The sequence below is a fragment of the Elephas maximus genome, chromosome 7 (assembly GCF_024166365.1).
Source record: "Elephas maximus indicus isolate mEleMax1 chromosome 7, mEleMax1 primary haplotype, whole genome shotgun sequence".
Classification (NCBI taxonomy): Eukaryota; Metazoa; Chordata; class Mammalia; order Proboscidea; family Elephantidae; genus Elephas; species Elephas maximus.
Window position 1 is genome coordinate 122,840,004 of NC_064825.1, and position 121,896 is coordinate 122,961,899.

Sequence of the window (121,896 nt, forward strand, 5' to 3'; positions counted from 1 at the left end):
ATTGTGTAAAATCTATCCGGTTTCCTCTTGGTAATCAGGATCAATCACACCAGCCAATATGGTAACTCTTTGCCTGTTGATCCATAGGCATAAGGAGCCCAAAGTGGCCAGGTGGCATTTTGTGTCTTCAGGTGAGAACATTCCTCCCTTTGGAACTAAAACTTTTAGACCTGCAGAGCATAAGGCCGAGGGGACAGGAAGCAAAACTCTTGCAATTGGGTCTCTAGGGGTAATAGTGAGTGGTACCACTCCCATTTCCACCCCTTGATTCCTGGACCTATGAATCCTGGCTATGGGAGACACAGTACCATATATAGTATGCTGGTTTAGAGCATATACCACCTTCTGCAGAATGCTGTCCCAACCCTGCAAGATATTGCCACCTAGCTGGTGCCATAACTGTGTCTTTAGAAGGCCATTCCATAGTTCTATCAAGCCAGCTGCTTCAGGATGATGAGGAACATGGTAAGACCAGTGAATTTCATTAGCATGGGCTCACTGCCACACCTCATTTGCTGTGAAGTGAGTACCTTGATCTGAGGTAATTCTGTGTGGGGTACCATGACGGTGGATAAGGCATTCTATAAGTCTACAGATGGTAGTTTTGGCAGAAGCACTGCATGAAGGAAAGGCAAATCCATATCCAGAGTAAGTGTCTATTCCAGTAAGGACAAAATGCTGCCCTTTCCGTGATGGAAGTGGTCCAATGCAATCAACTTGCCACCAGGTTGCTGGCTGATCACCTCGAGGGATGGTGCCATATAAAGACTCAGTGTTGGTCTCTGCTGCTGGCAGATTGGGCACTCAGCAGTGGCTGTAGCTAAGTCAGCCTTGGTGAGTGGAAGTCCATATTACTGGGCCTATGCATAACCTCCATCCCTGCCACCATGGCCATTTTGCTCATGAGCCCATTGAGGAATGACAGGAATAGCTGGGGAAAGAGGATGACTGGTTTCCACAGAATGTGTCGTCCTATCCACTTATTGTTAAAATCCTCCTCTGCTGAGGCCACTGTTTGGTGAGCATTCACATGAGACACAAATATCTTCACTTCTTTGGTCCATTCAGAGAGGTCTATCCACATACCTCTTCCCCATAAATCCTTGTCTCCAATTTTCCAATTATGTTCCTTCCCTGTCCCTGACCATCCAGCCAAACCATTGGCCACAGCCTATGAATCAGTATATAATCACACATCTGGCCATTTATCCTTCCAAGCAAAGTGAACAACCAAGTGCACTACTCGAAGTTCTGCCTATTGAGAAGATTTCTCTTCACCACTGTCACTGGGATTTCCCAAAAAAGGGGCCGTAGGGCTGCTGCTGTCCACTTTCGCATGGTGCCTGCCTATCATGCAGAACCATCTGTAAACCAAGAACGAGCTTTCTCTTCTTCAGTCAAGTGATCATAAGGAGCCTCCCATGAGGCCACAGGTGCAGACTGGGAGATGGAAGTTAATGTGAAAGGAGTGGAGACCATGGACATTTGGGCTACTTCCATATGCAACTTACTTGTGCCTGCTTGGGCCCGATCTTGTATATACCACTTTCATTTAATGGCGGAGTGCTGCTGTGCATATCCAAATTTATGACTTTGTGGGTCAGACAACACCCAGTTCATGATGGGCAGTTCAGGCTGCAGCATGGTGACTTGGGGCCCCATGGTTAAGCATTCAGTCTCTACTAAGACCCAGTAACAAACCAAAAGCTGTTTCTCAAAAGGAGAGTAGTTACCTTCAGAAGATGGCAGGGCTTTGTTCTAAAATCCTAAGAGTCTATGCTGTGATTCACCAATAGAGGCCTGCCAAAGACTCCAAGCAGAATCTCTATCTGCCACTGACACTTCAAGTACCATGGGATCAGCTGGATCATATGCACAAGTGGCAGGTCGGCTTGGACAGCAGCCTGAACCTGTTTTGGAGGCTTCTCTTGTCCTGGGCTCCACACAAAACTAGCAGATTTTTGAGTCACTTGATAAAAAGGCCAGAGTAGCATACCCAAATGAGGAATGTGTTGCCTCCAAAATCCAAAGAGGCCACTAGATGTCGTGTCTCCTTTTTAGTTGTGGGAGCAGCCAAATGCAATAAATTATCCTTCTCTTGAGAAGGAATATCTCGACATGCCTCACACCATTGGACCCTAGAAATTTCACTGAGGTGGAAGGTGCCTGAATTTTTGTGGGATTAATTTCCCACCCTCTAGCATGCAAATGTTTTACCAATAAGTTCAGAGTCATTGACACTTCTTCCTTACTAGGTCCAATCAGCATAATATCATCAGTGTATGGACCAGTGTGACCTCTTGAGGAAGGAAAAGGCAATCAAGGTCCCTGCAGACTAAATTATGACATAGGGTTGGAGAGTTGATGTAGCTCTGAGGTAGGCAAATGAAGGTGTATTGCTGGCCTTGCCAGCTGAAGGCAAACTGCTTCTGATGGCCCTTTGAAACAGGTAAGGAGAAAAAGCTGTTAGCCACATCAAAGCTGCATACCAGGTATCAGGAGATGTATTAATTTGCTCAGGCAATAAAACTGCATCTGGAACAGCCTCTGCAATTACAGTCACCATCTGGTTAAGTTTTTGATAATCTACTGCGATTCTCCAAGATTCATCTGTTTTTTGCATAGACCAAATAGGCGAGGTCAATGGGGATGTAGTGGGAGTCACCACCCCTGCATCCTTCAAGTCTTTGATGGTGGCATTAATCTCTGCAATCCCTCCAGGAATGCAGTATTGCTTTTGGCTTACTATTTTTCTAGCTAGGGGCAGTTCTAATGGCTTCCTCTTGGCTTTTCATACCATAATAGTCCTTACTCTATTTGTCAGGGATTTTGAAATTTCAGCTTTTGAAAGAAATAGGGCTTTCTTTCAAAGCACAAGCAGAAGCTTTACGGTCATTTATGTGGCACTTGAGCTTTGCCTTGGGAGTTCTGAGTGCATCTCTTTCACCAATTTGTCTAGCAAAAGTAGGACCAAACAACATCTGCTTATACTTCTCATTCTGAGAAAACTGTAGAAAGATATCATACATGTGTTCACCCTGAGCCTTGCCTTTCACCCATACCTGATCTACTGGTGGTGATATTTTTCCTAATTGTATCACCACTTCACACCACGGATTAGCAGTGCCTTCTTCACTGCTGAAAGCAGAGTCATCAATATCTTTAAGACTAACCAGATTTGAAGACCAATTTAGAAAACTCATCCTTATAGTTTTGTTTCTCTAGAGCCACCCTTGGTACCAAATGTCTTAGGCTGGGTTTTCTAGAGAAGCAAAACTAGTAAAGCATATAAATACATATGTAGAGAGGTTTATATCAAGAAAACAGCTCACACGATTGTAGAAGCTGAAACGCCCCAAGTCTGTGTATCAGGATAGAGGTTTCTCTCAATTCACGTAGCCACAGGGGCTGGCGAACCCAAAATTGGAATGTCGGAGAGTGGGGCTCCCGCTCTCAGGATGTGAAGATCTATGAATTCCAAGATGTGCAGATAAGCTGACAGCTCAGGTCCCAAGAGCTGGAGTCAGATGAACGGGAGGCAGCCGCAGGATCCAGAGTGAGCAAAAAAGCTAGAATGACTGCTTATATTTAGATGCAGGCCACACCCCCAAGGAAACTCCCTTTCAACTGATGGGCAACTCACAGCAGAGTCAATCCTGGAAGTAATCACACATAAACACTGAGAGTCATGGCCCAGCCAAGCCGACAAACAATCTTAACCATCACACCAAGCATGATGTCCTTCTCCAGGGACTGGTCCCTCCTGATAACCTGTCCAAAGTGCATGAGAAAAAGTCTCACCATCCTTGTTTCCAAAGAGCATTCTGGCAGTACTTCTTCCAGGATAGATTTGTTCGTTCTTCTAGCAGGCCATAGTATATTCAATATTCTTCTCCAGCACCATCATTCAAAAGCATCAATTCTTCTTCTGTCTTCTGTATTCATTGTCCAGATTTCACATATATATGAGGTGATTGAAAATACCATGGCTTGGGTCAGGCACACCTTAGTCCTCAAAGTGACATCTTTGCTTTCCAACATTTTAAAGAGGTCTTTTCCAGCAGATTTTCCCAATGCAATATGTCATTTAATTTCTTGACTGCTGTTTCCATGGGCATTGATTGTGGATTCAAGTAAAACAAAATCCTTGACAACTTCAATCTTTTCTCCGTTTATCATGATGCTACTTATTAGTCCAGTTTTGAGGATTTTTGTTTTCTTTATGTGGAGGTGTAATCCATACTAAGGCTGTGATCTTTGATCTTCATCAGTAAGTGCTTCAAGTCCTCTTCAGTTTCCTCAAGCAAGATTGTGTCATCTGCATATCCCAGGTTGTTAATGAGTCTTCTTCCAATCCTGATGTCCCGTTCTTCTTCATATAGTCCAGTTTCTCAGATTATTTTCTCAGCATACAGATTAAATAAGTATGGTGAAAGAATACAACCCTGGCAGACACTTTTCCTGATTTTAAACCATGCAGTATCCCCTTGTTCTGTTTGAACAACTGCCTCTTAGTCTATGTACAGGTTCCTCATGAGCACAATTCAATGTTCTGGAATTCCCATTCTTCACAATGTTACCCATAATTTATTAAAATCCAGACAATAGAATGCCTTTGCATAGCCAATAAAACACAGGTAATCATCTTTCTGGCATTTTCTGTTTTCAGCTAGTGTCCATCTGACATCAGCTGGTGATATCTCTCACTCCACATCCTCTTTTGAATCTAGCTTGAATTCTGGCAGTCCCCTGTCTATGTACTGGTGGAACTGCTTTTGAATTATCTTCAGCAAAATTCTGCTTGCATGTGGTATTAATGATACCATTCGATAATTTCCACACTCTATTGGATCACTTTTTTTTTGGATTGGGCACAAATATGAATCTCTTCCATTTGGTTGGCCAGGTTTCTGTCTTCCAAGTTTCTTGGGCGAGACTATTGAGCATCTCCAGTGCTGTATCCGTTTGCTGAAACATTTCAATTGGTATTTCGTCAATTCTTAGAGCCTTGTTTTTTGCCATTGCCTTCAGTGCAACGTGGACTTTTTCCTTCAATAATATTGCTTCTTGATCATATGCTACCTCCTAAATGGTTGCACATCAACCAGTTGTTTTTGATACAGTAACTGTATTCCTTACACCTTCTTTTGATGCTTCCTGAGTAATTCAATTTTTTTGCCCATAGAATCCTTCAATATTACAACTTGAGGCTTGAATTTTTCTTCCGTTCTTTCAGCTTGAGAAATGCTGAATGTGTTCTTCCCTTATGTTTTCTAACTCCAGGTCTTTGCACATTGCATTATAATACTTTGTCTTTTAGAGCTGCCCTTTGGAACTTTCAGTTCAGCTCTTTTACTTCATCATTTCTTCCTTTTGCTTTAGCTTCTCTATGTTCAAGAGCAAGTTTCAGAGTCTCTTCTGACATTCATTTTGGTCTTTCTTTCCTGTCCTTTTAATGACCTTTTGTTTTCTTCATGTGTGATGTCCTTGATGTCATCCCACAACTCCTCTGATCTTCAGTTATTAGTGTTCAATGTGTCAAATCTATTTTTGAGATGGTCTCTAAATTCGGGTGGGATGTACTCAAGGTCGTATTTTGGCTCTCGTGGGTGGACTAGCTCTAATTTTCTTCAGCTGCATCTTGAACCTGCATAGGAGTAATTGATACTTTGTTTTGCATTTGGTCCCGGGCCTTGTTCAGACTGATGATATTGAGCTTCTCCATTGTCTCTTTCCAAGATGCAGTCAGTTTGATTTCTGAGATTTCCATCTGGTGAGATTGGGAAAAACTACGTGTATAGTAGCTGTTTATGTTGTTGAAAAAGGGTATTTGCAATGCATAAACCTTGGTCTTGCAAAATTATGTCATGAGATTCCTCACGTTGTTTTTATCACCAAGGCCAGATTTTCCAACTGCCTGTCCTTCTTCCTTTCCAGTTTTCACCTTCCAATCACCAGCAATTTTCAATCCATCTTGATAGCATATTTGATCAATTTCAGACTCCAGAAGTTGGAAAAATCTTCAGTTTCTTCATCTTTGGCCTAAGTGGTTGGTGGGTAAATTTGAAAAATAGTTCTATTAACTAGTGTTCCTTGCAGGTATCTGGATATTATCCTATCAGTGACAGTCTTGTACTTCAGAATAGATCTTGAAATGTTCTTTTTGACAATGAACATGAGGTCATTCCCCTCCAATTTGTCATTCCCAGCGTAGTAGGCCATATGATTGTTTGATTCAAAATGGCCGATACCAGTTCATTTCAGGTCACTAATGCTTAGGATATCAATCTTTATGTGTTCCATTTCATTTCTGATGACTTCCAATTTTTCCTAGATTCACAATTTGTACATTCCATGTTCTAACTCTTAATGCATGTTTGCAGTTCTTTCTTCTCATTTTACCGATGCCACATCAGCAAATGAAGGTCCCAAAAGCTTGACTCCATCCATGTCAGTAAGGTTGACTCTACTTTGATGAGGCAGCTTTTCCCCAGTCATATTTTGAGTGTCTTCCAACCTGAGGGGCTCATCTTCTGGCACTATACCAGACAATGTTCCACTGCTATTCATAAGGATTTCACTGGCCATTTTTTTTAAGGAGTGGACTGCCAGGTTTTTTTCCCCAATCTGTCTTAGTCTGGAAGCTCAGCTGAAACCTGTCCACCATGGGTGACCTTGTTCATATTTGAAATGCTGATGGCATAGCTTCAGCATCACAGCAACACACCAGTCACCACAGTCAGACAAATTGACAGATTCAAGTGGTAGGATTAGCTTTAGGAACCTACATTGTTAATAGCCTCATTAACATAACAAAGAGAACCTTATTTCCACACAGGATTACATCCATGGGCTAGGATTCCAGTACATATTTTTGTGGGGACACAATTCACTCCATAACAATCACAATTAATGATATTGATTGGTTGGTTGATTGATTATAACATACTACAACACATCTGTTGATATTTATAATTTTAAAATGTGCCCCATGCTGTTTTAAGTTTTAAATGTAAAAGTTTGTTTAAACCCCATTAGATGTACGACAAGCACTATGAGGTGAGTACACTAACATCTATCCCCTTTTTTACTGTTTAAAAAATTAGGACAAGGAGATGTTAAAAAAGACTTGCTCAAGGTTACACAGTGTGTGGTTAGAATTAGAATTTAGGCCATTTAACTTGCTATCACACTAAAACTGCCTCATGATACAGTTCTCTTAAAGGTGATTTCTAATGTATAAATTAAAGGGGTTGGAGAGTGGATGTGTACTCACAAATACATATTTTATATCACTAAAGACTGCATTAAGATACCAGAAGGAGTGGCTGCCCATGGTTTTGACATGAATATGACACAGAAAGATAATATCATCCAAGTAAACCAAATAGACAACTTGAAGATATTCCTGAAGTGGCAACCCCAATTACTCGGGGTGAGTGGACTTGATCTACAAATACAATATTTCAAGAGTTAACCTTTCCTAGAGACAGGAAAAGATGTACTGTGTAGCTCCTGAGTCGTGGTTAATTTCCTAAGTATCATAAATTGACCTCTATAAACCTCACAGAGCCAGGAAATTAAAAAAAAAAAAAAATATATATATATATAAAATCAGAGGTGCCATAATCTTGAAGGAAAAATGACTTTCCCTAGAGAGGGAGGAAGAAGAAAGTTACTGTTAAAGATCTCCTGACAGCCTTGGACTTGAGAAAAAGCATGGATTCATGGGTACTTTATTCTGAGAGCCCTTCGTAAACTAGGAGATGGAAAACAGCTGTGTATAAAAACCACAGCGTGATCTTCCCAGGCACCTTCGTACACGGAAAACCAAACCAAATCCCTTGCCACTGAGCCAATTTCAACTCAGGCAACCCCATGTGTTACAGAGTAGAACTGTTCCATAGGGTTTTCATGACTGTAATATTACCCTGTTATCTATACCAAGAAATCTGGAAGACAACTACCTGGACAACTGAATGGAAGAGTTCTATATTCATGCCCATTCTAAAGAAAAGTGATCCAACAGAAATTATCAAATAATATCATCAATATCACACACAAGTAAATTTTGCTGAACCCAAACCAACCGAAAAATGATTGCAGCAGTACATTGACAGGGAACTGCCAGAAAGTCAAGTCAGATTCAGAAGAGGACGTGGAACGAGGGCTATTGCTGATGTCAGATGGATCTTGGCTGAAAGCAGAGAATGCCAGAAAGATGATTACCTATGTTTTATTGACTATGCAAAAGCATTTGACTGTGTGGGTGATAACACATTATGAATAACATTGTGAAGAATGAGAATTCCAGAACACTTACCGCGTTCACGTGGAACCTGTACTTAGATCAAGAGCTGGTTTTTCAAACAAAACAAGGGGAGACTGTATGGTTTGATACCAGGAAATGTGTCCTTCAGGGTTGTATCTTTTCATCATACTTATTCAATCTGTATGCTGAGCAAATAATCCTAGAGACTGAACTGCTTGAAGAACACGGCATCAGGATTGGTGGGAGGCTCATTAGCAACCTGCGATATGCAGATGACACAGCCTTCCTTGAAGAAAGTGATGAGGGCTTGTAGTACTTACTGATGAAGATCAAAAACTACAGCCTTCAGTATGAATTACACCTCCACATAAAGAAAACAAAAATCCTCACAACTGGACTGATAAGCAGCATCATGATAAACAAAGAAGACTGAAGTTGTCAAAGATTTCACTTTACTTGGATCCACAATCAATGCTCACGGAAGCAGCGGTCAAGAAATGAAACGACATATCGTATCATGCAAATCTGTTGCAAAAGATCTCTTTAATGTGCTGAAAAGCAAAGATGTCATTTTAAGGACTAAGGTGTGCCTGACTCAGGCCATGGTGTTTTCATTTCTCTCATATGCATGCAAAAGCTGGACAATGAATAAGGAAGACAGAAGAAAAATTGATGCCTTTGAATTATGGTATTGGAGAGGAATATTGAATACACATGGACAGCCAGAAGAATGAACAAATATATCTTGGAAGATGTACAGCCAGAATGCTCATTAGAAGTGAGGATGGCAAGACTTTGTCTCACACACCTTGGACATGTTATCAGGAGGGATCAGTCCCTGTAGAATGACATCATGCTTGGTAGAGTAGAGGGTCAGTGAATAAGAGGAAGACTCTCAATGACATGGGTTGACACAGTGGCTGCTACAATGGGCTCCAGCATGATTGTGAGAATGGTGCAGGACCGGGCAGTACTTCGTTCTGTTGTACGTAGCGTAGCTATGTGTCAGAATTGACTTGACAGCACTTAAGAACAACAGCCACAACAATAGGCATGTTCTTTATGTTATACGGGTGGTTGATACATGACTCTATGCAGTTGAGTCTGGGGGGAACATTCTCAGCAATCTCCTGCTATCACTCTACCCAGAAGCCTTATGTTTGTCTGAGCCCAGGAGAGAGGTAAGGCCTTCAACCAGGAGTAGCGTGGTTTTTTTTTTTTTCTTTTCCCACAGCAGGTATAGGCCTTCCTCTCTACTTAGAGGGTAGCAGAATTTGTTGCCTTTGCTCCTGCAGCTTAAGGCTTTTGTCCCTTAGATGAAAGTGTCAGAAACAACACTGTCCTGCACAGCTGGCCCATTGCACAACTCCAAGGACAGCAATCACATCAGAACGTCAAGTGCATGGCTTCCCAGGAATTGTGTGGATCAGTGATCCTGACATATGCTCTCCAAAGGTAAGCCAAAGTCCTGAAACACCTATAAACTTCCCGATATGTCTCTTTTTCATGTAAAGAGGGCTATGAGATGAGACCAGTTCTGATGCACATAAATTATATGGTTCTTTTATCATGTTCAAAGACAATCAATCCTATGGGAGTGAGAGTAGGGTAAGGAGACCACAGCAAAATCAGCGTCAACAAGACAATGATCTTTACTTTGTTGAGGATGCTTAAGCCCTTTTTTACAATCTGGACACTGATATATTTTCAAAGATACAAAATAGGATATGTCCAGGAGCAGGTCACTGAAGAGATATATCAAACAGGTGACTTGGAAAACCACATCAATATAATCATGATTTGGGGTGTCTGTGGAGAGTCTTTGATCACTGTATGATAAGTCATCTACCACCTGTGGAGAAATCAGGACACTCAAGAAATGAGCATAGGACATTTCACTTGCCCAAGGCCCTAAGTCTTCCAAAGTTCTGAAGATCCTCTTTAGAGCTACTTTTTTTCTCTCTCTGATCCATACATCTACACCCACCCAGGCATGTAGGGTTTTCTTGGCTGTAATCTTTACAGACTCATGGTGGCCCCATGTGTTACAAAGTAGAACTGCTCCACAGAGTTTTCTTGATTGTGTGCTTTATGGGAGCAGATTGCCAGGTCTTTCTTCCATGGCACCACTGGGTGGGTTTGAACCATCAACTTTCAGGCTAGTAATCAAACACAAAGCATTTGTGCCACCCGGTGAACATATATGTATGTGTGTGTATATACCATATGCTGTTCAATACAGTTGCATACTATTAAATAAAACAAAGAGAGAAGCATAAAAAAGGCAGAGAATACCTTATAACACATTCCAAGGCTTTTGGGCACAGACACTCACTGAGGTCACATCGCAGTAGATAGGACTGCATCCAAATGCAGAAAAGAACAGAGATGATGAGTTCAAACATGATGGTGCAGGGGGGCGGGGGGGGGTGACTTCACAGTCACAATCCCCTGCCAATTAAAATCATAATGTAGAGAAGAGATGAGAAGACTAAGCTAAGGTGACTTCTGGCCACAGTCTCTGGCTGCTCTCATTCATGACGGATTGTCGTAGCCTCATGGTGGTAAAGCGTCCCCCTCTTGCTTCCCATACATATCATGTGACATAAGAATCCGTACATAAAATTTCATTCAGTGTTCCCAAATTTAGGATAGTATGGAGATTTGGCTAAACAGTATATGCAGTCTCTTTATTTAAAAGCCCATATTTTTCTTCCTGATGTGGAATTCCTGTGATGACTCCACACTCTTCTCTAAGGGAATTCTCTAACTTTGATTAAGGCAGATTTAGGGGACTATGATGCCATCTCAAAATTTCTTAGGTAGCCTACTTACTCCAAGAGTTACTGGTTCCCCTTTTAGGAAACTTTGCAGATTGCTCTGTGCCTCATAAGGAAAAGCCATTGGACCAGATGGGCAGGTAGATGTCCCCTCTTTTGAAGGTCCATAGTTACCTCCCTTGATGCTGCTGCGCTTTACAATCTGGTGCTTCCCTTGCTGACTGAGGGTGTATTGGCCTGAAAGGTCAGATAAAAGGATAAGTGTCCTTGTTTCCATACAATATTTATCATTTACAAAATTTCAAAGTAAAATGTAGGTACTATGCCAAATGCAAGAGATCAGCCTATGTAATCATATCAGTTCCTGAGTGGGAACAATCTAACATTTAGTAAGCATTCAACGTTGTGCCATTCAAGTCATAACCTCTGTTACATTAAGGAGTGCTAGAAAGGCTATGTAAGCAATCTAATGTTACTCTGATAGGAAGCTGAGGGTCCTAGACTGAGTGCATATGTGTTATAAATACTTCTTCTTGATATTATGTTGAACTTCTCAACAACCACACTGAAAATACATGTCAACGGTTAGTCCTAGGATTTCTGTCCCTTGGAGAGATAATGTTTAGTGTGTTTTTGATTGTTGGTTGGCTTGGCTACATTAGAGAGAGCTCTTTCATTTATACACAAATTCTTCAGTAGTATCTGACATGTTTTGATTTTGTTATCATTCCCGGGTTCAGGATCCTCATGAATTTTCAAGAACTAACAGGGTTGTCCTGAATAAACCACATTTAACAGCCATGCTCCTAGACTTAGTATTTGCTTCCTCTTGATATCTCTGAGAAACTAGACACACACATTACACACAACTCACACGAAGTCTAGGAGAGATCATATATCCTTGGAATGGCATAGCTGTGTGGATGGCTTGGCCCCACATCTCCCTGAGCCCAAGCCCTTGTTTCTCTATTCTCATGATCTATTTACAGATATTTCAAGCAAAATACTCACATATAAGGTGAGAGACCAAGTGAATAAAGAGCCAGTGGCTAGATCATGTATAAAAATGGGACTCTGAACCACTATCTGCAGCATGCAGCACAGGAAATCAAACTACTGTCTGCAGCGACCAGTCCAGGAAACCAAACAAAATCTGTGTAAATATGGGCCTGAAATGGCCAGGACTTGATTAATAACTGACGGTTTCATTAATTTTTGTCCCTGCTTTCAACTTAGGGGAGCCTCTGAGTGGCAGAAATGGTTAAGTACTCAACTGCTAACTGAAACGTTGGCCATTCAAAACCACCCAGGGGCACCTGGGAAGAAAGGCCTGGCAATTCGCTTCAGAAAGATCACAACCTTGAAAAGCCTTGAAAGCACAGTTCTTCTCTACACACATGGTGGTTGCCATGAGTAAGAATCAACTTGATGGCAACTTAGGGCCAACAGAAGAAGCCAAATATGCTGCCCTAACCCATCACATTTTATTGACTATGCAAAGTCATTTGACTGTGTGGATCATAACAAATTATGGATAACATTGTGAAAAACAGAAATTTCAGAACACTTAATTACGCTCATGAGGAACATGTACACAGATCAAGAGGCAGTCATTCAAACAGAACAAGGGAGTACTGCGTGGTTTAAAGTTAGGAAAGGTGTGCATCAGGGTTGTATCCTTTCATACCTATTACAATCTGTACCCTGAGCAAATAATTCAAGAACCTGGACTATATGAAGAAGAATGGGGCATCAGAACCGGAGGAAGGTGCATTAACAGCCTGTGTTATGCAGATAACACAAACTTGCTTCCTGAAAGTGAAGAGGACTTGAAGCATTTACTGATGAAGATCAAAGGCCACAGCCTTCAGTATGGATTATACCTCAACATAAAGAAAACAAAAATCTTCACAGCTGGACCAATAAGCAACATCATGATAAATGGAGAAAAGATTGGAGTTGTCAAGGATTCCATTTTACTTGGATCCACAATCAACACCCATGGACGAAGCAGTCAAGAAATCAGAGGATGCATAGCATTGGCAAATCTGCTGCAAAGGACCTCTTTAAAGTGTTAAAAAGGAAAGGTGTCGCCTTGAAGACTAAGGTGCACCTGACCCAAGCCACGTTTTTTTTTTTTTTTATTGTGCTTTAAGTGAAAATTTACACTTCACATCAGTTTCTCATAGAAAAACTTATGCACACGTGGTTATGTGACCCTAGTTGCTCTCCCTGTAATGCGACATCGCATTCCTCCTCTCCACCCTGTGTTTCCTGTGTCTATTCAACCAGCTCCTGTCCCGCTCTGCCTTTTCATCTCACCTCTGGACAGGAGCTGCCCACATGGTCTCATGTGCCTACTTGAGCTAAGAAGCAAACTCCTTATCAGTATCATTTTAAGTCTTATAGTACAGTCTAATCTTTGTCTGAAGAGTTGGCTTCAGGAACGGTTTTAGTTTTCGTATAACAGAGTCTGGAGCCACATCCTCTGGGATCCCTCCAGTCTCAATCAGACCATTAAGCCTGGTCTTTTCACTAGAATTTGAGTTCTGCACTCTACTTTTCTCTTGCTCCATCAGGGATTCTCTGTTGTGTTCCCTGTCAGGGAGGTCATTGGTGGTAGCCTGGCACCATCAAGTTCTTCCAGTATCAGGCGATGGAGTCTCTGGTTTATGTGGCCATTTCTGTCTCTTGAACTCATATTTTCCTGTGTCTTTAGTGTTCTTCATTTTCCTTTCCTCCAGGTGGATTGGGACCAATTGATGCATCTTAGATGGCTGCTTGCTAGCTTTTAAGACCAGAGACACCACTCATCAAAGTGAGATGTGGAATGTTTTCTTAATAAACTTTGTTATACCAATTGACCTAAATGTCCCCTGAAACCATGGTCCCCAGACCCCTGCCCCTGCTACTCTGTCCTTCAAAGTGTTTGGTTGTACTCAGGAAACTTCTAAAGCTTCTGGTTTAGTCCAGTTGTGCTGATTTCCCCTGTATTGTGTGTTGTCCTTCCCTTTACCTAAGATAATTCTTGTCTGCTGTCTTAGGTGAATACCCCTCTCCCTCCCCCACTACCCTCGTAACCATCAAAGAATGTTTTCTTCTGTGTTTAAACCTTTTCTTCAGTTCTTATGATAGTGGTATCATACAGTATTTGTCCTTTTGCAACTGACTAATTTCATTTAGCCTAGTGCCCTCCAGATTCATCCATGCTATGAAATGTTTCACAGATTCACCGTTGTTCTTTATCATTGTGTAGTATTCCATTGTGTGAATATTCCATAATTTGTTTATCCATTTACCCATTGATGGGCACCTAGGTAGTTTCCATCTTTTTCCTATCGTAAACAGTGCTGCAATGAACATGGTGTGCATATATCTGTTCGTGTGAAGGCTTTTATTTCCCTAGGATATATTCCAAGGAGTGGATTCTGGATTGTATGGTAGTTCTACTTCTAGCTTTTTAAGGAAGCACTAAATTGATTTCCAAAGTGGTTGTACCATTTTACATTCACACCAGCAGCGTATAAGTGTTCCAGTCTCCACAACCTCTCCAACATTTATTATTTTGTGTTTTTTGGATTAATGCTAGCCTTGTTGGGTTGAGATGGTATCTCATTGCAGTTTTGATTTACATTTCTGTAATGGCTAATGATCCTGAGCATTTCCTCACGTATCTGTTAGCTGCCTGAATATCTTGTTTGGTGAGGTGCCTGTTCATATTCTTTGCCCATTTTTTAATTGGGTTATTTGTCTTTTTGTTGTTGAGGTTTTGCAGTATCTTGTAGATTTTAGAGATTAGATGCTGATCAGATTTGTCATAGCTTAAAATTTTTTCCCAGTCTGTAGGTAATCTTTTTACTCTTTTGATGAAGTCTTCGGATAAGCATAAGTGTTTGATTTTTAGGAGCTCCCAGCTGTCTAGTTTCTCTTCTGGTGTTTGGGCATAGTTAGTATTGTTTGGTATACTGTTTATGCCATGTATTAAGGCTCCTAGCATTGTCCCTATTTTTACTTCCATGGTCTTTATTGTTTTAGATTTTATATTTAGGTCTTTGATCCATTTTGAGTTAGTTCTTGTGCACAGTGTGAGGTATGGGTCTTGTTTCATTATTTTTGCAGATGGATATCCAGTTATGCCAGCATCATGTTAAAGAGGTTGTCTTTCCCCCAACTAATGGAATTTGGGCTTTGTCAAATATCAACTGCTCATAAGTGGATGAATTTATGTCTGGATTCTCAATTCTGTTCCACTGGTCTATGTATCTGTTGTTGTAACAGCACTAGGCTGTTTTGACTACCATGGCAGTATAATAGGTTCTAAAATAAGGCAGTGTGAGGCCTCCCACTTTGTTCTTTTTCAGTAATGCTTTACTTATCTCTGTTCTCTTCCCTTTCCATGTGAAATTTGTGAGTTGTTTCTCTACCTCATTAAAAAATGCCATTGGAATTTGGATCGGGATTGCATTGTATCTGCAGATTGCTTTGGGTAGAATAGATATTTTCACAATGTTGAGTCTTCCTATCCATGGGCAAGGTAAGTTTTTCCACTTACGTAGGTCTCTTTTGGTTTCTTACAGTAGTATCTTGTACTTTTCTTTGTATAGGTCTTTTATGTCTCTGGTTAGATTTATTCCTAAGTATTTTTCTTTCTCTTTTTTTATTTTTATTTTATCTTTTTGGGGGCTATTGTAAATGGTATTGATTTGGTGATTTCCTCTTCGATGTTCTCTTTGTTCCTGTAGAGAAATCCGACTGACTTTTGTATGTTTATCTTTTATCCTGATACTTTGCTGAACTCTTCTATTAATTCCAGTAGTATTCTTGTGGATTCTTTAGGGTTTTCTGTGTATAAGATCATAAAACCAAACCAAACCCAGTGCCGTCGAGTCGATTCTGACTCATAGTGACCCTATAGGACAGAGGAGAACTGCCCCATAGAATTTCCAAGGAGCATCTGGGAGATACGAACTGCCAACCCTTTGGTTAGGAGCTGTAGCACTTAACCATTTAAGCACACCACCAGGGTTTCCAATATAAGATCATGTCATATGCAAATAGACATACTTCTACTTCTTCCTTACCAGTTTGGATGCCTTTTATTTCTTTTTCTAGCCTAATTGGTCTGGCTAGGACTTCCACCACAATGTTGAATAAGAGTGGTGATAAAGGGCATCCTTGTCTGGTTCCCATTTTCAAGGGGAATGCTTTCAGTCTATTATTTACTTTCCTCTGGTACCCGAGGGCTTCTTTTGCTGTTCTCTTTCTATTTATTTGAGTTAATTTCTTGATTTTGGCCTCTTCTATTTATTCGAGTTAATTTCTTGATTTTGGCCTCTTCTTCTTTTTGGATGTGTGCATTTATTGTTATAAATAGACCTCTGAGCACTGCTTTTTCTACATCCCAAAAGTTCTGGTAAGATGTGTTTTCATTCTAATTTGATTCTATGAATTTCTTTATTCTGTCCTTAATTTCTTCCTAATGGACTAATTTTTGAGCGAGGTGTTTTTCAGTTTCAACGTGTTTGATTTTTTTTTTCCCTTGCTTTTTCTGTTATTGATCTACTTTTACAGCTTTATTGTCAGAAAAGATGCTTTGTAATTTTTCAATGTTTTGGATTCTGTTAAGGCTTGCTTTATGGCCTAAAAGTGATCTATTCTGGAGAATGTTCCATGTGCATTGGAAAAGAGAGTGAACTTGGCTCCTGTTGGATGGAGTGTTCTGTATGTCTATGAGGTCAAGTTGGTTGATTGTGGCATTTAGATATTTTGTGTCTTTATTGAACTTCTTTCTGGATGTTCTCTCATTCACTGAAAGTGGTGTGTTTAAGTCTCCTACTATTATTGTGAAGCTGTCGATCTCTCTTTTCAATGCTGTTAGAGTTTGTTTTATGTTTTTGAAGCCTTGTCGTTGGGTTCATAAATATTTATTATGGCTAGGTCCTTCTGCTGTACTGACCCTTTCATCATTATGTAGTTTCCTTCCTTATCCTTTGTGGTGGATTTTACTTTAAAGTCTATTTTGTCAGAAATTAATATTGCCACTCCTGCTCTTTTTTGATTATCATTTGCTTGACACATTTTTTCCATCCTTTGAGTTTTAGTTTGTTTGTGTCTTTAATTCTAAGGTGAGTCTCTTGTGAGTAGCGTATAGACGGATCATGTTTTTTTAATCCATTCTGCCACTCTCTGTCTCTTTATTGGTGCATTTAATCCATTTACATTCAGCGTAATTATTGGTAGGTATGAGTTTAGTGCTGTCATTTCGATGTCTTTTTTTGCGTGTGTTGTTTACAGTTTATGTCACTTAATTTTTTGTGCTGAAACACTTTTCTTTATGTATTTTCTTTTCCTCTTTTTCATTGTTGTTGATTGTGTATTTGCTGAGGCTTTATGTTTTTCCTGTTTTTTAGGTTGGTGTGTTAAGATAGTTAGTTTCCTTTGTGGTCACCTTAATATTTACCACGATTTTTCTAAGTTTAAAGCAATATTTTGTTTCTTTATATCACCTTGACTTCCTGTCCATATGAAAGATCTAAGATTACATTTTTTAGTCCCTATTTTTGGTTTTAATGTTGTCATCTTTTACATAAGATGTCCCTGTTTCACTATTTTGAGCTTTGATTTATTTTTGTGATTTCCTATCTGGGTTGATATCCGGTTGCTCTGTCCTATTTTCTAGTCTTGGGTTGTTATCTGATGTTATCGATTTTCTGATCGAAGGACTGCCTTTATTATTTCTTGTGAGTTTGGCTTGGTTTTTGCAAATTCCCTAAACTTCTGTTTATCTGGAAAGGTCCTAATTACACCACCATATTTGAGAGACAGTTTTGCTGTATATATAATTCTTGTCTGGCAATTTTTTCCTTCAAGGCTTTATATATGTTGTCCCATTTCCTTCTTGCCTGCATGGTTTCTGCTGAGTAGTCCGAGCTTAGTCTTATTGACTCTCCTTTGTAGGTTACTTTTTGTTTATCCCCAGCCACTGCTAAAATTCTCTCTTTATTTTTGGTTTTGGCAAGCTTGATTATAATATGTCTTGGTGACTTTCTTTTGGGATCTACCTTGTGTGGAGTTTGAGGAGCATCTTGGATAGATATCTTCTTATCTTCCATGATATCAGGGAGGTTTTCTGCCAACAAATCTTCAACCAATCTCTGTATTTTCTATTATCTCCCTCTGTTCTTGTACTCCAATCACTTCTAGGTTGTTTCTCTTGATAGAGTCTCACATAATTCTCAGTGTTTCTTTGATTTTTAAAATTCTTTTATCTGATTTTTCCTCAAATATGTTGGTACCAAGTACTTTATCTTCACTCTTACTAATTCTGGTTTCCATTGCCTTAATCCTGCTCATATGACTTTCTATTGCATTGTCTAATTCTGAAACTTTATTGACAATCTTCTTTAATTCTGTTTGCTGCCTCTCTATGGATTCTTGAAGCCTATTAAATTTGTCATTATGCTCTTCTCTAATCTTCTTAAGTTCTTCTATTGCTTTGTCTGTGTGTTCCTTGGCTTGTTCTGCATTTTTCCTGATCTCCTTCTTGATCTCTTGAAGAGTTCTGGATATTAATCTTTTGTATTCTACCTCCAGTAATTCCAGGAATTTCTCTTCCTCTGAAAGATTTCTTGATTCTTTCTTTTGGGAGCTTGCTGAAGCCATCGTGATCTGCTTCTTTATGTGATTTGATATAGACTGTTGTCTCCGAACCATCAAAAAATTATTGTATTTACTTATTTTATGTTTGCTTACTGTGTCCTGGCTTCTTCTTTCATTTTGTTTTGATATGCTTAAATAGGCTGCTTAAGTAAGCTGTTAGATTATGGTGACTTTGAAGCTCTAATGTCCTGTCACCAGGTAGTTAGTGGTTTTACTAGGTATGTGAGCCCAGGAGTTCATTCACTTTTCTTGTATGGACTCAGCTCAAGTGCCCAGGTAGTTAGTCACCAAGTGTGTGGGAAGGCTGTCACCTACAGTCCTAGATGAGCAGGGGTGATTGGTGTAGGCAGAGGTATCTATCCATAGTAGGAGGTCACGAGTTGAGCAAAGCAAGGGGCTGACAACCATCCCTGAGTGTCTATGAGGAAAGCATGTCCACGTTCCCTAAAGCACGTAGGTGGGTGGGTTTTGCAGCTGGACTATGGACACCCAATTCTGTTGGCTATAAGGATTGGGAGGCAGCACTTATTCATGGACCCCTGTCACAGGTGGCTAGGTGGCACAGTTTGAACCACCAGTCCTCAGGCCCATGATGTGGGTAGGTGAGGACCCTGCTTAATAGGCAGAGCAGTGTCAAATGTAACAAACCTGCCTCTCCATCATATAGCTGAAACAGTTGAAGTTAGACTTCGGTTATATACCCTGTTGTCCTGTGCTAATGAGTGCCTACACTGTTGAAATGAGCCCACTCAGGTCTATGCAGGAGTGAAAGGCAAACTCTGTAGACCCCTTATGCTTGTGCCTAGGCAAAGAAGCTGCTTCTCCCCTGAGTTCCTGGATTAGGGGAGCTGGCAGATTATTCTTTCCCTGTTTGTTAATTTGTTCCCTCTCCAAGGCTTGGAGAATGGCTCAGAGCAAGTGCCAGGTCCTACTTCCAGCCCAGAGGCGCAGCTGGTTGGGACCCAGTGCAAAGAGAGAAGGGAGCAGGAAAATGGGAGAGATGTTTTTCCCAAAGGGGTATTTTCTGATCCACATGGTAGGTTAAATACATGTGCTTATCTTTTCTTGATTGAGCTCTTTTGCTGATTCTGTAGGCTTGAGTAGACTCTCCGCAGCTCTGTGTCTCCTGATGTGGAAAATGCATTCTGAATGCCACTGCTTGCCTTTTTGTGCTGGCTTCAGCAGAATTGGCCTGTGGGGTGCCATTTTTTGCCAGGTCAGGTCCGACAACTCCTCGCTGGTTCCGAACTGTTTCTCCATCCCCTGCCACACAGTCCAATTCCTCAACTTTGCCTTTGATGTTCAGGGCTCCTAGATTGTCATATGTGATTGATTCACTTGTTTTTTCAGGTCTTTGTTGTAAGAGGGGCCACAGGAAGTGTCTGACTACTCCACCATCTTGGCCCTACCTCCTCCACCCATGGTGTTTTCGGTCACCTCATATACATGCGAAAGCTGGATGATGAAAAAGGAAGACTGAATGAGGATTGACACCTTTGAATTGTGGCTTTGGTAAAGAATATTGAATATACCATGGATTGCCAAAAGAATGAACAAATCTGTCTTGGAGGAAGTACAATCAGAAGGCTCCTTAGAAGCAAAGACGGTGAGAATACATCTCATATACTTTGGACATGTTATCAGGAGGGATAAGACCCTGGAGAAGGATATCATGCTTGGTAAAGCAGGGGGTCAACAAAAAAGAAGACCCTCAACGACATGGATTGACACAGTGACTGCAACAATGGGCTCAAGCATAACAATGATTGTGAGGGTGCTGCAGGGCCAGGCAGTGTTTTGTTCTGTTGTACATAGGGTTGCTATGAGTTGGAACTGACTCGATGGCAACTAACAACATAAAAACAATTAGTACTTTAATGCCAGCTGTGCTTCGGTGCCTTAAATAATGCTTTCAAAGACCAGTTAAGTATTAGATTTTCGGTCAGATTTTATTTTTTAAAGTACTCTCCCTAGTTTTCTCCCCATTAAAATGCAAGCAAACAGTTGTAGTTTCAGGGAATATATCAAGTTTCCTATGACTTCACTTCAAAAAAGGAATGTGTATCAGATAGTACATCTGTTGCTACCTTTATGAAGATAGGTAAGGTGATTAAAAAAAAAAAAAGGTGATACTAGTCGATATTTAGGAACTCTGGTAGCACAGTGGTCAAGCACTTGGCTGCCAACTGAAAGGCTGGCAGTTCGAACCCACCATCTACTCTGTGGGAGACAGATGTGGCAGTCTGCTCCCATAAAGATTTACAACCTTGGAAACCCTGTGGGGCAGTTCTACTCTGTCATATAGGTTCATTATGAGTCAGAATTGACTCAATGGCAGTGGATTGGGTGAGTTTGATATTCTGTACTTATCCTCAGGATGGTTCACGTATTCAAATAAAGAAAGAAGATTTGTTTTGGACAGAAAAAAGCATTCCTATGTGGAAATAGACAAAGAACATCCAAACGAGAACATCATGGCTTGGGTCAGGTGCACCTTAGTCTTCAGGGTGAAATCTTTGCTTTTCAACACTTTAAAGAGGTCTTTTGCAGCAGATTTGCATTTGATTTCTTGACCACAGCTTCCGTGGATGTTGACTGTGTATCCAAGTAAAATGAAATCCTTGACAACTTCAATCTTTTCTCCATTTATCATGATGTTGCTTATTGGTCCAGGTATGAGGATTTTTGTTTTCTTTATGTTGTGTAATCCATACTGAAGGCTGTGGTCTTTGATCTTCATCAGTAAGTGCTTCAAGTCCTCTTCACTTTCAGCAAGTTTGTGTCATCTTCATATTGCAGGTTGTTAATGAGTCTCCCACCAATCCTGATGCCCCGTTGTTCATATAGTCCAGCTTCTCGTATTATTTGCTCAGTATGCAGATTGAATACTGAAAGGATACAACCCTGATGCACAACATTCCTGATTTTAAGCTGCACCGTATCCCTTTGTTCTGTCCGAACAACTGTCCCTTGATCTATGTACAGATTCCTCATGAGCACAATTAAGTGTTCTGAAATTTCCATTCTTTGAAATCTTATCCATAATTTGTTATGATCCACACAGTCGAATGCCTTTGTGTAGTCAATAAAACACTAGTAAACATCTTTCTGGTATTTTCTGCTTTCAGCCAAGGTCCATTTAACATCAGCAATGATATCCTGGTTCCACATCCTCTTCAGAATCCAGCCTGAATTTCTGGCAGTTCCCTGTCTATGTACTCCTGCAGCTGCTTTTGAATGATCTTCAGCAAAATTTTACTCGCATGTGATATTAATGATGTTGTTCAGTACTTTCTCCATTCAGTTGGAACACCTTTCTTGGGAATAGGTATAAATATGGATCTCTTCCATTTGGTTGACCATGTAGCTGTCTTCCAAATTTCTTGGCATAGATGAGTGAGGACTTCCAGTGCTGAATTTACTAGGACTTTGGAAAAATCAGAGAAAAGAGGCGCTTTCATATTTATATAAATAAACCAAAGTGGAGAGCCTAGTTGATATACAAGTTACCTAATTTAAATTGTGTTTTTTAGGGGAAAATATACCAGGGGAATTTCCTTGGGTTTAAGAATCTATTTCATTCTCAGTTACACTCCCTGAACCCTAAATTAGTGCCTCACCAATAAACACAGCATTTCAAGAATCTAAGAAAAAGTCATTTACTCCACAAAAAAGTTCAGTTCAGTTCTGTTTGCATCAGTGCCCAAATATACTAAATATTAAGTGTTTTCCAGCTACTCCGAAAGGGACTCCCTGAGAAAAACTATCACAATCATTCATTTTGCTGGAAATCTCTTTATCCAAACGTATTTTGTTGCTGCTTCTCATGGAACAAGTGCCTTGTTGAGATGCATTAGGATGACTTCACCTTACTAACTGATAGGCTGTTCCAAGCACCCACTCTTCCTGTGCTTTCACCAAGGTTTGAAAGTTGATCCCAGTCAGTTCAATGGCTTAAAAAGTATCTAGAAGGTAATGTTTTTGTATGTCAACATTAATTTAAGCCTTTAACCTCCAAAACTTACATTCATTAGCCTACTTAAGAGTTCTACCTGATTATCAAATAGAAAAGGAGCATGGTGGCTCCGGGATCAAGTGCTTGGCTGCTATCTGAAAGGCCAGCAGTTCCAAACCACCAGTTGATCCACAGGAAAAAGACATGGGAGTCTGCTTCTGTAAAGATTACAACCTTGGAAAACCTGTGGGGCAGTTCTACTCTGTTGTATGATGTCACTATGAGTAGGATTCAACTCAAAGTCACCTAACAACAACAATTTTTTTTTTTAGATGCCAGAGATTGCAAATTTTAGTTTTTTGGATGCTAGATATTTTTCCAGTCTGGCAAGTGGAAATAGACTCTACGCCTCGGCCTGTGTGAATGTTGGGTATTGTTTCCTCTAATCATTTTGGGTGATAGTTTTCCTGACTTTCAGGTAGTTTTCTCATGTGCATGCACTGATAAGTATTCTAATGAATACTCAAGTGGACAGACCTTCTGTAGGTGTCTGAAATTTTTTCTGTATGTAGATTGTTTCTCTCCAGTGCTCTCTCCAAATAATCTAAATATATGGTTTTCCTTAACTCTGAGCTCCCCATCTCCTCAACTCAGGGAGTCCACCAGGTTTCACTGGATTCCTTAATTGTGTGCTGTGCCCCGGAATTTCTCTCGAGTCAGTATGTTAGAGCAATCGTAAGGCTTGCTTCATTTGCTCCCCATCTCTTAAGGATTAAATTAGTCCTTGCTCTTGATGTCCAGTGCATTAAAAATCATTGTTTCATATATTTTATTTGAGTTTTTGTCATTGCTGCTGATGTTCCAAGTGGGAGGGCACAGATGGTCCCTGTTAATCCAATTTGGCCAAAAGCGATCATCCTTTTTTTTAAAAAAATTTTTTTCCTCTTGTGTGCTATGCTCTCCTCTCCTTCCTTAGACTTTCAATCTCCATTTCCTTTATATAGCCTTATATTTGGAGATTGCCTGTTCACATTAAGCAAGTAAAATATAAACTCGCAGGTTAAATTTTAGTATTTTTTTTTTATTTCAATTATGTCAGTAATGCATGAGTATTATAAAAAATTGCAGAAAATTAGCGAAAAGCCAACAATGACAATCGTTCCAATCTTAGATCCAGAAATAAATAACTTTGGTCTATTCAGTTATTATTCAGTTACCAAGCCAATCTGACACATAACATTAACTATAACAATTACGTAATTTTTGGTTTTATTCTATCAATATGGTATATTACATTAATTTTATGTTAACCAGTCTTGCATCACTAAGATAAATATCCCTTGGTCATAGTATATAAATTCATTTTATATGTTGCTGTATTTTGTTAGTTTGTGTTTCTGTTTAGGATTTTTATACTCATATTCATAAGAGATATTAGTCTGTCGTCTTTTATCATTATGCCTTTGTCTGATTTTGATGTTGTTGTTGTTGGGTGCGGTTGAGTCGGTTCCAACTCATAGCAACCTTACGTACAATAGAATGAAACACCACCTGGTCCTGTGCCATCCTCACAATCGTTATAATGCTTGAGTGCATTGTTGCAGCCACTGTGTCAATCCATGTCATTGAGAGTCTTCTTCTTTTTCACTGACCCTCTACTTTACCAAGCATGATACCCATTTCCAGGGACTGGTCCCTCCTGGTAACATGTCAAAGTATGTGAAATGAAGTCTCACCATCTTCGCTTCTAATGAGCATTCTGGCTGTACTTCTTCCAAGACAAATTTGCTAGTTTTTCTGGCATTCATGGTATATTCAATATTCTTCACCAACATCATAATTCAAAGATATCTGTTCTTCTTCAGTCTTCCTTATTTATTGTCCACCATTCGCATGCATATGAGGTGATTAAAAATACCATGCCTTGGGTCAGGCACACTTTAGTCCTTAAATTGACATCTTTGCTTTTTAACACTTGAAAGAGGTCTTTGGCAGCAGATTTTCCCAATGCAATGTGTAATTTGATTTCTTGACTGCTGCTTCAATGAGTGTTGATTGTGGATCCAAGTAAAATGAAATCCTTTACAAACTCAATCTTTTCTCCATTTATCATGCTGTTGCTTATTGATCCAGTTTTTAGGATTTTTATTTTCTTTATGTTGAGGTGTAATCTGTATTGAAGGCATCAAAATGTTTGCTTGATGTGTTTTTCCATCCTTTGATTTTTATTATATTTATGTCTTTGTTTCTAAGGTATGTCTCTTATAGACAACATATTGTCTGGGCCCTGTGTCATTCTCTGTCTCTTTATGGTGCATTTAAGCCACTTACGTTCAGTGTCATTATTGATAAGTGTGAGTTTACTGCTGTCATTTTGTAGTGCTGCTTTTTTTGTTGCACTGATGTTTTCTTTGTTCCTCTTACTCTTTTGTACTGAACTTTTGTTTGCGGGTTTTTTTGTTCGTTTCTTTTATTTTTGTAGATATTGTCTTTACTGAGACTTTATGTTTTTCTTCTTTATTTTGATGAGTAGGTTTGTTGACTTTCTTTGTGGTTAGAGTTTTTATGAGCAATGGGTGTTGGACTTTGTCTAATGCCTTTTCTGCTTCGATAGAGATGATCATGTGATTCTTTTGTTTTACTTATGTGATGGATTAAGTTGATTGATTTCCTAATGTTGAACTATCCTTGCATACCTGGTATGAATCCCACTTGGTCATGGTGTATTATTACCATCAATTTTTATATGATGCTGAATTCTACCGGCTAGAATTTTATTGAGAATTTTTGCATCTGTATTCAGGAGAGATATTGGTCTGTAATTTTTTTTTTTTTTTTTGGTGTCTTTGCCTGGTTTTGTTATCAGCATTATGCTGGCTTCATAGAATGAATTTGGAAGCATCCGTTCCTTTTCTAAGTTCTGAAATAGTTTGAGTAGTACTGGTGCAAACTCTTCTCTGAATGTTTGGTAGAATTCTCCAGTGAAGCTGTCTGGGTTAGGGCTTTTTTTGTTGGGAGTTTTTTTTTTTTTTTTTAATTACCTTTTCAATCTCTTCTCTTGTTATGGGTCTGTTCAGATTTTCAACTTTGGTTTATGTTTGTTTGGGTAGGCAGTACATTTCTAGAAATATGTACATTTCCTCTAGGTTTTCAAATTTGTTGGAGTATAGTTTTTCATAGTACTGTGTTATGATCCTTTTTATATGTTGGGTCTGTTGTAATTTCTTATTTGGGTTATTTGCATCCTCTCCTGTTTGTCTTTCGTCAATTTGGCCAATGGCTTGTCGATTTTGTTGATCCTTTCAAAGAACCAACTTTTGGTTTTGTTGATTCTCTCTATTGTTTTTCTATTCTCTATTTTATTTATTTCTGTTCTGATCTTTATTATTTCCTTTCTTCTAGTGGCTCTGGGCTTCTTTTGCTGTTCTTTTATATTTGTTCTAGTTGCTTAGCTAATGCTTTGATTTTGTCCCTTCTTTTTTGCTGTGTGCATCTATTGCTATAAATTGACCTCTGAGCACTGCCTTTACTGGGTCCCAAAGGTTTTGGTAAGATGTGTTTTCATTCTCATTTGATTCTAGGATTTTTTTGATTCAATCTTTGATTTCTTCTATTGTTGTTTCTGTTGTTGAGTGCCATCAAGTCAGTTCCAACTCACAGCAACGCTATGTACAACAGAACAAAACACTGCTTGGTCCTGTGCCAGCCTCATAATTGTTGTTAAGCTTGAGTCCATTGCTGCAGCTACTGTGTCACTCTATCTTGCTGAGAGTCTTCCTCTTTTTTGCTGACCTTCTACTTTACCAAGCATGATGTCCTTCTCCAAAGACTGGTCTCTCCTGATAACATGTCCAAAGTGTGTGAGATGAAGTCTCGCCAACCTCGTTTCTAATAAGCATTATGGCTATACTTCTTCCAAGATAGAGTTGTTCATTCTTTTGGTAGCCCATAGTATATTCAGTATTCTCTGCCAACACCACATTTCAAAGGCATCAATTCTTCTTTCATTTTCCTTATTCACCGTCCACATTTCACATGCATATGAGGTAATTGAAAACCCCATAACTTGGGTTAAGGGCACCTTAGTCCTTAAAGTGACATCTGTGCTTTTTAACACTTTGAAGAGGACTTTTGCAGCAGTTTTGCCCAATGCGATGTGTCTTATGATTTCACTACCACTGCTTCCATGGGCATTTATTGTGGATTTAAGTAAAGTGAAATCTGTCATGGATTTAATTGTGTCCCCCCCAAAACATGTGTATCAATTTGGCTAGGCCATGATTCCCGGTATTGTGTGATTGTCCACCATCTTATAATCTGATGTGATTTCCCTATGTGTTCTGAATCCTATCTCTATGATGTTGATGAGATGGGATTAGTAGCAGTTATGTTACTGAGGCAGGACTCAATCTACAAGATTGGATTGTGTCTTGAGCCAATCTCTTTTGAGCTATAAAAGAGAGAGGTGAGCAGAAAGACAGGGGAACCTAATGCCACAAAGAAGCAAGAGCTTAGAGAATAGCACAACCTTTAGACCCAGGGTCCCTGCGCTGAGAATCTCCTACACCAGGGAAAGTTTGATGAGAAGGACCTTCATCCAGAGTCAACAGAAAAATCTTCCCGTGGAAGTGATGCCCTGGATTTGGACTTGTATCCTACTAGACTGTGAGAGAAAAAATTTCTGTTTGTTGAAGTCATCCACTTGTGGTATTTCTGTTACAGCAGCACTAGACAACTAAGACAAAATCCTTGACAACTTTAATCTTTTCTCTATTTATCATGATGTTGTTTATTGGTCCAGTTTTGAGGATTTTTGTTTTCTTTATGTGGAGGTGTAATCCATACTGAAGGCTGTGATATTTGATCTTCATCAGTAAGTGCTTCGAGTCCTCTTCACTTTCAGTAAGCAAGGTTGTGTCATCTGCATAATGCAGGTTGTTAATGAGTCTTCCTCCAAACCTGATGCCTGCTTCATATAGTCCAGCTTCTCGGATTATTTGCTCAGCATACAGATTGAATAACTGTGGTGAAAGGAAGCAACTCTGACACACACCTTTCCTGACTTTAAACCATGCAATTTCCCCTTGTTCTGTTCAATCTATATGTAAAGGTTCCTCATGAGCACAATTAAATATTGTGGAATGCCCATTCTTTGCAATGTTATCCGTAGTTGGTTATGATTCACACAATCAAATAACTTAGCTTAGTCAATAAAACACAGGTATACATCTTTCTGGTATTCTCTGCTTTCAGCCAGGATCCGTCTGACCTCAGCAATGATATCAGGTTCTGTGTCTTCTTCTGAATCTGGATTGAATTTCTGGCAGTTCCCTGTTGATATAGTACTTCAGCTGATTTTGAATGATGTACATAAAAATTTTACTTGCATGTAATATTAATGATGTTGTTTGATAATTTCTGAATTTGGTTGGATCACCTTTCTTGGGAATAGGCATAGGTCAGTTGGCCAGGTAGTTGTTTTCCAAATTTCTTGGCATAGATAAGTGAGCATTTCCAGTGCTGCATCCATTTGTTGAAACATCTCAGTTGGTATTCCATCAATTCCTGTAGCCTTGTTTTTGATCAATGCCTTCAGTGCAGCTTGGACTTCTTCCTTCAGTATCATTGATTCCTGATCATATGCTACCTCCTGAAATGTTTGAATGTTGACCATTTCTTTTTGGTATAGTGTTCTGTATTCCTTCCATCTTATTTTCATGCTTCCTGCATCATTTAATATTTTCGTCATAGAATTCTTCAATATTGCAATTCGAGGCTTGAATTTTTCTTCAGTTCTTTTCAGCTTGAGAAATGTCAAGCTTGTTCTTCCCTTTTGGTTTTCTATCTCCAGCTCTTTGCACGTGTCATTATAATACTGTGCTTTGTCTTCTCGAGCCACCCTTTGAAATCTTCAATTCGATATTTTTTACTTCATCATTTCTTCCTTTCGCTTTTGCTACCTGATGTTCAAGAGTAAGTTTCAGAGTCTCCTCTGACATCCATTTTGGTCTTTTCTTTCTTTCCTGTCTTTTTAATTACCTCTTGCTTTCTTCATGTATGATGTCCTTGATATCACTCCACAATTTACCTGGTCTTCATTTGTTAGTGTTCAATGTGTCAAATCTATTCTTGAGACGGTCTCTAAATTCAGGTGGGATATACTCAAGGTTGTACTTTGGCTTTTGTGGACTTGTTCTAATTTTCTTCATTTTTGCTCGAACTTGCATATGAGCAATTCATGGTCTGTTCCACAGTCTGCCCCTGACCTTGTTATGAATGATGATATGGAGCTTTTCTATCATCTCTTTCCACAAGTGTAGTTGATTTGATTCCTGTGTATTCCATCTGGTAAGGTCAACATGTGTAATTGGCATTTATGTTGGTGAAAAAAGGTATTTGCAATGAAGAAGGCATTGGTCTTGCAAAATTCTATCATGTGATCTCTGGCATCATTTTATCACCAAGGCCATTTTTTCCAACTACCGATCTTTCCTCTTTATTTCCAACTTTTGTATTCCACTTACCTGCCTTACCTGCAATTATCAGTACATCCTGATTGCATGTTTGATCAAATTAGGGCTGCGGAAGTTAGTGAAAATCTTAAATTTCTTCATCTTTTGCCTTAGTGGTTGGTGCATAAATTTTAATAATGGTCCTATTAATTGGTCTTTCTCGTAGGCATATGGATATTATCTTATCACTAACAGCATTGTACTTCAGGGTAGATCTTGAAATGTTCATTTGACAATGGATGAAATACCATTCCTCCTCAAGCTGTCATTTCTGGCATAGTAGACCATATGATTGTCTGATTCAAAATGGCCAATACCAGTCCATTTCTGTTCACTAATCTAGGATATTGATGTTTATGTGTTCCATTTCATTTTTGATGATTTCCAATTTTCCTGGATTCATACTTCGTACGTTTCACATTCTGATTATTGATGGATGTTTGCAACTGTTTCATCTCATTTTGAGTCATGCCCCATCAGGAAATCGAGGTCTTGAAAGCTTGACTATATTCAAGTCATTAAGGTTGACCGTACTTTGAGGAGTCAGCTCTTCCCCAGTCATATCTTGTGTGCCATTCACCCTGAGGGTCTCATCTTCTGGCAGTATATCAGACAATGTTCCACTGCTATTCATAAGGTTTTCACTGCCTAATTCTTTTCAGAAGTAGACCTATGGCTCCTTCTTCCTAGTCTGTTTCAGTCTGGAAGCTCAGCTGAAACCTGTCCACCATGGGTTACTGGTTGCATAGCTTCCAGTATTACAGCAACATGCAAGCCCTCACCTACGACAAACTGACAGATACAGTTTGTCTTCTACCACCCAGTAGTTTTTAAGCAGGGTGTTATTCAGTTTCCATGTATTTGTTTTTTGTTTTTTCCTTTGTCTTCGTGTTATTAATTTCTACTTTGATAGCATTGTGATCAATGAAGGTACTTTGTATTATCTCAATATTTTGTATTTTGTTGAGAGTTGCTTTGTTGCCTAAGATGTGGTCTATTCTGGAAAACATGCCATGTGCAATGAAAAAGAATGTGTACATTGCTGCTGTTGGGTGGGGTGTTCTATATATGTCTATGTGGTCAGGTCGGTTGATTGTGGCCTTTAAATCTTGTATATCTTTGTTGAGTTTCATTCTAGATATTTTGTCCTTTACCAAGAATGGTGTGTTGAAGTCTCCTATTATTATTGTGGAACTGTCAATTTCTCTTTTCAGTGCTTTAGAGATTGCTTTAGGTATTTTGAAACCCTGTCATTGGGTGTGTGGATATTTATTATGGTTATGTCTTCATGGTCGATTGTCCCTTTAATCATTATATAATATCCTTCCTTGTCTTTTATGGTGAATTTTGTTTTAAAGTCTGTTTTATCTGAGATTAGCATTGTTAACTCCTGTTCTTTTGGGTTGCTGTTTGCTTGATATATTTTTTTCATCCTTTGATTTTTAATATATTTATGTCTTCGTTTCAAAGATGTATCTCTTGTAGACAGCATATTGATGTATCCTGTTTTTTATTTGTTCTGTCACTGTCTCTTTATGGGTACATTTAAGCCATTTACATTTAGTGTAATTATTGATAGGTGTGAGTTTATTGCTTCATTTGTAGTGTTTTTTTGTGGTGCTGACATTTTCTTTGTTCTTCTTGCTCTTCTGTACTGAATTTCTTTTGTTTGTGGATTTTTTAAAAATTACTTTTGTTTTTGTGTTTATCGAGATGTTATGTTTTTCTTCTTTATTTTGATGAGTAGGTTTGTTAACTTTGTGATTACCTTGAAATTTACCCCATCTTCCTAAATTTCTCAACCAGTCTTTTATTACTTGATATTGGCTTGACTTCCTCTCCATTTAAAATTTGTATACTTATACCATTTATTCCCTCTTTTATTGTTCTGATGTTATTGTCATCTACAGATTGACCTCTCTGGTTCCCTGTTGTAAATCTTTTAGTTTTGTTTTATCCTGAGAGTTCTTTAACTAGGTTGGTATCTGGTTGATGTGGTCTTGGATCATAGATTCAGGCTGTTGTCTGATGTTGTTGGTTCTCTAACTGAAGGACTCCCTTTAATAATTCTTGTAAGTTTGTTTTTTACATATTCTCTGAATTTCTGTTTATCTGGAAATGTCCTAATTTCATCATCATATTTTTATTTGTGTGAAAATGTTGCAGGATATATTATCCTCAGTTGGAAATATTTTTCTTTCAAGGTTTTATATATGTCATCCCATTGCCTTCTTCTCTGCATGGTTTCTGCTGAATATCAGAGCTTAGTCTTATTGTTTTCCCTCTGTATGTGACTTTTCATTTTCCTTGAGCTGCTCTCAGTATTCTTTCTTTGTCTTTGGTTTCAGCAAGTGTGATTATGATATGTCTTGGTGGTTTTCTTTTGGGATCTATCCTTACGGAGTTCTTTGAGCTTTTTGTATGGTCAGCTTTTCATCTTTCATGATATTAGGGAAGTTTTCTGTCTGTGAATCTTCAGCGATCCTTTCTGCGTTTTCTGTTTTCCCCCAATTCTCAAATTTCAATCACACACAAACATTTGCCTTTGATTGTATCCCACATCATTCTCAGGTTTCTTCATTTTTCTTCATTCTTTTCTCTGATTTTCTTCAAAAGGTAGTATCCAAGGATTTGTCTTCAATTTCGTTGATCCTGTCTTCTATTGTTTCAAATTTGCTCCTAACACTTTCTATACCAAAAAACCAAACCCGTTGCCATTGAGTCAATTTTGACTCATTACTACCCTATAGAACACAGTAGAACTGCCCCATAGAGTTTCCTAGAAGTGTCTGGTGGATTTGAACTGCCAACCTTTTGTTTACCAGCCATAGCACTTAACCACTACACCACCAGGGCTTCCAAAACCTTCTATGGTACTGTCCATTTCTGAAATCTTGTTGTTTACCTTTTGGATTTCTAATTGCTGTTTTTGTATGGTTTCTAGTTGTTTATTTATTTTGACTTTTTTGTGTGTGTTATTTCCTGAATTCTTTCATTGTTTTGCCTGTCTTTTCTATGGTTTTGTCTATTTTTTCTTAATTTTTGTCTGCATTTTCCTTCATCTCTTGGAGAGTCCTGAATATTAGAGTTTTTTATTCCCTATCAGGTAGTTCCAGGGCCTTTCCTTCTACCGGAAGGTCATCTGGTGTTTGGTTTTGGACTATTTCTGGAGCCATACTGTCTCTTTTTTTTTATGTTTTGATATTGTCTGTTGTCTTCAGGACATTCAAGAATTATTTTCTTCATTTATTGATTGTAGACTTGTTTGTTTCTTCCTGTTTTTTTTTCTTTTATTTGGTTATGTCTGGGCAGGCCAGCTGGGCATTTTTTGTTTGCTTGTCTGTGGGCATGATGCTTTTCACCACCTTGCCCAGGTGGGCAGGACTGGTCTCTCAGCTGTGGTGTAGCAGGGCGTGTCTTGCAGAGGTGGAGGGGAGAGGATGGGTTATTTGTGTCAGGTACTAGGGCCGAGAGGGTGGGGCCATGGGGAAGTGCAGGGTGGGGTCCGGTGGTCTGAGCCTGTGCTGCTGGGGCTTATGCTGTTCAGTCTGTGGTGCTGGTAGGCAGGAGGAAAGGTGGAGGATGTGATATGTGGAGCTAAGTGGGTGTGAGAAAGGAGAGAAAGAAGACAGACAGAAGCCAAAAAAAAAAAAAAAAGAAGAAGAAGAAGAGGAAGAAAATGGTGCTGAGAGAGCCTATCAATGGAGTGGTGTGGACAAAGGGAAGCCATGTGCTGGTGACTTTCTAGCTGGGTGGTGGCGCACAATCTGTCAAGAAGAGGCAGAGATGGCACACTTGGCCAGGTGGGTGGAAGAAATATAATGAAGGAAGGGAGAGAAGGATAAGAAACCAGAAAAAAAAGGCACATGCAGCCAGGTGGTCAGGAGAAAGGAAAGAAAAGAAGGTAGAGAGAGATAAGAAACTGAAAAAAAAAGAAACAGAGAGAGAGAAAAAGAAAGGAAGGAAGGGAGGGCGGGAGGGAGGAAGGAAGGAAGGAAGGAAGGAAGGAAGGAAGGAAGGAAGGAAGGAAGGAAGGAAGGAAGGAAGGAAGGAAGGAAGGAAGGAAGGAAGGAAGGAAGGAAGGAAGGAAGGAAGGAAGGAAGGAAGGAAGGAAGGAAGGAAGAAAATGCCCCAAAGGAGTCCAACTGTGGCACAGACTGAGGAAGCTGTATGCTGGCAGCTCCCCAGCCAAGTTGTGTGCCACAGCCTGTCAAAAAGTGGCAGAGCTGGAACATGTGACCAAGTGATCAGGAGAAAGGAAACAAAGGAATGTAGAGAGTCAAGAAACAGAAAAAAAAAAAAAAGTCTCAAGGGAGCCCACCAGCATGGCAGCGTGGACCAAGGACGTTGTATGACGGAGGCTACCCAGCCAAGTGGTGTGGCACAGCCCATCTAAAAGTGGTGGAGTTGGCACGTGAGACCATGTGGTTGGGAGAAAGGAAAGGAAGGAAGGTAGAGAGAAACAAGAAACCAAGGTAGGAAAAAAATGCCCCAAAGGGAGCCCACTGGCTTGGTGGCTTACGCTGGGGAAGCCATGTACTGCAACTCCCCAGCCAAGCAATGTGACAGAGCCCATCAAAAAGTGGTGGAGACAGCACACATGGCCAGATGGTCAGGAGAAAGGAAAGGAAGGAAGGTAGAGAGAGACAAGAAACTGAGAAAAATGGCCCTAGGGAGCCCACCGGCATGGCGGTGTGGAATAGGGAAGTGGCTACACAGTCTAGTGGCACAGCACAGCCCATTAAGAAGGAGGAGAAATGACACACAGCTCCAGCTGGGTGGGCAACAAGAAAGGAAGGAAGTGAGAGAGAGAGAAGAAACAAAAAGAAGCCAAAAAAGCAAGAACTACACTGAAAAAATAGCACTGAAGGAGCCCGCCAGTGTGGGTGGGGCAAATCTAAGCAGCAAGGAGCCGGCGTCTCCCTGGCCAAGGGACCGAGGCTCACCAGAAAGTAGCAGAGGCCATGCAGAGGAAAGAAATGTGGGGGGTGGGAAAAATATGTATCCCTGATTACTGGGTGCTCTGTCTCCTGCTGGGAGTTACGTAAAGTTGCCTTCCCATATTCCCTGTCTGTGGTTCTTGGTGGCTGAGGGCTCCAAGATGGTGAGTCTGTGCCGTGTTAGCTGGTAGAGGACCTCCACTTCATAGCTCTCCTTTTTCTGTTCTCTGTTAGTTTCTAATTCCATGTGGTGCTTGACTGAGCTCTTTTTTCCTTCATTTGATGCTTAGGGTTCCAGGATTGATGTCTGTATCTGTTTTACTTAGTTTTTTTCCCAGTCTTTGCTGTAGAAGGAACGTGTGATGCTTCTGTTTATAGCGCCATATTGGCTCCACCCCTGGTAAGTTCATTCTTATTGTGCTTGTGGGTATCCAACTGTCCCAGTACCACTTGTAACAAACAAACAATTTTTTCCCTCATAATTGCCTTCCTTAGTCTCTTTATCAAAAGTCAACCATAAATATTAGGATTTATTTAAAGACTTCCCATTTTGTTCCGTTAATCTATATGGCTCTGTTGTGTGAATTAATTTCAGCAGGCCTGAAATTGATCTGAGCTGTTGAGCTGAAGTAACCACAAGGCGCTGACCCTTAGTCAAGGCAGGCAGCATACTGATTAATAGTGTTGCTTTGTGACCATGGGTGCGAGGAGTTTCCAGGTGATTTTTGTGAGCTTGCTAGCATTATTTATCGATAACAATGAGATTGGTGATTTGTAGCTGCCCTCAGTGAGACTCCCCAAACTCTCTGACATTGGGACTGGTTGTGTAGCAAGAAATACTCCTATTTGGCCAACTAGGGATTAAAAAAAAAAAAAAAAAAAACCTGGCCAACACTCATTTGGGGCTCTCTGGTCTTAAGGTGTTCTACTGGGGATCCTGATGAGAGACAAAAACATGTATAACAGAGAGAAAGGGAAGACAATCAGAACTCTTGCCTGAGCTTTCTGAACCCCTTGCTTGTAAGGCAATTTTTGGCTGGAATGAATATACTCCCTTTAATACTGGGGCTTTGTTGAACCCCCACAGACCTTTTGGTGAGCAGCTGAGTGCTTTAACCACTGCACCACCAGGGCTCCTATCTTAAATATTACTTTCTTGGAAACCCTATGGGGCAGTTCTACTCAGTCCTCTGGGGTCACTACGACTTGGAATCAACTTGACAGCAAGGAGTTTTGGAAGGAGTCAATCAATGAAGAAATTGTAGTCATTTTGTGGATGATTAGAAGTAGCTGCCTGATGAAATCTTATTAAAATGGATCCTGAGGACTTCATTACTCAGTGGGGAGGAATGTTTGGGATCTCCCTGGAGCCTTAACTGGCTGCTGCCTTTGTGGAAATGCTTCACAAAGAAGCTGTGAGTTTACTAGAATGGATTAAGGGAGGGGTTCACCATGCATAACTAGAGAAGAGCAAATGCCTTGCTTGTCTTTTCTCATAGGTGCCCTGGTGGCACAGTGGTTAAGAGCTATGGCTGCTAACCAAAAGGTCAGCAGTTCGAATCTACCAGTGGCTCCTTGGAAACCCTATGGGGAAGTTCTACCCTGTCCTATAGCTTCGTTATGAGCTAGAATCACCTCAATGGCAACAGGTTGTTTGTTTTCTTTTGTCGTATAGATGGTTGATGTCTACTGAAGCCACAGAAATCCACCCAGTGAGACAGCATCAGACTGACTGTGAGCGCAGAAGCAAGCTGCCAAAGGGGGTGTTCCTCACTCAGGTTATGATTGATACGGGAACAATTGTTCTTATTGTGAAATCAGGGAAAAATATGAATTGGTGGTCTCTTAATAACAGATAAGTATTCCTGGTTAGTTTTTGGTTATGTGTTCTGTTTAAATGGTTGCTGGGTGTAAGGGAGAGTCCAAATTTAGATTCATATTTATCATTGTGGACTCACTGTATTTAATGGAAAAGTGGCAAAATGAGTTAAAAAAAAAACATTTAACCAAGTAAATACTTTAGATTAAATCAAATAACTTGTATAGTTCTTGAGACTTAACACAGGGGCTTGACTCCATAGTAGTGAGTAAAATGCATGTGATGAAACATAAAAGAGAAAAACAAAGCCGTTGCCATCAAGTCAATTCTGACTCATGATGGTCCCATGTGTTACAGAGTAGAATTGCTCCATAAGGTTTTCTCAGCTGTAATCTCTACAAAAGCAGATCGGCAGGTCTTTCTCCTGTGGAGTCACTGTGTAGGTTCAAACCACCAACCTTTCAGTTAGTAGCTGAACACTTAACCATTTGTGCCACCAAGGTTCCTTGATGAAGCGTTAAAAAAACAAACAAAAAACCCAAGCCCATTGTCCTCAAGTCCGTTCTGACTCATAGTGGCCCTATAGGACAGAGTAGAACTGCCCTATAGGGGCTACCAAGGCAAAGATGGTAAATCCCAACTGCCAACCTTTTGGCTGGCAGCCTGAGCTCTTAACCACTATACCACCAAGGCACCTGATGAAACACAGTGCCTACTATAAAAGAGTCTTAACACCATGATAAATTAGTAAAAGCTCTCTTCTTGGTTTCATTGTTCTCCACTGAACCATTCTACCTAGTTTGCTGGGAATGTCTGTGAGTTTTTGGCCAGTCTTTCTGGTTCTTGTTAGGTGCTGTTGAGTCAGTTCTAACTCACATGGCCCCACGTGATGCAGTAGAACTGCCTTATATGTTTTTCTTGACTGGAATCTTTACAGAAGCAGATCACCAGATCTTTCTCCTGTGAAGTTACTGGGTGGGCTCAAACCACCGACCTTTCAGTTAGCTGCTGAGTACCTCACCATTGTACCACCAGGACTCCTTGGCTAGTCTAGTAAATGGTAATTTACAGTTCCAAACTTTTGATGAAGCCAAATTCAGGGAAATAGAGTCCCCCACTGAACAAATATATTCAATAAGAAAACAAGTGGTTTTTTTTTGTTTGTTTGTTTTGTTTTTAATGTTCATGACATTAAAAAAATGCCTACATTTCTGGGAACTCAAACTTTGCTTTCTTGTAATGGTTGGACATCATATATTATAATAAAGATCAATTTTCTAGCAAATATTTTCCTATTTTTTTCTAAGGAGTCAAAGTTCTTCATATCTACCACCAGAAGTCATTTTGGACGGCATCTTGGGTTTATTCATGTCCACGCTGTAGAAGAAACAAAATATGTTAGTTCTTTACTAGAAGGACCCTGGTGGTCATGGCCCCCAGACCCTTTGTTGGCTCAGGACAGGAACCATTCCCAAAGCCAACTCTTCAGACAGGGATTGGACTGAACAATGGGTTGGAGAGGGATGCTGGTGAGGAGTGAGCTTCTTGGTTCAGGTGGACACTCGAGACTATGTTGGCATCTCCTCCCAGGAGTGGAGATGAGAGGGTAGAGGGGGCTAGTAGCTGGTGAAATGGACACAAAAAGAGAGAGTGGAGGAAGGGAGTGGGCTGTTTGATTAGGGGGAGAGCAATTAGGAGCATGTAGCAAGGTATATATAAGTTTTTGTGTGAGAGACTGACTTGATTTGTAAACTTTCACTTAAAGCACAATAAAAAATAATAAAAAAAAGCTAGTTCTTTAGACCTCACTCAGGTTCTATTTATTTTGATGCCATTCCCTCCACACTTTGTATACAGGACTCAAGTGATTGCTATTTCTAAGCTTAATATTCATTCACTTTTCCATAATGAATTTTTGGATAAATGAAAACAATTCAGTTCAGTTACTTCAGTCCATGGTTGTGGTAGGGGTTGTCCCATGGAATTTGATTCAACAATATGTTTTTATATCTTTTAGGGAGAAAAAGAATTTTAAGATTACAAGGAGTGAAAACTGGAGCATAGGACACTTGTTGTGTGCCATCGAGTCAACTCCAACTTATAGAACCCTATATGACAGAGTAGTGCTGCCCCACAGTGTTTCCTAGGCTGTAATCTTTACAGGAGAAGATTGCCAGGTCTTTTCTCCTGTGGAGCCACGGTGGGTTTGAACCAACTTTTCAGTTAGCAGTGGAGTGCTTAACCATTACACCACCAGGCCTCCCTGTAGGATACTTGTTGTCAGGGGCCGTCAAGTAGGTTCCAACTCATAGCAACCCTATGTACAGCAGAACAAAACACTGCCCAGTCTTGTGCCATCCTCACAACCATTATGTTTGAGCCCATTGTTGTAGCCACTGTGTCGATCCATCTTATCGAGGGTTGTCCTCTTTTTCACTGACCTTCTTCTTTATCAGTCATGATGTCCATCCTGATAACATGTCAAAAGTATGTGAGATGAAGTCTCACCATCCTCACTTCCAAGCAGCATTCTGGGTGTACTTCCTCCAAGACAAATTTGTTCATTCTTCTGGAAGTCCATAGTATATTCATTATTCTTCTCCACGGCCTTAGTTCAAAGGCATCAATTTTTCTTTGGTCTTCCTTATTCATTGTCCAGCTATGACTGGACGAAAGAGTCTGTGGCTGTGGCACAAAGTGTTTCTGACTAGAACGGTGAAAACCCAAGTTCCACTGCCTGAACATAGGCACAAGGTCATGGTGTCATGCTGGGCAAGTCTTTTAATTTCGAGAGCCTCAGTTTCTTCATTTGCAAAATGGGAGGATTGGACCAGGTAATTTCTCAGGTTCAACACTCTTTATATCCAGCGATTGCTCTCCTCAGCTGGTCAGCCTGTCAATTGTCATCTGTTCTGCTCATCTAACTCATTGCCATCAAAACCCCTCCCATGTGTATCTCATGACCAAGCAACTGTTCCTTCTCCCGCTTTTGCTCAACATAGCCCAGAAGTTGGAGTACACCAGGCAAAACTCAATGAGGGCAGCCATTATACTCACCCAAGGAAGTTAGAGCAAGCCTGTTTCCACCAAAGCACAACACCAAGCATAGCCAGACTGAACTCCAGCACAGTGAAAATCAGCATTATAGACATCAGTCCCTGAAAGTCAAGAAATAAGAGGTCAGTGGTGCTTAAGGTGGTGTCTTGTTGGGAGGTGACTGCAGAGACAAAGCCTACCTTATCCATGAGAGAATGAAGTGAGGACACCATCAGGAAGAGAAAACAGCTCACTTCAAGCCTAGCAACTGGCTCAATTCAATGGGCAATTTGGTCATTGGTCTTCTTGAGAGGAAGGGGGGGCAGTAATTAAGTAAATTAATCCACTTTATACACTTGTCTTGAGACTAATTAAACCAATTGTCCCACTTAATGCATTTGTGTCTTATTGTTCTGAAACACAGCGGGTTCTGATCATATTGTCAGTGAGGAGCAGGGCATTGTAGTAACTAACCCCCAGGACTGAGAAGAACAGCTCTTAGTCTAGCCTCACCTTTACTGCTTAAGTAGTTGGGGAGTCTGGGCAGGTCTCTCTACTTCTCTAGCTTCTGTCTTCTCATTTGTCAAATGTGCATAGGAATATTTCCTTCACAGAGATTTGTGAGGGTCCCATGACTGTGCAAGCCATTGGTAAAAGTGGGTACCTTCTACATATTTTAATCCCTTTGGATAAGCTTTCTGGGCCTTTCTTGATGGAAGTTAGAAATAATTAAGGTAGCAAACTGCCAAAGTTACTGTCAACCAAAACCAACTCAAAAACAAAAAACAAAACAAAAAAATTAAGCACTACATCACAGTTTGAGTTCCACTCTTTCTGTTCCAAGGAATCCTTCATGCAGAACCGGCCACCTGATAGACCAGAGGGGGGCAATTTGATTGCACAAACCTCTAGTTTATGTACACACAGGTGAAGAAGAGATGCACCTTATCTATATTAGCTAAACATAGTCCCAGCAAACAAGCTCAATAGAATCCCTTTTATTTACAATGTGAAATTACCCATCATGAATTTATACTTTACGCATTTCACAAACCCCTCCCAAGGCACTCTCCAGACTTTATCCTGAGGAGGAAGAGGAGGTGTTGGCACTGCCTGGTGTTGCTTTATACCAATTACTATCAACCTCATTTGCATATGCCTTTTCACATTTTAATATCATTAACTTGGGGAGAAGCACCTGGGACCATTCCTGCAAGCAGTGCTGTGGAAGCATGAGCTTCATCCAGACCTTTCTATCTAGCTATCCTCCAACTGTGCCCTTGGCTTATCTCACTTTTATAATTGCAGAAAAGTCAATATTCCACAATTTCTTTATTTTTATGTTATCTTTTTTCTCAGTGAGTTGCTGACCTGACACATGCCCCTTAATGTTGCAACTTATTTCTTTTAGCCAAACTTCATTGCTTTCCTTCCTCCAATAAGATAGAATTCCCTTCCAAACATCTGTTCACATTCTCCATCTTCCTATGTTTCTTATCTCCTTATCTTAAAACATCAACCTCCTCTGTAATTTACAACAAACAATAAAGATGCTGCCGTCTCACCTGGTAAGTTCTACTTGTCACCATGAGCACTGGAAGGAGTGGCCTTCACTTTCAAATCTCTGCATTCCTCAGTGCTGGGTCTAGCAATGGCTCAGCCCTGGATAACACCCACCACACACACACACCAGCTTTCCCTGTTGGCATCCTGATCACGTGAGTCTTTCTGCTATCTTTGCCTTCTCAATTCTTTTATTCTGTATACCAAGGTTCTCAGTTTGACAGATTCATATTTTATGCCTCTAACTATAGTACCAGTTTTATTACTAAGGAACTCCAAGAACAATAAATTTTAGTTTTTCGTTATCAACTTTATTTGACATTTAGTCTTTGATTCTGTCCTATTGCGATATAATACCAAAGCCCAGAACATTTATCTCAGTCATGTAATCCCCTTTCCTTTAAATAGCTCTGCCCTTCCCCCAGATGCCCAAACTGGAAAGAATAGAGACTTTCAAAAGAAGGCAAAACAAGAAGCCAAGATTTTCAGAAATCTCGTAAGGTTGGAACATCCCATCTCAAAATACTTACAGTCACAATGGTGGTGGCCATGAAGCATGCCATGCCCATGTCTGTGGAAGGATCATAGATACGATTATACCGTAAGGATGGCATAACCTCTTTGTCCAAGTCACACTGCCGTGAGGCATGGCCCAAAGCAACCAGGCCCATAGAGAGAAGAATGAAACCCACCACAGCAAATAAACAGCTCAGAAAATTTGTGGCCAAGCTGCTCTGAACCTAAAAGAGAAAAGCTGAGTAAGGATCCCTCCTCATGAGCAATAAATGCCTCTATTTTACCTCTTTTCCAGTGAATTGCAATCATTCATTTCTTTGTCTGACTCCCTCAGTAGGCCTAGGATTTTTTGATCATTTATTTCTGTATGACTTCTGTATACCAACAAAGTCTCTGAACCATGTAAGGGCACTCCAAAATTATAGGGTGCTTGGCATAACTAAAATGGCCAATTTCAGACCTAAATTAAATTTCATTTTAAATTAAACTGCAGCCTGACCAAATTCTCTGCCTCTACTGTTTAAAGAGGCAATTCAGCTTCTTGCAAAAGTTTAACTGCTCATAACACAAAAGAAGGGTCAGAATTTTTATTAGGAATCGTTAAAAGATATTTGTCAAGAACGTTTACGCAGCTTGTCCTAACGTGAGGCTAGAAAATACAACTGATAAACATTAAGTTGAAGCTCTGCAATTGTCTGGTAACTCTGTAACCAAGAAGAACTAAAAGCCAATTAGCCAAGTCTTACTCTAATTTATGAACTCTCTCAAATCAGACTTTATTCATTCACTGAGCCCTTTGCCCTGTTTCTACTGACTTTTCATAAAATCTGTAATTAAGTAGAAGTATAGCTTGTTTCTCTAGGATAAGAGGAAGAAGGAAACGTGGCAGAAAACTGACTCAGTTGTTCCCCAGGATGTTAACTAATAGACTTGCTGAACTTAAAAAAGAATGTCTTTATAAAACATAGTCCAAGAAGTTGGAGAAAAATGTTAAGTTAGAGATTGCTGTAAAAAAGGTTGTAGTTTAACAACCCTCTTGTACCTTCTTTTTTTTCCTTCTTTCTGTAACCCCAGTGCCTGCCAGCACTGTCTTTGTTTGCTCTACCTAATAGAAACCTCACTGTTCTTCCCGCAATTTAGAACACGGCAGTATCCTGACCGGATACTTCTGTGTCTCACAGCTTTGTGAAACTTTTTATCCTTCAATAAAACTCTATTTTTATTTCTAGAAGAGTGTAAGTCTGGTGTTCAGCTACAACACAACCTAGAAGGTAAATCGTGGCTGCGTAAATGAATAAATGAAATGTTTCTTCCTACGCAAGAGTTCAGTAGAGTGAAAGAGAATATTCTCTCCCAAATGCCTTACCCTGAACAGACAGCAAGGCAGATGAGGCTATGTGTGCAAAATCACCAAAAGAGTGCGACCAGAGATGTCAATAGACCATCTACTGTTTCTTTCTAGCCCAACTCACTGAGAAACCCCTCGTGAAGTATCAGCCGCACAGAGGAGGTGGATAAGAAGTTAGTTCCTCCTTGCGCAGCTACCCCTCCACAAAAGGACACCTGCGCAAAGATGGTGCTCAGACTCAGGAGGGTCCCGGATTCTGGATAGGTGTGTATTTGGCCACATCCAGGGCTATGTGAGGATAGCTGGAGGCAGAGTTCTAGACTTAGGCCTCCCCCAAAACACCAGAACTATTGCCATCATGCCTATTCTGACTCTTGGCAATCCCATGTGTTTCATAGTAGAACTTAGCTCCATAGGGTTTTCTTGGCTGTACTTTTTATAGAAGCAGACCACCATTTCGGCCATGGTGCCACTGGGTGGATTTGAACCTCCAGCTTTCCAGCTACCAGTCGAGAGCAAACCATATGCACTACCCAGGGACCTATAAACTCAGGCCCAGGGATGGTGGAATATATGGGAGGCAGCCTGAGGTAGAAGAAAAGTCTGACCTGGATGTCAGAAAACTGAGGTCACAGGGTTAGCTTTGCCTCTAGCTCCTTCTGTTTCTTTGGGTTCTCAGTTCCGCAGTTTCATTTCCCACTCTGGGCCTACATTTATAAAGTATGGGAAATAAAATGATCTCAGAAGTGGCTTCCCTTCTACCCCAGCTCACAGAAGGGAACTGAGCTAAGACCACTCTGAAAACTGTAGTTATGTGTACATGGGCTCCAGAGCACTGCTAACAGCCACATATTAGAGTATTGAGTAATCTCATCCAGGTCCCCCTTCTTTTAGGGACTCAGCAGCTGGAGATTTGGGGTACAGTGGAGGATGGGTGGAGAATCTTTCTCTTTCAAGCCTCAATTTTCACAAAGTAATGACTGAAGTCCAAGTTCCTGGGCCTCCTAACCAAGTACAGTCATAATGTCTTGGTTATATATTTCTTAGAATGAATTAGGTTGGTTCTGGGACAGTGCTCTTCTTGAACCTCCAAAGTGGCTAGTATAATACATGATGGAAGTAAAATTCACTACAGGCCATATGATTCTGGTGAGCCTGAGCCCACTCTGCGACCCCATCCCATATGCTTGAGCTTGCCGCCAACTTTGCTCTGAGGCTGTTCTTCTCTGGGGGTAAGAGCCCCATATGTTTCCCACTGAAATCATAGACATGCTATTCTTGTGCTGATCTATTCAATATGGTAGTCACTAGCCACATGAAATTACTCATATTTAAAGTAGCATTAAATACAATAAAATTTTAGTTCCTCAATCACACTAGCCACGCAATTTCTCAATAGTCACACTTGACTACTATATCGGGCAACACAGATATAGTGTGGGCCTATCATCTAGAAAGTTCTATTAGATAATGTTGGTCTAGTGGTTTGGGTCAAGGTGGGTGTTCTGAATAATATGCTCTAACCCCTGAGGCCAGTTCCAAAAGAGAGATATTGGAATTGGCCTGAGGATTCCCTAAAACTTCTTTGGTGCTTTCAGGTGATCTTTGTAACAAGAGTCCCTGTATTATGGCATTATGTGAGACTCCCACATGTGGCCCCCAACTTAAACCACTGGAAGGACATAGGATTGAGTGAAGATTTTACAGATTAGAAAAATCTCCCTCTAACCCAACTTTCTTCTCTCTGCCTCTTGCATTTCTGGCTTTCCTAGGAAAGCGTAAATAGCCAGTAAAGTTGTTTTCTTAACCAATACAAATAACTAAGGATAATAGCTAAGACTCAAGAGTTTATCCTCAACCCTACAGAAGTATTAGTTTTCAGGTCTGGTAGCAGGAATGATGGGATATGAGTCGTAACACAAATACCCTTGTGAATGGATTTTTTCAAGTGATAGTGTCTGCCAGATGTGCTTAAACGATAAACCCACAAGGAGACCATCATTTATTATTATTATTTTTTTAACATTGTCAGCTTCTTCATCATTGAAGAGCTGCATTTGAAGGCTAGTTACCACCAAAAGGGCATCGTGAGGAGGCAGAATTTTTCTAGAATAGATTCCTAGGTACTGACTGGTCTAGGATATAATTCAATACCCTGAAGGCAGGCAGTGATTTGGGGCACAGTCCTTAGAGAAATGTGGTCTGGACAGAGTTGTGGAAGATCCAGCCTCAACTCTTAACTCTGCCAGATAGCTGCTCTGGATCTCAGTTTCCAACTCTGCAAAGTGGCAAGATTACAGTTTCATTTGGCTCCATAGAGCTGTGGGTTGTAGTTCTCATACTCACCAAAGTCTTAACTGATTTTTTCTCTGTGATGATTGATAAACATCCAGAGATGACAAACTACTCAGAAAAGAGAGAAAAAGGTCAGGTTAGTTTCTATGTGCAGATGTAGCAACAGTGTTACTATCATGGTGTTTTTGGATAACTTTAATGGGGAAAGCCCTGGTGAACCAAGGAACAATGATTCAAGAGCCATTTAAATACATTATGTCCTTGTATTCATTCATATAGCGTTCAGAAAAGCAAGTGAAAAGCAGGTATGCGCAAGGCTTCATCCCAAAATGAGAATCTTAAAATCCAGGAAAGAAGGTTTTTTTTTACATGAGAGAAGAAAGTTTTGGAGTAAGGAGTTATCTAGGAAAGCACGTGAGAACAATGGTATGAAAAAAGAAAAGAATGGGGGCAGCAAACGCATATAGGAACACAGAAACTTAGAAGTTGGTAGCACCACAGGCTAAGGTAGACTGGTAAGGATAAGGAGGGGTGGCAGAAATCCTTTAAGTCTGTGTTCAGCAAACGAAAGAAATTCTTACTGTTCTCGGAGTACTCATGACTGAACAGGCTTGGACAGCTAAGTAACATAATGTTTTTTGACAATGGAAAAATTGGGTAAAGCAGAAAAAAAGTTGTGATTCTACTGGTCCCAGAATTAAGCAATTTAGGACTGTAAAAATGAATCTTGGGTCTTAAAAAATTGACTAAGTGCCTCCTGAGGTATGGGCTGTGCTTAGTAACTTGTTTACAAAGAGTAGACTATGATAACAGGAGGGAGAGAGGTAACTTCACAGTGGAGAAACCTGGCAAACACTATGTTAGCCATGTGATCAAGTTTAACTTCACCAGTAACAAATCATGTTGATAGCATGCACATTTGATTGGTGAATTGATGAGAATGGCATTTCACGTCTGGATTCTTACATCCCAAAACCCATCATCTTAGTATAAACATGAAGAAAACATCCAACAAACCCAATCTGAAGGACAGGATACAAAAAAATATAGCCAGTCCTCCTCAAAAGTATCAACATTGTCAAAGACAAGGAAAGTCTGAGAAACCATGATATTCTCGAAGAACCTCAGAAGATATAACTACTAAAAGTAATATGGTATCCTTGATGGGACCTTGGAACAGAAAAAAAGGGAATTTCGTAAAAACGGGTGAAATCTAAACTATTGAGTTTAGCTAATAAAAGGTAGAGAAAGGTGGACTTCTGGGTGCATTGGACCAAAAATAGAGAAAAAAAAATGTAACAAAAGATAGCTAGTATTTTGTGGTGGGAAGCTGATGGGAAAACTGTGGAAGAGAAACTTAATTATGAGAAAGACTCAACCACATCAATCTAGAAGAAAGCAGCTCTCAAAGAGAAGAAGCCCTAAATCCCCTTGACACCCCATATATCCAGCTGCCTCTAAGGATTTTCAGGCCATTACTGAAGTATGGACAACTGTTTGGCCTTCTCTAAAGGATGACACTAAATGCAGCAAAAGCATTTTCAAAGTGCTCAAAACTGGAAGTGCTCCTTTCCCCATGGTTCTCACAAATATTAGCATAGTTTCTGTACACCTGTGTGGCATCTTTCATTGGTGCTCATTTTTCTGTAAAGAAACATTCTCCCCAACTTTGTCCTACTTCATGGATTTTTCCCTAAACCTGGAGAGAAGCCACTAGCTTCATCATAGCTGAAGAAGATAGGTGAAAATTAAGGTGATCTCTGAAAGAAATGACTATTCGAATCAATTAAGAAATAGGACTCAAATCAGAAGACTCTTGTCCTCCCACCCCACTCAATCCATCCCAAGGCTACAAATACAGGAGAACAAGTTCTATACATTGACCCCTTGCTCCTGATGGATAGAAATACAGCAATGTGACAGGAGTAAAGCCCAAGCTACTCGCTTCTTCCTCCCATCTCCACCACATTCTGTCCTCCTAGGGAACTCTACTCACGCAGAAGGCTCCTAAGAACGGGTAAGTAGACTTCAACAGGATGGAATACGCTGGTGTGAATTGAGGAGAGGAGGAAGACGCAAAAATGAGTCCCAAGCTCAACACCATCAACCCGCACACAATCTGGATGGTCTGTTAAGAGAGGAAAGGAGATGGGGGTTGAAAAAACAGTATTGGTAGAGACAGGTCCTATTCACCCCTTGAATAATGCCCATGCATTATCGTTGTCTGCATGATAGACTTCAGTGAGGATGCAGACACTGTAAAAGCTCTAGAGAGTGAGGAATCTGGAAATATACTCATAGGGGGTGCAGTTCTGCCACAAGGGGAAAAAACTTTTTTTGGACTTCCTCACAAGTGCTCTGCAAATCTTCAGGCATTTCTGCTTCTCAGGCCCACGTCTTTTCAAGGCTTTGTTCATAGTTCATAACAAGTGATGGGCTACTTTTTCTAGTTCTCTGTTTCTATTGTTACTAACTCTTTATTCCTCCTTTATCTGTTATGGGAACAGCAGGCATTAGAGCCCTCATATTCTTTTGAGCCCTAGCAGTGTAAAAATTTGATCCTACATACCTCAGATATCACTTGACACATCGAATTGGAGCTTGGCCCTCTCTGGCCTCCTGACCGCATGTCACTATTGCTGAGGAGCCTGAAGTCTACCACAGGAGGTGAAGTTTTCCACCCACATATTCCCCTCGCCTCAGAGATTCATAGCTCTATTAACATTTACCAAGCTGTTTTCCAAACTTTATGTCACATAAGACTCACAGTAATCAATATTATTGTATATGTGAGGCAAGGCAACAGTCCTACCAGGTCCTGAAGCCTGATCAGTTGGAGGAGCCTGGTGCAGAGATAATTCTAAAAACCAGAGCTCTATAATTTCTCTTTCTGCTCATAGATGTATTGTTTCCTCCCCCTTCCTTCACTCATTTTATATGGTTTCTTTAATAATCATGGATGAGAAGAGACAGACAAATAAAACATAAATATCACCTCTATTCTCAAAAGGAGAGAGGAAACGGGAAGAGGAAGTTGTTTTTCCAGAAACTTGCAGTGAGAAAGTGAGAAATAAATTTTCTTTGAAAAATAAATTCAGATTATTAAGCATATAATTGGGGAATATGTAGAAAAAAACTGTATATAAAATATGTAATTATTTACCACAGTTATTTTTTAAAAGAAAAATATATATACCCACTCCTCACTTGTCAACATGGTTAGGTTCCAAAGACCAGTTCATAATGCAAAAATAGGCCTTATGTAAAAATGGAGAATGAGCACATCAGATCACAAAACGAAGGATGACAATATCATTACATAGCTTCCAAATTATATCATTACACAACTGCCAAATTGCATCATTACTTAACTTCCAAATTACATTATTACATAACTGCCAAATCACTGACTATCATGGCCAAGACAAACGGACACACAGCCTTAACATCACAGTCATTGTTACTCCCACCTGGCACCTGGGTATTCGTTACTGCCAGGCATATGTCATTAATACACAAAATAGTAAATTTTTTACTATTGTTTTGAATGCAAAATGTTGGATAAGGAGGTAAGTGAGGAATAGAAGTATTATATATTATATATATATAAAGTGCATATATATTATACATACGTATATATATATTTGTTGTTGTTAGTTTTGACTCATAGCAACGCTACATACAAAACACTGTCCAGTCCTGTGCCATCCCCACAATCATTGCTATGTTTGAGCCAATTATTGCAGTCACTGCGTCAATCTGTCTTATCGAGGTTCTTCTTCTTTTTCGCTGACCCTGTACCATACTAAGCATGATGTCCTTCTCCAGGGACTGGTCCCTCCTGAGGGCGTCTCTGAAGTACACAAGATGAAGTCTCACCATTTTGGCTTCCAAGAAGCACTCTGGCTGTACTTCTTCTAAGACAAACTTGTTTGTTCTTCATGGTATATTCAATATTCTTCACTAACACTGTAATTGAAATGCTACAATTTTCTTCAGTTTTCCTTATTCATTGTCCAGCTTTTGCACACATATGAGGTGACTGAAAATATCTTGGCTTAGGTCAGGTGTGCCTTAGTCCTCAAAGTGACCTCTTTGCTTTTCAACACTTTAAAGAGTCTTTTGCAGCAGATTTGTCCGATACAATAAATCATTTCATTTCTTGACTGCTGCTTCAATGGATGTTGATTGTGGATCCAAGTAAAATGAAATCCTTGACAATTTCAATATTTTCTCTGTTTATCATGATACACACACACATCTGTGTGTGTATATACATATATTGTTGTCATTTTTGTATTTTTGCAATTTTATACACCCACTCTCACACTGAATGTAAAAATACAAAAACAAATCCAAAGACTCCAAAGCTCATATTCAAGATACAGGAAAGGATGTTTTTAAATACCACCTCATATAGCAAAGTTCTGGGGAAGGTTCAAATGGGCCTTCAAGTGGCTCCCATTGGCCTCCAGGTAGCCTGGAGTTCCTTCCGCAAAACATAAGCATATTCAGATTATAGTAGATCTCTAGTCCAAAGACATACACAGCTTTTTCCCTCTGCACCTTCCCTAGCCAAACTGTTTCTGATTTGGACTCACCCCAAGAACTTTGATCTCTGTCATTAGCTGTTTCACCAGGCTATCCTGTCCTGGGCTGGTGGGTTTCGGTTTCTCTGGTTCGGGGAGCTTGATGTCATTTGGTGTGAGGACCACAACAGCCTCACTGGGGATGTGCTGTGATATCATGACGTTGCTGCCAATGCTGGAAGAAAAAACAAACAAACAAACAAATTCAGCTCAACTACCTTATTTGACTTAAAATGTACAGGGCTCCTAGTTTCTGGCCTCCTCAAATTGTAAACCCAATAATCCACAGATGATATGTTCTTTAGGGAGGGAAACTAATAATATGAAGCAGGAGAACCTTAAAAGCTTGGTTTCATGAAGAATTTTTGATGATGTTTGGCATAGATTTTCAAGATCTATTCTGAAGTACAAGGCTGTCAGTGATAGAAAATACCATATGCCTACAAGGAAGACCAGTTAATATGACTATTATTTGAATTTATGCACCAGTCACTAATGCCAAAGATGAGGAAATTGAAGATTTTTACCAACTTCTGCAGTCTGAAATTGATCAAACACGTGATTAAGATGCACTGAGAATTACTGGTAATTGGAATGCAAAAGTTGGAAACAAAGAAAAAGGATTGGTAGTTGGAAAATATGGCTTTGGTGGTAGAAACAACACTGGAGATCAAATGGCAGAATTTTGCAAGATCAATGACTTATTCATTGGAAATACCTTTCTTCAACAGCATAACCAATATGTGGAACTCACCAGGTGGAAAGCACAGGAATCAAATTGACCACATTTGTGGAAACAGACTGTGGAAAAGCTCCATATCATCAGCCAGACAAGACCAGGGGCTGACTGTGGAATAGGGCATCAGTTGCTCATATGTAAGTTCACTTTGAAGCTGAATAAAATTAAAACAAACCCATGAGAGCCCAAATATGATCTTTAGTATATCCTACCTGAATTTGGAGACCATCTCAAGAATAGACCTGAAGCATTGAAAACTAATGACCAAGGACCAGACAAGTTGTGGGATGACATCAAGGACATCATACATGAAGAAAGCAAAAGGTCATTAAAAAGACAGGAAAGAAAGAAAAGACAAAAATTGATGTCAGAAGAGACTCTGAAACTTGCTCTTGAATGTAGAGTAGGTAAAGCAAATGGAAGAAATGATGAAGTAAAAGAGCTGAACAGTAGATCGAAGGGCAGCTCGAGAGGACAAAGGAAATTGTTATAAAGAAATGTGCAAAGACCTGAAGTTAGAAAACCAAAAGGGAAGAACATGCTTGGCATTTTTCAAGCTGAAAGAACTAAAGAAAAAAATCAAGCCTCAAGTTGCAATATTAAAGGATTCTATAGGCAGTGGGGTTTTTTATAGGTGAAATATGGGATGACTCAGGAAGCATCAAAGAAGATAGAAGGAATACACAATCACTGTACCAAAAAAAATTGGTGGACCTTGTACCGTTTCAGGAGTTATCATATGATCAAGAGTCTATGGTATTGAGGGAAAAAGTCCAAGCTGGACTGAAGGCATCAGTGAAAAACAAGGCTCCAGGAATTTATGCAATACCAATTGAGATGTTTCAACAAATGGATGTAGCCCTGGAGGTGCTCACTGGTCTATGCAAGAAATTTGTAAGACAGTTACCTGGCCAACTGAGTGGAAGAGATCCATATCTGAGCCCATTCCAAAGAACAGTGATTCAACAGAACGAGAAATTTATCGAGCAATGGTGGCAGAGCAGTTAAACATTTGCTGTTAACCAAAAGGTAGGCACCTTGAATCCACCAGTCATTCCTTGGAAACCCTATGGGGCAGTTCAACTCTGTGCTGTAGGGTTGCTATGAATCAGAATCGACTTGACAACAATGTTTTTTTTTTTTTTTTTTTGATCATTAATATCACACGGAAGTAAAATTTTGCTGAAGATAATTCAAAAACAGTTGCAGCAGTACATTGACAGGGAACTGCCACAAATTCAAGAAGTATTCAGAAGACCACATGGAATCAGGGATATCATTGCTGATGTCAGATGGATCTTAGCTGAAAGCAGAGAATACCAGAAAGAGTTTTACCTGTGTTTTATTGACTATACAAGGGCATTTGACTGTATGGATCATAAAAAATTATGGATAAAAATTGAAGAATGGGAATTCCAGAGCACTTAATTGTGCTCATGTAGAACCTGTACAAAGATAAACAGGCAGTTGCTCGAACAGAACAAGGAGATACTGCATGGTTTAAAGTCAGGAAAGGTGTGTGTCAGGGTTGTATTCTTTCACCATACTTATTCAATCTGTACGCTGAGCAAATAATCTGAGAATCTGGACTATATGAACAAGAACAGGTCATCAGGATTGGTGGAAGACTCATTAACAACCTGTGATACGCAGGTAACACAACCTTGCTTGCTGAAAGCTACGAGGACTTGAAGCACCTCAACATAAAGAGAACAACAATCCTCACAACTGGACCAATAAACATCAGGATAAATGGAGAAAATATTGAAGTTGTCAACGATTTCAATTTACTTGGATCTACAATCAATGCCCATGGAAGCAGCAGTCAAAAAATCATATGATGTATTGCAATGGCCAAATCTGCTGTAAAAGGCCTCTTTAAAGTATTAAAAAGAAAATATGTCATTTTGAGGACTGAGGTGGCATAGTGGTTAAGTGCTACGGCTGCAAACCAAAAGGTCGGCAGTTCAAATCCGCCAGGCACTCCTTGGAAACTCTATGGGGCAGTTCTACTCTGTCCTGTAGGGTCACTATGAGTCGGAATCGACTTGAAGGCACTGTTTTTTTTTTTTTTTCTGGGGTAAGGTGTGCCTGACCCAAGCCATGGTGTTTTCAGCAGGCTCATATGCATGCGAAAGCTGGCAATGAGTAAGGAAGAATGAAGAATTGATGCATTTGAATTATGGTGTTGGGAAAGAATACTGAATATACCATGGAATGTCATAAAGATAAATAAGTGTGTCTAGGAAGAAGTTCAGTCAGAGTACCCCTTAGGAGCTAAGGTGGCAACTTCGATTCATGTACTTTGGACATGTCATCAGGAGGGATCAGTCCCTGGAGAAGGACATCATGCTTGGTAAAGTACAGGGTCAGCTAAAAAGAGGAAGACCCTCAATGAGATGGATTGAACCAGTGGCTGCAAGAGTGGGCTCAGACATAGCAATGATTGTGAGGATGGTGCAGGACTGGGCAGTGTTTAGTTTTGTTGTATGTAGGATCGCTATCAGTTGGAACCAGCTCGAGGGCACCTAACAACAACAACATCCATTACAGGTAATAAACACATCTCAGAAATCAACAGCATGAATCTCAAGAGGTTCCAATGTTCAGAGGCAGTCACAAAAGACTGTTTTCAATACAAGGGGCAATTTCCATTTCCCCTAGTCCCACCTACAATGATTGCATTGCCATACATTGAATGAATTTCAGCCTTAACCTACCTATCATGAGATGTGATAAGTGTTCTGTTTTTCGGCTTTTCTTACGCAGTTTCTGTGCTATTCAGACTATCTAACTCTGCTTTCTTAGTTTAGTTTAGTAATACTGATTAGCATTAATACTACCCGTTGTTTTTGCTAGGAATTGTCCTGTAGTGCCTTCAACCCTAACCCTACTTAGTTATTAAAATGATGTACTAGTTATGGAAACTCCTAGAAAGTGTGTTACGAAAAGAAATAATACACACTTTACATATACGATAGTGTAGAATTAATGCTGAATAAATATTTGCAGTTATAATTATTACTAAGCTGAATGCACACAACGGAAAGCTGTTTGACCCAGTTATCCCAGGATCTGAAACTTTTGCACAATTGACTAATCCTGCCACCACTTCCTATCCCATCCTACTTTTCAGGTGACAGTGGCAGCTTCATGTCTCAGTTTATTCAGCCTGAGAGGTATGAGAACATACCATAAACCTAGGTTCAAGGTCACTTGTTAGCCTTAAGGATTGAGTTGCCTGTGGTATTAGCTGCGAGCTCAGCTTAGCTCTCTTTTCCCTGCACCACTTTCAGCCCATGGACTCCCCAGTTTGCATAATAGCCTGAGAAAGTCTGAAGATACAAGTTCTCTGCCCCCACTGATTATGCGACTTTGGGTAAGTGACTCACAAAAATCATGCAGTTATAAAACAGCAGAAACAGTGAAAACCAGATACTCCTTCTTCCTGCCCATCCTATTTCCAAAATGCTCTAGTGTCTCTTAACCACGTTCAAGGAGCTTCAAGTCAAATATTCGCCTCTAATGGAGTCACAGCAAGGGAGCTGTGAGCTGAGAAAGTCTCTCTGCAGTGCCTACCTGTCCCTGTGGACCAGCCCGTGGGTGCCAGTGGAGCTCTCAGAAGTCCCCAGAAGACTACCTTTGGGCTATGCCAGCATTTCCTACTTGTCATCATCTTCGGAAATCCTTAGCTCCTCCTTAATCCAGTGTTTATGGATACACAGGATGTCATGTGTGTGATATTTACAGATTGCACATTTGTGAAATACGCCTGTACTTCCTTTTTACCAAACTCCTAGTGTGTCCAGACATAGTACAAATAGAACCAACTGATGATTGGGAGAGCATGCAAGTCATGAAGCTCTATGTGTGAATTGGCTTCCCAATACTTACTAGCTCCTCATTATTAGACAAGTCTGCGTTCTTCTTGGAGCCTCAGTTTCTTAATCTATTAAATAGGGTGACAGTAGCGACACTGGAGAGTTGCTATCAAGATTGCAGTATGAAAGGCCTATACTGCTTCCAAGAAGCATTCAATAGTATCTAGTTAAACGTGGCTGGGTGGCAGAAATATAAGTGCTCCACTACTAGCTGAAAGGTTGGTGGTTCAACCCACCCACAGATGCCTCAGAAGTCAGGCCTGGCCATCTGCTTCTGAAAGTTCACACCCTTGAAAACCTTATGGAGAAGTTCGACTCTGCACACATGGGGTCACCCCAATTTGGAATCAACTCCAGGGCAACAAACAGCAACAACGAAAAACAATAAAATAGTAATATTGACAGAAATAATAGTAGAGATAAATAATAACATTCAATAATGTAAAGCTAATAATAGCTACTATGGCTATATTGCTTTCAAGGAGCATTCAATAATATGTAGCTAATAAAAGTAATGATAAAATATACAAAACACCGTTTTTGTTATTTTATGTATATATTTTTTTCTTTTTCCAATTCTTCAGGCTTTGGGTAGGCTGAAAGCAGCCTTTGGGCATTCACTGCTTAAGTACTGTCTACTTCCTCCTTGGGCCACTCTCTCTAACAATAGATTTTCACTTCCAAAAAAGTAGGTTATTTCTAGGGAACTGGCGGAATTGTAGAGGGGGCACAGAGTGGGAGCATTCAACAGGACCCACAAAAACTCACACTATCCATGGCTGTGAGAGAAGGTCTTTACTCCTCTTTAAATTTTGGAAGCAGTCTTAGATGCAGCTGACAAGGGTACCAGAGCCTGCCGAAGCAGCTGGGCAGCTCCACTCTACAAGCTTCCTCCTTCCCTTGGAGGCAGTCAGCAGGAACCCAGAAACACAGCGTGATCTTGGGTAATTAACTGCACATATTAACACTGCTAGCAATGAAGGAAGTTAAGAAAAACATTTAGAAGGCTGTCTTAGTTCTCAGAACTTCTCCTTAGAGGGGTCTTTTTACAGTGCCTTCCTGGCATTTGCCCTATTATTTCCCTATTACAGCGTCCATTGAAAAGACTGCGCAGAGCTCCTCCTGGGCTTTAACAAAGAAGAAGCCTGGCCCTTTAAAAGGCAAACATGCCCCTTTCCCATTTCAGGGAATTTGTTAATAAACCAGTTAAATCCCCTGAATGGAGTAGCAACTCCTTCTCCAGTCTGTTTTGTTCACCTGAGAGGATTTGCAAGGATTACGTGAGCCAACGCATGTAAGGTGCTTGGCACAGAACCCGACAAAATAGGTGCCTAAAGTGGTCTCTGTTTTCTCATTATGCGTCTTCCCTCACCACCTGCCCTATCCCTATACCTTCTCTAGTCTCTGAGCTTAGTAACACTATTTGTTATATTCTCCTCTGAATTGGGTGGGAAAGAAAGGGCTGGTATTAAAAGTAAGACATTCTGTTTAATAATCAGAGACAGGGTTTCTCAAACTTGGCACTATTGACATTTTGGTCCAGATAATTCTTTGTGGGGGGCTGTCCTGGGCACTGTAGGTTGTTTAGCAGCATCCTCTATCTACTACGTACCAGGTGCATCACTATTTCAGGCCCTCCGCCCCCACCCACTCCCTGCATTATGACAAGCAAAAATGTCTCCAGATATTGCCAAACGTACCCTGGAGGTCAAAACCTGTTGAGAATAACTCATCTAGGAGCAAAAGAGTTTTCTGTGGCATCTCTGTAAACTCAGGTATGGAAGAAACAGAACATAATTTCTTCTTTTTTTAAATTTTGCTTTAACTGAAATTTTACAATCCAAGTCAGTTTCTCATACAAAAACTTATATACATTGTTATGTGACCCTAGTTGCTCTCCCTACAATGTGACAGCACACTCCTTCTCTCCACCCTGTATTTCCTGTGTCCATTCAACCAGCTCCTGTCCTTTTCTGCCTTCTCATCTCACCTCCAGACAGGAGCTGCCCACATAGTCTTATGTGTCTACTCAAGCTAAGAAGCACACTCCTCACCAGTATCATTTTATGTCTTATAGTCCAGTCTAATGTTCGTCTGAAGAGTTGGCTTTGGGAATGCTTTTAGTTTTGGGCTAACAGAAAGTCTGGGGGCCATGACCTCTGGGTCCCTCAGTCTCAGTCAGACCATTAAGTCTGGTCTTTTTACTAGAATTTGAGGTCTGCATCCCACTGTTCTCCTGCTCCATCAGAGTTCTCTGTTGTATTCCCTATAAGGACAGTCATTGGTGGTAGCTGGGCACCATCTAGTTCTTCTAGTCTTAGGCTAATGAAGTCTCTGTTTTATGTGGCCCTTTCTGTCCTTGGGCTCATATTTACTTTGTGTCTTTGGTGTTGTTCATTCTCTTTTGCTCCAGGTGGGTTGAGACCAATTGATGCATCTTAGATGGCGCTTGGTAGCTTTTCAGACCCCAGATGCCACTCACCAAAGTGGGATGCAGAATGTTTTCTTAATATACTATACTTTGTTATGTCAATTGACCTAGATGTCCCCTGAAACCATGGTCCACAGACTCCCTCCCCTGCTACTCTGTCCCTCGAACTGCTTGGTTGTTTTCAGGGAACTTCTTTTCTTTTGGTTTAGTCCAGTTGTGCTGACTTCCCCTGTATTATGTGTTGTCCTTCCTTCACCTAAAATAATTCTTGTCTACTAATTAGTAAGGAAACCCTGGTGGCGTAGTGGCTGAGTGCTATGGCTGCTAACCAAGAGGTTGGCAGTTCGAGTCCACCAGGCATTCCTTGGAAACTCTATGGGGCAGTTCTACTCTGTCCTATAGGGCCGCTATGAGTTGAAATCGACTCTATGGCTGTGGGTTTGGTTTTGGTTTATCTAATTCGTGAATACCCCTCTCCCTCCTTCCCCACCCTCATAACCATCAAAGAATGTTTTCTTCTGTGTTTAAACCTTTTCTTGAGTTCTTATAATACTGGTCTCATACTACCTTTGTCCTTTTGTGGCTGACTAATTTGAGAGATAATTTCTTTTTATTAGATCTTATTCTGCCAAGAGGTGGAAAGTTAATTCCTCATTTATCCCTTCTGCCTGCAGTAGATTGCAAAAGCATATAACATTTTATAGTGACCAGGAGTCAAGGTTAGAGAGTAATTTTGGTGGTCATCTAACTCAAAATATAAAAATATATGCATGTCATCCTTAAAATATACCTGTTCCTGCCATCATGGCCCCTGCAGTTCCATGGGTTCTATACACTGCATTTCTTTGGTGTCTGAAAGTCACATGAATCTTTCTGTAGCTTGTCATCCATGCTGGGGCCCCAAAATCTCTTTGAGGCCCTATAATTCCTTCCTAGAAGCCCCCTGCAGTTATTCTTTCTTTTGCCTTTCTTGGTCCAACAATTTCTACTTGGAAAGTAATATTAAGCCCTAAATATTTGGACCCCAAACAGCTAGGTGGGTTTAGCTTCATGTCAGGACCCATTTCTTTGGACCCCATCTGCATCTCAGCTTACCTACTCTCCATTCTCCTTCCCCTTCAGGACCACAAGAACCTTCTTCTAGTCCCTAAAGGACATCTGTTCTTCTTTTAATTTTCATGATTAACTCCCTGCATTGCATGTCCCCTTTCCTACTTCACACTAGGCACTCTTCTTTTTGGGTATTTCTTTCTGAAGTACTTATAATCTCTTTAAAACCAGTCAATTCATGGAGATCCTATGTGTGTTATAGTAGAACAGCACTCCATAGGGTCATCAATGAATGTGAACCTTCAGAATTAGAAGTAGGGCTTTCTTCCTCGGTACCTCTGTTTGAGCTCAAACATCAATCTTTTGGTTAGCAGCTGAGCATGTTAACCATAGCATCTTGGAATTTTGAAAAACCAAAGCCAGAAGCTATTAGGCAGCATCTCTTTTTTCTCCCTCCATTTATATATTCCTCTGCTCCCTCTGCCCATCTCCTCACCACTAATGCATATATTATCTTAAGAAAAGCACTAAGAAAGCCCTAAGTGCTTGAGGTAGGAATGGAGAAATGACAGTGTTGCCAGAACATAAGTCTTGTTCATCGTTGTTCTGTGGGTGTATTACTGTTGGTTAACAGGAAGCCTGCAGGTGAAAGTACAGGATGGAAGCTGTAGTTCAGCTGAGTATGGCTGTGGTTCATAAAAGTGATTGGGAAATCTCTTTCCCTAACTGAGAAGAAAAAGGAAGTGTAAGAGGAGGGGGGCAAAATAGTCTTCAAACTGAGAATTAAGCAAACTCAAGTGTGCAGCATCTTTGTGTACCTGAGAAATTCATAGCTGGAAACAGACCCATATGTATGAGAAAACTTTTATTTTACATTTTTAATTGTAAAAAATATAGACAACACATTTGCCAATTCAACATTTATCACGTGTACAATTCAGTGAGATTAATTACCTGGGTTACATTGTGCAACCATCACCAATATTTTTTGCCAAATTTTCTGTCTCAAGGACTTCCAGTCAACATGGTGCTATAGATGGAAGCACCATGCCATCCTTCCACAGCAAAGATCCAAAAGACTAAATAAAACAGACACAAAACATCAATCCTGGAACCCTAAGTATCAAATGAATAGGTAAAGAACTCAGTCAAGCACAGAATGGATTAAGAAACTGACAGAGAACAGACAGCGAGGATAGATATGTTCGGAGGTCCTCTATCAGCTAACACAGCACGGACTTGCCATCTTGGACTCCTCTCAGAGATCAGTGGACAGCTTGTACAAGAAACTAGCTTCACAGAGCTCCCAGCATGAGATGGAACACCCAATAACCAGTGCTGCATGCATTCTTACCCCTCATCCTTCTCCTCCCTGCTTGAACTCCCCTGCTTCATAGCTGGCTGGGGTTTCTCAGCTATTTGGGAAGTACAGAGATCGTGCCACTTTGATTTTTCGTACCCACATCAGAGATCAGTGGACAGGGAGTATGGGGAAAGCAGCTTCAAGGAGCTCCCAGAAGGAAACAGAGCACCTGGTAACCAGGGATATATGCTTTCCCACTCCCCTGTCTTTCTCCTTCCTGCTGTTCTGCCTCTTCTGCTTCCCACTGGCCATAGTCTCTTGGCCAGGAAGCACTGACTTTGGCCCCTTGATGCTTGGATTGGCCCCGCTCACACTGGCTGGCTCCTGAAGTGCCGTTTTTTTGTTTCTGGTGTTGTTTTTATCCACTTCTTTTGGTTTCTTCTTCACCTGTCACTACCTCCTCCTCCTTTCTCTTGAACATCTGGATCCATGTGCCATCTTAACTTCTTGAAAGGCTGTGAAGGAGCCTTTGACTGGGGAACTGCTTCCCTGGCTAGCGCTGCCACACTGGTGGGATCCCTGGGGCTTTTATTTTTTGTTGTTGTTGTTTTGCTTTGTTTTGTTCTGTTTGTTTGTTTTCTTTCTCTTTTCAAGGCTTGGGAGCCCCTTCTAGCCAGGCTGTACCACATGGCTTGGGAGCCATTTCCCCAGTCTGTGCAGCTGTACCAATGGGATCCCTGGGGACATTTCTTTCTTCCTTTTTGTCTTTCTTCATTTCTCAGTTTCTCATCTCTCTATATTTACCTTATTTTCCTGTCTCCTGAATTCCTTGCTCTATGTGACATCTCTTCCCCTTCTAAACAGGCTGTACCATGTGGCCTGGAACTTCCCCAGTCCTCGCAACTGCACTGGTGGGATCCCTGGGAGGCTTTCTTTTTCTAATTTTTATTTATTATTGTTTTTTTTCTTTTCCCTTCTGATTTTTTTCCATTTCTCAGTTTCTCATACCTCCATTCCAACAGCAAGCTCCCTTAGCACTGTTTTTTTGCTTGTTTATTTTTAGCTCCTGTTCCTCTCACTTCTCTCTCCTCTTTCCCACACCCATCTTAGTTCCACATATCACAGCCTTCTCCCTCTTCCTGCCTACCTGCACTGTGTGCTGATCATCACACCCTCCAGTAGCATAGGCACGACCTACTGGAACCTACTCTGCATTGATTCCCAGCCCACCCTGTTGGCCCTAGTACATGCCACAAACAACCCATCCCAACCCCTCCCCTTCAGGTGGACCTGCCCTGCTCCACCATAGCTGAGCGACTGGCCCTGCCCATTGGAAAAGGAGGTGGAAAATATTGTGACCACAGATGAACAAACAACAAAGAATGCACAACCCTCCTGCTCAGGCATAACCAAATAAAACAAAAAAGCAGGATGAAACAAACAAATACACAATCAGTAAATGAAGAAAATAACTATTGAATGTCCCCCCCCCAAAACAGGCAATATTAAAACATATAAAAAAAAAACAGGACAGGAGGGCTCCAGTAGGTGTCCAAAATAAAACACCAGATGACTTTCCAGTAGAAGAAAAGGCACTAGAGCTACCTGATATGGAATTCAAATCTCTAATATTCAGAGCTATCCAAGAGTTGAAGCAAAAAGCAGACAAAAATGAGGAAAAAAAATTCATGGAAAAGGCATACAAAAAAATGGAACATACAGACAAAAAATGGAAGAATTCAGGAAAATAATTGTCAAGGATTGAATTGTGCCCCCCCAAAATAAGTGTCAACTTGGTTAGGCCATGATTCCCAGTATTGTGTGGTTGTCCCCCATTTTGTGATTGTAATTTTATGTTAAAGAGGATTAGAGTGGGATTGTAACACCCTTGCCCAGGTCACATCCCTGATCCAATGTAAAGAGAATTTCCCTGGGGTGTGGCCTGTACCACCTTTTATCTTACAAGAGATAAAAGGAAAGGGAAGCAAGCAGAGAGTTGGGGACCTCATACCATCAAGAAAGAAGCACAAGGGGCAAAGCGTGTCCTTTGGACCTGGGGTTCCTGGATGGAGAAGCTCCTAGTCCAGAGGAAGATTGATGAGAAGGACCTTTTTCCAGAGCCAACAGGGAGAAAAAGCTTTCCCCCTGGAGCTGAAGCCCTGAATATGGACTTCCAGCCTACTAGACCGTGAGAAAATGAATTTCTCTTTGTCAAAGCCATCCATTTGTGGGATTTCTGCTATAGCAGCACTAGATGACTGAAACAATAATACAGCGAAAAAATGCCAAAATAAATTCACAACTAAAAACCATACAAAAAACCAACCAGATATTAGAAATGGACAGTGTTATAGAGGGCTGGGGAGCAGTTTTGAAATGATGGAAGACAGGATCAGTGAAGTAGAAGACAAACACTTGGATACAACTCTGTTTAAGAAAAAATCAGAAAAAAGAACAAAGCAAAATGAATAAACCCTGGAAATTATGTGGGATACAATGAAAAGCAAAAATTTGTGAGTGATCAGAATACAAGAACAGGGGGAGAAAACAGAAAACACAGAGAGGATCACTGAAGAATTGCTGACAGAAAACTTCCCTAATATCATGAAAGATGAAAAGCTGGCCATCCTAGAAGCTCAACCAACCCCATATAGGATAGACACCAAAAGAAAATCACCAACGCATATTATAATCACACTTGCTAAAACCAAAGACAAGGAAAATCCTGAGAGCAGCTCAAGAAAAATGAAAAGTCACATACAGAGGAAGAACAATAAGACTAAGCTCTGATTACTTGGCAGAAACCATGCAGGGAAGAAGGCAATGGGATGACATATATAAAATCTTGAAAGAAAAAAATTGCCAACCAATAAAAAAATATCCTGCAAAAGTCTTGTTCAAATATAATAGTGAAGTTAGGACATTTCCAGATAAACAGAAATTAAGGGGATATTTAAAATCCAAACTAAAATAACAAGAATTATTAAATGGAGTCCTTCAGTCTGAGAACAAACAACATCAGACCACGGCCTGAATCTAGGACACAAGATTGTACCATCCTAGGAAATGAACCCTCAAGGACTATCCAAAACCAAAAGAATTACAACAGGAAACCAGAGATGTTAATCTGTAAAGGACAACAATGTCAGAACATAAAAAAAGGGAATAAACAATGCAGGTGTAGAACATTCTAAAGGGGTGGAAGACAAGGCGATACCAAGTAGTAATAATAGACTGGTTCAAACCTAGGAAGATAAGGGTAAATTTCAAGGTAACCACAAAGAAAGTTATCAAGCCTACTCATCTTAATAAAGAATAACATAAGGTGTCAGTAAAAAAAAATATATATATACAAAAACAAAAGAAATGAAAAAAATCACAAACAAAAGGAATTCAGCACAGGAGTGTAAGAGGAGCAAAGAAAATGTTAGCACCACACTCACACAAAAAAACACTACAAAATGGCAGCAATAAAGTCACACTTAATCAATAATTATATTGAAGGTAAATGGCCTAAACGCACCCATAAAGAGACAGAGGGTGACAGAATGGATAAAAAAACAGGATCCATCAATGCTATCTACAAGAGATACACCTTAGAAACAAAGACATAAATTTATTAAAAATAAAAGGATGGAGAAAAAATATCAGTCAAACAGCTACCAAAAAAGAGCAGAGGTTGCAATACTAATCTCAGATAAAACAGACTTTAAAACAAAACAAAAAAAATCCTCCATAAAAGACAAAGAAGGGCACTACATAATGGTTAAAAAGACAATCCATCATGAAGACATAATCATAATCAACATCTGTTTACCCAATGGCAGGGCTCCAAAATGCATAAAACAGACTCTAACAGCACTGAAAAGAGAAACTGACAGTTCCAAAATAAGAGTAGGAGACGTCAACACACCACTCTCAGTAAAGGACAGAACAGAAAGAAATTCAACAAAGATACAGAAGAGCTAAGGGGCACAATCAGCCAAATTGACCTAAAAGACATATATAGGATACCTCAACCAATAGCTGCAAAGTACACATCCTTTTTCAATGCACATGGAACATTCTCCAGAATAGATCACATCTTAGGCCACAGAGCAACCCTCAACAAAATCCAAAACACTGAGATAATACAAAGTATCTTCTCTGACCACAACACCATCAAGGTGGAAATTAATAATAGGAAGACCAAGGGAAAAAAAAATCAACTACATTAAAACAGAATAACGCCTTGGTTAAAAACACTAGTTAATAGAAGAAATCAGATGGAATAAAAAAATTCTTAGAATCAAACGAGAATGAAAACACACCATGCCAAAACCTTTGGGACACAGCAAAGGCAGTACTCAGAGGTCAATTTATAGCAATAGATGAACACATCAAAAACAAGAAAGGGACAAAATCAAAATATTAGCTACACAACTTGAACAAATAAAGAACAGCAAAAGAAGCCCACAGCCACCAGAATAAAGGAAATAATAAAGATCAGAGTAGAAATAAATGAAATAGAGAATAGAAAAACAATAGAAATTATCAACAAAACCAAAAGTTGGTTCTTTGAAAGGATCAACAAAATTGACAAACCACTGACTAAACTGACAAAAGAAAAACATGAGAGGACACAAATAACCCAAATAAGAAATGAATGTGAGACATTACAACAGACCTAACTGAAATAAAAAGGATCGTAACAGAATATTATGAAAAACTATATTCCAACAAATTTGAAAACCTACAGGAAATGGACAAATTCTAGAAACACATTATCTACCCACACTAACACAAAGATGTTGAAAATCTGAAGAGACCCATAACAAGAGAAGAGATTGAAAAGGTAAAAACAAAACAAAACAAACAAACAAAAAACTGCCCCCAAAAGAGACCCCTGGCCCAGGTGGCTTTACTAGAGAATTTTACCAAACATTCAGAGAAGAGCTTACACTACTCATCTATTTCAGAACATAGAAAAGAAAGGAATACTTCCAAATTCATTCTATGAAGTCAGCATAATCCTGATACCAAAACCAGGCAAAGACATCACAAAAAAATAAAATACAAACAAATATTGCTCATGACTATAGATGCAAAAATCCTCAACAAAATTCTAGCCAATAAAATTTGGCATCATATCAAGAAAATAATACACCATGACTAAGTAGCATTCATACCAGGTATGCAAGGATGGTTCAACATTAGAAAATCAATCAACGTAATCCACCACATAAATGAATTGAAAGAAAAGAATCACATGATCATCTATATTGACACAGAAAAGGCATTTGACAAAGTCCAACACCAATTCCTGATAAAAACTCTCAATAAAATAGGTATAGAAGGGAAATTCCTCTACATAATAAAGGTCATCTATTCAAAACCAACGGCCAACATCATTCTTAATGGAGAGAGGCTGAAAAATTCTCCTTGAGAACATGAACAAGACAAGGATGACCTTTATCACCACCCCTATTTAACATTGTGCTAGAAGTCCTAGCTAGAGCAATAAGGCAAGAAAAAGAAATAAAGAGCATCCAAAATGATAACAAAGAAGTTAAACTGTCCCTACTTGTAGATGATATGACACTATACTTAGAAAACCCAAAAGACTCCACGAGACAACTACTGGAACTAATAGAAAGTTTCAGCAGAGTAGCAGGACACAAGATAACCAAGCAAAAATCAGTTGGATTCCTATACACCAATAGAGTGATGAAAAGGAAATCAGGAAAACAATACCATTTATAATAGCCCTTAAAAAAAAAAAAAAGGAATACAACTAGCTAGGAATGTAAAAGCCCTATGCAAAGAAAACTACAAAACTCTACTAGAAGAAAACAAAAGAGATCTACATAAAAGGAAAAACGTACCATGCGCATGGATAGGTGGGCTCAACACTGTGAAAATGACAATTCTACCCAAAGTGATTTACAAATACAATGCAATCCCCAAAGGAATACCAACAACATTTTTTAAAGAGATGGAAAAACTTATCATTAACTTTATATGGAAAGGGAAGAGGCTCCAGAGAAGTAAAGCACCATTGAAGAAGAAGAATAAATTAGAACTCACACTATCTGACCTCAGAACCTACTATACAGTTATGGTAGTCAAAACTGCCTGGCACTGGTACAACAATAGATACATTGACCAGTAGAACAGAATTGAGAACCCAGATGTAAATCCATCCATCTAGAGCCACCTGATCTTTGACAAGGCCCCAAAGTCCATCAAATGGGGAAAAGACAATTTTTTTAACAAACTGTGCTGGCAAAACTGGATGTCCATCTGCAAAAAAAATGAAACAGGACCCATACCTCACACCATATACAAAAACTAATTCAAAATGCATCAAAGACTTAAACATAAACTCAAAAACTATAAAGATCGTAGAAGAAAAAACAGGATCAACACTAAAGGCAGTAATGCACAGCATTAACAAGACACAAACCATAACCAAAAACACACAAACTCCAGAAGATAAGCTAGATAACTAGGATATTCCAAAAATTAAACACTTATGCTCATCAAAAACTTCACCAAAAGAGTAAAAACAGAACCTACAGACTGGGAAAAATTTGGGGGTATGAAAAATCAGACAAAGTTCTAATCTCTAAAATCACAAGAAAATCCAGCACCTCTACAACAAAAAGACAAATCCAATTAAAAAACAAGCAAAGGAAATGAACAGACACTTCACCAAAGAAGAAATTCGAAAGGCCAACAGACACGTGAGGAAATGCTAGCCATTAAGAAATGCAAATTAAAACCACAATGAGATACCATCTCACACTGGCATTACTGGCATGAATCAAAAAAATAGGAAATAACAAATGTTGGAGAGGCTGTGGGGTTGCGGGGGGGATTAGAACTCTTATGTACTGCTGGTGGGAATGCAAAATGATACAACCATTTTGGAGAACGATATGGCACTTCCTTAGAAAGCTAGAAATAGAAATACCATACAATCCAGCAACCCCACTCCCAGGATTATATCCTGGAAAAATAAGAGTCCTCACACGAATAGCCACATGGACACCCATGTTCACTGCAGCGTTGTTCACAATAGCAAAAAGATGGAAAGAACCTAGATGCCCATCAAAAGATGAATGAATAAACAAACTATGGTACATATACACAATGGAGTATTATGCAAAGATAAAGAACAATGATGAATCTGTGAAGCAACTCACAACATGGACGAATCTGGGGGACATTATGCTGAGTGAAAAAAGTCATTCACGAAAGGACAAATATTGCATGAGACCACTACTGTAAAAACTCGTAGAAAGGTTTTCACACAAAAAGAAACAATCTTGGATGGTTACGAGGGAGGGGAGGGGTGGGGATGGAAAAACACTAAATAGACAATAGGTAAGTCGTAACTTCGGTGAAGGGTAAGACAATATACGATACTGGGGAAGCCAGCACAACTTGTACAAGGCAATGTCACAGAAGCTCCATAGACACATCCAAACTCCCTGAGGGATGGAATTGCTGGGCTAAGGGCTGTGGGGACCATGGTCTTGGGGAACATCTAGCTCAATTGGCATAACATAGTGTATAAAGAAAATGTTCTACATTCTACTTTGGTGAGTAGCGTCTGGGATCTTAAAAGCCTGTGAGCGGCCATCTAAGATACTCTGCTGCTCTCCTTTGGGAGCAAGGGGGAATGAAGAAAACTAAAGATACAAGAGAAAGATTAGTCCAAAGGACTAATAGACCACATCTTCTGTGGCCTCCACCAGACTAAGTCCAGTACACCTGGATGGTCCCTGGCTACCACCACTGACTTCTCTTACAAGGATCACAATAGGGGGTCCTGAACAGAGCTGGAGAAAAATGTAGGACAAAATTCTATCTCACACAAAAAGACCAGAGTTACTGGTCTGACAGAGACTGGAGAAACCCTGAGAGTACAGCCTCCATATGCCCTTTTAGATCAGTAATAAAGCCACTCCTGAAGTTCTCCCTTCATTCAAAGATTAGACAGGCCCATAAAACAAAACTAAAGGGGCATACCAACACATGGGCAAGGACTAGAAGGCAGGAGGAGACAGGAAGGCTGGTAATAGGGAACCCAAGGATGAGAAGAGGAGAGTGTTGACATGTAGTGGGTTTGGTAACCAGTGTCACAAAAAATGTGTGCTAATTTTTAACCAGAAGCTAGTTTGTTCTGTAAACTTTCATCTAAAGTACAATAAGAGAAAAAAATAAAAATAAAAAAAGAACTCCAGAATCATATCATTAAAGTTAAAAGCAAGAAAGAATGACTACTGTTACGTGAACTCTTCTGAGTTTAAAATATTACCCAATTGTTGTTAGGTGCTGTCAAGTCGCTTCCGACTCATGCTGACCGTATAACACAACACAACAAAACACTGCCCTGTCCTGTGCCATCCTCACAATCCTTATGTTTCAGTCCATTGTTGCAGCTACTGAGTCAATCCATCTTATCGACGGTCTTCCTGTCTTTCGCTGACCCTCTACCAAGCGTGATGTCTTTCTCCAGGGATAAATAGTTAAAATAAAAAGTTAAAATTAACATCATTTAAATAGGAATATGAGTTATTTAAGAAATATTCAAAAATATCAACTACAAACTACTATAAAAATAAGAAAATTCAATAAGACAGATGGTAACATTACAAACAGAAATTACACGTACATATTATAAATACATGTGTGTTTGTGTGTCTCTCTGTGTGTATGTTTGAAGATTGCTGTCGTTGTTAGGTGCCGCCAAGTTGGTTCTAACTCATAGTGACCTTATGTACAACAGAACAAAACACCACCCAGTTCTGTGCCATCCTCACAATCTTTGTTACATTTGAGCCCATTGTTGCAGCCACTATATCAATCCATCTCATTGAGGGTCTTCCTCTTTTTCCCAGACCTTCTATTTTATCAAGCATGGTATCTTTCTCCAGGGACCGGTCTCTCCTGAAGACATGTCCAAAGTATATGAAACAAAGTTTCGCCATCCTCGCTTACAAGGAGCACTTCGGGTGTATTTTTTCCAAGACAAACTTGTTCTTTCTTCTGGCAGTTGATGGTATATTCAATATTCTTTGCCAACACCATAATTCAAAGGCATTAATTCTTCTTTGGTCTTCCTTACTCATTGTCCAGCTTTCACTTGCATATAAGGCGATTGAAAATACAATGTCTTGGGTCAGGCTTACCTTAGTCCTCAAAGTGGCATCTTTGCTTTTTAACATTTTGAAAAGGACTTTTGCAGCAGGTTTGCCCAATGCAATAAGTCATTTGATTTCCTGACTGCTGCTTCCATGGGCATTGATTATAAATTCAACGAAAATCAAATCCTTGACAGGTGAATCTTTTCTCCATTTATCATGATGTTGTTTATCGGTCCAGTTGTGAAGATTTTTGTTTCCTTTTTTAGTTTATGTTGAGGTGTAATCAAATCTTCGTTGTTTTCAGGAAGCATCTGTGTCACCTGTATATCACAGGTTGTTAATCAGTCTTTCTCCAATCCTGATTGCACATTCTTCTTCATATAGTCAAGTTTCTCAGAATATTTGCTCAGCATTCAGACTGAATAAATATTATGGTGAAAGGATGCAATCTTGATGCATATCTTTCCTGATTTTAAGCCATGCAGTATCCCCTTGCTGTATTTGAACAACTGCCTCTTGATCTATGTACAGGTTCCACGGGAGCACAATTAAGTGTTCTAGAATTTCTATTCTTCGAAATGTTATCCATAATTTGTTATAATCCACACAGCCAAATGCCTTTGCATAGTCAATAAAACACAGGTAAACATCTTTAATTTTTCTCTTATTATTAGTTGTTGACACTTGATACTTTATTCTCATTTATACTTTCAATTTTCAGAGAAAATTTGAGTGTTTTTCTGGGGGCACTTCTTAAATTTTCTTAAATTTTATTTATGGTTTTAAATTTAATTTTAGATGCCATAAAATTGGCTCCAATTCATAGCGACCCTATCTATGTACAATAGAGCAAAACACGGCACAGCCTTGTATCATCCTCATAATCCTTGTTATGCTTGAGTCCATTGTTGCAGCCACTGTGTCAATCCATCTCTTTGAGAATCTTCCTCTTTTTTGCTGACCCTATAATCTACCAAGCATGATGTCCTTCTCCAGGGACTGGTCCTTCCTGATAACATGTCCAAAGTACTTGAGATGAAGTCTTGCCATCCTCTTGTCAATATTCTTTGCCAACACCATAGTTCGAAGGCATTGGTTCTTCTTAGGTCTTCCTTATTCGTTGTCCAGCTTTCACACGCATATGAGGCGATTGAAAACACCATGGCTTGGGTGAGGCGCACCTTAGTCTTCAAAGTGACATCTTTGATTTTTAACACTTTAAAATGTCTTTTGCAGCAGATTTGCCCAATGCAACACAATTGTTTGATTTTTTGACTGCTGTTTCTATGGGTGTTCATTGTGGATTCTAGTAAAATGAAATCCTTGACAACTTCTATCTTTTTCTCTGTTTATCATGATGTTGCTTATTGGTCCAGTTGTGAGGATTTTTGTTTTCTTTATGTTGAGGTGTAATCCATAGTGAAGGCTGTAATCTTTGATCTTCATTGTTAAGTGCCTCAAGTCGTCTTTGCTTTCAGCCAGCAAAGTTGTGCCATCTGCATAACGCAGGCTGTTAATGAGTCTTCCTCCAATCCTGATGCCCTGTTCTTCATATAGTCCAGCTTCTCAGATTATTTGTTCAGCATACAGACTGAATAAGTATGGTGAAAGAATACAATCCTGATGCACACCTTTCCTGCTTTAAAACCATGAAGCATCCACTTGTTCTGTTTGAACAGCTGCCTCTTGGTCTATGTACACGTTTCTCACCGGCACAATTAAAGTGTTCTGGAATTCCCATTCTTCCCAATGTTATCTGTAATTTTTTATGATCCACACAATCAAATGCCTTTGCATAGTCAATAAAACACAGGTAAGCATCTTTCTGATATTCTCTGCTTCCAGCCATTATCCCTTCTACATCAGCAATGACATCCCTTGTCCCACATCCTCTTCTGAATTCAGCTTGAATTTCTGGCAGTTCCCTGTTGATGCACTGCTGCAGTCGCTTTTGAATGATATCCATCAAAATTTTACTTGCATGTGATATTAATGATATTGTTTGATAATTTCTGCATTCTGTTGAATCATCTTTCTTTAGAATGGGTACAAATATGGGTCTCTTCTATTTGGTTGGCGAGGCAGCTGTCTTCCAAATTTCTTGGTATAGGAGAGTGAGCATTCCCAGTGCTGCCTGCATTTGCTGAAACATCTGAATTGGTATTTCATCAATTGCTGGAGCCTTGTTTTTTGCCAATGCCTTCAGTACAGCTTGGACTTCTTCCTTCGGTACCATCAGTTCTTGGTCGCATGCTACACCCTGAAATGGTTGAACATCAACCAATTCTTTTTGGTACACTAACTCTAAATTCCTTTCATTTTCTTTTGATGATTCCTGCATCATTTACCATTTACCTGTACAATCCTTCAATATTGCAACTCAAGGCTTGAATTTTTTCTTCTGTTCTTTCAGCTTGAGAAATGCAGAGTGTTTTCTTCCCTTTTGGTTTTCTATCTTCAGGTCTTTGTTCATTTCATTATAATATTTTACTTTGTCTTCTGGAGCTGCCCTTTGAAATCTTCTGTTCAGCTATTTTACTTCATCGTTTCTTCCTTTGTCTTTAGCTACTCTACATTCAAGAGCAAGTTTCAGATTCTCTTCTGACAACCATTTTGGTCTTTTCTTTCTTTCCTCTCTTTTTAATAATCTTTTGCTTTCTTCATGTATGAAGTCCTTTATGTCATTCCACAGCTTGACTCGTCTTTGTCATTAGTGTTCAATGCATCACATCTATTCTTGAGATGGTTTGTAAACACACGTGGTATATACTCAAGGCCCCACTTTGGCTCTCATGGTCTTGTTCTAATTTTCTTCAACTTCAACTTGAACTTGCTTATGAGCAATTGATGATCTGTTGCACAGTTGGCCCCTGGACTTGTTCTGTCTGATGATGTCGAGCTTTTCCATTGCCTCTTTTCACAGATGTAGTCGATCTGATTCCTGTGTATTCCATCCTGAGAGGTTCACGTGTATAGTCGCCTTTTATGTAGTTGGAAAAAGTTATTTGCAATGAAGAAGTCATTGTAAATAACAATGCGATCTCCAGCATTGTTTCTATCATCAAGGCCATATTTTCCAACTACCAATCCTTCTTTGTTTCCAATTTTTGCATTCCAATCACCAGTAATTATTACTGCAACTTGATTGCATGTTCGATCAATTTCAGACTGCAGAAGTTGGTAAAAATCTTCAATTTCTTCATCTTTTATCTTGGTAGTTGGTGAGTAGTAGTAGTTGGTCTTCCTTGTAGGCATATGAATATTATCCTATATTGACAGCATTGTACTTCAGGATAGATCTTGAAATGTTCTCTTTGACAGTGAATGCAACACCATTCCTCTTCAATTTGCCATTCCCAGCATAGCCAACCATGAGATTGTCTGATTCAAAATGGTCAATACCAGGTCATTTTAGCTCACTAATGCCTAGGATATCAACGTTTATGCATTTCATTTCATTTTGGACAATTTCCAATTTTCCTAGATTCATACTTCATACATTCCAGGTTCCGATTATTAATGGATGTTTGCAGCTGTTTCTTCTCATTTTGAGTCGTGCCACATCAGCAAATGAAGGTCCTGAAAGCTTTACTCCATCCATGTCATTAAGGTCAACTTTACTTAGAGAAGGCAGCTCTTCCTCAGTTGTATTTTGCGTGCCTTCTAACCTGAGGGGCTCATCTTCTGGTACTATATCAGACTATTTTTTTTTTTTTTTATTCAGAAGGTTTTCATTGGCTAATTTTTTTTTTTTTTCCAGAAGTGGACCTCCATGTTCTTCTTCCTAGTCTGTCTTAGTCTGGAAGCTCAGCTTAAACCTGTCTGCCAAGGGTGACCCTGCTGGTATTTGAATATCTGTGGTATACGTTCTAGCATCACAGCAACACACAAGCCCCCACGGTAGGACAAACTGACAGACGTGTGGGGGAATTTTAATTATAGTTGATGTTCTTAAATTTACAAAACAAAATTTGATCTAATAGTCCCATTGGCTAACCTAAACAATTTGCTAAGACTTGTTAGTCACTGGGCCAGATACTATAAATTGTCTGTATAATACCTACCTCCCTTCCACTTCTCTGTTAATAAAACCATCATTTTGTTTATTGTTCATGAGCTTCAAGGTAGAATGAGCCTTCCCCAGATACAGTGGTGAGTCTTGATCAGTCCAAATCAGTAATGGCAAGTCCATCCCCCTTGCCCATAATTGATTTGGGAATATGCATATGAAACATTTCTGGACACCGAGCTATGTCAAGAAGTCTGATATGTTCTACCGGGAGCCCCTGATGAGGTCCTGTATCACCAACCAAGGAATAACCTGGAAATAACTGGCCATTGACCTTCTCTTCTTGAAATAATCAATGTTTTCAATATAATAAGCCATTCTAGGATGTGTCATTGGTTACTCGATTCTATAAAATATTGTAACTGATATACACTAAATAGTTTGCTCAGCTTTCTATGTCCTTTATATTATTATGCTCACTTTAAACATGAGAGAAATGAGTCAGAGGGAGGTTAAATATGTTTCTCAAGGTTGTAGAACTATAAGGTAGAATTAGAATACTATCTCCAATTATTTCAGAAGGTACTCTACTCACCATCACCAACCCCCACACTGAGTACCCCAAGAATACTGAAATAGAAATTGGTCCATAAAATGGCAATGAGAAACACATCATTATTATTCTCAAGCTGAGGTTCATCAAGGCAACCGGGATCTGGGCAATCTAGAAATGACAGTGAAAGTAAAAGCTGATTATCTACCACAGGAATGGTGCCCAAACCAACCCTTCTCCAACCAGTGAGTTACCCTCCTTCTCAATCTTTTGAAATAGTCAGATGTGCTTCTTGATATTCTTCTGTCAATTTTTTTCCATATAAAGAACTGTGAATATAGTAACTTATCTCTCAGGATACTTATCTTTGTCCAGGAATTTCAAAGTAATAAAGACTGTGCCAGGACTTTCTCAGAGACTCTGTACCAGTATCCACAATGCTACTTCTATGACAAGGGTTGCTCTCCTTTCTCACATGCCCTGACTAGGGGTGCAGGGGGGTGGGGTGAGGGGGTGGGGAACACAGGAGTTAGAAAAAAATCTTCTAGGAAGGATAAGTGCCTTAAGGAAGGACAGTCAATACATACAGGGGAGGAAGAGAAAAGACCAAATATGACAAGTTCTTGGTGTCTGGGACCTGAGGCCTTGACTGCGAGGACAGAGGTAAAACATTAGGGGAGTTTGAGTACAATTGTCTCATGATATTAAAAAGGATTCAAAGTGTCCACAATGACTTCGTGCCAGTGCACTGAAGCCAGAGCTACAGATAAACTTTTTTATTCACTGTCCACTAGCACTAACCTGTCTTTCTTTACACCTTTCATTACTTTTAGGAAAATTCACCTGAGACCCGGGGGGGGGGTGGAGGGGGGAGTGCAGAGGGGTACAAGAGTTTTCATCATCTGTGGAGTAGGACTGGCTGAGAAAATGACCCAGAGAGAGACACTAACAATAGAGAGCCATGAAGTATCAGGAAGGCCAGTGGAGGGGACACAAGCTAGTTCACATATGGCCTTCTTTTGCTGCGACATGGAAATTAAATATAATTATCATGGATGACCCACATGGATTAGAAGCATAATGTGATAGAATATTCTGTCACTTTTTTTCAATTGATAGGGCCTGAACATCAAATACTACTTGTCCCAAAGTCAGCTGATACTATATGAGGCTTGTAGTATACAGAATTTGTCATCAGGTCTGGCCAGTTTTAAGCTTACAACATTATTGGTCTTCTCCCAGATCTGCACCTGACTTACCCTGAGGACCTTGAGTTCTCCCTTCAAGAACTTTTCTGGCATCCCTTTCCACAGATACAAGTGTACAGTAACAGGCTGTCCCATGTGGTGTACACCAGGCCCAGCCCCTCATGTGGTCTGTTGCATTCCCTGCACTGTTGTAATGCCAGCAGAAAACGTGCTACAATAAGAAACATAATTCAGTATGTTGTTGTTCTTAGGTGCCATTGAGTCAGTTCCAACTCATAGTGACCCTATGCACAACAGAACAAAACACTGCCTGGTCCCATGCCACCCTTACAATTATTGTTAGGCTTGAGATCATTGTTGCAGCCACTGTGTTAATCCACCTCACTGAGTGTCTTCATCTTATCTGCTGACCCTGTACTTTGCCAACGATGATGTCCTTCTCCAGGGACTGATCTCTCCTGACAACATCTTCAAAGTATGTAAAACGCAGTCTCGCCATCCTCGCTTCTAAGGAGCATTCTGATTGTACTTCTTCCAAGACAGATTTGTTTGTTCTTTTGGCAGTCCATGGTGTAGTCAATATTCTTCACAAACACCACAATTCAAAGGCGTCAATTCTTCGGCCTTCCTTATTCATTGTCCAGCTTTCACATGCATATGATGGAATTGAAAATATCATGGCTTGGGTCAGGTGCACCTTAGTCTTCAAGGTGACATCTTTGCTTTTCAAAGCTTTAAAGAGGTCCTTTGCAGCAGATTTACCCAATGCAATGCGTCTTTTGATTTCTTGACTGCTACTTCCATGGGTGTTGATTGTGGATCCAAGTAAAATGAAATCCTTCACAACTTCAATCTTTGCTCCATTTATCATGATGTTGCTCATTGGTCCAGTTATGAGGATTTTTGTTTTCCTTATGTTGAGGTGTAATCCATACTGAAGGCTGTGGTCTTTGATCATTATTAAGTGCTTCAAGTCCTCTTCACTTTCAGCAAGCAAGGTTGTGTCATCTGCATAATGCAGGTTGTTAAAGAGTCTTCCTCCAATCCTGATGCCCTGTTCTTCATATAGTCCAGCTTCTCGTATTATTTGCTCAGCATACAGATTGAATAGGTATGGTGAAAGAATACAACCCTGAAGTACACTTTTCCTGACTTTAAACCAGTCAGTATCCCCTTGTTCTGTCTGAAAAACTGCCTCTTGATCCATGTAAAGGTTCCTCCTCATGAGCACAGTTAAGTGTTCTGGAATTCCCATTCTTTGCAATGTTACTCATAATTTGTTATGATCCACACAGTCGAATGCCTTTGCCTAGTCAATAAAACACAGGTAAACACCCTTCTGGTATTCTCTGCTTTCAACCAGGATCCATCAGACATCAGCAATGATACTCCTGGTTCCATGGCCTGTTCTGAACCTGGCCTGAATATCTGGCATTTCCCCGTTGATATACTGCTGCAGCTGCTTTTGAAAGAACTTCAGCAAAATTTTGCTTGCGTGTGATATTGATATTGTTCCATAATTTCTGCATTAGGTTGGATCACCTTTCTTGGGAATAAGCATAAATATGTATCTCTTCCAGTCATTTGGCCAGGAAGCTCCCTTCCATATTTCTTGGCATAGAAGGATGAGCACATCCAGCACTGCATCTGTTTCTTGAAATGTCTCAACTGATATTCCATCAATTCCTGGAGGCTTGTTTTTCGCCAGTGTCTTCAGAGCAGCTTGGGCTTCTTCCTTCAGTACCATCAGTTCCTGATCATATGCTACTTCTTGAAATGGCTGAAGATTGACTAATTCTTTTTGGTATAACCACTCTGTATTCCTCCCATCTTCTTTTCATGTTTTCTGCATCATTTAGTATTTTCCCCATAGAATCCTTCACTATTACAACTCGAGGCTTAAAGCTTTTCTTCAGTTCTTTCAGCTTGAGAAACGCTGAGCATGTTCTTCCCTTTTGGTTTTCTATCTCCAGTTCTTTGCACATGTCATTATAATACTTTACTTTGTCTTCTTGAGCCGCCCTTTGAAATCTTCTGTTCAGTTCTTTTACTTCATCATTTCTTCCTTTTGTTTTAGCTGCTCGACATTCATGAACAAGTTTCAGAGTCTCCTCTGAATCCATCTTGGTCTTTTCTTTATTTTCATTGACCTCTTGCTTTCTTCATGTATGATTTCCTTGATGTCACTCCACAACTCGCCTGGTCTTCGGTCACTAGTGTTCAGTGCATCAAATCTATTCTTCAGATGGTCTCTAAATTCAGATGGGATATACTCAAGGTCATATTTTGGCTCTCGTGGACTTGTTCTGATTTTCTTCATTTTCAGCTTGAACTTACATATGAGCAATTCATGGTCTGTTCCACAGTCGGCCCCTGGCCTTGTTCTGACTGATGATATTGAGCTTTTCCATCATCTCTTTCCACAGATGTAGTCAATTTGATTCCTGTGTGTTCCATCTGGTGAGGTCCACATGTCTGTCAGTTTGTTGTACTTTGGGTGGTTGTGTGTTACTGTGAGGCTGGAAACTATGCCACTGGTATTTAGATATCAGCAGAGTCACCCATGGAGGACAGGTTTCAGCTGAGCTTCCAGACTAAGACAGACTAGGAAGAAGGACCCGGCAGTCTACTTCCGAAAAGCATTAGCCAGTGAAAACCTTATGAATAGCAGCAGAACATTGTCTGATATAGTGCAGGAAGATGAGGACCCCCCCCCCCCAGGTTGGAAGGCACTCAGAAGATGACCGGGGAAGAGCTGCCTTCTCTAAGTAGAGCTGACCTTAATGACGTGGACCTTCATTTGCTGATGTGGCACAAAACAAAATGAGAACATCTGCAAACATCCATTAATAATTGGAACCTAGAATGTATGAAGTATGAATCTAGGAAAATTGGAAATCATCAAAAATGAAACAGAATGCATAAGCATTGATATCCTAGGCATTAGTGAGCTGAAATGGACTGGTATTGGCCATTTTGAATCAGACAATCATGTAGTCTACTATGTTGGGAATGACAACTTAAAGAGGAATTGTGTTGCATTCATTGTGAAAAAGAGCATTTCAAGATCTATCCTGAAGTACAATGCTATCAGTGATAGGATAATAATATCCATACAGTTACAAGGAAGGCCAGTTAATACGACTATTGTTCAAATTTATGCACCAACCGCTAAAACCAAAGAAGAAGAAATAGAAGATTTTTATCAGCTTCTGCAGTCTGAAATTGATCAAACGGGCAATCAGGATGCATTGATAATTACTGGCGATTGGAATGTGAAAGTTGGAAACAAACAGGGATTGGTATTTGGAAAATATGGCCTTGGTGATAGAAACAATACCAGAGATGGAATGACAGAATTTTGCAAGACTTCATTGCAAACACCTTCGTACACCAACATCAATGGCGACTATACACATGGACCTCTCCAGATGGAATTCAGTATGAGGTCCTGAAGATGACAGGAGAGGGGCATTTTGAGGCAGCTCCTCCATAAGAACATCTTTGGTCTGCATTACTTCACTAAGGTATAACAGCTGTTAGGACATTTCACAACTGAAGAGGAAATTTATTTCCAGCATCCCTGATTTGCTCTTATTTTGGGAAGGGAAGAAGGAGATGTTATGGATTGAATCATGTCCCCCCAAAATATGTGTCAACTTGGTTAAGCCATGATTCCCAATATTGTGTGGTTGTCCTCCATTTTGTGATCTGATGTAATTTTACTATATGTTGTAAATCCTAACCTCTATGATGTTAATGAGGCAGGATCTGAGGCAGTTAATGAGGTATGGTACTCAATCTGCAGGATTAGGTTGTATCTTGAGTCAATTCTTTTTTGAGGTATAAAACAGAGAAGCAAGCAGAGAGGAGAGGGGCCTCAAGCCACCAAGAAAGAAGTACCAGGAGTGGAGTGCATCCTTTGGATCCAGGGTCCTTGTGTTGAGAAGCTCCTAGATGAGGGGAACCTTGATGACAAAGATTTTCCTCCAGAACCAACAAAGACAGAAAGCATTCCCTGGGAGCTGGCGCCCTGAATTTGGACTCCTAGCCTCCTAAATTGTGAAAGAATAAACTTCTGTTTGTTACAGCCATCCACTTGAGTTATTTCTGTTATTGCAGCACTAGATAACTAATACAGAATTTGGTACTGGAAGAGTGTGGCGCTGCTCTAAGAGATACCTAAAATGTGGAAGCAGTTGAAACCGTGAACGGGTAGATTCTGGAAGAGTTTTAAGGTGCCTAACAGCAACAGCCTATCTTGCCTTGAAGATACTGTTGGTGGAATTGTACATGTCAAAGGCAATTCTAGTGAGGTCTCAGAAGGAAGTGGAGAGAGGAAGGGACAGCACAGATAGCCAGAAGCAGCAGCAGAGGCATGGCAGCAGAAAAGCCAGGAGACTGGTGCAATATGGCATCGTTGCTGACCCAAGGAGCAAGATAGCTGAGTGCCTCCAGGCAAGAGGTTTCTTGTCAGAACGGTGTGTCTCTGGGCACTTATTGGTGAAGCTAGGCTTGCTGACTCATGGAGCAAAAGAACTGAGTGCCTTCTGGCCAAGTTTTTTTGGTGGAGTGGGGTGCCTCTGGGCACTTACTGGTAGAGTAAAGAGCTTTGGAACACTTGCCTGAGCAGGACAGATGCTCGGATAGCCTAAGGCCCCAAGGGGCCTAAAACCCAAGGAATCAGGAAGCAGAAGCTGAAGAGACAAGGAACGCAGGAAGCAGAGCTGCCTCAGTCTGAAAGGGTAAGGCCATGACCTCTGGGGTCTCCAAGGCTGGAGCCGTGGCCTTTGGAGTTTCAAAGGGTGGGGCCACAACCTCCTAGGTTTCAAAGAGTCAGAGCTTCACCAACTCAGTTCTTGAGTGTGGGGGGCGCCCTTCATGAGTGCCTGAGGGATGGGGCCAGATCTGCTGCCCAAAACTGAGGGGAGGGGGCTGCCATGCCCAAGGAGCAGAAAAACAGGGCCTTCTGGGGCCAAGGGAGTAGGGTTGCCACTCATATGGACTAGGAGAATGAGGTTACCCAAATGCGAGGGAGCAGAGTGGCCTATCCTGTGTGCCTTGAAGGTGGAGCCAAAGCCCAGGGCTGAGGGGCCTCCACTCAGAATCTGGAGAGTATGGCCAACACTCAGAATCTGGAGAATAGGGCCATTGTCTAAATGGCTTCAGAGAGCAGAGGATTATTTTCAAGCCTTGATAGCTAATGTAATGAGTTCTGCTGACTTGCTTGGTGCCTGTTATCCCTTCTTTCCCTGCAATTTCTCCCATTTGCCTGGCACATTCTCCCTTGTGCCTGTTCCACCATTATACTTTGGAAGCAGATAACTTGTATTCTAGATTTCAAAGTTGGAGAGAAATTTTGCCCCAGGATGGAATTTGGACTTAGAGTTGATTTAAGACTTTTGGGATGACATGATGGGGCAATTGTGTTTTACCTGTGGCGAGGACATGAATTTTGGGGGGCCAAAGGGTAGAATGTTATGGAGTGAGTTGTGTCCCCCCAAACTATGTGTCTACTTGGCTAGGCCATAATTCCCTGTATTGTGTGGTTGTCCTCCATTTTGTGTTGTATTAAAATTTTCCATGTGTTGTAAATCTTAACCTCTATGAAGTTAATGAGACAAGATTAGAGGCAGGACTCAATCTACAGTTTTAGTTTGTATCTTCAATCATTTTTGAGCTGTAAAAGAGAGAAATGAGAAGAGAAGAGAGGGACATTATGCCACGAAGAAAGAAGTGCTGGGGACAGAGCACATCCTTTGGACCAGGGGTCCCTATGCTGAGAACCTCCTAGACCAGGGGAACACTGATGACAAGAAACTTCCCCAGAGCCAACAGAGACAGAAAGTATTCCCTGGGGGCTGGCACCCTGAATTCAGATTTCTAGTGTCCTAAACTGTGAGAGAATAAACTTCTGTTTGTTAAAGCCATTCACTTGTGGTATTTCTGTTACAGCAGCACTAGATAACCAAGACAGGAGGATATTATATAATTGGTGAGAGCATGATATTCGTTTTGCCATGCAGTCAGTGGTTGAGTCCATCTATCTTTTTCAGTTTGTTTCAAAGATTGTTCAGAAGAGTCAAGGCTATTGTCTGCTTCCTGCTGCCATGGAATAAACTAGACACAAGACTAGGCAAAGGCAGACCAGGGAGTGCTCCTCTTTCTATTACAGTCTCTGCTCTGATGATAACCAACTTTATAAGTTAGGTTACGTATTAAACGGTGTTGAGTAGGTGTAGAAACCCTTGTAGCACAGTGGTTAAAGTCCTTGGCTGCTAGCCAAAATGTCGGTGGTTTGAGCCCACCAATCGCTCCATGGGAGAAAGATGTGACAGTCTGCTTCTGAATAGATTTAGAACCTTGGAAACCCTATGGGTCACTTCTACTCTTCTTGTACGGTCACTATGAGTCAGAATCAACTCAAAGGTAGTGGGTAAGTAGGTACATCTGGGCTGAACTGTACCTTTGAGCATCCCCTGGGCAGAATACAAGATCTAGTTTTAGAGGAGAGGGGTAGAATAAATAAAAGCCTTCATTTTGCCTTAAATCTAATCCACAACCCTGACCTTGGAGAACTGACTCTCCGGCCTTAATTTCAAGTCATTATAATAAAGCTTATAATTTGATCTCCATTTAGCAACTTCTCCCAGAGGGGAAGAATATTACCTTTTACTTCCAACCTTAGAAGGTTCAATAGAAAATATCTAGCTTTCCTCAAAATTTTTGTTTCAAAGAAAGTCATATGGCACAATGGGAAGTGTGTAGAGAAGGCTGTTTTGGATCCCAATAATTTGTCCCTAATTTGGAGTGGGAAGAGCTAAGGTAATGAGAACCATAAGACAACTACAGAACACTTCAAGTGTCTTAGTGGAAGGCCCCACAATTAACTCAGTTGTTGATGTTAAAAACCTGGGAGTTCACCATTGATGCCTTCTATTACCTACCCTCTGAGTCAAATCAATTATGTTCTTCTGATCCTACCTCACAGCCAGTTTTCAATTTTGTGCACTTTTCCCACCTTCCCAGACCAAGCTACCACCTACTTCTTCGGAATACTTCCTTAGCTTCCCAGTGCTGTCCTGTGTCCACTCATGGCCCTGTATGGACAACTCATCACCCAGCCAGGGTAATTGTTTTATAAGGCAAAGAAAATAGAGTGAAAATCCATTGCTGTCAAGTATAGAGTCCAACTTGCAGTGATCCTATTGAGCAGAGTAGAACTGCCCTGCAGAGTTTCCAATGCTGTAAATCTTTAAGGAAGCGGAATGCTGCATTTTCTCCCTAGAGCAGCCAGTGTGTTCAGACTGTCAACCTTTTGGTTAGCAGCTGAGTGCTCAGCTCTGCGTGCCCAGGGCTCCTGACAATAGTATTACTCTTATCCTCCAATGGCATTTCACTGCTCTTAGTATAAAGTAAAAATCTTTAGGGTGGTTGAGAGAAGAAACTGATACTTAGCCCACATCTCTATTACCCTAAGCTTAAACCTTGAATTTTTCCACTTTTAATTTTCAAAGCACCAAATATATTTCACTTATTTCAGTTCTTTCAAATCAGCAATCTCTTTCCTGTATTGAGCCATTTGCACATGTTCAACCTATTGCTAGGAATGTTCTGCCCCTTCCACAGCTGCTCTGCAACAAAAACCCACCTCAGCATCTGGTCCTTCTCATTCACTGATGGTATTACATATACTCTGCCTTCTCTCAGACACAATTCCACACCTCCCCAACTTCTCACGAATGACTTAATCTGTGATATTAACGGTGGCTTAAGAAATTTCTGTTATATCTCTCTTAGACCCTAGATGCCAAAATAGTTGCATATGAACTTATTCTCTCTAAGGCAAAAGAACCTCTACATTCATCTCTCAGACATACATTCAGATCAAGGATTTAGGAATTATAGGCACTGTCTTATCAAATACTCTGGTGGTTTTTTTCTATATTTAATGTCTCTCCATTAGTACTTTGAACTTTGCCCAGGACAGTGATATTATATCCAAATAATGCTTCCAAGTGACTCTTATGGTCTTGCTATATTTCTGTGGTAATGTTGGTTAAAGAAGGCTAGTGTTCTATTTATCCAAGAATCTCCGAGTTCATATAACTGCCTAGGAAACCCTAAGGGGCAGTTCTACTCTATCGTATAAGGTCTCTATGAGTTGGAACCAGTTGAATGGCATAAAAAAAACAACAACATTCACACCATAACACATGTGTAGTCTCCATGAATCAGGGCGACTTGACAGCAGCTAACAACAACAAACTTTCACACCACAGAAATCAATGTGATAATTACCCAGGCAGGTAAATTCCCCAAGGACAAAAATCTGCATTTACTACTTAGGACTCAAGTTCCCAATATTCAACTACCAAGGACACCAAAACAGTAAAGAATATTGGATGGATATGAGGGACATTTCTTACAGATTGGGAAATAATCTGAATACAAGTCACATTTTCTGGAACATATATTGGCTATTCACAGCAACAGTGTCTTCCTCCCCCCCACCTCCTGCCTTTGTGAAACTTTCATTGTCTCCATCCTCTTCAGCAAAGACTATTCCCAAAACAACCCAAACATACCTGTCAAGGGGCACTTGAACCACCCCAAACTAGAAGTCAAATGTGGCCTCACCCTCTCTCATTCTATTCTGCTCTCAAAAATCCTAAGACAAACCACTGGGAAAACCATCAGTCCACAAGCCTAGGAAGGCAAGTCCCTGGACCTAGTTTCTTCAAGCCTATGGTGTCTGCTGTGTGTCTGATGAGTGGTGGAGGAGGCTCTGAGCAAGTGCTTCTCAGTTCTTCTGTCCAGATACCTCCACCTCACCGACTCCACAACTCACTCTGCTTTAGATCTGCACTCTTCTTCTAGCTGTTGTTGTTAAGTGCCGTCAAGTTGGTTCCAACTCATAGTGAGCCTATGTACAACAGAACAAAACAATGCCTGGTCCTGTGCCATCCTTTCAATCGTTGTTATGCTTAAGCCCATCATTGCAGCCACTGTGTCAACCCATCTCATTAAGGGTCTTTCTCTTTTTCACAGACGCTCTACTTTACCAAGCATGAAGTCCTTCTCCAGGGACTAATCCCTCCTGATAGCATGTCCAAAGTATGTGAGACAAAGTCTCACCATCCTTGCTTCTAAGGAGCATTTTCGCTATATATCTTCCAAAACAGATTTGTTCATTCTTTTGGCAGTCCATGGAATATACTTTGCCAACACCGTAATTCAAAGGTGTCAATTATTCTTAGGTCTTCCTTATTCATTGTCCATCTTTCACATACATTTGAGGCAATTGAAAACACCATGGCTAGGGTCAGAAACATCTTAGTCTTCAAGGTGACATCTTTGCTTTTTAGCACTTTAAAAAGGTCTTTTGCAGCCGATTTGCACAATACAATGCATTGTTTGATTCTTGACTGCTGCTTCCATGGGCATTGATTGCAGATCCAAGTAAAATGAAATCCTTGACAACTTCAATCTTTTCTTCATATATCATGGTATTGCTTGTTGTTCCAGTTGTGAGGATTTTTGTTTTATGTTTAGGTGTAATCCATACTGAAGGCTATAGTCTTTGGTCTTCATCAGTAAGTCCTTCAAGTCCTCTTTGCTTTCAGCAAGCAAGGTTGTGTCATCTGTATAATGCAGGCTGTTAATGAGTCTTCCTCCAATCCTGACGCCGTGTTCTTCATATAGTCCAGCTTCTCAGATTATCTGCTAAGCATACAGGTTGAATAAGTATGATGAAAGGATACAACCCTGGCACACAATTTTCCTCACTTAAACCATGCAGTATCCCCTTGTTCTGTTCAAAGGACTGCTTCTTGATCTATGTACAGGTTCCTCATGAGCACAATTAAGTGTTCTGGAATTCCAGTTCTTCATGATGTTTTCCGTAATTTGTTAGGATTCATTCACACAGTTGAATACCTTTGCATAGTCAATAAAACACAGGTAAACATCTTTTTGATATTCTCTGCTTTCACCAAGGATCCATGTGATGTCAACAATGATATCCCTTGTTTCATGTCCTCTTCTGAATCTGTCTTGAATTTTAGCAGTTTCCTGTGGATGTACTGCTGCAGCCACTTTTAAATCACCTTTAGCAAATTTTTTCTTGCCTGTGATATTAATGATATTGTTCAGTAATTTCCACATTTGGTTGGATAACCTTTCTTTGGAATAGGCATAAATATGGGTCTCTTTCAAATTTCTTGGCATAGACGAGTGAGCACTTCCAGCTCTGTGTCCATTTTCTAAAAAATCTCAACTGGTATTCCATCAATTCCTGGAGGCTTATTCTTCGCCAATGCCTTCAGTGCAGCTTGGCCCTCTTCCTTCAGTACCATCAGTTCCTGATCGTATTCTACCTCCTGAAATGGATGAACATCAACCAATTCTTTTTCATATAGTGACTCTGTGTATTCTTTCCATCTTCTTTTGATGTTCAATATATTCCCTGCAGAATTCTTCAATATGCAGCTTGATGCTTGAATAATTTCTTCAGTCCTTTCAGCTTGAGAAATGTTGAGCATATTCTTCCCTTTTGGTTTTCTAACTCCAGGTCTTCATACATGTTATTATAATGTTTACTTTGTCTTTTTGATACCTTTTAAAATCTTCTGTTCAGCTCTTTTACTTCATCATTTCTTCCATTTACTTTAGGTACTCAATGTTCGAAGCAAGTTTCAGAGTTTCTTCTGACATCCATTTAGTTCTTTGTTTCCTGTCTTTTAAATGACCTCTTACTTTTCTTCATGTATGATGTCCTTGATGTCATTCCACAACTCATCTGGTCATCAATGGTCAACGCATCAAATCTAGTCTTGAGATGGTCTCTAAATTCAGGTGAGATATACTCAAGATCGTACTTTACTCTCATGGACTTGTTCTAATTTTCTTTAACATCGACTTGAAATTCCATATGAGTAATTGATGATCTGTTCCAAAGTTGTCTCCTGGCATAGTTCTGACTGATTACATTGAGCTTTTCTATCATCTATTTCCACAGATACAGTAGATTTGATTCCTGTGTATTTCATCTGGCAAAGTCCATGTGTATAGTCACTGTTTATGTTGTTCAAAAAAGGTATTTGCAATGAAGAAGTTGTCAGTCTTGCAAAATTCTATGATGTGATCTCTGGTGTCATTTCTATCACCAAGGCCATATTTTCCAACTACGAATCCTTCTTCTTTGTTTCCAACTTTTGCATTCCAGCCACCAGTAATTATCAATGCATTCTAATTGCATGTTTGATCAATTTCAGATTGTAGAAGTTTGTAAAAATCTGTAATTTCTTCACCTTTGGCCTTAGTGGTTGGTGGGTAAATTTGAATAATAGTCATATTAACTGGTTTTCCTTCAGGATAGATCTTGAAATGTTCTTTTTGATGAGGAATGCGATGCCATTGCTCTTGAAGTTGTCATTCCCAACATAGTAGACCATATGATTGTCTGATTCAAAATGGGCAATACCAGTCCATTTCAGCTCACTGATGCCTAGGATATCCATGTTTATGCATTCCATCTTATTTTTGATGATTTCCAATTTTCCTAGGTTCAGACTTCATACATTCCATGTTCCAGTTATTACCGGGTGTTTGCAGCTCTTTCTTCTCATTTTGAGTCATGCTACATCAGCAAATGAAGGTCCCGAAAACATGACTCCATTCACATCATTAAGGTCAACTCTGATTTGAGGAGGCAGCTATTCCCCAGCCATCTTTTGAGTGTCTTCCAACCTTAGGGGCTCATCTTCTTGCACTATATCAGGCAATGTTCAGCTGCAATTCATAAGGTTTTCACTGACTAATTTTTTTTTTTTTTTCCAGAAATAGTCTTCCAGGTCTTCTTCCTAGTTTGTCTGAGCCTGGAAGCTCAACTGAAACCTGTCTATCAAGCATGACCCTGCTGGTATTTGAATACTGGTGGCATAGCTTCCAGCATCACTGTAGCAGGCAAGCCACCACAGTATGACAAACTGACAGATGCATGGAGGCTTCTAGAAGATTTTCTAAATCTCAAAGGATAAGAATTTCTGAGAAGCACAATGACTTCCTTTTTTTTTGTCAGAAGTGCTAACTGATTTTGTTTCCCTCAAGAGGTTGTGGAGCCCTGGTGGCGTAGTGGTTAAGAACTCAGCTGTTAATCAAAAAGGCTGACAGTTCAAATCTACCAGTCGCTGCTTGGAAACCCTATGAGGCAGTTCTGTCTATTGTGAAATTTGCTGAGCAAGCAGTTGCTGCCAATGCATACAGTGTTTTATACAAAATAATAGTGGTTATTACTGTGGATGTCAGTGGTTGAGCATTTTCTGTGTGCTATATACTGCCGCCAGGCGCTCCTTGGAAACTCTATGGGGGCAGATCTACTCTGTCCTATAGGGTCGCTATGAGTCGGAATTGACTCGACGGTGCTGGGTTACTGGGTATACACTGCTCCAAGATTTTTATACAAGCAGAGGAATTTAATGGAATTTAGAATCTATTTTACAGTATCTTCTTCACAACTTCACATATTTTCATGTATATATAGTGAACTATGTTTTACCATTTTGTAAACGATCTGACCCTTAGTCAAAGCAGGCAGCATAGTGATTAACAGTGTTGCATTGTAACCATGGGTGTGAGGAGTTTCCAGGTGATTTTTATCAGCTTGCCAGCATTATTTATTGGTCACAATGAGACTGGTGATTTGCAGCTGCCCTCAATGAGACTCCCAGAACTGTCTGACATGGGAGCTGACTGTGTAGCCAGAAATATGCCTATATGGACAACCAGGCATAAAAAACCCTGGCCAACAAGGTGCTCTCTTGGGTTCCTGATGAGAGACAAAATATGCATCATAGAGAGAAAGGGTGGACAATTGGAACTCATGCCTGGTATGATTATCCTTCCTTTCATTCTGGAGTTAGATTGTATCCTTTTCCTGCAATAAACCATAGATTTGTAAACATTGCCATGTTGGGTTCCATGAGTCTTCTTTTGAAATTGAGCCCGGTCTAACTGCCACAAGGAGTCTGAGTGGTACAAGCTGTTTGTAATCGGCTTCTAATGCAAAGGTTGCTCGTTTGAACCCACCCAGCAGAACCGCAGAAGGAAGGCCTGGAGATCTGCTTCTATAAAGATTACAGCTGAGAAAACCCTATGCAGCTCAGCTCTACTCTGTAGCACATGGGGTAGCCATGAGTCACTAAGAAATTATTTATAAAATGTAAGGATGGTTCTGGGTAAGGGGAAAGAAATAAACTTGATATTGGAGTGGTTGCCCAGCTGCCTTCGATGTAAAATGGAAATGATGGTCCCTTGACCTCAGCAGCTAGCAAAAGGAATACATCGGGAGCTGCAAACAAATGGCAGATCCTGCTTTAAAAAAAAAAAAAAAAAAAAAAAAAATTTTTTTTTTTTGAGCAAAAGCAAAGGGTGAGCTCAGCCTTCTCTAGCCAGTAGATGGAGCTCCAACCAAAGAAACCCAGGCAACTAGTCCACAACTTCGTTATACCTCTTGGAGTATTGCCTCTAAAAAAGTAATTGCACATGAAGCAAATGAAAATACCATGGCTTGGTCAGGCCCACCTTAGTCCTCAACGTGATATCTCTTCTTTTTAACATTTTAAAGAGGTTTTTTGTGGCAGATTTCTCTAATGCGATATGTGCCTTGATTTCTTGACTGCTGCTTCCATGGGCATTGATTGTGGATCCAAGTAAAACAAAATTCTTAAAAACTTCAGTATTTTCTCCACTAACCTTTTGATCCAGTTGTAAGAACTTTTTTATTCTTTATTTTGAGGTTTAATGCATACTGAAGGATGTAGTCTTTGATCTTCATCAGTAAGTGCTTCAAGTTCTCTTCACTTTTCAGCAAGCAAAGTTGTGTTATATGCATATCGCGAGTTGTTAATGAGTCTTCCTCCAATCCTGATGCTATGTTCTTCTTCATATAGTCCAGCTTCTCAGACTGTATGATTGGTATTAGTCCTAGCTATTTTCATTATCATTTTTTGCTAGGCATTGTCCTATAGTATCTTCAGTACTTACAACAACCCTGCCTGTCAGTCAGTTAGTTATTAAAATAATAGTTATGGAAACTCCTAGTCAGAAAGTGTGTTATGAATGGAAATAATACACACTTTATGTATATAACAGTTTGAAATTAGTGCTGAATAAATATTTGCAGTTATAATTACTACTAAGCTGAATTTGCACAATGGGAAGCTGTAGAACTCAGGTTTGACCCAGTTTTCCCAGAATCTGAAACTTGTACACAATTCACTAAATCCTGCCACCACTTCCTATCCCACCCTGCTGTCCTCGTGACAATGGCAGCTTTGTGTCTCAGTGTATTCAGTCTGAGAGGCAGATGTATATGAAGGTATGAGAAGATAACCATAAACCTAGGTTCAAGGTCACTTGTTAGCCTTAAAGATTAAGTAGCCTGTAGTATTAGCTGCAGAGCTCTGCTTAGATTGCTTTTCCCTGCACCACTCTCAGCCCATGGGCTCCCCAGTTTGCATAATAGCCTGAGAACATCTGAAGATACCAGTGCTCTCCCCCCAGTGATTATGTGACTTTGGGTAAGTGATTCACCAAAATCATGCAGTTAGAAATCAGCAGAAACAGTGAAAACCAGATATTCCTCTTCCTGCCCATTCTATTTCCAAAATGCTCTAGTGTCTCTTAACTGCTCTCAGAGAGCTTCCAGGCAAATATTCCCCCTAATATGGTCACAGCAAGGGAGCTGCGAGCTGAGAAAGTCTCTCTGCAGGGCCTACCTCTCCCTGTGGACCAACCGGTGGGTGCCAGCAGAGCTCTCAAAAAATACCCAGGAGACTTTAGCTCTGGATTCTCACACCATCCTGTCCTGCCAGTTTCTCCTACTTGTCTTCACTTCCTGAAATTCCTAGCTCTTCCTTAGTCCAGTGTTTACAGATATACAAGATGTCATGTGCCTGATACAGATTGCAGATTTGTGAACTGTGCCTCCACTCCGTTTTTACTAACTTCCTAGCACCTCCAGACATATCACAAATAAAAAAAAAAATAGAACCAACTAACTGGGAGAGAATAGAAGTCATGCAACTCTATATGTGAATTGCCATTCCAATACTTACTTGCTCCAGGTTATTAAAAAAGTCTGCATTTTTCTTTAAGCCTCAGTTTCTTAATCTGTTAAATAGGATAACAATACTGACACTAGAGAGTTGCTATTAAGAATGCTGTACAAAAGGCCTATATTGCTTCCAAGGGGTATTAAAAAATATACAGCTAAAAGTGACTGGGTGGCATCAATGGTTAAGTGCTTCACTACTAGCTGAAGAGTTGGTGGCTTGAACCTATCCAGAGGTACCTCAGAAGACAGGTCTGGCCACATGCCTCTGAAAGGTCACAGCCTTTAAAACTCCATGGAGCATGTCTACTCTGCGCAAAACGGGTGGCTCTGAGTTGACAGAGAGAGAAAGCCTTCCCCTGGTGCTGGTACTCTACGTTTGAACTTCTAGTTTCCTAAACTGGGAGGAAATAAATTTCTGTTTGTTAAAGCCATTTGCTTGTAGTATTTGTTATAGCGGCACTAGGTAACGAAGACAGAATTTGGTACTCAGAATGGGGTGCTGCTTTAAAGATACCTAGAATGTAAAAGCAGTTTTTGAATTGGATGACGGGTAGAGGCTGGATGAGTTTTCAAGTGCCTAGATGGCCTTGAAGAGACTACTGGTAGAATTACAGACGTCAAAGACAATTCTGGTGAGGGCTCAGAAGGGAGTGAGGAGAGCTATAGAGAAAAAAGTCTCTGTCAACTTAGAGAATACATATGGCACCAGGAACAGAATGTTGCCAGACATGTGGATATTAAATGTGCTTCTGGTGAGGCTTTAAAAGAACATGGTGAACATGTGATTGGACAATGAAGGAAGGGCAATGATTTCTATTCAGTCACAAAGAATGTGTCTGAATTATGTTCAAATGTTTGGTGGAAGGTAGAACTTATAAGTGATGAACTTGGATATCCGCTTGATGAGATTTCTGAGACGTAAGAAAGGGGCCCCATGGTTTCTCCTTGCCTCTTGCAGTAATGTGTGAGAGGAAAGAGATAGACTTAAAAATGAACTATGCAAAGTGAAAACACAACTTAAGGATCTGGAAAATTCTGTGGTACAAACTAAGGACATGTGCCCTAGAATTTTCACCAAAAACATGGCTACACAAACTTTTGTTAAAGAGATTAAGCCTCTGACTGATGGATCTATTCAACTACCACAGAAGCAAACCCATTAGCTTAGACTGAAGGAGACAGAAAAAGAACAAAAAGAGAGAATGCTGCCTGCCTCTTGGAATTCTTCAGGCAGAAAACAGACAAAAGGAGCTACATCTATTGTCCTCCAGCAAAAGAAAAAGACTGTCCAACCTTGAAGTAGTTCAGAGATCAGCAGAACTATTGGAAGGAGCATGGGAAGCAGGCCCTTCTAAGTTTCAAAAGGTGGAGCCATGGTGTCCAAGGGTGGGGCCTCAGCCTCCTAGGTTTCAAAGAGTTGTATCTTCACCAACTTGGTTATGGGGTGTGGTGCTGTCATTAAAGGGTGCAGGGGGATGGGGCCATTGCCCAAACCTGAGGGGATAGGGTGGCTATGGCTAAGAGGAAGAAGAGTGAGGACTTTTGGGGCCAAGGGGGTGGAGTCACCACTCAGATAGCCTAGGAGAATGGGGCTGCCCAAAGCCAAATTAGCAGAGTTGCCAATGCAGTGGTCCTGGAAGACAGAGCTGAAGCTTAGGACTGAGGGCCCTCCACCCAGAATTTAGACAGTGTGGTCACACCCAAAGTCTAGAGGGCAGAACCATTGCCCAGCTAGTCTCAGAGAACAGAGGATTGTTTCCAAGTCTTGAATGCTGATGTAATTTTTTTCTGATGGGTTTTGGACTCACATGGTGTGTGTTATCCTTTCTTTCATTACAATTTCTCCCATTTGTAATGGAAATGTCTACTCTGTGCCTGTCCTACCACTGTAGTTTGGAAAACAGAGAACTTGTATATTTTTTAGGTTCATAGATTTAACGGGTTTATCCCTTAAAGGGCCATGCTCCTCCTTTGTCATAGCCCAGGAAGAGCTCCACACACAGTCTTTTCACTGGACACTGTAATGATAATAGGGAAAATACTAGGAAGGCACTGTAGAAAGACCCCTATAAGGGAAAAGAGCCAGGAGCCAAGGAGAGAGAGGGCCCTATGTACAGCAGAAGAAAATACTTTCTGGTTCTGCACCATCCTCACAATCATTGTTATACTTGACCCCATTGTTGCAGCCACTGTGTCAATCCATCTCCTTGAGATATGAAAATATTTTGATTAAATGTTTATATGTTCCTTTCTTCCCTTCCTCATAAAATTTTAACTTACTAAGAGGAAGGACATTGTCGTATTGTTTACCACTATACTTAAAGTGAAGCTTGTACCATAATGAATTGAAAAAAAATATATATATACCCACACTCATATATGTGTATGCAAATATATACATGTATATAAACTTTTGAAGTTCAGTGCATGGCAGTCAGAGTACTAGTTGCTCTACCTATATTATATCAAGTAATTATCACAACTTTATGAACCAGGTGATATTATTACTTTTTACAGAAAAAAATTCTGAAGTACAGAGAGATTTTGTGCAAGTAAGAGGAACAGAATTTTCAAGATAAAAACCCAGAGTTGTCTGGTTAGAAGGATGGTCCTTTAACACCATGGTAGATTTTCTGATTTAATCTCTTTCCAATATATTGCATCTGAATGGGAAGCAGGTAGCACATGAATTTATTCCTACTAATTTTATTTGTTCTGTAATAAAAATAAAATATGTAAAATGTATTTAATGAACAATGAGTAAATACCATGTATGACACAATCCAATACATGGCACTGGGGATACAAACTTGAGTAAAACAATCTTTCCCTGTAGGCAGAAAGAAACGGCAAGAGAGAGAAGAAGAAGAAGGAATAGGAGGAGAAGGGGAAAGAGGAGAGGGAGGGGGAAGGGATATGGGGGGGAGGAGGGGAGGGGAGGGTTAGTGTAAAGAGAGGAGAGGAGAGGAGAGGACAGCAGGAGATTGGAAGGGAAGGGGGGAGGAGCAGAAAGGAGATGGAAGGGGAGGGCAGAATAGAGGAGGGAGGGGAGAGGGGGAGAGAGAGAAATAAAAGGTGAACCTGGTCCATGATGTGGTGTTTACTGCATGTGTGCTTATACTAAGTTATGTCTTATGCACATATAAAGAATGAATGTGCTATTCTGAGTACCTTGTATGAGAGAACGAAAGAAAAAGAAGGAAAAGGGAAAAAAGAGAAAAAAGGCACGCATTTCAGCTTTCTGAAGGCAAAAATACCTTATATCCACAAACATGGGGGGAAAAAAATCTAACAAGTAGGGATAATTTTACCAAAGGAAGCAAAAATATGTAATGCTTGGGGTTCCATTTCAGCAATATCTTTTGCCATTCTGATGCAAATCTTATTTGCCAACTTGATGCCCCTACATACTCCTAAGGACGGATGGGAAACTTTCAAGTGTTGCTGACTCGTTAAATGCATGATATATTTATTTAACTTCTGCTCTGATGAATAGCCAATGAAAGAAGTCTTCAAGTTCTTGGGGGAAATGAAAATATTTTTCTGAATTTATTATGAAATACATAATTTCTAAAAAGCAGAGTTGGATTTTGGTACTTTCTCATGTAGGGTTCTTGCATTACCTTCAAGATAGATTTTCTGGAAGATATTTATATTGTTCTGTAGGAGGCATCAAATATCCTGGAAATGGTGCAGTAGGTGCTGCTTCTAAGCCATGTGAGAATTTTAGGGCATGATGGTCACGCTCTGTGAAATTAATCAGAACACCATAGGTGAGTCACCCATATACCTACCTCTGGGTTTCCTTTTCCTGACCACACGATGTCATCATTATCAGAGTCTACTGTTTCTTCTCTGAATCTAGTCTTAAGATAGATCTGGTTGAGTTTCTCAGGCCTCTTTCAGTCAATTTAGCCCTAAAAACCCATTCCCTCAAGTCAGTTAGGACTCATAACAACCCTAGCAAGCTCTAGGATAAATACGCAGTGATGGTTCTTGGCATGGGAGCTTAATGATTGTTTCTCTGGTTCTGCAAGTGGATCAATCTTACATTTGGATTATGGTGCCCAACAAGATGGGGAGACCAACGTGTTAAGGTAAATATAGAGTTCTTCTTCCAAACCAGAAACAATGTCACCCAGAGAGAGGGTATTGGGAAATGAAAGGAGAGAAGAAACTCTAGGAAAAATAGTTGTTTTTGCTGCTGTTATTTTTACTTGCTTTCCAGTTGATTCCTACTCTTGGAAGCCCCATGGGTTACCAGTAGAACAGCTCTGTAGGGTTTTCTTGAGTGTAATCTTAAAGGAAGCAGCATGCTAATGACAACATCATAACCAAACTGTGATGTGCCAACCGTGACTAAAGTATTACAAAAACCACAGTGGACCAGAGTGATGACAGGAATCATCAGGAAACTAAGGAAGGTTCTGGACTTCCTTCCACAAACTCAGTGCGAAATGGGGAGGGGACAGGAAGAGAGAGTTAGACGTTATGAGCTCCCAAGCTGTTGTTCAATTCCTGGGTTCATGCTGGGAGATTAGTGGGAGCAAGATTCCCACTCTGTAGCTATTCTAGGAGCAGAATGGACCACAGGGATAAATGTCATTAGAAGATTACTAAGGAGTTTGATACATGCCCAAATGTCTTACTCAAAGAAAATAAAAATGATATAATCACTGAAAATTGCTGAGAAACTCTCACTTCTGGGGTCTTATACAGCAAAAATGCAGTACTAGTGTTAACGTGATTTAGCCAATCTCTTTTCTGTGGGGAAGGATTGTAGGGGTGGGTGGTGTGGTGCAACATGGGAACTCAAAAGAAGGGAAAGAGGAACAAAAAGACAGAAAGGAGCACCATAAAAGCAATCTCATCAAACTATTATAATTTGGCAAGAGTTTCATCTTCTCCTGGGCCTCTGGATAACTGCAGTTAATGAACAGCTGTTGGGGTTTTATATCTTATTCCCCACCATGGAATTCTCACTTTTTAGGAGACATACCTGTCCTGTTCTTCCTAGAAAAGTTCATAGGTGGTGCAAGTGTTTTCTCTACTGTCAACCTAAAGCTGGGCAGTTTGGACCTGCCCAGAGGTATCCTGGAAGAAAAAAGTTCTGGTAATCCGCTTCTGTTAAGATTACACCCAAGGAAACCCTGTGGGGCCACCATGAGTTGGAATCAACTCCATCACAACTAACAATACCAGCAACAACAACAACTATGTTTCCTAGCGTCCCTTCTCTCCTTTCATTTCCCAATACCATCTCTCTGGATGACATTCTTTCTGCTTAACAGCAGAAGTATTGGCTGTTGGTCTCAGGGAAGAGAATGAGTTGTGTGCACAAATGGATAGAGAAGTCTAAAACCTCCACATTTCCCCAGTAGCCCAGAGAAGGTTGCCATAATAGGACAATGAAGTAATTTCTCCCACACATTGGGGGCCTCTCCACTGTGAAGTATTATCATATCTGGACTCAGAAGGAAGGCACTATGAAGGAGTAAGGTTAATGAAAAAATAGCTTTTCTTTAGCCATTGTGGTAGGCAGAATTCTAAGATGAACTGCCAATGACACACACCCTTTTATGATGCCCTTTACTTTGAGTGTGGGCTGGATCTGTGAATATGACAAGATATCACTTCCGTGATTATGTTACTAATCAGTTCTGTATGTGTTTATCAAAAGAGGCATTCTACTAGGTGGACCTGACCTACTCGAGTGGGCCCTTTTAAAGAGCTTTAATGCAGAAGAGACTTTTTCTCTCCTGCTGAACTCTGAGATGTAGTAGCCATGAGTTCTATAGCTGAAAGGAAATTATTTCTACCATGTGAGCATGGAAGAGGATCATCAGCCTCATGTGAGACCACAGTTCCAGCCAACACCTTGATTGCAGCCTTATAAAACCTTGAGCAAAGGACCCACCAAGCTGTGCCCAAACTCTGACCCATGGAAACTAGGAGATAATAATCGTGTGTTGTTTTAGGCCTCTAAGTTTGTGGCATTTTCTTCAGCAACAATAGAAAACTTAATACAGACATCTTCAAGGGAAGCCCAATACTTACCCCACCAGAGTTACCAAACTTTAGTATGCATCCAGAGGTAGAGAGGGACACAGCAATGCAGAACTCCAGCACACTTAAAATGAACACTAGACCATTCATACCCTAGGAACAAATCCATAACAAAGGAGCATGAGAATGGAGATGACAAACTCCAAACACATCACTGATTACAGGGCCAAAAGGGAAAAAGGACTGGGCAGGGATCAGGAAAACTGGCTTCCATTGCAGCCAGAACTTAGGCCAGTTCTTGGCCTGGTGAAAGCCACTTATTTTTTCACTTTCTTACTGATAAAATAATCACACTCACCACCTCACCCCTGCCACTACTTTCCAGTGCTATCATGAGCACAAAATGTGAAAGCGCTTTAAAAAGAGGAGAAATGGATCTTAAAGATCATTGTCATCTTAGTCCTCTCAAACACTAGAAATTCAATACAGTGGGCATTATGATATGATCTCATAGCTTAGTCATTGCAGGTTGAAAATGTTCCCTCCAAAGAGGTCCAGGTCCTAATCCCCAGAATATGTGAATATGTTAAATTCCATGGCGAAGGCTGCTTTGAGATGGAGACATTGTCCTGGATTATCCAGGTGGGCTGAGTTTAATTTATAAGCATTCTTATAAGTAGAAGTAAGAGGCAGAAGATCACAAAGAGATTTGAAGATGCTGTGCTGCTTACTTAGAAGATAAAGAAAGGGCCCATGAGTCAAGGAATGCAGGTAGCCTCTAGAAGACGGAAAAGGAAAGGAACCAGATTCTCCCCTAGAGCTTCTGGAAACAATGCAACCCCGCTGAAATCTTGATTTTAGCTCATTGAGATCCATTTCAGACTTAGGCCTCCAGAAACGTAAGATAATAACTTTGTTTTGTTTTAATTAACTAAGTTTGTGGTAATTTATTGCAGCAGTAATTAGAAACTAATGTAGCAATGGAGCCCCGGTGGCTTAGTGGTTAAGAGCTTGGCTGGTAACCAAAACAGCAGTTCAAATCCACCGGGTGCTTCTTGGAAACTCTATGGGGTTGTTCTACTCTGTCCTATAGGGTTGCTATGAGTTGGAACCGACTTGACGGTACACGACAACAACAACAACAATAATGTAGTAATGAACACCAAATGAGTCTGTCTTTAATCCATACCTTAGGAGAACTGGCTTTAGGTCCAATCTTTAGCCAAAACACATGGTCAGATTTGAGGGACATTGGGGAAGTACTCTTATTCCTAATAATCTTATCCTGAAATGATGTCTGGATTTCTTTGGTTTAATCATTCTCTCCTTTCTCACCTTGCACAGTGATAGTCCCTCTGGTCTGCATGAACCTAAGGATGAGTGGCTCAGGAAATGACACAGACACAAGTGGACCTAAGAATATTTGTATTAATTATTTCATTATCTATTCACTCATCCCTTGAACAAATATTCTGTAACCTTTGCATTTTTGAGCATTGTTATAGGTACTGGAGGTACAGGAGCAGATAAAAAAACAGGCAATTTTCTTGTCTTCAAGGATCATACCATCTAGAGGGGTAGACCAGAGGCTAACAAACTTTTTCTGTAGGAGGCCAGATAGCAAATACTTAAAGTTTTGTAGGCTATAAGGTCTCTGTTGCAGCTACTCAACTCTCCCCTTGTACCACAAAAGCAGCCTTACACAATATGTAAACAAATGAGTGAGGCAGTGTTTCAATAAACCTTTATTTACAAAAACAGATGTCAGGCTGCATTTTCAACAAAAAGTAGCAAATAAGCATGTATTAGTTTGAGCCGCATGGGATTGCTCTTTTTCTAGGTCTAGTTGATCGTTGGCAAATTTCATATACTTCTCCTAACGAGTCCACGTAATGTGCTATCTACACGCCTTTATCTACAAAGATCTCACCATTTTCTAGTCTCTTTTGATAATTATATTCAAAGGTAAATCCTCTGACCCTTTGGAAAATTAACTGCTTTGATGAATATGATGATGATGGATGATAATTATGTTGATGATGATATTTTCCCCTCAGGAAGACTAGACTAGAGTTTCCTGAAGGCAGGAACATGGTTACCTTCCTATTTCTCCCATAGTCCTAACTCTTAGATTGAGCATAAAATATGGACTCATAGACTTGCAGGGTGAAAGTGCAGATGCCCAGCTAAGAAGATACCTGATACTTCAGATTCCAGGAAGACCTTATGGATACTTTCTGGTGTGAGGATGGGCAGGAAAAAATCTTCACAAAATTAATGAGAATTCATGATGGCTTTTGGAAGAAGGTGACTGACATGAAGGCAGGACCAGCTACATAACTTATAGGGCCAAGTGGAAAATGAAAATGTGGAGCTTCTTGTTCAAAAATTATTAAGAATTTCAAGATAGCAACAACAGAGCATTAAACCAAGCACTGGCCTTTCTATGGGCAGAACCCTGTGTAGACATCAAGGAAGCCATCCCCAGTAAGCCAGTCAAGTACAGATTTGGTCCTTAGCATTACACCCTTAGAGTCTATTAATGTGGGAAACTTCAGAACTGAGCATAAAATTCACAAATTTTTCTTCAGTATAACAACGTGGAACAATAGTAAATGATATAGGGGGATAAGAAATAGGAAGCTCCAGATTCAAATCCTGCTTTTGCCAATTTCTAACTGTATCACCTTAGAAAAATCTATTAAGTTCTCTGAAGAAGCTCTCTTTTCTTATTTTGAATGAGTGGTAAGTAATAAAATTGCTTACTATAAGAATTGTCAGAAATATTAAGGGGAGTAGATTCTTTCAGGGAAGTTACTCAAGAGGTTATTTTGGTGTGAATAGATAGCCCTGGAGACATCCATGTTAAGCTGGGAGTGAAGCAAAGGCACTGCAATTGGTCTGCATAACAAGTTAGGAACAACACTGACGTCCATATGCTGAGGTCCATGGCCTCCATAGCTGAGGATAAGATACAATGAGAAGAAAAGGAGAGGAAGAACTAAGCAGCATGGTGGAATGCTAGACATTTATATGGGGCAATGATCACAGAAAACTCAGTGGAGTTGAGACTGGCCAGGAGACTTTGAAGTAGCAAATATTTAATGTTATCCTGTGCTGCAATATCCACCCACCCCACACACACTTACCCCATGGTCCAAAACTTCAAGAAGTTTTACTACCTACACAATCTTTTATAGTGGTTGTCTTAGTTTGCTAGTGCTGCCAGTAAGAAAAAGTACCGTAAATAACGAGGATTTACTCTCTCACAGTTTGGGAGGTAAGAATCCCTAATCAGAATATTAGCTTAGGGGAGAGTCCTTCCTTATTGGTAGTTCCAGGTGTCCCTTGGCATTCCTTGGCTTATAGACAAATCTTCGTATGGAACTTGTCTTCCCCCTATGTGTGTGTCTCTCTGTTTTCCCTTGTATAAGAGATCACTCAGAAGGGATTAGGTTTAAGACTCACCCTACTCTGGAATGTCTTGATTAATATAACAAAGAAAAACAGGGTCATACTCACAGGAACAGGAGTTAGGACTTCAACATCTGGGGGGAGAAAATTCAATCCATAACAGTGGTAATGTGGAGAATAAAGTTTTAGAATAGTATCCGCATGGGAACAAGTGGAACGGAAAAGTTGTAAAATATAGAATGAAGTTTGGGAATTTTCCAGGAGCACAATGCTGGGGATAGAAATGAGGAGTCAGGCAAGGACATCTAGAGATGTTGGGAGAGACCCTGGGTTACTCATGATTTGTAGGATAATGTTCAAGACAATTTTACTTTATTTAAAGAATCAGGCAACCCCATCAGAAACGCAATCAAGAACATCTGGAGACATATAAGGACTGATATCTGAACTCCATTTTTGGGGGGAGTAAAAAAAAAAAAATTTTTTTTTTTTAACAGTACATACTGATCAGAACTGTGAAAAATTAAACAAGAGAATTATGTGAAGGGCTCAGCACCATAACTGTTATAAAGTAGGTGATCAATAAATAAGAGATTTCTTTTCCCACTTTGCCTGATCACATGTAGAGAATAAACAAGGGGAGCCGTGGGATGTAGCCCTAACTCCTAAAGAAAAGATTGCCCTATTTCTCAATTGCTTCAAGGTTCCCAAAATGATCTAGCAATTAAAGAATGCTGAATGTTACTTTGGCCAAAACCAGGGCCCCATGACCTGCTTCACTACAGTACTCCGTGAAAAGAGGAAGCACTCACCGTTAACATGGACCTGTTCATGGCGCAAATTTCTGGAGCCTGACTATAGTCACAAGGAGGGTGGTCGAATGAAATAATATTCAAGCTGAGTATGACCCCTGTGGCGGCCATGACTGAGCTGATGATATTCAGTCCTAGGCTACCTTGATCCTAGAAAGGAATAAAAATCTATTAAACAGTCCAACGATATTCTCAGATATGCCTCCATCCTTCGTACTCCTTGCTTCTTCCCCAATACACAGTCATCTTCTCCAGCAATAATCTCCTAGCTTGTCTCTTTCTCTATATATGTGTATTTAAAAAAAAAAAAAAACCCATTACCATACAGTCGATTCTGAGCCCTGGCAACCCTATAGCTGATCCATAGGGTTTTCTGTTGTTGTTGAGAATATATACAGCAAAATATACACCAATTCAACACTTTCTACGTGTATAACGCAGTGACATTGACTACAGTCTTGCAGTCCTGCAGCCATTCTCACCCCCCTTTTCTGAGTTGTTCCTCTCTCATTAACATAAACTCTCTGACCCCTAAGATTTCTTTCTAATCTTCGAAGTTGCTGTTGTCACTTTGATCCCATAGAGATAGTTTTTCAAAGAGCATAATGCTCAAGGCAGACATTTTTTTACTAGTTATGCTAAACTATTGGTGGTTTTAAGAAGACTTCATAAGGTTTTTCTAGTTGTAATCTTTACAGAAGCAGAAGCTAGGTCTTTCTTCTGTGGTACCACTGGGTGGGTTCCAATATCCATCTTTAGGCTAGTAGTGAAGTGCAAACCATTTGCACCTCCCAGGAATTTAATCTCTTTTCAGAACACGAATACAATTTCGTCATTCCCAAACTTGTATCCTCGCCATGACTCCCCTAGGAATCTCATTAGTAGGGCTTACAATGCTCATTATGATTTAGTTGGACGTACACTGTGTCCCGTCTCCTACCATGTCATACTTCCGGTGTGTGATTGCTTATCCTTCTCTAAATGCTGCTCGCCTTTCATGCCTCTACGCCTTCTGCATATTATTTCCCTCCCCTGGGGATTCCCTTCCATACATTCTCAGGTGAAAAGGTATGGAGGCCTTTTATAAGAACTCGAATTGCTCAGGAAAGAGTGAGAGGCTGGGTGTGACTGCAGCAGTAGGCACATTTTAGTGGGGCACTGGTTTGGGTGGGTTAACTGGATGAGAAGCTAGGGAGGCAGGTTTGGAAAGGCCATCGTGAACATGCTCCACAGGTTAGTATTTATACTTTGAGCAAAGAAAATTCAAATATGGTCTTTTGGAAGGAAAAACATTTGATGGAATCTGGGCTTTTTGCCTTTAATTGCCTTTGTGAAAGACAGGTTGGCGTGGAAGTTGTATTTTAAAATTGCTTTCTCTTCTTTAATAGCCTTAGTGTGACTTTTATTTTACTGTACTCTGAATCAAAATCCCTTTAGGAGTCAATTTCATTATATATTCTAATCATTCAGCTAATAAATATTATGTCATACCAACCCTCAGTGCCATTGCCATGGGCTGAACCTCAAGTTGCAGGGATCTTTGACTGCTTCTGTTTCACATTTCCCCCCGGCAAAAAAAAAAAAAAAAATCCCCTAAAGAGTCCTCTATATCTTCATGAAGATTCTCTCAGCAACCACCTCGCCAAAATATTCAGCCCCATGTCAGAAATTCTATCATTGGCCAATTGGCTAATGAGCTGCTTTGAAAGACCAATTTAACCAATTCAATCTCACAATCTCTCCTGCGTGTTTAAAAACAAACAAAATATAGGGCCATCTAAAAAAACCAGGTATCATTAATTGGTCTTCTTTTGGTACAAAAAAAAAAAAAAAAAGGAAGTATTTCTCACCAGATGTTTTGTAGTTCTAGTTCCTGCTGCAACTGACAAGGCCCCTGAAACAATAAACTAGTAACAAAAAGGGAAATTAGGGTAAAATTTTAAGCAAATATTCAAAATTATAATTTACCAAAACTTACCCCTAAATTAGATAGAAACTTTAAATCGACCAATTATCTTAGAAGAAACACAAAACTTTGTAAATAATCCCCACCTCCTCAAGAAAGAACAGAGAAATTCTATCATAGGGATTTATAGGGAAATGTATCAATCCTTTCAAACAACAGCTAATAAAAATGGCATTGAAACCATGCCAGAGCACTGAAATAGAAAGAAAGCTTCCAAATTCCTGATATAAAATTAACACTGATACTGGTATCAAATTTGAACAAGATATTACAAAAAGAAAAAACAGAAACCAAGATTAATCTCTTTTAAAATATCTCTTAAAATTTGCAAATAAAAGAGCAGCATAGTTTCAAATTCCTTATTAGATGATTAGAATTTACTAGTTCATTTGACTGCAATGATTATGTAATTATTTTCATTCTGGCAAAAATTGCTAGAATCAAGTCAAGGGGGTCCCTGCCTTAGACTATTCAACTGTTTGAATTTTGAGGTTTGCTTTGACACTTTGATTTCAAAGTTTCAAGAAGTTGTATTTTAGTACCAAAAGAATGACCAATCCAATGAAACAGGAAGATAAATTAGTAAGTGCATAATATCAAGACATGGGAAACTCTGATGCTGTAGGGATTAAGAGCTACGGCTGCTAACCAAAAAGGTTGGCAGTCCGAACTCACCAGGCACTCCTTGGAAACACTATGGGGCAGTTCTACTCTGTCCTATAGGGTCGTTATGAGTCAGACTTGACTCAACAGTAACAGGTTTGTTTTTTTATGAAGACATTTGTTGTTGTTAGATGCCCTCCAATCTGTTGTGACTCATAGCGACCCAATGTACAATAGAAGTAAACACCACCCGGTCCTTCCCTATCCTCACAATCCGGTCATTGCTATGCTTGAGCCCATTGTTGCAGCCACTGTGACAATCCATCTTGTTGAGGGTCTTCCTCTTTTTTGCTGACTCGCTACTCTACCAGGCATGATACCCTTTTCCAGGGACTGATCTCTCCTGGTAACATGTCTAAAGTAAGTGAGACAAATTCTTACCATTCTTGCTTTTAAGGAGCATTCTGGTTATACCTCTTCCAAGACAGATTTGTTCATTCTTCTGGTAGGCCGTGGTATATTTAGTATTCTTCGACAGCATTACAATTCAAAGGCACCAATTTGTTCTTCAGTCTTCCGTATTCACTGTCTAGCATTCGAATGCACATGAAGCAATTGAAAACACCATGGCTTGGTCAGGTGCAACTTAGTCTTCAAGGTGACATCTTTGCTTTTTAATACTTTCACAGGTCTTTGCGGCAGATTTGGCCAATACAATGTCTTTTGATTTCTTGACTGCTGCTTTCTTGGGTGTTGATTGTGTATCTGGGCAGAATTAAATCCTTGACAACTTCTATTTTTTCTCCCTTTGTCATGATGTTTATTGGTCCAGTTGTGAGGATTTTTGTTTCCTTTATGTTGAGGTATAATCCATAACGAAGGCTGTGGTCTCTGATGCTCATTAGTAAGTGCTTCAAGTCTTCTTTGCTTTCAGCAAGGAAGGTTGTGTCACCTGCATAACGCCGGTTGTTAATGAGTCTTCCTTGAATCCTGATGCTGCTTTTTTCTTCATATAATCCATCTTCTCAGATTATTTGCTCAGCATACAGACTGAATAAGTAGGAAAGAATACAATGCTGACACACAATTTTCCTGGCTTTAAACCAGGTAGTATCCCCTTATTCTGTTTGAACGACTGCCTCTCTATGTACAGATTCCTCATGAGCAGAATGAAGTTTTCTGGAATTCCCATCCTTCACAATGTTATCCATAATTTGTTATGATCCCCACAGATGAGTGCTTTTGCGCAGTCAATAAAACACAGGTAAACACACCTTTCTTGTATTCTCCGCTTTTAGCGAGGATCCATCTGACATCAGAAATGATATCCCTCTTTCCACATCCTCTTCTTCATCCAGCTTGAATTTCTGTCAGTTCCCTGTTGATGTACCATTGCAGCCACTTTTGAATGACCTTCTTCAAAATTTTACTTCTAATTTCAATGCTCTGGAAAAGGTTTAAATGATATTGCTAGATATTTTTCACATTCTCTTGGATCACCTTTCTTTGGAATGGGTGTAAATATTGAGCTCTTCTAGTTGTGTGGCCAGGTAGCTGTCTTCCAAATTTCTTGGTATAAACAAGCGAACACTTTCAGTGTTGCATCCATTTGTTGAAACATCTCAGATGGTATTCTGCCTATTCCTGACGCCTTGTTTTTTGCCAATACTTTCAGTGCAGCTTGACCTCTTCCTTCTGTACTATTGGTTCCTGATCATATGTTACCTTCTGATAAGTTTGAACATCGACCAATTTTTTTTGTTTTAGGGACTCTATGTATTCCTTCCATCTTTTTTTTTTTTTTTTGATGCTTCCTTCATCTTTTAATGTTTTCCCTGTAGAATTCTTCACTATTGCAACCCGAGGCTTGAACATATTGTTCAATTTTTTTGGCTTGAGAAATGCTGAGAGTCTTCTTCTCTTTTAGTTTTCTATCTCTAGTTCTTTGCATATGTTATTATAATACTTTACTTTCTCTTCTTGAGCCGCCCTTTGAAGTCTTCTGTTCAGCTCTTTTACTTCATCTTTTCTTCCATTGGCTTTTGATACTCAATGTTTTAAAGCAAGTTTCAGATTCTCTTCTGTCATCCATTTTAGTCTTTTCTTCCTTTCCTGTCTTTTTAATGACCTCTTTCCTTCTTCATGTATAATGTCATTCCACAACTCGTTTGGTCTTCAGTCATTAACGTTCAACACATCAAATCTATTCTTGAGATGGTCTCTAAATTCAGGTGGGATATACTCAAGGTTGTACATTGGCTCTCATGGGGTTATTCTAATTTTCTTCAGTTTCAACTTGAACTTGCATATGAACAATTGATGATCTGTTCCCCAGTTGGCCCCTGGCTTTGTTCCAACTGATGTTATTGAGCTTTCCACCATTTCTTTCCACAGATGTAGTTGGTTTGATTCCAGTGTAAACCCTCTGGTGAGGTCCACGTGTATAGTAGCAGGTTATGTTCTTGAAAAAACGTATTTACAATGACAATGTCGTTGGTCTTGCAAAATTATATCATGTGATTTGCTGCTTCATTTCTATCACCAAGGCCATATTTTCCAACTACTGCTCCGTCTTCTGTTTCCAACTTTTGGATTCCAATCACCAGCAATTATCAATGCATTCTATCAATTTCAGACTGCAGAAGTTGTTAAAAATCTTCAATTTCTTCATCTTTGGCCTCAGTGGTTGGTGCATAAATTTCAATAATAGTCCTATTAACTGGTCTTCCTTGTATGTGTATGGATATTATCCTATCACTGACAGCATTTTACTTCAGAATAGATCTCAAAATGTTCTTTTTGACAATGAATGCTACTCCATTCCTCTTCAAGTTTTCATTCCTGGCATAGTAGACCATACGATTGTCTAATTTAAAATGACCAATACCAGTTTATGTCAGCTCATTAATGCCTAGGATATCCATGCTTCTGCCTAACATTTCATTTTTGACAGCTTTCAATTTTCCTAGATTCATACTTCTTACATTCCACACTTCTATTATCAATGAATGTTTGCAGCTGTTTCTTCTCATTTTGAGTCATGTTACATCAGCAAATGAAGGTCTGAAAAGCTTAACCCCATCTGCATCATTAAGGTTGACTCTACTTTGAGGAGGCAGCTCTTCCCCAGTCATATTTCGAGTGCCTTCCAACCAGAGAGGCTCATCTTCTGGTTCTATGTCAATATTCCACTGCTATTCATAAGTTTTTCACTGGCAATTTCTTTTCAGAAGTAGACCACCATGTCCTTCTTCCTAGTCTATCTTAGTCTGAAAGCTCAGCTGAAAACTGTCTGCCATGTGTGACCCTGCTGGTATCGGAATACCAGTTGCATAGCTTCCAGAATCACAGCAACACTCAAGCCCCCATAGTATGACAAAGTGACAGATGTATGGTGGAATATCAAGACAGAAAGATGATTAATGTAAACTAAATCACTTCTCGAAAAAAAACAGCAGAGAGGATTCTCCATCACATTAAATGTAATGAATATGGTTTTTCTTCAAATGTACAATTTTTAAAAAATATTGAAACAATGTAGTAATCTATAAAAATAACAGAGTTAAGGAAAAATTTCACATCTTAATGCTATACATGTTGAAAATACATTTAATACAATTTAACATTATTTATTGATAAAATAGGAAGAGTTTCATCTTCCATAACATAATGTAATATCTCAGTCCAAAAATTTTTATCATGCTTAATAGGAAAACTAGTAGCATATCATTAGAGTTAAAATCAAGAAAGGGTGGCTACTATTATGTAAACTGTTCTGAGTATATTATCTTAACCAATACAATTGTATTTTAAAAATTGAAAAAAATGTTAAAATTAATATTAATTAAATATGAATGAGTTATATTAGAAATATCCAAGAATATCAACTAGAAAGTGCTATAAAAATAAAATTTAATAAGGCAGATGAGAATAACTTTAGAAACAGAAATTATATACACGTATTGTAAATATATGTGTGTCTATGAGTGTGAAGATAGGACTGAATAAAGGTACTTCATTTACCATAGCAAAAAAAAATGATACAATATTTTAGATGAAAAACTTAAGAAGGAATGTAAAATATTGTGTATATAAAACTAGAAAGAAGACTTGATCAAATAGACTAAAAATAACATGGGGATAATTTGATGTCATTCTGATAAAACACATATAGCTGTACTGGGAAGCCCTGGTGGCGCAGTAGTCAAGAGCTTCGCTGCCAGCCAAAAGGTCAGAAGTTTGAATCCAACATCCACTCCATGGAAACTCTATGGGGCAGTTCTACTGTCCTATAGGGTTGCTATGAGTCGGAATTGACATGAAGGCAAAGGGTTTAGCTGTACTGGTGAACAAAGAGATTAAAAAAAGAAAAAAAAAAAAGAAACTTTTGATTGGTTCCTGATATTGATACTTCTACGTTGTAAGGAGATTGTTAATGAGTCATCCTCCAAATCCAATGCCTCCTTCTTTTCATATAGTCTCGCTTCTCAGATTATTTGCTCAGCATACAGATTGAATAAATGCAATGAAATGATACAACCTTGACACACACCTTTCCTGATATTAAACCACACAGTATCCCCTTGTTAGGTTTGAGAGACTACCTTTTGGTCTATATACAGGTTCCTCTTGATCACAATTAAGTGTTTTGGAATTCCCATTCTTTGCAATGTTATACATAATTTGTTATGATCCACACAGTTGAAAGCCTTTGCATAGCCAATGAAACACAAAGTAAACATCTTTCTGGCATTCTCTGTTTTCAGTCAAGTTCCATCTGACATCAGCAACGTGTCCCTCGTTCTACATCCTCTTCTGAATCTGGCTCGAATTTCTGGTAGTTCCCTGTTGATGTTCTGCTGCAACCATATTTGAATTATCTTCAGCAAAATTTTACTTGCTTGTGATATTAATGATGTTGTTCGATAATTTCCATGTTCTGTTGGATCACCTTTCTTTGGAATGGACACAAATATGAATCTCTTCCCGTTGGTCGTTCAGGCTCTGTCTTTCAAATTTCTTGGCATAGACTAGTGAGTGCATCCTGTGTTGTATCTGTTTGCTGAAGCATCTTGATTGGTATTCTGTCAATTCCTAAAGCCTTGTTTTTGCCATTCCCTTCAAGGCAGGTTGGACTTCTTCCTTCAGTGCCATCAGTTCCTAATCATGTACTACCTCTTAAAATGGCTGAACGTCAACCAATTCTTTCTGGTATGCTGATTCTGTGTATTCCTCCCACCTTCTTTTGATGCTTCCTGCATTGTTCAATATTTTGCCCATAAAATCATTCAGTATTACAAACTCGAGGCTTGAATTTTCCCTTCAGTTTGAGTAACGCCAAGTGTATTCTTCTCTTTTGGTTTTCTAACTTGAGGCCTTTGCACATTTCATTATAATACTTTACTTTGTCTTCTCGAGCAACCCTTTGAAATGTTCTGTTCAACTCTTTAACTTCATTTCTTCATTTGCTTTAGCTATACTATGTGCAAGAGAAAGTTTCAGAATCACTTCTGTCATTTTTGTGTTTTCTTTCTTTCCTGTCTTCTTAATGATCTGCTTTTTTCATGTATGACGTCTGTGGTGGAATGAATTACTCAGTATGGCCCTTCTAGCCTAGTCTTTGTAACTCCCATCAAATGATTGTGTGGAACCAGGCTAATAAGCTATATGGAACACTAATGAGGGAAATGGTCAGTTATACCATCCCGTTAGGCTTAAAATGAGTCATCCCAGAGCCTGGAAGAGGAACTCTTACTAGCACCAAGAAAGAACAGCCAGGAGTGGAGTGTATCCTTTGGACCTGGGATCACTGTGTGGAGAAGCTCCTGGAAATAGGAGACAGAAAGAAAGAGAGAGACAGAGACAGAGAGAGATTGAGAGAGAGATGTAATACTGAAGACTGAGATAAGCAGTGGTAGAGAAATGGTGGCAGGAGAGGCTGGCAGGAGAAGGAGTAGTGGGCTTCCTGGACCATGGCATGAGAAAGCTGAGTGCTTTTGGGTAGGAGCTTTGCTGGCAGAGTAGGGTGCCTCTGGACACTGGTGGAGCTAGGTTTGCTGACCCATGGAGCTAGAGGTGAGCACATTGAGATGATGCTTACTGGCAGAGCGGATTGCCTCAGGGCATTTATCAGCAAAGCTAAAAGTGCTTTGAAACACTTGTCAGAGCTGAGCAGTGGTCAAGGGGCCATAGAGAGGCATGCCTGTAGGCACAGCTGACAAGTCTGTCCTGATGGGAGAACTGTAACCTGAGTGTTCTCGAACCTATTACTTCCCTAATAAACCCTATAAATCTGAGTGTTGTCTGTGAGGTCTCTGTGGCCATCACAATGAATTATTGAACTCAGCAGAGAAGTAGAGAGTTCTGTGACACCATTGGTGTCAGAACTGGTAAAGATGGAAGAGATTTCAGACTTCCACCTCATAGCAATTAGCCTTGGGCTATTGACCTTGATTCTCCTTCCCTTCTCATGAAATTAGAAGAGATCAGATCCCCCTGCCTGCCATTTTTACAATGTCCTTGAAGTTATCCCACAACTCATCTGGTCTTCAGTCATTAGTGGTCAATGTGTCAAATCCATTCTTGAGATGGCCTTTCAATTCACATGGGGTATGCTTAAGGTTGTACTTTGGCTTTTGTGGACTTGTTTTAATTTTCTTTAGCTTTGACTTCAACTTGCATATGAGCAATTGATGATATTTTACACATTTGGCCCATGGCCTTGTTCTGAGTGATGATATTGAACTTTTCCATTGTCCCTTTCCACAGATGTAGTGGATTTGATTCTTGTATAATCCATCCAGTGTAGTCCACCTGCATAGTCACTGTTTATACTGTTGAAGAAAAGTATTTCCAATTAATAGGTTGTTGGTCTTGCAAAATTCTATCCTGCAACCTCCAACGTTGTTTCTATCAACAAGTCCATATTTTTCAACTGATGATCCTCCTTCTTTGTTTCCAACTTTTGCATTCCAATCACCAGTAGTCATCACTGCAATGTGGTTGGTTCATGTCATAGGTTGAATTCTGTCCCCTCAAAAATGTGTGTATCAGTTTGGCTGGGCCATGATTCCTGGTATTGTATGATTTTCAATCATACAATTTTATGCTGTAAATCCTGCCTCTGTGGTGTCAATGAGAGAGGATGGGCAGCAGTTGTGTCAGTGAGGCAGGACTCAACTACAGGATTGGATTGTGTCTTGAGGCAATTTCTTGAGATATAAAAGACAGAAGCAAGCAGAGAGACCTCATACTACCAAGAAAGCGGCACCAGGAGCAGAGTGTGTCCTTTAGACCCAGGGTCCCTGTGCCTGAGAAGCTCCTCGACCTGGGGAAGACTGATGAGAAGCCCAACAGAGAGAGAAAGCCTTCCTCTGGAGCTGACACCCTGAATTTGGACTTTGAACCTACCTTATTGTGAATAAATAAATTTCCCTTTGTTAAAGCCATCTGCTTGTGGTATTTCTGTTATCGCAGCACTAGATAACTAAAAAAAAATAACTAAGACAGTGCATAAATTTGAAAAATGGTTATATTAACTGGTCTTCCTTGTAGATGTATGGATATTATCCAGTCATAGACAGAGCTGTACTTCACGATAAATCTTGAGATGTTCTTTTTGATGATGAATGTGATGTATTCTTCTTGAGTTTGTCATTCCTGGCGTAGAAGACCATATGACTGTCTGGCTCACAATGGCCAATACCCATCCATTTCAGCTCACTGATGCCTAGGATATTAATCTTTACGTGTTCCATTTCATTTTTTTCCAATTTTCCTAGATTCATATTTCATATATTCCATGTTCTAATTATTAATGATTGTTTGTAGCTATTTCTTCTCATTTTGAGTTATTCCACATCAGCAAATGAAGGTCTGGAAAGCTTGACTCCATCCATGTTATTGAAGTCGACTCTACCTTGAGGAGGCAGCTCTTCCGCAGTCATGTTTTGAGTGCCTTCCAAACCCAAGGGACTCATCTTCTGGCACTATGTCAGCTAAATTCTGCTGGTATTCATAAGGTTTTCACTAGTCTTTTTTTTTTTTTTTTTTTTTAGAAGTAGACTGCCAGGTCCTTCTTCCTAGTCAGTCTTACTCTGAAAGCTCAGTTGAAACCCATCTACCATGGGTGACCCTGCTGGTATTTGAAATATAAGTGGCATAGATTCCAGCATCACAGTAACACAGGCCACCACAGTACAACACACTGACAGACAGTGGTGAATCTAAATCATAGTAAGAGTTTAATGATAGCTATTATTGGCTTTGGAGCCCTGGTGGTGCAGTGGTTAAGCATTTGGTTCTAACCAGAAGGCCAGCATTTTGAGCCCACCAGCAGCTACTTGAAAACATTACGGGGAAGTTCTACTCTGTCCTATAGGGTCGCTTTGAGACAGAATCGACTCAAAGGCAATGCGTTTGGTGTTTGGTTTTGGTATTATTGGCATTAATATTATTAGATACATTAAAACATTCCCAGACATAAAACAGCATTCGCTATACTTCAAACTTTGAACTTCCGTTGTAAATAGTCGAAAGGGAGCATAAGGACCACTCTAAACTATCTTTTCTCAACTTTGTAGAGGTAAATCAGTGGAAACTCCTGAATGCCTGAATCAGTTCTCTGATTTTTACGTAAATATTGTTATAAAGTTTTCCTCTATTGTTAGCGGATGAAACTTGATACTTTATTCTCATTTATACTCCAATTTTCAGAGAACTTTTTTGAGTGTTTGTTGGGGAGCATTTAAAAATTTTTCATTATATTTTTAAATTTAATTTTAGTTATTGTTATTAAACTTATGAAACAAAACTGATCTAATAGTCCCATTTGCTAACCTAAACCATTTATTAAGAGCTGGTGGTCATTGGGCCAGACACTATAAATTGCCTGCCTAACAACCACCTCCCTTTCTATTCCCTGGTAACAAAACCATCATTTTGTGTAGTGCCGCATGATCTTAAAGGTAGAGTGAATCTTCCCCAGTTGCAGTGGTGAATCTTGATAATGGTAAGTCTATCCCCATTGCCCATAGCTGGTTTGGGAATATGCATATAGAACATTTCTAAACACTGAGCTAGGAAGTCTGATATGGTCTACCAGGAGTCCTTGATGAGGTCCCGCATCTCCAACTTTCTTAGTCATCTAGTGCTGCTATAACAGAAATACCACAAGTGGATGGCTTTAACAAAGAGAAATTTATTTTCTTACAGTCTAGGAGATTACAAGTCCAAATTCAGGGCTTTCTCTCTCTGTGGGCTCTGGAGGAAGGTCTTTGTCCTCAATATTCCCCTGGCTGAGGAGCTTCTCAGGTGCGGGGACCCCAGTTCAAAGGACACGCTCTTCTCCTGGCACTGCTTTCTTGGTGGTATGAGGTCCCCAACTCTTTGCTTCTTCCCTTTCCTTTTATCCCTTTACACTGGATCAGGGAGGTGGCCTGAGTAAGGGTGGTGTTACAATCCCACCCTAATCCTCCTAACATAAAATTACAATCACAAAATGGAGGACAACCACACAATACTGGGAATCATGGCCTAACCAAGTTGATGCATTTTTTTTTAAGTAATTTTTATTGTGCTTTAAGTGAAAGTTTACAAATCAAGTCAGTTTCTCACACAAAAACCCATATACACCTTGCTATACCCTCCCAATTACTCTCCCCCTAATGAGACAGCCTGCTCTCTCCTTCCACTCTCTTTTCCTGTCCTTTTTGCCAGCTTCTAACCCCCTCCACCCTCTCATCTCCACTCCAGGTAGGAGATGCCAACATAGTCTCAAGTGTCCACCTGATCCAAGAAGCTCACTCCTCACCAGCATCCCTCTCCAACCCATTGTCCAGTCCAATCCATGTCTGAAGAGTTGGCTTCGGGAATGGTCCCTGTCCTGGGCCAACAGAAGGCCTGGGGGCCATGACCACCGGGGTCCTTCCAGTCTCAGTCAGACCATTAAGTCTGGTCTTATGAGAATTTGGGGTCTGCATCCCACTGCTCTCCTGCTCCCTCAGGGGTTCTCTGTTGTGTTCCCTGTCAGGGCAGTCATTGGCTGTAGCCAGGCACCATCTAGTTCTTTTGGTCTCAGGATGATGTAGTCTCTGGTTCATGTGGCCCTTTCTGTCTCTTGGACTCGTAATCACCTTGTGTCCTTGGTGTTCTTCATTCTCCTTTGATCCAGGTGGGTTGAGACCAACTGACGCATCTTAGAAGGCTGTTTGCTAGCGTTTAAGACCCCAGACACCACTCTTCAAAGTGGGATGCAGAATGTTTTCTTAATAGATTTTATTATGCCAATTGACTTAGATGTCCCCTGAAACCATGGTCCCCAGACCCCTGCCCCTGCTACACTGGCCTTTGAGGCATTCAGTTTATTCAGGAAACTTCTTTCCTTTTGGTTTAGTCCAATTGTGCTGACCTCCCCTGTATTGTGTGCTGTCTTTCCCTTCACCTAAAGTAGTTCTTATCTACTATCTAATTAGTGAATACCCCTCTCGCACCCTCCCTCCCTCCTCCCTCTCGTAACCACGAAAGAATGTTTTCTTCTCAGTTTAAACTATTTCTCAAGTTCTTATAATAGTGGTCTTATACATTATTTGTCCTTTTGCAACTGACTAATTTCACTCAGCATAATGCCTTCCAGGTTCCTCCATGTTATGAAATGTTTCACAGATTCCTCACTGTTCTTTATTGATGCGTAGTATTCCATTGTGTGAATATACTATAATTTCTTTATTCATTCGTCCGTTGATGGGCACCTTGGTTGCTGCCATGTTTTTGCTATTGTAAACAGTGCTGCAATAAACATGGGTGTGCATATATTTGTTCATGTAAAGGCTCTTATTTCTCTAGGGTATATTCCAGGGAGTGGGATTTCTGGATTGTATGGTAGTTCTATTTCTAACTTTTTAAGGAAGTGCCAAATAAATTTCCAAAGTGGTTGTACCATTTGACATTCCCACCAGAAGTATAGAAGTGTTCCAATCTCTCCACAGCCTCTCCAACATTTATTATTTTGTGTTTTTTGGATTAATGCCAGCCTTGTTGGAGTGAGATGAAATCTCACTGTAGTTTTGATCTGCATTTCTCTAATGGCTAATGATCGTGAACATTTCCTCATATATCTGTTAGCTACCTGAATGTCTTCTTTAGTGAAGTGTCTATTCATATCTTTTGCCCATTTTTTAATTGGGTTATTTGTCTTTTTACAGCTGAGTTTTTGCAGTATCGTGTAGATTTTAGAGATCAGGCACTGATCAGAAATGTCATAGCTAAAAACTTTTTCCCAGTCTGTAAGTAGTCTTTTGACTCTTTTGGTGAAGTCTTTGGATGAGCATAAGTGTTTGATTTTTAGGAGCTCCCAGTTATCTAGTTTTTCTTCAATGTTCTTTATAATGTTTTCTATACTGTTTATGCCATGGATTAGGGCTCCTAACGTTGTCCCTATTTTTTCTTCCATGATCTTTATTGTTTTAGATTTTATATTTAGGTCTTTGATCCATTTTGAGTTAGTTTTTGTGCATGGAGTGAGGTATGGGTCTAGTTTCTTTTTCTTTTAGAAAAATGTTTGTTAAAAAGACTGTCTTTTCCCCATTTAACTGTTTTGGGGCCTTAAGTTGACACATATTTTTAGAGGAACAAAATTCAATCCATGACACCAACTAAGGACCAAGCTAGAAATGAGTTGCCACTGACCTTCTCATTTTGAAATGATCAGTGCTTTCAATATATAAGCCATTCTGGGTTGGGTATTGATTACAAGCTGCTGTAAAATGTTATAACTGATGTATGTTAAAATACTTAATTTGCCTAATTTTATATGTCTTTTATATTATTATTCCTGCATTAAATATGAAGTAATTGAGTCAGATATATTTCTCAAGGTTATAGAACTCCAAGGTATTTCAGAGGGTACTGTACTCACCATTACTGACCCCCACATTTGGAAACCTATGTATACTGAAATGGGTTCTGGTCCATAAAATGGCAACAAGACATACAGCAATATTATTCCCAAGCTGAATTTTATCAAAGCAATCAGGATCTGGATAACCTAGAAATGATGACAAAAGTAAAAACCAATTATCCACCACAGAAATGGTGCCTAAGTCAACCTTTCTCCAACCACTGAGCTACTTTCCTTCTCAATCATTTGGCATAGTCAGATATGCTTCTTGATAGTCTCTTGTCATTTTTTTTCCATATAAAGAACTGTGAATATAGTAACTTACCAGTTTTATCTCTTGAGATATCTATTTTTACTCCAGGAATTTCTGTGTAAAAATAGACTGTGCCAGGACTTGCTCAGAGACACTGTACCAGTGCCCACAATGACAACCCACTATATCATAGGTAGTCTTATGACAACTGTTGCTCTCCTTTTCACATGCTCAGAGAGGCGAGACACAAGAGTGAGAAATAAAGTCTTCTAGCAAGGATAGGTAACCTGAAGAAAGAAGAGTCCATACTAGGGAAGAAGAGAAAAAAGCAAATATGACATGTTCTTGGCATCTGGAACCTGAAGCCATGACTGTGAGGACAGAGGTAAAAAATTAAGGGTGTTTGAGTACAATTGTCCCATGACATTAAAAAGAATTCAAAGTGTCCACAATGACTTTGTCCCTGTGCTTTGAAACCAGAGTTACAGATAAACTTTTACACTTGCTGTCCTTCCACTAGCACTTTACACTCTTCATTACTTTTGGGAAAATACACCTAAGGTGTCAGAGGGGAAAGGCACGACAGATATAAGAGTTTTCATCATCTGCAGAGCAGAACTAGCTGAGAAAGTGACTCAGAGAGAGATACAAAAAATAGGCAGCCATCAGGTGTCAAGAAAGCTTGTGGAGTGAACACCATCTAATCCACACATGGCCTTTTCTTTTGCTGCTTTTCCATGTGGAAGTTAAATATGTTTATCATGGATGACCCACATGGATTAGAAGCATGATGTCACAGAATATTCTGCCTTTTTTTTTTCAAGTTTTAAGGGCCCGAACATCAAATACTGCTGTCCTGAAGGTCAGTTGTTGTGACATGAGACTTGTAGGAGAGAGTATCTCTCATTAAGTCTGATCAGTTTTGAGTTTACTGCATTATTAGTCTTTTCCCAGAAATGCACCTGACTTACCCCAAGGTCCTTGAGTACCCCCCTCAAGAATTTCTCTGCCTGTCCTGCCTGGGATACATCAGAGTCATCCCCTGGTGTGGTCTGTTGCGATCTCAGTGGGGTCGTCATGACAGCAAAAATGTGCTACAATAAGAAACATAATTCAGTATGAGGTCCTGGAAATGACAGAAGAGGGGCACTTTGAGACAGGCTCCTCCATAAGACAGTCTCTAGTCTGCATTCCTTCACTAAGCTATAACAGCTGTTAGGACATTCCGTATGTTAAAGACGGAAGTTATTTCCACATCCCTGATTTGCTCTTTCTTGGGGAGGGAGGAAAGAGGGGATTACATGATTCCTGAGAGTATGATACTCATTTTGCCATGTGGTTAGTGTTTCTGCCTGTCTATCTTTTCTACTTTGATTCAAAGATTGTTCGGAAGAGTCAAGGTTGTCTTCTCCTTCCTGCTGTCGTGGAATAAACTAGACACATGTACAAATAACGTGAGGGTGGTATCTGACCTCCTCTAACTTCACAAGGTGGAAGGAGAATCAAGATCAACAGTCCAAGGCTGATTTGTATGAATTGGAGTTCAGAAATGCTTCCTCTCTCAGCTATCTTTACCTATTCTGACATCAACCACCCCTCCCATGACACTCTTTACTTCTCTGCTGGGTTCAATAATTCATTGCAATGACCACACAGAACTCACAGACAATACTTACAATTATAAGATTTATTAGGGAAGTAAGAGTTACAAATTTATGCTCCAGAACACTCAGGACACAGTTCTTTCTTCAGGGCTGCCTCTTTCCAGTCATGCTCACAGACATGCCTCTCCCTGACCCTCAGCCTCTGCCTAGAGGCACTCAGTTTTCTCTGTGGGCTGGGATGCCATCACACTGTATCCTATTGCCGAGTCTCTGCTGCAGGCTCTGTGCCGCCAATTCTTTCTGTCTTCAGTGTTACACCTCTTTTTCTGTCTGTGTCTCTTGGTTCCATAAGCTTCTCAGTGCAGGGGTCCTGGGTCCAAAAGATGTGCTGGATCCTGGTTTTTCTTCCTTGAGGTGATGAAATCTTCTCTCTGCTCTGGAATTTGCTCTCTTTTAAGGCAAAACTGACCAGTCCCCTTAGTGGGCCACAATTATCTTATTTGAACGGTCCCAATCACTTGGGTGGGATTTACAAGACCATAGCCAGAAAGGCCACAAAAAATCAATCCATCCCACCGCAGCAAAGGACTAGGCAAAGGAAGGTCAGGGGGAGCTCTTCTTTCTGTTATAGACTCTGCTTTGATGATAACTGAGTTTGTAAAGTAGGTTACATATTAAATGCTGTTGAGTAATGTGATGGTTAAGGTCATGTATCAACTTGACTGGGCCATGACTTTCAGTGTTTTGGCTGTCGTGTGATGTTGTAATCACTTCTTTTTTGAGATTTGATATGTGATTATCCCCGTTATGGGATCTGCTGTGAGTAGCCAGTCACTTTAAGGGGAGTTTCCTTGGGTGTGGCCTGCATTGAGTGTGGGCAGATGTTCTGGCAGGGCTTGGGAGCTTTTGGTTGTCCTGGATCCTGCAGCTGGCTCCTGTTAGTCTGACCTCCAGTTCTTAGGGCTTGAGCTAGCAGCTTACCTGTGGTCTTGCCTGCCAATCTTGGGATTCATTAATCTTCACAGCCTGTGAGCAACAGCCTTACTCCCCAACCTACCAATCTTGGATTTGCCAGCCCCTGCAACTACATGAAACAGGAAAAGGTTCTATCCTGAGCAATTGGCTTGGGACATTATAGCCTCTACAACTGCATGAGCCATTTCCCTTGATATAAATCTCTTTCTGTATATATTCTTTTTTACTTGCTCTTAAATGTCGAGCTGCTAAAGCAAAAGGAGGAAATGATGAAGCAAAAGAACTGAATAGAACATTTCAAAGGGCAGCTCGAGAAAACAAAGTATTGTAATGATATGTGCAAAGAGCTGGAGTTAGAAAAACAAAAGGGAAGAACACGCTTGGCATTTCTCAAGCTGAAAGAACTAAAGAAAAAATTCAAGCCTTGAGTTGTAATAGTGAAGGATTCTATGGGGAAAATAATAAATGATGCAGGAAGCATCAAAAAAAGATGGCATGAATACACAGAGTCATTACAGCAAAAAGAATTGGTCAACGTTCAACCGTTTCAAGAGGTAGCATATGGTCAGGATCTGAAGGTACTGAAGGAAGAAGACCAAGCTGCACTGAAGGCACTGGCCACAAACAAGTCTGTAGGAATTGAACTGAATATCAATTGTGATATTTTAACAAATGGATGCAGTGCTGGAAGTGTTCACTCATCTATGTTAAGAAATTTGAAAGACAGCTACCTGGCCAACCGACTGGAAGAGATCCATATTTATGCCTATTCACAAGAAAGGTGATCCTACTCAATGTGGAAATTATTGAACAATACCATTAACAACACATGGAAGTAACATTTTACTGAAGATCATTCAAAAGTGGCTGTAGCAGTATATCAACAGGGACTTGCCAGAAATTCAAGCCAGATTCAGAAGAGGATGTGGAACCAGGAATATCATTACTGATGACAGATCCATCCTGGCTGAAAGCAGAGATTATTAGAAAGTTGTTCACCTGTGTTTTATTGACTATGCAAAGGTGTTAGACTGTGTGGATCATAATAAACTATGGATAACATTGCAGAGAATGGTGATTCCAGAACAGTTAATTGTGCTCATGGGGAACCTGTACATAGATCAAGAGATAGTCATTCCAACAGAACAATGGGATACTGCATGGTTAAAATCAGGAATGGTATAAATCAGGGTTTGTCTTTTCATCATAACTATTCATACCTATTCTGAATGCTGAGGAAATAATTCAAAAGGCTGGAGTTTATGAAGAAGAATGGGGTATCAGGATTGGAGGAAAACTCATTAACAACCTGCGTCTTGCAGATGACACAACCTCGTTTGCTGAATGTGAGGAGGACTTGAAGCGCTTACTGATGAAGATCAAAGACCACAGCCTTCAGTATGGATTGCACCTCAACATAAAGAAAACAAAAATCCTCACAACTGGACCAATAAACAATATCATGATAAATGGAGAAAAGATAGAAGTTGTTAAGTGTTTCATTTTACTGGGCTCTACAATCAACACCCATGGAAGCAGCAGTCAAGAAATCAGAGGATGCATTGCATTGTTTAAATCTTATAAAAGATCTCTTTAAAGTGTTGAAAAGCAAAGATGTCACCTTGAAGACTAAGGTGCGCCTGACCCAAGCCATGGTATTTTCAATCAACTCACATACATGGGAAAGCTGGACAATGAATAAAGAACGCCTAAGATGAATTGATATCTTTGAATTGCGGTGTTGGTGAAGAATACTGAATACATCGTGGACTGCTCAGCTTCCCTATATTCAACTACCCAGGACACCAAAACAGCAGAGAATATTGGATGGACATGAAGGACATTTCTTCCAGATTAGGAAATAACCTGAACACTAGTCTTGTCACATTATCTGAGATGTATATTGGCTATTCACATCTATAGTGACTTCCCCTACCCCCACTTTTATGAACCTTCCCTTTTCCCCATTCTCTTTAGAAAAGACTGCTTCCAAACACCCCAAACGTACCTGTAAAGGGGCACTGGAATCATCCCAAACTAGAAGTCAAAAAGTAGCCTCATCCTCTCTCATTCCACTTCCAAGAATCCTAGGACCAACCAATGAGAAAACCGTAAGACCAAAAGCCTAGGAGGGTAAGCCCCTGGACCTACATTTCTTCAAGCCTATGGTGTTGGCTGCGTGTCTGACAAGTGCTGGAAGAGGCTCTGAGCAAGTGCTTCCCGGTTCTCCTGCCCAGATACCACCACCCTCCCCAACTCCACGCCTCTTCAGCTTTAGATCTGCACTTTTCTTTTATCAGCTTTTCTAAATCTCAAAGGCTGAGAATTTCTGAGAAGCACAACTACTTCCTTTTTTATGTTGGAAGTGCTAACTAATTTTGTTTCCGTCATATGGTTGTGGAGTACTGGTTGCATAGTGTTTAAGGACTCAGCCTTTAATTAAAAAGGTCAACAGTTCACATCCACCAGCCACTCCTTGGAAACCCTATGGGGCAGTTCCTGTCTATTGTGAAATTTGCTGAGCAAGCAGTGGCTGCCCATGCATACAGTGTTTTATACATAATAACAGTGGTTAGTATATGGATGTCAGTGGTTGAGCATTCTCTGTGTGCTATACTCTGCTCCAAGATTTTTACACAAGCAGAAGAATTTAATGGTATTTATAATCCAGTTTAAAAGTATCCTTTTTACAATTTCACATGTTTTCTTAAATATGGAGAGAACTATGTTTCACCATTTTGTAAACTATTTGACCCTTAGTCAAGTAGGCAGCATATTGATTAATAGTGTTGCATTGTAACCATGGGTGTGAGGAGTTTCTAGTTGATTTTTATCAGCTTGCCAGCATTGTTTTATTGGCAGCAATGAGACTGGTGATTTGCAGCTGCCTTCAATGAGACTCCCAGAACTCTCTGACATGGGAGCTGGTTATATAGCCAGAAATATGCTTATATGGACAACCAGGCATAAAAAACCCTGGCCAACAAGGTGCTCTGTTGGGTTCCTGATTAGAGACAAAGTATACATGACAGAGATAAAGTGTGGACAGTTGGAACTCATGCCTGACCTTTCTGGACCCCTTGCTGTCAGGCAGCCTGGTATGATTATTCTTCCTTTCATTCTGGAGCTAGATTGTATCATTTTCCTACAATAAACCATAGATTTGTAAGCATTGTCATGTTGAGTTCTGTGAGTCCTCTTTTGAAATCGAGCCCTGTCTAACTGCCACAAGGAGCCTGAGTGGTGCAAGCTGTTTGTAATCAGCTGCTAATGCAAAGGTTGCCAATTTGGAACCACCCAGCAGAACTGCAGAAGGAAGACCTGGCTATCTGTTTCTATAAAGATTACAGCTGAGAAAACCCTACGCAGCTCAGTTCTCCTCTGTAGCACATGGGGTAGCCGTGAGTCACTAAGGAATTATTTATGAAAGGATGGTTCTGAGAAAGGGGTTGGAAATAAACTTGCTGTTGGAATGGTTGCTGAGCCATCTTTGGTATAAAATGGAAATGACAGTACCTTGATCTCAGCAGCTAGCAGAAGGAACTATGCAAGTAATGGAAGTAACAATAAAGACGTCTACAAGCAGGGCTCATCTGCCTGTGTAAATATACATTCAGCAGTGCTGTTCTCCCTGTAAAGAAGCCAAAAACAGGAGAATATCAGTTTGTGCAGGACTTACATGCACTCAATCAGGTAACTGAGGAACTGCCCCCTATAGTTTCAAACCCTTATGCCCTGCTAAGCTCCCTGTCTCCAGACTATACCTGGTTGACTGTCCTAGATCTGAAGGATGCCTTCCTCTAGCCCCTGAATCTCAGGAAATATTTGTCTTTGAATGGGAGGAATCCTATTGGGGGAGAGAAAACAATATTGCTGGACTGTTCGCTCTCAGGGTTCAAAAATAGCCCTACCCTGTTTGGAACAGCCCTGGCAAAAGGATCTCTGGGGTCTACAGATGGTTCGGGGTCTCCATCTTCAACATGTACATGGCTTCCTTGTCCCTAGTCCTACCAAAGAAGACTCAGATGAAAACACAATTCTAACTTTGAACTTTCTAGCCCAGGCCAGTTATCGAGTATCTGTCGCCAAGGCTTAGATCTCACAACAAAAGGCAATTTACCTAGGTTCCAGAGTTCTCAGGGTCAATGGACCCTGCTGCCAGAGTGCAAGCAAGCAGTCCTCCAGATCTCCACCCTGACAACTCAAAGACAACTTCCAGGCTTTCTAAGTAAGGCTGGTTTTTACAGGATTTAGATTCCAAACTTTAGGTTAATGACAAAGCCTTTCTACGAAACCACTTGAGGAAAGGACTCTGGCCCTTTCGAATGGGTGGACGATCATCAGCAAGCCTTTCTGAAAATCAAGGAAAAGCTAGCCTCTGCTGCAGTACTTGGACTTCCAGACCCCAGAAAGCACTTTGAAATATAAGTACATGAAATGGGGGGAGTTGCAGCAGAGGTCTTAACTCCACAACTGGGTCCTTGAAAAAGACCAGTAGCATATTTTTCTAAACTTCTAGATCTAGTTCCTCAGGGATGGCCACCTGTCTTAGGGAGGTAGCAGTGACTTGCCTCCTTTAACTGAAGCTGAACAGTTTACCTTAGGTCAGCCTGTGACTGTGTTTGTGCCTCATGCAGTTCTCACCATACTGGAGCAGAAAGGTAGGTACTGGCTCACAGCAGGCCAAATGGCTCACTACCAAGCCCTGCTCCTGGACAGACCAGAGGTCACGCTCAACGTAACTTCACCCTGAACTCAGCCAGGCTGTTGCCAACAAATCCTGCAGGTGAGCCGGCTCATGACTTCCTCCAAGCCCTTGAAGGAGTCTATTCCAACAGGCTGGACATGTTCCACCAGCCCATTTCAAATTCAGACTTAACCCTCTATAACTTCCAAAAACAGCCCCAAATTACACTATTAGAGATCTCAAACAAACAGCTTGAATGGAGAGCAACAATAGAGTTTCAGAAATGGCCCTTATAAAATAGAGAAAACATTAAAAGCTACAAAACAGCACCTTAGTAAAATCATTCCCAGGTTCAGCCCGCCTACAAAGATCAGAAGCGACGACAGATCTCATGTCACCTCACAAATTACAGAAAAAGTCTCTAATCTTTTAAGAATCAGCTGGAACTCTCACTGAGCCTGGAGACCACAGTCAAGCAGAAAAGTTGAAAAGATAAATCACACATAAAAAGCCAAATTGCCAAAGCCTGTCGAGAAACAAAAATAACCTGGTCCCAAGCTTTGCCCTTAGCCCTCTTGTGAGTATGGGTCGCCCCAGAAGCTGGCTCAAATTGAGCCCTTGGAAATCATGTATGGAAAACCATTTCTTAACAATTACTTGCCTTCAAGAATATTCAGGTTTGTCACTGGGGAGCTCACTCTCCAAAAATATTGGTTGTCTCTGCCTGGTGTCCTATCTTCTATTCACCGACATGCTTTCAGCCTTTAGAAATAATCTGGTGATGCCCAGCTTCACCCATTCTAGCCTGGTGACCAAGCTCTGCTGAAAACCTGGAAAGTGGAGCCCCTTGAGCCCCAGTGGACTGGACCATACACTGTCCTTTTAGCCACCCACTTGGCAGTTAAACTCAACAACATCAGAGCTTGGGTTGATCACACTCGCCTCAAACCTGCACCGTCCCCAGAAATTC

At 40.2% G+C, this 121,896-nt stretch overlaps 2 protein-coding genes across 4 annotated transcripts; both read right to left on the minus strand.

The window, feature by feature from the left end:
• Positions 1-37,110: 37,110 nt before the first annotated feature.
• Positions 37,111-92,417, minus strand: LOC126080894 (membrane-spanning 4-domains subfamily A member 6A-like). 2 transcript variants are annotated; one of them, XM_049892098.1, is made up of 7 exons: positions 92,334-92,417; positions 49,297-49,459; positions 46,692-46,823; positions 44,747-44,803; positions 41,067-41,276; positions 38,995-39,095; positions 37,111-37,314 (listed from the first exon to the last, which is right to left on the minus strand). In XM_049892098.1, exons 2-7 carry the CDS (start codon positions 49,441-49,443, stop codon positions 37,248-37,250), a joined length of 714 nt encoding a protein of 237 aa, XP_049748055.1. In that variant the 5' UTR covers positions 49,444-49,459; positions 92,334-92,417; the 3' UTR covers positions 37,111-37,247. The 2 variants fall into 2 exon arrangements, with proteins under 2 accessions (XP_049748055.1, XP_049748053.1); XM_049892096.1 differs by lacking the exon at positions 92,334-92,417 and adding an exon at positions 53,603-53,669.
• Positions 92,373-119,866, minus strand: LOC126080897 (membrane-spanning 4-domains subfamily A member 4A-like). Of its 2 annotated transcripts, none has more exons than XM_049892111.1 (8): positions 119,756-119,866; positions 118,248-118,326; positions 114,632-114,754; positions 113,426-113,554; positions 100,793-100,849; positions 98,943-99,092; positions 94,768-94,869; positions 92,373-92,457 (listed from the first exon to the last, which is right to left on the minus strand). In XM_049892111.1, exons 3-8 carry the CDS (start codon positions 114,737-114,739, stop codon positions 92,437-92,439), a joined length of 567 nt encoding a protein of 188 aa, XP_049748068.1. In that variant the 5' UTR covers positions 114,740-114,754; positions 118,248-118,326; positions 119,756-119,866; the 3' UTR covers positions 92,373-92,436. The 2 variants fall into 2 exon arrangements, with proteins under 2 accessions (XP_049748068.1, XP_049748069.1); XM_049892112.1 differs by lacking the exon at positions 92,373-92,457 and adding an exon at positions 98,239-98,264 and having other exon boundaries at positions 94,788-94,869.
• Positions 119,867-121,896: the final 2,030 nt, after the last annotated feature.

Excerpts from the sequence above, each read along its gene's own strand:
- LOC126080894 (XM_049892098.1), bottom strand. The coding sequence starts at position 49,443 with ATGATATCACAGCACATCCCCAGTGAGGCTGTTGTGGTCCTCACACCA. Across the intron at positions 39,096-41,066 it reads TGGCCACCACCATTGTGACT|GGACTGATGTCTATAATGCT; the intron begins GTAAGTATTTTG and ends CTTGACTTTCAG. Across the intron at positions 37,315-38,994 it reads GCTTGCTCTAACTTCCTTGG|CGTGGACATGAATAAACCCA; the intron begins GTGAGTATAATG and ends TTTCTTCTACAG.
- LOC126080897 (XM_049892111.1), bottom strand. The coding sequence starts at position 114,739 with ATGACGACCCCACTGAGATCGCAACAGACCACACCAGGGGATGACTCT. Across the intron at positions 99,093-100,792 it reads CTAGAACTACAAAACATCTG|GATCAAGGTAGCCTAGGACT; the intron begins GTGAGAAATACT and ends ATTCCTTTCTAG. Across the intron at positions 94,870-98,942 it reads TGAACAGGTCCATGTTAACG|GGTATGAATGGTCTAGTGTT; the intron begins GTGAGTGCTTCC and ends ATTTGTTCCTAG.